The 144,179-nt window shown below is 35.8% G+C and overlaps 1 protein-coding gene across 1 annotated transcript; it reads right to left on the bottom strand.

Annotated features, from left to right (window-relative positions):
- Positions 1-55,939: 55,939 nt before the first annotated feature.
- Positions 55,940-123,052, bottom strand: LOC149530748 (nucleoporin protein Ndc1-Nup protein). The gene is made up of 4 exons (XM_089809531.1): positions 122,368-123,052; positions 79,983-80,207; positions 79,387-79,773; positions 55,940-56,835 (listed from the first exon to the last, which is right to left on the bottom strand). The coding sequence occupies exons 1-4, from the start codon at positions 122,878-122,880 to the stop codon at positions 56,344-56,346; spliced, it is 1,617 nt and encodes a 538-aa protein (XP_089665657.1). The 5' UTR covers positions 122,881-123,052; the 3' UTR covers positions 55,940-56,343.
- Positions 123,053-144,179: the final 21,127 nt, after the last annotated feature.

The following is a 144,179-nucleotide window of genomic DNA, read 5'->3' as shown; positions in this document are numbered from 1 at the left end:
GACACGATTGGATTGGATTGGATTGGATTGAATGGTATGGTAGGAGAAGTATGAATGTTTCTTTAAGTGAGGTAGATGGATGAGTGGGAGATTCTTTAATGGGGATGAGTTGATGGGGGAGGTGTTGGTGTTTTGAAATGCTACAGGTTTCAAATTACCTCGATGAGAACAAGACACATCTATGGGCACCTAACTCCCATCCTTAACATGTCACTTCAGACACCGGGCCAACTATAAGACTAGACCCTTCTTCTACTTCAAGCTCTGCAAGACCTAGGTGGGTGGACCTCAGATTCAATTAATATGGTACCAGTGCTAAACATATTCTTGAATCTAACAAAGCATATAGAACCCTTATATCTCCTAATACTTATGCAATAACAAAGATATGCAGTAGCAAATTACAAATCTATGAAATCCGCAAGCTGAGTGAGGGTAACACTTTCTAGCTCTTCAACATGAAAGGGAAAAACAATTGATTAATGATGTTGAAATCAGCATAACCCCAAATATGCAGCAGTATGAATAAGTGATCTTGCAAATGATTAGTGCCTTATCTATTGGGAAATTCCATGATTCAAACACATACACATGGATATCTGAGACATACTCATATAGTTAGATATTTGATCTATCCATTCACCTTGTAAATAGACATCTATGTTCATAAAGATTTCATTACTTACTGAATATCCTCCTAATGAAACTTACAACCTTGTCAAGGTAAATAAGCATTTACTTGGCTCTTTGTTCCAATAGCAAACTTATCCAGACATACAACCTTAAGGGATTGTAAATGAGTTTAAGCTCTTTGTTCTCAAACACAAAACATTGCAAACAACAGAGGAAGGAGATGAGAATCAAAATGAAACTAAAGAGACTTCCGCTCAATTGTACTCATTTCCTTGAAACAATACATTCAAATGCATGAAATTAAAACATAGAAACACCTAATAGATTTGAACTTTATCTATTATCTTCAATATTGTTTTTCATACAAGAGAGAATATGTTGAAGAAAATGTGGTGTCACAATAATGGGAAAACATCAAAAACTGGAAACCCAAATGGTATCACAGCAATGAATCTTTTCTCTCCAAAACTAGAACCAACCAGTTTCACAGTGAAAACTGGAACCCTTACAATGGATCAAAGAAATAAAGATATAGACAAGGATGAATTCCTAGATTTGATCTAAAGATGACATGTGTCCACTTGAAATTCCATCCTTTGTTGTTGCAAAACCTCTTTCCTCTTTCTACCCATTTGATCGGATTTAGTTTTCATCATTTTCTTGTAACAAACTTGGAAATATCTTTGCTAAATGATGAAAACCATTGAATCATGACTCCAACTTTAATTCCTAAAATTCATCACATCTGAAAACATAATATTCTCAAAACTGAAAATTGGAGCCAAATTATACCAGAATGGCATAATATCCTCAAAACTATCCCAACTAACCTTTTACCATGTATTTGTACCAAACTTGTAACTATGTTTTCAATTTTATCCCATTTCACTAAGAAGGCCCAAATTTTATATTTTTGCCTATAACTTGAACTAGTGAGCACTTGTGCAAAAAAAAACTTCATAATCAAAAATTTCATCTTCTCCCAATTTTGGTGATATATAATATCGTTATATTCGTCTATAGGAAACCCCCAGAATGTCATTTTGAAAATCTACCACCTTTGCATGGCCTCTGGTCTGCAACTTTTAAATTTTTAAAAATTTAAAAAAGTCTAAAGCTCCAACTTTAGAATAAACCACTTTCAATTTAAAACATTTTTGCACGTGTATTTTGTTGAGAAAATAATAAAAAAATTAATTTTTTATCATTTTCAAATTTTCCCTTATCCTTCAAACTTGGGTCTAACCTAGTTTGACCAAGCTGCCACGTGGTAGCACCTGATTAGCCTATCTCTGCCACCTAGTGCTACATCACCATAGGATGAGGCCCATTGCCATGTGGCAGCCTGGCACTTGCTCGCATTCCTTATCTTCCTCACAACTTCATCATGCAAGAATGCGCCAACTATCCATTTCGCCAAATGGTGCAATCTGATGCATCTGATTGTTCAAGCTTCTGCTGATCTCCATGCTACCACTTGTTAGTCTTTGATTGGTTATTGGTTCCACATTACATGATGACATCATTTGCCACCTCACAACTAGCCTGGGTTTACTTCCACATGGTGCTTAGGTGCTTTCGTACATTATTTAACTATCGAGCAACTTCATAATGCAAGCAAGCACCCACCATAGATTTTGGCCACATGTCATCATCTGGTGCCTCTATCGTTTGAGCCTACCACATCACCAAGTGAGAATGTTCATTTAAAATTGTTGCATGGTCACCTCCAGCTAGCTATCCACAGGCCCCACGCACATGAGCACTACCTTTTCAAAAGCTAGTGTCTTAAGACACAAAGCTAATTGTGCGTTGTTGTATTTAAACAACAAAAGGAACCTCCACACTATGAATGTGGGATTTTTTTTTATAACCACTCTTGCCTCTTTCATACTACCTTATTTTTTCCATGGCATCTTCTGGTTTACTTGGCGGATCCTTGGCTTTTCCCCCTCTGACTAGTGCTTTAGGCATGGGCTTCCTCTTTTATATTCCTTGTCATGGAGTTTGGTGCTTTACTTAAAGATTCAATGGCCATGACACTATCTTCCAGCCTCGATTCAGCTGCTTCCTTTAACTCCACTAAGCCTCCAAAAGGCTCCCCTATAGCTTCTTTATGTGTTTTCTTCCTATGGGTGATGATAGGAAATCTTAATTGATAAGGCCTCTTCCACCTTTCTTAAGGCCCGCATGGGCTACCTCTTATATACACATCCTCTTTGCATTTTCCTCCTCCATGCACACTTTGTTCATGCCATTAAAGTTTGCTTCATTGTCTGAAACTACTTCAACAAACTCCTTCTCTGAATACCTTTGAGGCCACCTCCTTTGTCCATTTTCAATCAGTGGCTCATTCTAGATTGTGCCTCATATAAAAGATGCCTCCTCTGCTTTATACTACAAGTTCCTCCATGCCACTATGGTCTTGTATTCTGTGAGTGATGCAACCCAATTAGGTGATGAATCTGATCAGCTCCTTTCTTTGATGGTATATTTTCTTGCTCCTCTTGTCTTTGCAACTGTTCTTGTTGATGTTGTTGTAATTGATGGAATTTTTCCTCCATGCTCCTGGGCAAGAGGACTCCTATGTAAGCATATCAATGAAAAAAAATCAAGAAAACATGACCCTCAATTGAATAGATTTTAGGACAACTAGATGGACACGAAGTTGCTCAGTAGAAGTGGTTTCCAATCAGGGTTAAAATTTGGTTTTTAGAGAGGCATTTGGCCATGGCCTTACCAAATTCCTATTTTTTTCCTCAATGGCTAAAATAGCAAGTGCTTTGTCAAGTGGAAAATCTTAATAACTTCTTAAGGTGTCTAAAGTGAGTTTAGTCTCTTCTTTTAATTCATTCTGATGTTCAACCATTTTCATCACACCATGACTGATTTCTAGAGTAATATCCAAACTCGGCTAAATAATGCCTTGTAGTTTTAAGGTTGATGCAAGTATTGGCACTCTTTTGAAACCATTATCTTCAAAAAAAAATTCCATTGCATCATTGGACCCTCATGGCTTAAATGGTTGGACATTTCAAACAACTCACTAAGATGTAATATCCCTGCCTCCTCAATTAAAAAGAATCGAGAAATAAGACTACACTTTGGAGAGCTTTCACCAGGTTCGCAAGGTCTTCAAATACCTACAACCATCCTTTATTTGTGTGCTTTCTAATTCTAGAACAAGGAATGGAGTTATTTCTATGCAATATAATCTCCATTTTCTTAACTTCCTTGGGGTCAAAAGTTCACTTATATGTCCCGACGACCATTCATTTTTAGATGTTAATACATAGTGATCAATGCCTCATACTCTAGATTCATTTGAAAAGGAAACAAGTTCAAAAGATAACATTCCAATAGCATTTAAGTCCTTCTTAGATTCTGATCAACACAATTCTTTAATTGAATATGTGGCCTTAAAAACATCAATTGGAACATACTCAACAAGGCAATGAACTTTGCCACTGACTATCTCTTCAGTTAGACGGAATTAGCTGGGACCCAAAGTGGGTCTGGCTAAATAAAAAATCATTTTCAAACACTTGATTTATCAAACTGATCCACTCAACCATCTGATACTGATTCAAAGCAAATTTGACCATGGGCAATCAAATTTAAAACTCATTTGACATCTTTCTGCAACTTGCCAACTTTATGCTAGGAGGTCCTTTGACTGGCATTAAAAATTAACACTAACACTTAATCAGGCTCTAAAATCAAATATGTTGATTCTTTGTTCTACAAACTTGCACCATGTTGAATCTCGTCTCATGACGAATTCTTAGTCAAAAGATATTGACCACCAAAGTTGCTCTTTCAGAATTGCCTACAAGAAAACATATCAAGAAACCATAAAACACGTTCGGATTTAGCTTTGAAAACTAGACAACATGAATCTATGATTAGGGCTCATGATGAATAACTAGGCACAAATGGCGAGCGGTCAAAGTAGGCTAATCAAAATTTGTATCTTAGAAACACTGACAAAAAAGCATTTTTTGCAAATGGAATTGACCGAGGAAAGTTTGCAGATGGATTCATCAAGACTTGAAAATTGGCACACTTGAAGTATTTCCAAAGGAGAACATAGTGGTACAATCCATTCAATCTCACCTATCATGGATTTTAAATTCAAACATCACGAGCAAGGGTACTAATCAATCTACTCCATTTGACACCAATAAAAAGTTAGAAATTGCATTTGGAATCATGTTTGAAAATTGATCAGATGGAACTTAACAAGTCTCTGACCTCTAAAATGCAGCGCAAAAATAATTTTAGCATTTTGGTCAACTGGGTCAAAGTTATAACAAGTCAAATAGGGCTTCCCAGAATTGAGAACAATTCACATCAGCATGACATCAATAAAAGACCAACTTTGAGGGATTCAAAACCTAGTCAAACAGATTCAAAATGACTCAAAATCTGAAACATAGGCTCTCTGGTATGGACACTAAATACTCCCAAAGTGGTGAGTCATGAAACATTATTGGGTGCAAGATATTCAATTGCAAACATAGGCTCATGTCGTTGTTTGACACTTAAGCAAAAATTCATATTTGACAATTGCTCTAAATGGGACTAAACAAAATGGAAATTTATCATCATGGGATGAGTACACATAATGAATGCAAGGTGTTAGAAACATTAAACACCTCTTGGGGCTCAAAAGTATAGCTGGGTACATATGCATTAAAAAACATTTATAGGGCTTAATTTTTCAATGGTACTCAAAATCAGGGCTTCGATTTTGAGTCCCAACAGGAGGTACTCATTAGGTTCATTAGATGGGATTTGGTTAATGTTAAGAGGAGGATATGTGGATGGGATTTAGAGGGATTCGATGGACAGGAGGTAGGATATGGGAGGGGTTTGATAAGTGGGGTGGAGGAAATAGGGATGATAGCGATAGGATGATGTAAGAGGAATGATGGGTGTGGGAGATGGATTTTCTTTGGGTTTCCTTGTAAAATTCCTTGAAGATGTGTGTGTTGGACTGAGAAGAGTAAGGGGATTAGAGTGATGTATTGTATAAATAGGATTATTTGGAGGATTTGGAAAGGGGTTTGGAAGATATTGAGATGATGGGCTTGGACTAGGGATGTAGCTACTAGCATTGTTCTGGAAGGGTGGAGACTGGGATATGAAGGTGGAGGAAGATGGAGATATAACTGATGTATAAGAGGAATATGTGGGCACAATATAGGAAGGAGATAAGAATGAGGATAATAATGGATTTCCCTTGTGAAAGGCATGGTAAGCAGTACTAGTGGGTATTCGTGGAGGAATGATGGAGTAGTTGGGAGGAATGTTTCAATTTTGGAGGATGTTGAGAGCAATATCTCTGAGGCTTTCAATACCCATCGTAGTTGACAAGATCGTCATCATCATTGGAATAGGATGGAGTGGGAGAAAAGGTGGGGTGACCAAACTCATCATAATAGGATTGTGACATGTTGTTTTGGGGATGAAGGATGAATACAGATGAATACAAAAATGCATATTAGGATTTGGATGTGGATTAGGCTTGTGACAAAAGGAAATACTTACTCTAGAGGATATGGAAATGGGGTGGGGAATGACTAAGAAGACAGAGCTAGCCTAGGATAAGGAATACTTGATGGAAGACTAGAGTGACATAAGAAAGGATGTGATTAGGATGACAACATTTTTGGAAGTTTGGATGAATCTATGATGAGGCATTGACTATGCTAAGTATGCCTTTCATTTGGGTTGAATTATTTACCAATGGATAAAGTGGAGAAAACTAGACTTAGGGTTGTTGCAAATGGACTTGCTAACAACCATCTTAAAGGACATATGAGTGATCTATTTAGCAAAAGGACTTGAATTTTTCTAAAATGTGGGGAGAGTTTTGGAACACTCAAACATGTCAAATACATCAACAACCCTAAAGCTTTACTAGGATATACAAGCTCAACTAGGGGTGTCCTTAGTATACGTAAGGTACATGAGGCCCAAATCTATAGATGAAAGAAAATAATGCCACACAGCTGGGAGGAGACGGTAACCCAAATCTCCACCTTTAGTTTCCAAAGGTATAAATTTCTTTGGGGCTTACCTGAGAGTGACAAGATTATGCTTCCAAAAGAGGTGTCTTTCGATTCACCTCCCCATATATATACTCCACCAGAACCCTAGAGTTGAGGTCGTCCCAAGGGGTGATGAAATCCCCAAGAAAGCCTCCTAAAAAGTGTAAAAAAAGACCACGTAAGTGATCTTGGGTTCAAAACACACTTGTCCTTTTATAATTGATGATTTAGATTTTGTAATCTACAATTGAATACATGTGTGTTTATGGCATACAATGTTCTTTCCAACTTGACATCGTCATCAACATAATGAAAATCGAGAGTTCATCAACATAAGAAATGTGAGCATCTTCATCATGAAAATTTTGATAAGGAATGAGTTAACGAGTCAATTTATTTATGCATTCAAGATTCAATGATTTGTTTTTAAGCCCCAAAGTTGAAGTGTAAGGGACAGCAATGATTATTAGATCCTTGGCATGCGAGATTGTGTTTGTGGTTTTAATCATGCATTCTAATGAAAAGCTTGACTTTAGTCCATGGCACTCAAGATTGATTTTAGCAACATTCATTCAATGAAAAGTATTTAAACATTCAAGTTCATTCTAAGAAAAACTTGCAAAAAACATGGTCAGGTTTTTAAGATGTTCCAATCTACAATGCTACAAAAAAAATCAATGTGATTAGTCACCAAAAAAAAATTCAAAATGGAAGCTTGACTATGGGAAAAATAAATTAACTTTTTATGTTGTTTTTTATAGGCGTAAAAATGCTTAGAATAACCCCTATCCTACATAACCACCAAAAGTCAAAATTTGATTTATTTATTTAAAAAAAAGTGATCCTATGAGTCAAACAATGATCCCACTGTATGAGAATAAACTCAAATAGCATGGGATTGTGGTACAAAGACTAGTGAAAATAGAGAAAAATCAAGCCACGGGAGAAATATATACTTATGATAAGATTCTGTGAAATAGCAATCCTGCGAAACAACAATCCCGCAAGTTTATGGAAGGCTTCTTGTGAGTAAAACTCACATTCTTGTGGGAGGATTGGTCAGCAAGAATGATTGGGAGGGTTTTTACCATCACGTGATGATGGGGTTTAGAACAAATCGTGATCCCGTCCTTGTGAATTCTCATTCCTGCCAGTAAAAGATTATGATTTCATGACTGCAAGATCACGATTTCATGATTGTGGGATCATGAATACAATGTGTTTGCAAGGTGTTTTAACAGGAATTTGATTGAATGGCCAAGAGCACGCTCCCTAGTTAGGGATTTTGGTACTTGAAAACAATATTAACAAACCAACTACATACAGAAACAAGCTCGCAATATGTTAGTTTGGTTACTTAAAAAAAATAAGTGCAAAAACATGATTAGAATGACCCAAATGTGGGGTCCTAGTGGGAGTGCCAAAATGTATCACATAATCTAGTAGTGTAATATTGAATACTAATACTAATAAAAGCATATACAAAACTAAAGTAGTTAACACTTATGATAGGATGAGGTTATCACCAAAAGGAAGGCAAACCAAGAATGCTAAGCTCCTTGGGTGTAACCTATGATGACGTAGATATGTCCCTGATGAATAGCGGATGTATGCTCACAGTGTGCTCAAGATTCCAATGGGTAGGTATTTTTACTAAGTGTGTAGATGGGTGAGAGTTTCAACAATGGAGGTGTGGATGTATTTCAGCATGGTGATAATATAAAATGGTTGTGATGTAGTGGTCAGTAGGGCATTATAAGTTTGCATAAAAATTGATGATGTATTGTGAGAGGAAAGGGCTTTATTTATAGGCCAAGGAGTAGTGAGATGGAAGGTCGAGATGCAAGGATGGAACAATGGTGAGGGAGGGCTAAGATGATTTTAAAGGGAAGCACATGGATTGTGCTTGTTCATAGCTCTAGCCTTGTGAAAAGTGTTACAAGGAGATTGGGTGGTTAAAAGGGAGGGTCAAGAGGAGTAATGAGGGAGGATGAGTGTGTAAGATGGATCTAAGAGGCATTTAGATAGGGATGGAAGAGGATAAGGGAGACTTGTTGACTTTGTCTTGGGTTAGCAAGTCCTAACCCTTAGTTAAAGTTGTGCACAGGTTTAGGAGGGGGATTAGACTTAGCTTAGAAAGGGGGTTAGGGGGCAAGTGGCTTAGCTTTGATGGGATGGGTTAGTTAGGAGGATATGTGAGGTTAGTATGGGTAAATGGGTTGGATTAGGGCTAAGATAGGGTTTAGGGATGTTTTAGGGGTTTGGATAATTTATTAAATGATTTATTTAATAAATAAGGAATGTGGGATTAAATTAAATAGATTTGGGGATTTATTTAATTTAATAAAGGAACGGGGATTTAATTGATAAATTGATTATGGGTTATCATTTGATTTTATCAATTGGACTATAGCTAATTTAATTAATTAATTAACTAACTAGGAGATGATGACTAATTAATTAAATAATAAATATTTAATCAATAATGTTCTAGGAGATGACTAAATACGACTACCTATTAGTGTAATAAGATTTAAGTGTCTATAGGAATGAGTTAGAATTGGTGATACTGAAGAAACAAAATGATCTTATGAGAGGCTATATACATGGAGTAGTGGGCCCTATAGACCTGGATAATCCAAATATTTTTATTGATGTAGCATTAGAGAGGAGAGAAAAGGGGAGTGTACAAATAGATTCATTTTTGGGTGCAAGTCAAAAATGGCATAACAATTTTGAAGATAAAGGTGTACAGATTATATAAGCTAATTTGAACTTGTTGCACCATATTGAGTCTAGTGTGGATAAACTGGTATCTATATTGAACTAGGATTTTGGGCTAATGGACGAGGTACATACCTGTGGAAAAGACCTTCAAGCACTTCAATAAATAAAAGGTCAGAGGTATCGTATGCTCATGGAGGTGTACTCGGTAGAAGAGCTTGATAAATTAGAGGATTGGATCGAGAAGATAGTTGCCAGCAATAAAGTAATGGAGACATTACATGAGGGGATACATAAATTGAAAGATCAAACTCAAGAGCAGATTTTGGAGGCAGAGAAGTATTATAGTGATGCCTACCTTGACATTTTTGAAGATGAGTCCAAAGCCAAACTCTTTTCAATGCAATCAATAGTCCAAAAGTTCAAAAAAAACCTTTCAAGATGCTTTTCTAGATGAATATATCAAACAAGCATTTAGGATTGAAGAGGTACTATTGGAGTTGGACACTAAACTTGAGGATTTTGTAGCAACACATACAGAAGTTAGTAATTATCAACTAGTATTAAAGGATAAGTATGAACCTTTGAATTTTCTAGATGCTACCCAAGTGACAAAGATTATAGAGAAATTCAAAAATAAGCATCCAAACATCACTATGGTATAAAGGGGAAGAAAACCCAGAAGCTAGAAATTCACTTTTGACACTTGGGGAAATTTTGTATTTTTTAACCTATCATGAAGGTGCACAAGGTGTGCAAGGTGCACTTTTCATAGAGGTGCGTCGACAATTATGAAGAAATAATAGTGCGTCGACAGTTAACTGTCAGTTCCTAATTTAGAGCATCCCATGCACCAAAAATGCATTCTGATGGCAATTCAACTCCCAAAAACACCCAGAGAGGGTTAAGCTTCTATTTTTAGAGCTTCTAATGGCTCTCAGTGTAATGCCCCACTTGGGAACCCAAAAGAAATAAACCTAATATATTACAAAGTTTACTAAACTTTTTTTTTTTGAAGTTTAAACAACATCAAAGTAATAGTAATGCAGAAGCAATATATACATGCACATCAAGAACGCGTAATGAATTACAAATACAATTTCAATTCCTCGAGGGTTCCTTCACGTTAGTCACATTTAAGAAAGTTTTATTAATAAGTTTAAGTCTCAATTACAATGTCCATAATTATAAAATGAATAAACACATACATAGTCATATAAGCAAATACACAAGTACAACTAATAATATGAAAGCACGTCTAATGAATAACATCCATTGCACATGTCACAGGGTATGTAAAAATAGATACAAGTACATCAATATACAATACAATATCCCATAGGATCTCAAAACACACGATATATAGATACATCAAATGAATATAAGTCATCAAGATAAGAGGAAGAATGATAATGGTACCACTATATCAAGGAGCATACAACATTTTTCAATCTAAGGGGAACCCAAATGGTAAGAATATACTACCTCCCGATCATACGGTCACCTAATTAGGCTCCCACTCCCACTATGTAGGAGAGATAACATACAATCCACACATAGATAATCAAATCATAAAATAATCCTAGGTAAGGAATCCTAATAGCCAAAACTACCTCAAGGATAAGACAAACTACTCAAGAAGAAGAGATAATCATAATCAAAAGGACACTCATTCCAATACCAACACCACATACCAAGTCAACATAGAAATACCAAGACCAAAAAAATACAACCACCTCAAACTCAATGTCAAGTGTCACAAGCACAATGACCAACAAATAACAACTATCATCAATAAAAATAAACTACCAATCACTAACTCCAACAATAGAAAACACCACCAATGATTAATTGATCATTCATTAATAAAAGCCAATTATCAACAATAAATGGCATCCAATCAATGAGTAACAACTCACAATAAATACACAATCAAAAGTAATATCCAACAATTACACCACTAGAAGCAAATATTAAAAAATTATGAAGGAGACTCAGGATACATACTATAGAGTGTCATCACATGAGCCAACTCTAAGGTTACCCTGGCAGTCTCTCAAGACCCCAGCCCCCTAGTGACTCTATGCGGAACTAGGATACCCTCTTGTGAAGATGAGGAAACTAGTGATGTCTCTCAAGGTATCATCTCCATCTCATCCTTGGTCTATACAAGCACACAAGGCATGGACGAGGAAAAATCTCTAACTTATCTTTTTAATGTATGGGCATATGCACTGAGTTGTGGTGCCAAAAAGGTGACAAGTAGTTTTTTTTTTTTCTATTTTAAATAGCGTGTGCGCACTATAGCACGCACACGTTATGGCTTGGGTAACCCAAGCCATAGCGCGTGCGCACTATTACCAAAACATAAAAAGTATATATGATGGGTTGCAGACCCGCAACCCGTCATTTTCATCAGTATTTTGTTCTACTCATATAGTGAGAAGCACGTATGCGAGTTGAAAACTTAACATTTTCACCACCATTTGCCAAAATGCCTCCTCATCGACAAAATCCAAGACCACAATCACACCCATGACGATGTCGTAAGTGATATAAACCTAACTTTGCATTGTTTGATATGTTTTTCATATTGTTTTGTAGGTTTTTTATATTTTTTTGTAGGGTTTTTACAAATTTCATTTGGATTTGTTTATTTATTTGGATTTCAATTGATTTTTTATTAGGAAATGTCCATAATCAACCAAAAAATCCACAAAAACATCAAAACCCTCAAGAACCTCAAAACCAAAACCCTCCTCAAGAAGAACAACAAATTCCACAACCCGAACCAATTGCAAGACCTCTGCCAGCCACACAAGAAAATATAATAAATGAAATAGTGAGAGGCAAAATTGAATTAGAAAGACTCATTGCTCGGTTGAAAGAATCTGGACAAACCAATCCAATGAGGGCTCAATTGGCATCATCCCTCGAATCCACTAACACCCAGATAGCCTCAGTTAGTGGTCAATTAGATATTTGGCGGGTTAAGAGGGATGAACAAAAAATATTTTATGCAAATAAATTGTCATATGAAGATTTTTAAAAAAAAGAAATACCAAAAGGTAGTATATGTGTATTATTTAGAAAACTCGTTAAGCAAAATATTGTTAGAGAGGGTACTAAATGATTCTCCATCCATTGGTGCATACATGATGCTATTAGAAATAATTTTTGGGATAGATGGTGGATGGTTTTTGATGCCCCTCCTTGCAACAATCATGAGGTCCCCATGTATTTTTTGAAGAAATTATATTGTGAGTTTGTCCTTGGGGAGATCCCCAATTATTTTAATATATTAGACTCCCAGGGTAGAGGTGGGGGGTTATCATTTGAGAGGTTGGGAGCACGTCATGACCCTAATGTAGTTAGGGCACCTATGGTCAAGCCACAATGCGAGCATGTGACTATTCCTTCATTTGTGAAGGAAAATGTAGAGGCCAGCACTCTAGGGACCATTAATGCTTTGACGTAGACCCTCATCCATTCCACGAGCCCATTAGTTGAGAGTGAAACTTATGTGCATCGTGGTCACATGTGCACTTCGTGCAGATCCCTATGCACATTTAGCACTCATGTTGGAGATGGTGCAGATGATGGGCTTGTCACTGATCAGTTCTTGAATGACACATTTGGCATTGACACACAGGTAAATTAAAATTATAATTTACTGATTTGATCACATTTCATATGTATAGTGAATGATTAATTAATTAACATCTATTGACATTGTTCAAAATTTAGGGTCAAAATGTTGTTGGGCCTAGCAGCGATCCTCTAGGCTGATTTTTTGTCCCTTCCACGAGTCCTAAGGTATGTATAAATTTAATCATTTTAATTAATACATATAATTATTAAGTAATCATATTAAGAATTGACAAAAAAAATTATGCATGTGCATCAGTTCTCCACAGGACCCTCAACCTTTACCACAGACTCAGAGCATAGACATCATACGAGCTTCACACAGGTATAGTTGTTTCAAGTTAATTTAATTCATTTGATTATATTTATTTTATATTTCATGTTAGATGTAATGTGTATTGTATAACATGCAGCTCGTGATGTCGGACACACCTCCTCATTTGCGACAGTCTGTTGATAGTGGAGTGGCCGCAGTTGTGGCTAGCTCACAACCACTAACAGAGGTATGAAAGAATTTTCTTCATTTTAGTTGTTGTTTATAATAGTTAATCTCAAAATTTCTAATTTTAACCTTTGTTTATATATTACTATAGCTTTTATGGTTTTTACACAAGCAGTATGTATGTTAGGCCTACCGATACTTTTTTAATTATGGATCGAAACCTTGTTTTTGTTTTACTAAGTGGTAAGGGGTAGTTTTGTTTAATGGTTATCTGCTAATAGTAGGTTAGTTTGTTGTTAAAGGGTCAGCCCCCTAGTTTTGGCTACTTTTAATTCAAAAACTAGGAGTGAAGGTAGAAGTGGCAATGAAAGAATTAGATAAAGAAGAACTAGGAGCACATATTGAAGTTAGAAGTAGAGAAGAAGTAGGAAAATCAAATAAAGGTATGAGGACTAAGAGTAGGAGATAATGAAATTAAAAGTAAAGATAGGAATAGAAGATTAGTTGTATTCCAAGGTTATTACAACTAGGATTAGGACCTACAAGATGGAAGTTATATGTTTTCTATAAATAATAGTCAAGTTTAAAGATATAATTGGTGATTAGATATACTCACCTTGGTCTACTAGAGTCATAAGTGCAGGAGAATTTGTGTTTTAAATTAATATTATTCATAGGCCAAAGTCAAATGTTGAACTTGATAATAGAACTAGGCATATCCTTAGGATTCAAAGAAACTATAGTTTTTGGAATCAACACCATCAACTCTCCTTCACTATTTCTTTGGGATGAATGGAACTAGTATAACAAAATTCTACATTCTTTCATTCTCATCCTCCTCCTCCTCTCATACAAAATAAACTTGGATAAGATAACTTACTAGACTTTTGGATTCATGGCCCTTCTCTCTTCTTTTCATACTATTATAGCTATGCTAGTGGGATAAATCATTGAGTATTTTCTTATCTTTTATTTTTTCTCTTTCTTTTCTCAAGTGACCACTTGAGCTTTTTCTATAGCTTTTTCAACACGATGCTTGAGATTGACACATTTTCTTGAGTGATGTATCTTCAACTAGTTGACTTGGAATCTTATTAAGCTTTAGGATTTTGTTGTTCTTTTATGTATCCTTGCAAATGAATGTAATAGTTAATATTCTTGGTTTGGGAGCTTTTGTCCTTTAGCTTGGTGATATTTAATCTCCTTGTAGTTTTCCCAAAATCTTTACCTCTTTCTCTTTTTTCTTCTACTTTATTGTGTACATGAGGTGGACACATGCTTCCAATAAAGTGGGGACTACATGTATCATTTGGAAAAGTAAGAACACTTATTTGGTATTAATTTTAGCCCCATTTTAATATACATTATGGGTTCCTACATTGATTTCACACTCTCCTAACACTCATTGGATCTTCAAATTATTATTTAAGTCCTATATTGATTCATTTTTTTTAATAACTCAAGGTTACCCTTATCTATAAGTGTGCTTCTCTATTTCAACTTCAATCAAATAATTCCTTTCATTTATTGGACCTTATCTTACCATTTATGACATGTATTTTCTCTCTAAACCCAAAAATAAGTTGTTAGATCAAATTTCACGTGCTCTAAATATCTTGGACCCACAATCAAAACTTGGGTTGGAATTGGTGGGTATAAGATGACTTTGGTGATACTTACTTGGGTACAATATTTTTTTTGGTGATATGTGTATTTATAAGCAATTATATTTATTGAATTGTTGTAGGGTCTCATCATGCCTGATCATCCACAAGCATGTGAGGTGAACTTACAGAGTGACTATTTGTTGGCGGTAAGAAAATAATTGATTTTGTGCATACATATATTTGATTTCAACGTATAATAAATATTAATTCATATCTACTTTCTTTGTATCAGTTGGAGCTGGAGAAGAGCCTCAACAAGAGGTCGAGTGAGCATGTCAGGAGGGACCCATCATCTCCACTGTCTCCCTCCACATGATGGCAAAGGACATCGAGAGACTTATTTCCTTCCCCTTGTGGGAAGGAAAAGATGTAGTTGATCTATACATGTGCATATATAGGCATCAATGGACATATTCGATACACATTTGATATATATGACATTCTATATTTGATGTATGACATTTATTTGATGTATGACATTATTCAACTTATGACATTATTGGTTAATATATGATATGTTTTTTCATGTTTGTTCATGTTTGTTCATGTTTGTTCATGTTTGTTCATGTATGACATTAAATTAGATATGTTCGTGTATGGCATTAAATTAGATATGTGCATGTATGAAATTAAATTCAATGCCTAATCTATTCAAAACTTTGATAGAATATTGATTAACAATAAACTTTATCATTGTTTAAGCATAAGTTAATCATTTGCAATATGTCATCATCATATGATTTATGATCTTGTTCATGTTTAAAGTTTTCCTTCTCTATCATTTGTTTATCAAGTTTAATTCAATACCTAATTAGTTTTAATTTTTGATACAATATTGATTGGCAATAGACTTTATCAGGCAATATTCGTGGACCTCCTAGAAATTGGTCACCTAAATGAGAACCTTGAGATTTATTAGGAACTCCATTAAAGAAATTAGTAGTTTGAAATTACTCTATCCAAAAAAATAGTGGTCTACAAATATTAGAGAGATAGACTTAATATTTACCAAGTGGCCATCCAATGCCAAGTGTTGTGGATGTATCTCCATTAAAAGTTCAATCACATGTTAAACAATAGACATTTCAGGAGTAAGAATAAGTTATCTAACCTTATTAACATTCTTTTGTATGAGTTCCAAGTAAGGTATCAAGAGTGTTTGAAATTCAAGACTTTGTCTTCTCATCTTGTCCATGTCTTTACTTAAATCAACCTGGATTAACTAAGGTACCTCAATTAACTTAGAAACACTATTCTTTAAATCCTCATCAATATTTTTTAACTTTCTTTAAAATATATTGTGTCAAATGTAGTACATCACATAAATATTGGAGTAGATGGATTATCTCCTTAAGAATATTTTCTAGCTCGGTTGTAATACCACCAAGTTCAACTTGTTGAGCAGTAATGGATTCATTTAGTTTCTCCATAATCTTCTTCTCTATTCTTTTCTCTTCTAATTGTATCAAATTTTCATTAACATCAACATTAGGTGCATTTACCTATTTTACAAGTAAACTTAATTGATCAATCATTGGAGGTTTGTCATTGGCTAGTGCATCTAGAACAATTTGTAATAAGATGTCCTTTACATCTTATAATACTTGTTTGTACTTCACTTCCTATCTTTCTCTTTTTCATCTTTCCCCTTCACAATTCTCCATAATTTATCATACCATTAGAATCCAATTTTTTATGATCATAGATTGAAAGTATGATAGCTTCATCTAATATTACTTGATCTCTTCTACTCTTTTTCATCTTTTTCTTGTCTTGTAATGTGATTGATCTTGTACTTGGTGATATAATTGGTTGCACTAAAGCCATCTCCTCCTTAGATTTCTTATTTTTCTCATCAATTAAAGGTCTGTCTGACTTTACCAACTTTTTTTTGTGCAAATATTAGGCTATTTAGCTAGTGTCCTTATAACAACAATTTTGTTTAGTTTTGGCTATGCGTATACAACAGTGTTCATTATTATTTAAGGGAATAGTGATAGTTACTAATCCATGTGACCCCAATAATGTTTCCTTTTATTCATTACAGTCCTATAATAGTTGATAATTTCTATAAGGATTTAATTAATTCTGACTTGGGTGTGCATAATAGTAAGTCATATTTTGCGAATAAGGACTCTAAGAAGAATTTTGATCCTTTGCAAAGCTATTCTCCACATCAAAATCCCATGCCTGATTCAATTCAAGTGTCTACTTGTAAGAGACAACAAAGCATACCTAATGCTTAAAAGATTAAGGAGAAAATTGACCTTGGTATTCAAGCTACTCTGGATAAAAATTTGATAGATAGCAAAAGGAAAAGGAGTGCAAAAGGCACTCCTTAGAAGAATGAGGGACCTTTCGTGAAATGTCAGACAAAAGATCTACTCTCTAAACTAACTTGATGCGGGTGGTGCTGATGTAATTTTGCTTCAAAAAACCAAATTGTCTCAATAATCATATTCTTCTATAATTGCAAAGTTGACTAAGTGGAACTCATTTCATGTTCATGTTGCAGGTGCTTCGGGTGGTTCATGTATTCTTTGGAACCATAAATCTTGCACTACTATATATTCAGTCTTTTCCTAACTAGTGGCAAGTAGTTGTTACTAATTTTGGTATGTCATTCACAGTGCTCAATATATATGGCCCTACTTCTACATGTGATGATAAGACAGAACTTTTGGATTCATATTCTTAGGCTATTCCCAGCATTGAAGATGATAAATTTATTATGCCTGGGGATTTCAATGGCATTCTATCTCGGGATGAGAAAATTGAAGGTATATTCCCCCTTTGATTGTTTCTAAATAGAAGGGGGTTTATTTTTGGAAGAGAAACTATGGATGGTGCATTATTTTTTCATGAAGTGTTGCATTCCATTAAAAAAAACTCTCTTCCCTCATGTATCATTAACTTGACTATGATGAAAGCTTATGATAGGCTTCAAAGGAATTTCTTGCACAAAGTTATGATAAAATTTGGTTTCGTTAAGAAATGATGTAAATGGAATATGTCTTTTTTAGAGGGTGCAAGATTTTTTGTAATTATCAATGGTTCAATTGGTGATCATTTTCATGCAACAAAAGACATTTGACAATTCATTAGAGAGATAGACTTAATAGTGGTCTACAAATATTTGTTTAATAGGTTGAGGATAGGGTTTACCTGGCCACTCAGAGCTAATGGAGCAGACAGTTTGATCCCACGACGAAAGGTGAGAAAGATTTGGCAATTGGCAACTTTGTACTAGCCAACACTGTAAGTTTCAGCATCACCTGAGATGGCGTTGTAAAATGAAAACAGAATGTGATCTTCAAAAAGTGAGAGGTTAGTGTAGGTCTCTACAACAAGGTCTTGTAGGAACTAGAATCGCATCCATACCTCACACGAGCTCCGAGATATGCCCTGTCAAAGATCACAGCCTTGTGAGATTTAGTGACCCTTGGGGACATTTCGGTTTGGCATGCCCAAGAATGTTCAAGCACCGAAGGGGAGATGATTAGGTTGAGGATAGGCTTTACCTAGCCACTCGGAGCTAATGGAGCAGACAGTTCGATCCCACGATGAAAGGTGAGAGAGATTTGGCAGTTGGCAACTTTGTACTAGCCAACACTACAAGTTTCAGCATCACCTGAGATGGCATTGTAAAATGAAAATAGAATGTGATATCCAAAAAGAGAGAGAGAGTTTATTGTAGGTCTTTGCAACATAGTCTTGTAGGAACTAGAATCACATCCATACCTCGCACGAGCTCTGAGATATGCCTCCTCAAAGATCGCAGCCCTCTGGCATTTAGTAACCCTTGGGGACATTCCAGTTCGGCGTGCCCAAGAACATTTGAGCACTAAATTGGATAGGAAAAGGTTGAGGATAGGGTTTACCTGGCCACTCGGAGCTAATAGAGCAGACGTTTTGATCCCACGACGAAAGGTGAGAGAGATTTGGCAGTTGGCAACTTTGTACTAGCCAACACTACAAGTTTCAGCATCACCCGAGATGGCATTGTAAAATGAAAATGGAATGTGATCTCCAAAAAGAGAGAGAGGTTATTGTAGTTCTCTATAACATAATCTTGTAGGAACTAGAATTGCATCCATACCTCACACGAGCTCCGAGATATGCCCCGTCAAAGATTGCAGCCCTATGGAATTTAGTGACCCTTGGGGACATTTCGGTTCGGCATGCCCGAGAATTTTTGAGCACTGAAGGGGATAGGACGAGGTTGAGGATAGGGTTTACCCAGCCACCTGGAGCTAACAGAGTAGACAGTTCGATCCCACGATGAAAGGTGAGAGAGATTTGGCAGTTGGCAACTTTGTACTAGCCAACACTGCAAGTTTCAGCATCACCCGAGATGGCGTTGTAAAATGAAAATGGAATGTGATATCCAAAAAGAGAGAGAGGTTATTTTAGGTCTCTACAACACAGTCCTATAGGAACTTGAATTGCATCCATACCTCACACGAGCTCCGAGATATGCCCCGTCAAAGATCGCAGCCCTATGGGATTTAGTGACCCTTTGGGACATTCCAGTTTGGCATACCCGAGAATGTTCAAGTGCTAAAGGGGATAAGATGAGGTTTAGGATAGGGTTTACTTGGCCACTTGGAGCTAACAAAGCAAACAGTTTGATCCCACGACGAAAGGTGAGAGAGATTTGGCAGTTGGCAACTTTGTACTAGCCAACACTACAAGTTTCAGCACCTGAGATGGTGTTGTAAAATGAAAATGGAATGTGATCTCCAAAAAGTGAGAGAGGTTATTGTAGGTCTCTACAACATGGTATTATAGGAACTAGAATCGCATCTATACCTCACACGAGCTCCAAGATATGCCCCATCAAAGATTGCAGCCACGTGGGATTTAGTGACCCTTGGGGACATTCCGATTCGGCGTGTCTGAGAATGTTCGAGTGCTGAAGGGGACATGATGAGGTTGAGGATAGGGTTTACTGGCCACTTGGAGCTAACAAAGCAGATAGTTCGATCCCACGAAAAAGGGTGAGAGAGATTTGGCATATGGCAACTTTGTACTAGCCAACACTACAAGTTTTAGCATCACCCAAGATGGTGTTGTAAAATGAAAAAAGAATGTGATATTCAAAAAGTGAGAGAGGTTATTGTAGGTCTCTACAACATGGTCCTGTAGGAAGTAGAATTGCATCCATACCTCACTCAAACTCTGAGATATGCCCTATCAAAGATCGTAGCCCTCTGGCATTTAGTGACCCTTGGGGATGTTCCAGTTCGGCGTGCCTGAGAACATTTGAGCACTGAAGCGGACAGGATAAGGTTGAGGATAGGGTTTACCCGGCCACCCGAAACTAACGGAGCAGACAGTTCGATCCCACGACCTTTTTTCCACTAAGTTGCAAATTTGAGCAACTTTTACAACTTCCAACAATGCAACTTTGCACAAAAAGTGCAATTTTTACATTTTTCACTTGATTCCAATTCTATGACTTAAAAAAGGTTCGGCAATAGTAAAACCTCAAAGGAATATAGGAATATAGATATTTTTATGGTTATTTCCTAAAAGTTGCTAAATTGTTGCAAAAGTTGCTAATGCAACTTTGCAATTTTTGCATTGACAACATTTGGGTGAATTATGCATTTTGGCTTGGAGGGTATGGAAACTGAAAGGTTTTGATGGGAACATGCTAGATAGGGTAGAAAAAACCTATTAAAGCCTAAAAACATCTTAGAGTTGACTATTTGTAGGATTTTCCCATCAGGACCTAGAAGGGTCACTTGGCACATTGTTACAAATTTGCTCATTTTGGGTTGTTACTTGGGTCCATCACCCTATCCTCTGCATTAGGATTGATCCTAGGTTAGGGGTGGATAGAAAAGACCTATAAAGGTATTAAATAATGTAATAAGGCTATCGAAGCCTCTAAAAGATGTAAAAGGCACTAAAAGTGCAATATTTTGTAAAATTGCCAACATTGGCAATATAAGCTAAAATGGGCTTAATCAAGTCATGTAAAGGGTCCAAAGGGAGGTTTCATTTGGTTTTAAGAGTCTAAATGAGTTTAAAACCTCATTCCCACATGTGGGAGACAAGTTTGGGTAGTCGAAATTGATTGCTCCAAAGGTGGATTTAGTGTTTTCTCTAAACAAGAGTTTCATTTTACATTGGAAGTCATCTAATATAACCAAAGCGAAGGTGTTTGAACCATTTTGGATTCTAGAGACGTTGCAAAGTAAGATTTCTAGAAAGCCCTAGGGTAAAGGGGCTAGAAAGGAGGGTTTTGTAAAAACCATTGTAAAGTTGATCATGAGACCAAAAAAATAAAAGAATCCTTGCATTTGAGTCATCTCTTAAGACTGTTTTGGGTCATCGGAGTTCCAAAAGTCAAGGGATTATGAGTTGCTTTGTAAATGCCCTTAAACTAGGCCTAGTTGGCAGACTGAAATAGCCAGTTTTGAGTCTTTATAATAGTTGGTATGTACTAGGTGCATGGTGCATGGTAATCTGGCCTTCTGGTGTTGTCAGTTTTGATTGTTCTAGAAAATCAATTTTAGTTTGGTATTGGAAATACTTTGGAGTTGGAGGACTTATTTTTTTCAAAATGACAACTTCTTCCTCACTTTAGGGTTTGGGAATTCATTTATACTTCCTCCTAGTTCTTTTCCTCCCCTCCTAATTTTTTGTATCAGCCACTTTATGTTTTAAAGAAAAAAACTCCAATTTCTACCAAAGGATAGCATATTTTTCAAAAATTGCAAAATTGCAATAGAGCAACTTTTGCAATTTTTCTTGCTTACATGCCTTTTTACACTTCCAACTTGTCAAATAGGTCACCCCTTAGCAATTTCATGCTATAGACCCTTTCCTAATTTAGTTACTCATCACTTAAGCTACCCGTTATCCTATGGTAAGGTATACCTTGCCTTTTAGGCCATTTTGCACTCTACCTAGGACATTTTGACTTCCTACACCCCAACTACCACACTCATGTCCAATGACCCTTATTATTATTTAAAAGAGCTCTCTTGGAGCACAAGAAAACAAAAAGAAAAGGTGACGGACCTATGTTTCAAGGTGCCCTTGCACCACCAACACCCCATTCTATGCTCCTTTCAAACACTTATTTGTTGATTTCATTGCCTAGCCGGGTATGCAAACTCCCCTAGGGCCTCTTGGAAAAAAAAAAAAAAACCTCTGAAAAACAAGACCAAAATACATATTTACATTTTTTATATAGTCTATTACTTGATTCCAAAAATCCATCATGGTTCCACTATTGGAATTCAAGTTATAGAGGTTTCTTTGCTGATTGCTCTGTACAGACCAGCGAACTAGCAACTTTAAAAAGATTTTTCAAACTAGTAAAGAAACTGATCAAAAAACACTCCTAATCTTTACCAAAGAATCTAAATTACATACACTATCAAACCACATAAAAACAGCAACCCTATCAATCCATTAAAGGTGTGGATGAAGGGTGAAATCAAAAAATTGTCATCAAAATGCTTAGTTTGCTCTTCATTCCAATGTCAAAATTTGTACAAAAGCATGTGCCAACCCTCAAACTGACTTGGATTGGTCTTAAATACCTCTTACCCATGTGAATCAATAGATCTCGTAGGTTTCAAACTGATTCTTGAAGCCCTTATAAAGTTTTAGCACTTTTTGTTAATGTTGTCAAGCAACTTTGCAAACTTGCAAAGTTGCCAAGTGCAACTTTTGCACTATTGTGCATTTAATGGCTCCATGAGCTCAAACATGGTTAAATGAACCTATTTCCATGTAATTACAAATTTTAACATTTTTTCTATCTTTCCCATCCTCCTGGGGTCTTGGTCAATGTTTGACCATTCTAGGCTCTAACAAGCAATTTAAGCAATTTTGCCAACATAGAAGCAACTTGGGAACTCAAACACAAAAAAAACCTATTTACAAACACAACTCACACACTTGGGGCTTTATCACATAGCCATTATTCATGTAGTCTGGCCAAGACCACTACAAACCAAAAATGATTTAGGAAACTTGGCATATTTCCTAGGTGCTCCTGCACCAACTAAGATGACTAGAGATAAAGGGGAAATGCTTTCTTTCTTCAAAATGGAAATTTTTGGTTTGTAGATGATATTTTCCTTTATAATATGTCATGTATGTTCAAGGAAAGGTGAAGTAACCTTTGTTTGAATTTGGAAGTGGTTGGAGAAGGCACTTTGAGAAAGCCCTAGTTTTGAGGGCATAAGACTGAGGGTTTGGTAGTTAGCCTATTGAATTCTCATGGCTAGGTAGATGGGTGTGAAAATATGTTGTTTTAGATCATGATATAATATTACCATAGCCCATATAGGGCCTTGGGTTAGAAATATTGAGAGTTTCTTTGTAAGTGAAGGGTAATTAGGCCTATTTTGTTGAATCCATAGTGTTGGATCAAATAGTTGGTCCAAAGGAACTAAAAATGAGATTGCTATATGTTTTCATACTCCAATAGAATTATTTTTAACTATAATTTACTTGTATGGGGTTTGCGAGAAATTGGTGAAAATAAGGAATTACCTGATTCATAGCGATACTAAGATCAAGCCTAGATAATGTCCAAGTAAGGGGTTTTGAATAAACCTATTAAAGATATGCATTTAGACTATTGTAACAACCTAATTGAGATATTTTAAGACCTTAGAAAGAGTTGGGACAAGCCAATAAATTTGGTAAGCCAATTTGAACATTTCGAGGGACCCTTGTGGAGAAGGGTAGGTATTTAGTTTAATGGTTTGAATCTATTCTTAAAACAAGTCATTTGTTGAATTTTTATTACTTCTTGGGGATCTAGTTTGACTCCTCAAATCATTGGTATCAAATATAGTAGATCTATTGAGGGGTGCCAAATTAGTTACTTGTGTTGTAGATTGTTATATTGAGAAGATGCCTCCAAAAAAATATATATAGAAGGAGATACAAGAGCTTATATAAGCTACTAAAATAATGGATAGAGAGTTGAGGAAACAAAGAGACTAAGATGCAATAAGGTAAAGATAACTGAGACAAGTAAGCAAGTAAAATGCAACCATCTTGGAAATCTTGGAAGCTTTGGAAAGGATTCCTACGAGGGATGTGCATGAAGAACAAGAAAGTGATGCTTAAGCACTTGAGAATCCTCATGGAGAGGATGGAGGGGACTTAGATCTTGAAGAAAGATGGATGATAAGGTTTTTGAAGATATTTTAATGTGGTAGAAGAAAGACAATAATTGATTTCCATATCTATCATGGCAAGATAGATAATGAAGAGGTTTTGGGGTTGATATATTCCCAAGAGAACTATTATAATTATGGAGATATAAGTGAAGTAAAATAAGGTAAAGCTATAAAAAACATAGCTAAGAGGGACAACATTGACATGGTGGAGTAGTGTAATGGAAAACAGGTTTTGTAAGGGTGGAACAAACATGACCAAATGGTGAAGGATATGCCTCTTCCATCAAATAATACAATCCAAAAATAGAGGATAAGGAATAACTTGAAAGAAAAGGAGATGGGTTTGATGACCTACATAGAGGAATTTCACGAGTTGAGCATAAGAGATGGATTAGAGCATAAAGATGAAAATGTTGCAAGGTATCTTAATGGGCTCATATAAAACTTGCAAAATGGGATTACCTTGATTTTTCCTAAGATGCTTAGAGATGGTTTCCAATTGGCTATAAGTGCATAAGATATGGTCAATAGGAAGAAAGAGAGACAAGAAGGTGGTAGAGGAAATGCAAACAGAGGAAAGGGAAGAAAAACCAATAATATAGGAATAGGACAAGGAAGAAATGACAAGGGTAATGAGCCTTTTTTTCTTATCAAAGAGGAGGCTATCGAGTTGGAGGAAGATTTTGTTTAGGTAGAGGAACATGGATGTGTATAGGAAGGGTAGGGAACACATCAATTAAGTGTCAATTAAATGATCAAGGTTAAAGGAAGATTAAGAAGATGATCAAGAAGTTAGAGCACATAGAGGTTCAGATCCTTATGTTTAACTAATTTTAGAGACTAAAGGATAAATGTTGATTTTTATAAGGGGAAAACAAAAAAAGTGAAACCAAAGCTATTAATTTTTAGAGCACAATATAAGAGTCAAGATAAGTTGTGAATGACAAGAATTCATCTAGATTCCAATGATAGTTTAGTTTCATATGAAATGGTGACCAATTTATATTTGGAATGGTCACCACACAATAGGCCGTATAGAGCATCACATGTAAGTAGTGATGATTTTCTTAAAAAATAGATGACTATGAGGTGACTATCCTGAATTGAATGACATCTCTAGGAATTGATTGGAACCTAGTTCTATATGATTGTGCTCTACTTTAAACAAATGGAAGTTCTGAGCATTGTAAATCTGTTTCAAGTCATTAGAATGTGACTTCCCACAAGTATGTACTTATAACTATTTTAAACTATGTCAAACTCTTCATGAAAGCTATGACCCAAATGCATCACCATTGTGTTGAATCTTCTAATATACATCTCCATTAAAATATGTTTGCTGGTGTAAACCTATGAGGAATTGTTGGTCCCAATTCAGTTGTGTGTCAATATTAGGAATGTGACCAATTAATGCTACAAACCTTAGTATTGACATAATTTAACCATATTGCGGGTTGAATTCAATTGGGTTTGGAAATAAGTTATTATTAACATGTGTATGAACTGCCAGAGCAATTCTAAATATAGTAGATAATAGCCTTCCATGTTTGATATTGAGGGATAATGTATGCACATGCTATAACAAAGCTAGAGGATCATATTATATGCAGATTGAAATTTCTATTTGTCATTCAAAGCATAGTAAAAAATTTATCCTAGGAAGTCTATGCTAAAAACTATAGTGTACAAACAACCATTACTTCATAAATCACTTCAACTCAATCATTATGTTGTACAAACAACCTCATTGAATATGACACTTGAACAAACTGATCATGTTACAATAGTATTAACCTCATGGAACACACATGGGATGAATATACATAATCAACTATTAACCCATTCCAACACACCAACTTCATGATAATAATGAGTCAAATTCCAACAAATTGGAATCCTTAGGGAGAACTATATCTATCACTGCCCCATTATCATCAGATTGAGACCTATTTTCCTTCTTACTTTTTGATGATTGTGATCCTCTGCAATTCCAAGCATAAGATGATTAGCATACAATGGTACTTGAACAAAGCACACTAATAAATATTGAGGATGTGAATTGATAATACCGTTTCACAGATGATTTTGGCATCTCACCCTTTATCAATTGTGCGTCAACTTTATTAGCCCTCTTCTTTGGTGACCTGCAAATGAAGAATTAGCATAGTAAAAAATCTAAGATAAGATTAATCCACTAAGATTAACACACATGGGATGAATATTTATAATCAACTATTAACCCTTTCCAAAATTCCAACTTTATGATAATAATGAGTCAAAGTCCAACAAATAGGAATCCTTAGAGAGAACTATATCTGTCACTACCTCATTATCATCAGATCGAGACCTATTTTCCTTCTTACTTTTTGATGATTGTGATCCTTTGCAATTCCAGGCATAAGATGATTAGCATACAATGGTACTTGAACAAATAACACTAATAAATATTGAGGATGTGAATTGATAATACCATTTTGCAGATGATTTTGGCATCTCACCCTTTATCACTTGTGCGTCAACTTTATTAGCCCTCTTCTTTGGTGACCTACAAATGAAGAATTAGCACAGTAAAAAATCTAAGATAAGATTAAAAAAATGGGGCCTATTAAAGAATCTAATATAAATTCAAATAATGTATCTAGATTCTAAACAAATAAAAACTAAATCTCATCACTTACACATCATAACAATACGGTCCACCTTAGTCATGTGATAGTCTTGGGGAAGAGGTTGTAACATTGTATTTGGATCCAATTGATCACTTTTTATCTATCTCCCTCTCTCCCTATTCAATCTAATGAGCCAACTGGATCTGCTCGATATTTTAATATCTCAAGTATTGCCTCATGGTCTGACTCGCAAACTTTCCAAAGAATCTTATTATGTGGTTTTCCACCATATTTTATCAAGTGGACATTTGATGCGACAACAAGGTTTGAATAATGAAGAATCTTCCTCTCTGTTTGCCAATCCTCGAATAACCACAAGTTAGGATTCTTCATAGGATATCGTCTAAGCCATGTGCCTATTACAACCACCGTACTGACATGGTACTCTAAACCTTCACCATCTATAATCGAGTGATCCAATTTTTGTTTGGCTTCAACACAATGACACAAATAATAATCTATCCCTTCTTCATTGTCTTTAGGTGCAATAATAGCAAAAACATGGCCTGTAGTGACAAATGTACAAAATGCGGTCATTAATTCAGAAAATACTTGGGCAAAAGTTATAAAGTTACATATTGAAATTACAAAGATATATATATATATATATATATATATATATATATATATATATATATAATCAGGTTGCACTAGATTTGACAAGCGATCAAAGTCAATAGACGAATCCATCTCTACCATTTCCAGTGCTTGTGGGGGACGATAGGTGTCAATTGGGTCCAACACCCGTATATCTCATTTGTCCACCCATTCAGTTGACTCACTATTATCCCAATTTTCCTCTGCACATGATGGACAATAGCATGCCATTTTTTGTGTGTGGATACTCCATGAACCTGCATCAGAGCTTATAAAAGAGTGTAACTCACTAGATCTTGTTAGTGTGCAACAATCCTGATATAGTGCAATGTTAGTATTATCTATCAACCAAAAAAAGTTATGAACTGTAGACTCACCTTCCTTACCCAGACCCATTGTAGCGTTACACCATTGGATGATGGATTTTGCATCTATCAATATTGCTCCATCTTTATACTTTAGTTCTTCACGAGCCAAGGCTCTTTTAATGCATGTGCCTGCACCATCGTGCTCTCCCTTACCATGACCAGCCTCTGTGAAATTCCACATATATTGAATTCTACACAACCTGTGCATCCTGCTCAACCAATAGAACATCCGTGCATTCTTGAATTGAGATGCACAATTTTCTAACTAAATAATGTGTTGACGATATGATATGCCCCTGTTAGCCAAATCTCTATAAAATAGTTGAAAACAACCATGTACGAACTCCATAGAATGTGATCGATCATCGCTGATGTAAAAATGGTACTCCCTCAAAATATTCCTATCATCCTCTGTACTTGTAGGTGAATGCATGAATGTTATGTGAACAAATATGGAAACTTGTTGAGATGTATAATACTTTACTTGCACCTCATTTAGTGGTTGTAGTGTGTAGTTCTCTGCAAAATATACAATCGAAACAATGGTATCCAATGGAAATGTATCCTTGCACAACTTGAATTGCAAATCCAACCATCGATCTCTATGGGTATGCCTTGCATACTCGTAAATAATCTTTCCATGAAAAATCTTCATGAACTCATACACTGGAATTTTTTCAATGACTAGATCACATCTTTTACTATGTTTCCCATCTTTTAGAGCATATGTCACTGTCTTGAATTTTTCGTGATCTACTATTTGATTTCCAATTGCATGCGTACTATCCATATGTTGACAAGTTGATAAAAGTTGCAAAGAACCACAAAATAAGCACGTACCATCCAAGCATGATGTCTTGTAAAATTGTTGGTTGTCCCCTATTTCACATAAAATGTTGGATATGAATTCCCTTGAAGATCTTGGTGGCTCTTTTATGTCACAATCCTGCAAAACAAACTGAGAATGCAAAACTACGCATATATGCCTAAAAACATCAAAATGATTAGAAAATTCAATATGTATCCTACAACAACAAGTTGTGCATGTGTGATTTATCTTCACATAAAAAGGTTTACCCATCTCAAAAAATCTTTGACTTATTCGAATTTGAGGATACATACCAATAAATTTTGCAGAAAATTGTCTGAGTTGAGTCCAAAAAATGTTTCACATGTGGCTCATGATTTTGGCTACCAATCCTCCTTCTTAGAACATCTCTTTGATTAGGAGAAACAAGTGTATTATTTTTCCAAAAATCTTCAATCAATGATTTCAAGGCTTCACTAATTTCTTTATCCTTTCACGGTAGTCTACCGCTAAATGTCCATAACTCATTTTTTGTTGGATCTTCTAATCTATCACGCCTTAGCATGGCTCTCCTTAGGGTACCTCTACCAATGTTTGATGTTTTTCTTGTCTTTCTCATGAGTCAAGATTTCTTCATTTGGCTACTTACTATTGTCGATGTGAGTACTCGTCTTGTGATATTACTATCTTTGGTGTGTGATTTAGAACCCACTTTGTCATAAGCACTCATTAGATTCTTTACAATATTTCTTTCATTTGAATTGTCCATCGTTCTTAGCCCAAGAATCTTCATGATAGGCCTAAATTTTAGATTTTTCATCATTTCAACAAATAATTGGCATTGACCTGTAATATTTAATTCTTCAAAAAATAATCTCCACATACTATTAACTTTTCTTTGACAAGTACGCTTGCTAATCTTGTCAGGCATTGATTTCAAAATGATAGTATCAATATCAATCAAATTATTTGGTCTTCTAAAATGAATTCTAGAAGGTGTTCTAATCTCTTCAATTCTCTCAACATTTTGAACATCAATATAAGATTGAGTGTATTGTGTACCTTGATCCGAAGATGATGTGCCTTGGTAATAAGATGTAAAAGATGGAATATCACCTACTTGATGTGTTGATGTTGTGCTTTCAACATGACATGATGGAGTGTGTATATCGTCGGATCTAAAAATCAGTGTCTCTTCCACATGAGAGGAAGATATGCCTTCAACATTGGAAGATGGTACTCCAACATTGGAAGATGGTGTAGCAGACGATATGACTCCAACATTGGAGGATGGTATAGCTTCACAAATCAATTGTCTTCTTGAGCGTAACAATCTCATTCATTCTCTTTGTCTTTCTAATTCTTCCTCTTTGTTTCTTTGTACTGGTGGTTCTTGATTCTCTTCAAAAGTCAATTCTTCATTATTGCTTTGTAATTTTCTTTGTTCACATAGTAATTTCATTTTATCTCTTTTAATTGCCAAATCTCTCCCTATCTTCATTTGTTTTAATCTTTGGTTTCTTCCTTGGCATGATGATTATTTCTACATGTCACATTATTCAAACATCTGAATTACTTAAAATGTGTAAATTACAAATTATTAAATTACATATAAATATTATAATTATTTGAATGAATACACAATATATATCAAACGACTTGTCAAATTTCTAACCATTCTGAAATAACATTTCATTCAAACATACAATTTTCAATGAATTAATTATATATTAAATAACGTGTCAAATTATAATCAAATTTGTATCTATATATTGACAAACAATATTTAAAATGGATTGCACTAGCCTTTTCTATACAAGGAATATTCAAAAAGTCTTCAAATCACGTATCCAATGATTGAATTTGGTGTTTGCTAACTTCCCAAAGTGTTGAAATAGTGTTTGCTATGTTGAAACCCGTGATTTTTGTCAGAATAACAGAGTGCATAACTAACCAAAAGCAAGAAATGGATGAAATGGGCCCCAAGGTTGGTTTTTTACCATTTTTAGGTGATTTGAGATAGTGTGTATGCACTATAAAGCGCGTATGCACTATAAAGTGCATACACACTATAGTGTGTATGCACTATGTAAAATCACATCACTCCCCATCCTCCCTACTCCCCATCCTCCATACTCCCCATCCTCCCTACTCTATATCCTTCCTACTCTCTCTCCCATCCTCTCCCTCTCTATCTTCCTACTCTCTCTCTCGTCTCCCATCCTTTACTCTCTCTCACTATCCCTCTCCCACCACCTACTCTCTCTACCTCTCTCACCCTCTCTCCTCTCCCATCCCTAACTCTTTAGATCTCTCTCACACACTCTTATCCCCCTATCTCTCTTCCTCTCCCTCTCCTACTACCTACTCTCTCTCTCCTCTCTCATCTCCTACTTTGTCTCTCTTACACACATTCCCATTCCCCCTATCTCTCTCCCTCTCCTATTGCCTACTATCTCTCTCTCTCAAGTTCTCTCTCTCCCTCTCTACTCTCTCTCTCTCCCATCTTGTACGAGCTCTCTCTACCACCACCTACTCACTCTCACACTCTCTCCCATTCCCTACTATGTCTCTCTTACACACACACACCCATTCCCCCTCTCTCTCTCCCTCTCCCACTCCCTCTCCCACCACCTACTTTCTCTCCCCCATCCCCTGCTCTCTCTCTCCTCTCCCATCCCCTACTCTCTCACACTCACACTCTCTTCCATCCCCTACTCTATCTCTCTCACACACACACTCCCATCCCGCCTCTCTCTCTCCCTCTCCCATAGCCTACTTTCTCCCCCCCATCCCCTGCTCTCCCTCTCCTCTCCCATCCCCTACTCTCTCACACTCACACTCTCTTCCATCCCCTACTTTGTCTCTCTCACACACACACTCCCATTCCCCCTCTCTCTCTCCCTCTCCCACCACCTACTTTCTCTCCCCCATCCCCTACTCTCTCACACTCACACTCTCTCCCATCCCGTACTCTGTCTCTCTCACACACACACTCCCATCCCCCCTCTCTCTTTCCCTCTCCCACCGCCTACTTTCTCTCTCCCATCGTCGTACTCTCTCTTTGTCACCCCCTACTCTCACACTCTCACACTCTCTCCCATCCCCTACTCTCTCTCTTTTAGAGATACACACACTCTTATCCCCCCACTCTTCTTCTCTCCCATCCCCTACTCTCTACATTTTTCACACACACTCCCATCCCCCTATCTCTCTCCCTCTCCCTCTCCCACTCCCTCTCCTACCGCCTACTATCTCTCTCTCTCAAGTTCTCTTTCTTCCTCTCTACTCTCTCTCTCTCCCATCCCTTAGTATCACTCTCTCTCTCCCATCCCCTACTCTCTCTCACGCTCTCCCATCTCGTAATCTCACTCTCTCTCTCTCTCCCATACTATACGAGCTCTCTTTGCCACCACCTACTCTCTCTCACACTCTCACACTCTCTCCCATCCCCTACTCTATCTCTCTTACATGCACACTCCCATCCTCCCTCTCTCTCTCGTCTCCCATTCCCTACTCTCTAGATTTGTCACACACTCTCATCCCCCCTCTCTCTCCCTCTCCCACTCCCTCTTGCACCGCCTACTATCTCTCTCTCTCTCAAGTACTCTCTCTCCCTCTCTACTTTCTCTCTCCCATCCCCTACTCTCACTCTCTCTCTTCCATCCCCTACTCTCTCTCTCTCACTCTCTCCCATCCCCTTCTCTCTCTCTCTCTCTCTCTCTCTCTCTCTCTCTCTCTCTCTCTCTCTCGCCCCCATCTCGTACGAGCTCTCTCTGCCACCTCCTACTTTCTCTCAAACTCTCACACTCTCTCCCATCCCTTACTCTATCTCTCTTATAAATAAATACAGATTCTCATTCCCCCCCCTCTCTCTCTCACAGTCCATGTCCCACTATCTACTCTCTCCTGTCCCCTACTCTATCTCTCTTACACGCTTCCATTTCACCTCTCTCTCCCTACCACTCCCTCTCCCACCGCCTACTATCTCTCTCTCTCACTCTCTCCCTCTCTCTCCCATCCCTCTGCCATTGCCTACTCTCTCTATCTCTCTCTCCCTTCTCTCATTCTCTACTCTCTCTCTCTCTCTTTCACACACACACACACCCATCCCCCCTCTCTCCTCTTCCATCCCCTAATTTTTCTCACTCGCTCTCCCTCTCCCACTGCCTACTCTCTCTCTCTCTCTCTCTCTCTCTCTCTCTCTCTCTCTCTCCCTCCCTCTCTCTACTCTCTCTTACATTTTCACACTCTCTCCTATCCCCTACTCTCTCTCTCTTTCTCTCTTACACACATTTCTATCCCCCCTTTCTCTCCCTCTCCCACTCCCTCTCCCATCACCTACTCTCTCTTCCATCCCCTACTCTCTCTCGAGCTACTTTGTCCTCCCCCTCTCCCATTCCATACTCTCTCTCTTTCACACACATGCACTCCCATCCTCCTCTCTCTCACTCTTCCTCTCCCACTCCATCTCCCATCGCCTACTCTCTCTCTCCCCCATCCCCTACTCTTAATCTCTCTCTCCCAACCTGTACTTTCTCTCACACTTCCTCTCTCTCCCATCCCCTACTTTCAATCTCTTTCCCCCATCCCGCACTCTCTCTATTCCACCCCTGCTCTCTCTCACACTTCCTCTCTCTCGCATCTTGTACTCTCTCTGCCACCCCTACTCTCTCTCCCATCCTATACTCTCTTTGCCACCCCTACTCTTTCTCACTTTCTCTCTCCCCTCTCCCATCCCCTACTTTCTCTCTATCTCTCTCACACACACATGGCCATTCCCTTATCCCCCCCCCCAACCTAGTTCTCTTATGCAATTTAGGTCTTAATAGTGCGTGTGCACTATAGCGCACACGCACTACTGATAAATTATGTTTTAGATAGCACGTACGCACTATAGCGTGTGCGCGCTATAGGGCGCATGCGCTATTGAAAGCTTATTTAAACCCAAGCCTAAGGCTTCATTTTTCCTTGGACATCCAACCCAAAGGTTTGGAGTTTATGAATAGGTCTGAGACGTGTTTTCCAGCAAACATACCAAAAATGATTATTTTTTCTTGTGTGCTCCCCTTCAAGATTCCTCGTGGTTGGGTATCGATAAGATCAGGTAACATAGCATTATAGGCCTCTATGATAGCTATCTAACCATATAATTTATTTTTAATTTGAACTACTTCAAACCTTTCATCTATAATTTTTTTGAATGTATGTTCATTTTTTTGTCAAAAATCACCATGTACTAATTGGGCTATAGATTTTAGGTCGTTCATCGAATTTTGCAACAACTTAGTTTTTTAGAAACTAGACTCCATTCTACACACTTTGAAAAAAAAAAGTTTTGATTTTAGATTAGTTTTCAATTATTTCTAGGGGGGAGCACACAGATATTTCACGTTTTTGGGATGTGTCTAGTTAAAAAATTCATTAAAAAAAAAATACACATTATAAAATTACCTGAAAAATCTGGGATAAACTACAGTGTTAAGTACCTTTTGACCAAAGCGATTAAAGAATTTCAAAAAAAAAGTTAAAATTTTAGGGGGGCCACACTTTGTACTGTGTTATGTTTTTTTGGAATAAACAGTACCACTTTTTGTGGCCCCCTTTTTTGAGGACCTAAAACTAAACCATTTTGAAAAAAAAATTAGTAGTTTAGAAACTAGATTCAAAAGACTATGACTTTTGTTTTTTTTCATATCTTAAAATTTTGAGCGTAACTATCTTCAAATTCTTGTTGAAGTTCAAACTTTGTAAATTTCAGGAAAAAGGTGTCCACTTATACTCCCCTTTTGGCACCACAACTTTGTGCACTTACCCGTATCTCAGGGAAAAGGGCTAGGCAAGATATTTTAATTACTATATTATCACTTGTTACACAACTTACAATGTATTACCCTGGCAGCCACTTTGGGCCCTTGCCCCTATTGCAAGCCACTCCCATAGACATGCACCTAGACTACCTTCCTAAAAATCGCAAACGACAATAGTGTCCCATACCACAAAAAGTAATATTGATTAAATTTGGTTCCTTAACATGCGATCGAAAAATAATATTGGTTCTCAAAACCCAAGTTCTCATAAATGCTCAATAGCATAAAGCTCATAAAACATAAATCTCAATTCAAATCGTAAAGTCCATCGTTACATCCAGTGAAATAATCATAATAGAAATCTCAAAAATGCCTATAGTGCATATCCTAACTTGCCCAACTAAACAACCCAAAAAGACAAACTATTAAGAAAATAAATATCACAAGACTATAAATAGAACATTAGAAAACACATAGTTTTCAGCCACATAATTTAATTCCACCAATTTCTCTTATTTAGTTTAGATAATAAGGATGTATTTAGAAATAAAGTAAGAATATATATGTTAATATAAATTGTTATGCTAATATACTTATTTAAAACAATAAGTATTTAAATATCTAACCTTTTTGTACATATGAAATATTATGCAATATTATCATGTTATTAATTTAAATAATCTTAAATCATAAATGATTTAATTAATAACATAAATGTATATTATTAGATTAAACACTAATGTCAATTTCATTTCTAAAATATTGATTTGACTTTTATTTAAGTCCAATATTAACATTTAATTTTCCTTTAATTCATAATGCAAATAGAGAAAATTATAGATTTAATTTAATGATTTATAATTTCTCTTATAAAGTCAAATAGTTTATACTAAATGATTACAAAGTGAACTCTACCACAACTTCTCTTAAAATATAATAAAATTCTAAATATTTATTTATCAACCTCCCTCTTGTATTAATAAATATAAAATTATTTATATGCAATTAAGAGTTTAATTAGACTTAAATAATCAATATACTAACATTCACTTTATAAATAAATGAATAATATTTATTTAATTTTAAAAATTAATAAATTATTATTATTTTTTAAATAAATAAATCTAAAAATTAAATTATATAAAATAAAAATACACATGGAATTAGAATTTTTGCATGTCTTTGATCTCTCCAATCATGCAACCATACTATACTTAGTTTTATGTTTTTAGCATATTTATTTTCACGTGCAACTCTACTATACTTAGCTTTCTATTTTTAGCATATTTGTTTTCACATGCATGTAACCATACTATACTTAGCTTTCTATATTTATTTTCACATGCATGTAACCATATTATACTTAGCTTTCTATTTTTAGCATATTTGCTTTCACATGATTGTAACCATACTATATTTAGCTTTCTATTTTTTGCATTTTTTTTTTCACATGCATGTATATGTTTAGTTACAACGTGTTTTCCTCTCAATTAATCTTTTGCTTTCCAAATAAATATTGCAATTAAATTATTTTAGATGTAAAAAAAATATTCATCTATATTTAGAAAACTCATGTAATTACATAGTTCTAATGAAAAATTTAAAGTTGAAACCCTAATTGTTCAATTTATTGTTTTCTTCCAATTTTCAATAATCAAATTTTCGTTATATTAAAAAGGGGTTTATAAGAATACAATCACAATAATTTTCTACAGTTTTTTTATAATTTTCCTTAGTCAATTTTTCTTGATTAATAAGTTTTCCTTTTTCAAAACCTACAACGTAATTCTTTATTCAACAATCAATACAGTAAATTAATAAACAATATGCAAACACCTAGGAAGACACAAAGTAGACAGATCTTTCAATAAAATTCTACAATGGATTTCCAAACTCTACTTCAAAACCACAACTAAAAAATGAGACAATCTGTGAATACATGCAAATCCAAACCCTTTGAAACTTTCAACAATTCTTTTGATCCAATTCTGGATTTTGGCTCTGAAAACCTCAAAATCACAGCTAAAATCTAAGACAATTTGTGAATGCATGCAAATCCCAAACCCTCTGAAACTCTCAACAATTATTTTAATCCCAATTCTGAATTTTACTCCCCAAAACCTGTGTAATTGCAAAATGAGCTCTAGATCTCTGATAAAGAGTTCTCCCCTAAATTTGGGATTTGATTGTGCAATCACGAGAGGGAACTCAAATTTTTTTTACTACTTTATTACCTTTTATCTTTTCATGCACAACTCTTTTAGATATTTAATTACAAAATATCTTAATTTAAATAATTAGCTTTCTCTTTAATTAATTTTCAAAGTATTTTTAATAATATATTTATTAATTTAATTAATAACATTATTCAGAGTTTATTATTAAAATAAAACTCCTAAATAATTATCATTAAATTAAATAAATATAACTACGCCACAATTAGAACTATAATTATATCTTCAAATTTCATTCTTTTATATTTTATTTTTTTCCATTTTATTAATAGTGCAAGCACTAATTAAAGCATATTTTAATATTTAAATTAATAATAATAACCAAAGCTCATTGTTTAAATGCAACTCTAATCTAATTATTATTAAATAAATAATTATAATAATGAAATATTAAATTTTAAATATTTTCATATTTTAAATCTCTTTTTGTACAACTTCTTAAATTAAATCTTTTAAACTGTAGTATATATTTAATTAATTTATAATTAATTAAATATCATCATATTCTAATTTCTCTTTAACCAATTTTCTAAATTTTGACTTGTAAATTAAGACTTTTAAATTAAAGCACATATTTAATTAGTTTTTTAATTAATTAAATATTTTCATGCTTTAATATTTTCTTTTTAATAAAATAATATTTAATTATATGATTAATCCAAATATTATAATTAAATCATTTTTCAAATAAATTACATAGCGAAATCCACATAAAAGCAACATTACCAAAACAGACTGAAACTCAAAATCAAACAACACAGACAAAGATAAACTCACGAGTTTTAAAAAGGGTGAAAATTTAGTTACAAGTCCTCCTTGCAAGACAAGTATTTAGGCTATGGCTGGGATTGGACCTGAACATTATCTCCCCATTCTTACCATTGAGTTATTGTGATAGGGCACACTCATCCTGGCAATTCAGGGAAGTCGATGCCTGGTACCTACATTTTGCATAAAAGATGAGCATGTACATATATATAAATATATCTAAACTAAACAAGCAATGGCAGGGAGTAGTACATCATGTAGATCCCAACTAGCATGTGACTATGACTTCCTCCCTTAACCACATCAAACACAACAAACAGAAAGATAAAATAGACACATGCAAGTATGGGGTAAATATCATTAAAATTATAAGTCAAACATCAAATGCTTAGATAAAATAATGCATCGTTACAAATATGAAGTAATCATCATTAAAGCATCATCTGACAATGCTATGAAAGGATTCACATTTATTAAGTATGAATCATTAAAGCATCATTAATGCACTAATAACCATAATCATTAAATAACACATGAAATATAGTCAACTAAGTAATCATCGTTGATATATCTCTAGTCCAAGTTATGAAATAATATCTTTGAAACTAACACATCCATGAAATAGGCATAAAAGAGTTTGGTAAATATAATGGAAAAGTAAACTATGGGTGGGCACTACACTCAAATCCTCTTGCGGCTTCCTTCTTTTTATCTCCTTCTTTTTATTGTTTTAAGTCATGTAAAGGCTCATGCACCCATTAATTAATATAAACAAGAGTGGAGTCCTACTTAGCACCATTTAGAGAGTCAGTTTGTATATAATTAGATTTTTTTTATTAATTTAGAAGCATATGTTTTCATTAAGAGATCTCTCACTCTCAACACAAATTAAGGAGATGATTTCTTATAAATATATGGATGTCATGTGTACTCTAGGCCGTTATTTTGATGCAATAATATATTCTATTGATGCTCTCATTCTAAGTGTAGTTATTCTTGCTAGAGTATGTTATTTCTATGGATGCATGTTCATGAATTATAATGGAGTTGATGGTTTTGTTGTATTGATTTGATTGTGTGGCCTTTTACTTCTAGTGTTTGTCGTGTGTTGACGAACTCCACTAACATACCGAGTTGGAGAAGAGATCACCCTATTGTTCCTACATAACCTCTTGTCTCGCATGAGCACACTTTTCGTGGCCTTGTGATTCGATGAGAAGTGAAACATCTTTCAGTTTTTACTAAGTTCCCATCAACAATTGCATCAGTGGATTTGAGGAAGTGTTGCTCCTATTTTCATTGGTTTCCTACCTAATCTTTTTTATGATTAAACTCGCAAAAGTATTGTTACTATGGTTTATGTCCGTTAGAAATTTCCCTTTCAAATTATTTTCTTTAATATCTCATTACCTTGTCTTTTTTATTTGTTTTGCTAACACTTGGTTAAATTAGGAATTCATATAGTTGCATTGATAGATTGCATTCATTATAAAACAGAAAATACGAAAAATATATCTCTTTTGTGGTTACTTTCAAAACAGTAGGTTATAGATCTTATCTAAATTGGTTGGACCAACAAAGGCCTCTTCATAAAAAAACACATTTATCTTCAATTAAGCAGATTTTAGTGGGCTGCAAGATCACCCAGAATCTTGGAGTTGATCCCAGCTTAGTTTTTCAAGAGAGGAGTTTAAAAGGATTCTTGTCGTTAAGCATCATGCAAAATGATAGCTCAACAATGATGTGCTAATATAAAAGTTCCTTGTAAGAGGATATGACATTGTTACAAGCCAATTATATACAATCAATACATATGATTCCCTATTAGGAGACTTTAAATACTTATCAAAAGATTCTAACCCTATTAGGAGAAAAAGAAAGACAATTAGACCCACTGTTGAAATTGTTTCAAAACTATTACACAAAACTAATCTCTAGGATAACATATCCCAAGTGGTAAACTGGCCAATACAACAACTTCTTTGCCAATACAATTCCTTTGAATTTTTCAATCTAATCTTAACATTATCTTCTACTACATTCTTATCAAATTTGCATCCTCTAGTGATGCAAGAGCATCCTAGGCTTTCTTGCAATCCTGCATATTGAGTCGAGTGCTAGTGGTTTCCAATTTTATGTTGCTGTTGAGTTACTGTAGCTCCTAGTGGGTGTTGAGTTACTATAGCTCTTAGTGGATGTCGAGTTATTGTAGCTCCCAGTGGGTGTCGAGTTATTGTAGCTCTTAGTGGATGCCGAGTTACTATAGCTCCTAGTGGGTGTCAAGTTATTGTAGCTCATAGTGGATGTTGAGTTACTGTAGCTAGTGGTTGCTGAGTGTTTCTATATGTGTCGAATGCAAGTATTGGTTTTGGTTCTGTTCATGATGAGTTGTCTATGAGCCAAATTTTGGCATTTAATTTATGTATGGGTATTTAATTTGTGTTGTGGCCGACTTGTGGCTCAACATATATTTAATATGAGGGATTTAATTTAGTTTTTAATGAACTAGGCCGACTTGTGGCTTAGTTGGGTATAAGTAAAGGGTTTTGTGGAGCCTTTAGATAGGGGGGAATTCATTCATTTGGATGAGTGAAGGAGATTGTGTAGATGCAAATTTTGAAGAGCTAAGGTTGCAGCTTGAGAACCAGAGGAATTGCTTGGTGGACCTAAGGGTACAAATATTAATTTTTCTTGGTGTTCTTATCCAGTTGTGGATCTGGACTAGCTGGAATTGAGTTTGTAAGCGGATTTTGTTGGATCTTACAAAACTGATTTTGTAATTGTTGTTTGTATTTTTCCCTAACCCGGAAGGCCTTAAACTAGGGCATATTGCATGTAATCAGTTATATCTATGAATAAAGAGTTATGATTTGGTACTAGATCTTGCATTATTGTTGTATTGTTGTTGTATTCCGCTATGTGATTGTTTGTTGGGGGTTTGGACATCTCCTTTGGGGCCTTCCTTGCACTACATTAGGTGGTATCAAAGCGAAGGTTGTTCCTAAGTGTGTAGACAGATTGCCAAAATTGAGGCAATTTTGCATCAGGGTCTTGGGTTGGAGAAGGTTGATCTTGTGCCTAATTGATCTTCTAGATTGGTGGATTTGTTGGTTAAGGTTTGCTAAAATTTTGGGAAATTCCTTCAAGAAGATTGGACCCTAGGGCAATTGATGATCTTAGTGATGTTGTGGAAGAAAGGATCTCAGAAAATATTAGAGCAGAGTTCAGATCTGAGATTACATTGATGAAGAGTGACATGATTGTTGAAATTGTAAGTGCTTTAGGTGGTGTACCTAGACATGTGGGTACTGAAGGTAGTTATGAGGAGTTGTTGAAGACTTTGAAGTTGTTGGATGTAGTGGTGAGAATAGAACTGATATGTGGAGAGACCTATCAAAACTAGGGATGGTCAGTTTGCTAGACCTAGATCTCAATTGAAACTAAAGCATAAGGTGGAGGTTTCTAATTTCTCAGGTACTTTCACTCTTGAGGACCTGATTGATTGGATTAGTGAATTGGAAGACTACTTTGAGCTTGAGGATATTGAGGATCCACTCAGAGTGAAGTTGGCACAAACTAAGTTGAAAGAGAATGTTGCTCTTTGGCGGAAAGAATTACAGAGAGACAAAGAAGAGGAAGGCAAAATGAAGATCACTAGATGGAGATTGATGGTGACTAAGTTGAAGGCTAAGTTCATTTCTGTTGATTATGAACTTGAGTTATTTAAGAGATTGCAGAATCTAAAATAGAAAGATATGTTTGTAAAAGATTATACCGAGGAGTTCTACAAGTTGACTATTTGATCTAGTCATAGAGAACTATTAAAGGAAAAGGTAGCTCGGTACATTAATGGTTTGAGATTCAATATTTAGGATGAGGTTGGTATGCTAAATATTTTTTCAGTTGAGGATGCTTATCAGTATGCCTTGAAGGTAGAAGATAAGTTGAAAAGGAAAAGTCAAGGTAATGTTAGAGGGAAGGAGAAGCAGGATAGCTTGGCACAAGTTAAATCGAGTGTTGAAGGTGAACCTAATGCAAGGAGGAAACAAAATTACTAGGTCCAAAGGTACACCTAGCTATCCAAACCATCCTGCAAGAATTAACACAGCGAAAAACATGACACAAGAACAACACCAAAGAGAGAACGAATAATTGCTCATATATTCATCAGATAATTCGCTTACATGCCCAAATGTAAGGCCTTCTAGGTTACAGCCAATTTAGAATATACAACTTCCAAATCTTGATCCAATCTTCCAATTCACATTTTCAGACTCATAGCCTTCCAATCCTAAGTTATACTTCTTTTTCCTAAACTCAATCCTAGACCTCTTTAAATACTTGCCAAAATAGCTTACAGAAGATTCTAGAACATAGAGAAGCCACAAGTTGGCTCACATCAAATATTAACTACCTATACCAATATTAAATATAAGCAAGGTCAGCCTGAATAGGAACCAGACACAAATAACTTGGCAAATGAAAAGCTTTTAAAACTAGCACTCAATATCCACACGAACTCGACGTCCAAAGGAATCACTCGACAACTACTATAACCTCGGCATCCTCCAATGTTCGGCAACCACGGAGGACTTGGAAACCAAAGGGTTACTCGAAAACCAAAGAAATCACTCAGAAACCAAAGGATCACTTGGAAACCAAAGGAATCACTCGGCAATAACTAAGAATTCAGCAACAATTGGAGCTTGGCAACAACTGGCAGAATGAACAAAAGTGTAGGATTACAAAGAAACCCAAGATGCTCCTGCATCAAAACCAAAACATACTGATCAGAAAAAAAAAGGATAGGTAGAGGTGAGTTCAGAGGTAATTGTTTTAGATGTAGGAAAGAAGGGCATAGATCTTTTGAATGTCCACTTAGCAGGACAATTGTTGTTGTGAATGAGGTTGTAGTTCAATATAGTCAGCCTAAGCAAGGAGAAAGTTTTTTGGCTTGGCGAATACTAGTTGGTGAGAGGACATTGGATTCTTGTCAGAGGATTAGTTTGTCCAGGACTTGTTGCAAGTCTAGTGGTAAAGTCTGCAAGGTGATTGTGGATGGTGGTAGTACTAATAACTTTTTTGCTGAGGAAATGGTTCAAAAGTTTGGTTTGAAGAGAGTAAGACATCCTTATCCTTATAGGATTGGTTGGTTACAAGGTCAACATACTTTGGAAGTGAGGGAGCAATGCCTTGTTGATTTCCAGATTGGGTAGTATAGGGATCAAGTGTTTATGTGATATTGTGGACATGAATAGTTTTCATGTGTTGCTTGGTAGACCTTGGCAGTATGATTGCAGGGTTGTGCATGATTGTGTCAAGAATTTGTTTACTGTCAAGAAAGGTGGCAGGAAGTTTTCCCTAATTCCTTTGCATAATAAAGAGCTCAGTAGGAGGAACCTAAGTATTGGTAGCCAAGTTGAGTTGGCATATTCTGAGAAGGTTGGAGATCAATGTAAAAAGAAGACTTGTAGCACACCTAGGATTGATGTGAAAAAGCAGAAGAAGAATAAGGGAAAGAGTGTACAAGTTTAAGATTTGGAGGATATGTACGTGAAGAGCCAATTTGAGATTTATGCATTGAATCCCAAATGATGTTCTTCTAGTTACTAGAACATATTTTCCAACTTGGGGTGTCTGATGTAGGAGCATACTAGGCTTTCTTGCAATCTTGCATATTGCAACCGAGTGCTAGTGGTTTCCAATTTTCTAATGTTGTTGAGTTACTATAGCTCCTAGTGGGTGCTAAGTTAATGTAGCTCTTAGTGGATGTCGAGTTACTGTAGCTCCTAGTGGGTGCCGAGTTACTCTAGCTCTTAGTGGATGCCAAAATATTGTAGCTCCTAGTGGGTGTCGAGTTACTATAGCTCTTAATGGATGTCAAGTTACTGTAGCTAGTGGTTGTTGAGTGTTCCTATATGTGTCAAGTTCCAATATTAGTTTTGGTTCTATTCGTGATGAGTTGTCTATGAGCCAACTTTTGGCATTTAATTTATGTATGGGTATTTAATTTGTGTTGTGGCCAATTTGTGGCTCAACATATATTTAATATGAGGGATTTAATTTAGTTTGTAATGAACTAGGCTGAACTGTGGCTTAGTTGGGTATAAGTAAAGGGTTTTGTGGGGTCCTTAGATAGGGGAGAATTCATTCATTTGAAGGAGTGAAGGGGATTGTGTAGATACAAATTTTGAAAAGCTAGGGTTGTGGCTTGAGAACCAAAGGAATTTCTTGGTGGACCTGAGGGTACAAGTGTTGATTTTTCTTGGTGTTCTTATCCAATTGTGGATCTAGACTAGCTGGAATCGAGTTTGTAAGTGGATCTTGTTGGATCTTGCTGAACTAATTTTGTAATTGTTGTTTGTATTTTGCCCTAACTCGAAAGGCCTTATAGCAGGGCATATTGCATGTAATCAGTTATATCTATGAATAAAGAGTTGTGATTTGATATTAGATATTGCATTATTGTTGCAAAGTTGTTGTATTTCGTTGTGTGGTTGTTTGCTAGGGGTTTGGACATCTCCTTTGGGGCCTGCCTTGCACTACATCATCTAATGACATCCACGATGATACAATACAATGTGATACACTTTCACATTTACAACCAAGAAAACAAACTTTCCTTTATACCTTGTCCTAATAACTAATTGAGTTGGTCTTGAGGGATTTCTCAATATACGATGAGTAATATAGGACCTTAACGTAATATTACAATTAAATCCACATGCTACAATGTGTTTTACATCTTCCAAAATAAATCCCAATTGCACAGTCATATGTTAATGAGCATATCACATGTTACACTTCAACGACCTCAACAAAACAATCTCCATCATCTTCTATCATGATAGTAGCATCTAGAACATGTCTTCAACCATTATCTAATCTCTCTTACTTTCATTCTATCCTTTTTAATAGAAACAACTAAAATACCATTAAATTTTTTCTTGCACACTGGCCTACTACTAGTCTCTACTAAATCAACTACAACTCATCCAAATCTTCATACTAACTTGAGAGAACATAGATGTATCATATGAACACATCCACAAACATGAATCTAAGCCCACATAGCTTAACTCACTATACTCAAAATTTGTTGATCAAATATGCCTCTACAATATTCTACAACTATGTGTGTCACATATATGAATATATATATATATATATATATATATATATATATATATATATATATATATATATATATATATATATATATATATATATATATATATATATATATATATATATATATATATATATATATATATATGTTGACATCAATGACAAACCAAGTCATGAATGCAATAGATAATAAATCAAACCAAGTTCCAACCACTCAAAAAAATCTCAACAATAGCCCCTTTGGTATATACTCAAAAATCTTCCCACCATGCTAACATGAGCATCCTATACCCTAGGCTTTGGGTTGAAATTTTAATCAAGGTTCTATCTCAATAATTTTATGGGATTTCCAAATTTTTGGTTCTCTCCCAAGTGTTAACCCTCAAAATATTGTAAAACCCATCTCTCCTCATTTTGGAGACCAAAATAAAGAATTTAAGAGACATGATCAATATTTTCAAGCGCTTTCCTAGAAATTTGCATCCAAGCATTCAAGATTAAGTTTCAAGTATCCTCCAAAAATTTCAAGTTGTTTTTAAGGAAATATTTTCCATGTGTCAATCTTCTTCCCTCATTCAAGGTCGAGAAAATGATTCTTCCATCAATAAAGGAGATCATAACATTCAAGAATCTATCCACATTATTAAAGAAATCAAGTACTCTCTCTCTCCCTCTCCCTCCCTCTCCCTCCCTCAAATAGAATATTGTGGAAAATAATAATTGTTATGATTAGAGAGATAGGAAACAATTACATGGAAATATGACCAATATTAGGAAGGAATAAAGAAAACATAAGAGAATAGAAGACACAAAGATTTAATGTGGTTCATCCAATCCCTAGGCTATATCCACCAAACAATAAGTCCAATATTATTATCCAATGATTTCAACCTGATTAAAATTTGTAATCCCTTGTAACTCATTACCACTGTAATAAGCTACTTTCTTATCATAAATTATAAAAATCCCCAACCCTAAGCCATTTTATACAAGATTGATTTTTCTTACAAAATTTAGTCTAGAATATTCTGACCAATATAAATTAACTCTCGATGTCTTTTACATTAGTAAATTCATTTTTTGCTTTGGAGGCATTGCCCCTCAACCTCACCCTATATTGTGATAGGGTGTGCACCTTGGGTGCTACCCCAAGACCCTACGAGTGGCATTGTTCCTTGACCCCAAGCATGTGGGCACTACCCCAAAACCCCCATAGAAAAATATGGGGGGAAACTATACTAAATGAAGTAAACAAATTAACCTTTGAGTTTGATTAGGCTCCATATAACAACAATCTCTCATTTTGAGACTGATCAAACTCAACAACAATAACCTCCCACTTAGAGACTGATCATAGAACTGATAAACTTGTAGCTCCCATTGGAATGTAAAACCACCCTAGACTCTATTGTTCTTTTATTTTGTTTAGTCTATAAGACTAGTTAAAGTTGAAGAGGAGTTCAACTTCTCTATTGTCACTACCTTTGTAAACATATCTGCAAGATTATCATCCATGTATATCTTTTCTAGCTTTAACTATCCATCATCCAAAATTGACTAAATGAAATGGTATTGCAGATATATGTGTTTCATCTTTGAATGTAGAGCATAATTCTTCGTAAGATGGATGGCACTTTGGTTATCTATAAACAAATAATTTTCCATTTGTGGGAGCCTCAACTCTTCCATAAAAAAATGAAACCATATCATCCCTTTGGATACCTTTGTCATGGAACCATACTATGCCTCAGTAGTGGATAAAGCATTCACCTTTTGTAACCAAGAAATCCAACTCATTGTCGTCCCACCAAAAGTAAATACATATCATGTAGTACTCTTCCTAGTATCTAGATCCCCTACAAAAGTTGAGTCGATATAGCCTTGCAAATCAGTAGTGGAGCCCCCAAAATGTAAACATTTAATGAATGTACCTCTCAAATATTTAAGAATCCATTTGACTGCATTCCAATGGTCAATCCTAGGATGACTCATATACTTGCTAAGAACTCCCATAGCATGTGCAATATTTAGTCTAGTATACACCACGGCATATATTAAACTACCTATAGTTGAAGAATAAGGTACCTTGGATATTTTATCCTCCTCTTCCCATATCTTTGGACACATCCCTTTAGTCAATTTTAAATGACCATGCAAAGGTGTGCTAACAGATTTAGCATTCTCCATATGAAAATGGTGCAACACCTTTTCAATATAATCAACCTAATATAATATGAATTTCTTATTCTTCCTATTTCTATGAATTTTCATACCAAGGATTTGTTTTGCTTCCCTCAAATCCTTCATAGAAAATGAATGTGCTAACTATTGTTTCAATCCCTTAATGTGATCCATATTAGACCCAGCTACAAGCATATCATCAACATTTTAACATAGAATAATATAGTTGTCATAATCCATCCTCTTAAAATAAAAACAATAATCTAAATGGCATCGAGTATATCCATGCTCATTCATAAAAATATCAAATTTAATATACCACTATCGAGGTACTTGCTTCAAGCCATATAAACTTTTCTTCATTTTGCATACTAAATTCTCCTTACCTTTGAACTCAAATCTCTATGGCTATTCCATTTTATTTTTTTCATCCAAATAACCATGAAGGATAGTTGTTTCAACATCAAATTCTTTCAAATGTAAATCTTCAGCAGCCACAATACTCAAAACAATACGAATAAAAGTCATTTTAACAACTAAAGAAAATATCTCATCAAAATTAATGCCCTTTTCCTATGCAAATCCTTTTACAACAAACTTTTATTTAAATATTTTCTTACCTATGTCCTCTTCATTTAGCCTGTAAACCCATTTATTTTGTAGAGTTGTTTTACTTACAAGAAACTTACATAATTCTCAAGTCTTATTTTTTAGCAAGGACTACATTTCTTCAATCATTGCAGACTCCTATTGAATCTTTGTATCCACTTGCATAGCTTCATCATATCTTTCTGGTTCATCAGCATCTGTTAATAAAATAGAATACAATGAGGAAGAAAATCTTTCTGGAGGTCTACTTATCATTTTTAATTGTCTAACATTAGCTAGGGTTTGTGGTATTTTTTGTTGTTGTTGTTGTGGAGCATGAGGGACTACTGGAACATTGTCCTTCTGAGTATCATCTAACACTACATAATAACTGTATTTCTCATATTGCTACTACAGATCTTTGTACAACACTTACTCATTGAATATGACATCCCTACTTCTTACAAATATATGATTTTAAAAATCTTAAAGTCTATAGCCAAATTCATCAATGGTATATCCAACAAAGACACGTTTCTTAGATGTAGCTTCCAGCTTGGTTTTATTTTTTAAATCTATATGTGCAAATGCTTCACAACCGAAGGTTATTAGAAAAGAATAACTCTCCTTACATGTCCATGCTTCCTCTGAAATACCATAGCCTAAAGGAGTAGAGAGGCCTCTATTGATTAAATATACAACAATATTAGCATCCTCGTACCACATATTTAAGGGTAGCCCAACATGCATGCTCCATTATTAATGTCTTGTTCATACAACCAACTACTCCATTTTCTTGTGGAGTCTTCTATCTATGAAAGACATTAGAGGAACAATAATCTTCAAACTCTTTGTTATAATATTGGACTAAGCTATATCAACTGAGAAAAGCGGTGAGCAAAGAACTCAAGCATTGAGTTAGTAGGAGGTGTTGTCATTGATTGGCAACCAGTTAACAAAAAGTAATAAAGTATTGTAAGCGTAACCACTTGTAGACTAACTTACCAATCATGAAAAAAGAGAGAAGGAAGATGTGGAAGCATAATGGTTGTATCTTAGTCACCATTGTTGTGACGACACGAGAAGATCTAAATACGAAAAGACAAGCATGCAAAGAGAAGCAGTGGAATGTGGTTGAAGCACATAAGGCTCCAGGTCTAGTTGTAGACCTATAGGAGGACAGGCTAGCCTATTAGCATAGGAATCTACGGATAGCTAGTCATAGGTGTCTTGTGACAATGCTCACTGTAAAATTCAAATTTCAAATTTTCAATTTGAGCAAGATTACTTTTAGGGTTTCCATTTGTAAATAATGGATGTGATTAAAGATCACTTGCAATTCATTTTAGAGGTTTTCTTGTAAGAAGTGTAGGAGACGGGTATCAAGAGAGAAAGCCAAGAACGTCATTGTTGCCACAACTGTGTGAACCAAAGATTTACATAGATAGATTAGGATAGTTGTGAATAGTGTGGGCTAGTAGGCAGGTGTGAAGAGCAAGAGAAGGATGAAGTAGTGAATAAAGAAAGTTTGCCAAGCCATAATAAAGGAAGATTAAAGCATCTTCAGGAGCTCTCACATAGAATCTACCAAGCAAGGTGTGCAAAATATTTTAGATAACACTTAAGTTTTATTTCTAACCTTAGTAACTATTGTAAGTCTTTAACAGGACAGACTTTTAATAAGTATTTGAAATCCTCTAACAAGGTATCTCTGATAAAGAGGTCAAAATCCTTTAATAAGGTACCCTTGACATGCTATTGTAATCTAATAGGTTAGTGGCATTCTTATCAGGATGCATTCTCAGAAGAAAAATATGTAAGCCTTTAACTTGGTGTGCCACCAGCAAGTAAGGGGGGATCTACAGGCAATTTGAGTGTGGTTGATATTGTAATTATGTCCTTGATAGTTATTGATGGAGTGGCTAGGGTGGTTTTGTCCACCATTGTTGTTGTTGGGGTTGGACATTATAAAGTTAGAGTGGGTTCTTTAGTTTGCTCTCATTTTGGCATGTTGATTAGCGACTCTGCTCGTGTAGCCAATGATTCTACTCACATTGTTGGTGGGGTTGCCTCGTCAATGAAGAGTGAGAGATTTGCTAAGGCTGCTAATGCTTCTATTGGGTATGGTATGGTGGATGGGTGTTGCCTTCTTGCCCCATCAAAAGTTATGCAGAGAAGGTTGTGGGTAAAAGTGGTAGCATGGGGACAGTTCCATTTCTAGTTTGTCAACCCATTTCTATCACGTGAAAAGAAGATAGTGTGGCAGAGATTAATTAGGGGGTCTATGACTCTTCATCTCAGGTAAACATTTGCAAATTTAGATGTTTTTGGCCCTCTCTCCCGAGTCTTCAGTAATAGATTACCAAACATTGGGAGCCACTCATTATAGATACAATACGCATTCCTTTAGCTAGGGGTTTTTTTGTCACCAAGTTTCAAGATGCTTCGGATTTTCGTTTCCCTTTGTTGATCAAGCTTTGGCATTAAGACTTCAACCCCTCTTTGAAATCCTTCTATAAGATGCCTATTTAGGTCAAGATTCCCTACATCCCGCTTAATCTTTGGGTAGATTCTCTCCTTGAAGAAGTGGGTAATGGTCTTGGGGATTCGCTAATGGTTGATGAAGAGTCCTTTGATATCCTCCACTCTACCTTTGCTCACATTTTAGTTGACATCGATGCTTCTAAGGGGGTTGCCAATAGAAATTAAGCTCAAGTCTTCAAAGGCTTCTTGGACCCAAACTTTGGACTATGAGGAGATTTCTTTTAGATGTAGAAAATGCTTTGCGATAGGACATGTTGTGGTTGAATGCAGGGTTTGGAGTTAAACAGAAAAAACTTTCTCATAGTGGAAGAGCGCATTTACTCATTGTTATACAGTCTATAAGGGCCCTCCTCATTTGGATGGACAAGTTCAACCCAATGGGTCTGAGTTGGTCATGTATGGTGTGTCTCCCCCTGAACCTACTATTGGTTCTTTTGCTTTGAAGGTTGATGTCAATATTACTATACAAATGATTCACATGTTGTTGTTATACCTAAGGGCTTGGATCCTCAAACCCTGGAGGGAGACCATTGAGTTGGGTGTCAAAGTGGCGTATTGTATGTCATCATTTCTTCTAGGCTAGAGTTATAACCAAGATAGCATGACCTTTTCAACTCTCATATAGTTTATCACTAACTTACCTATAAGGGTAGCCATGGGAGAGAGAACAAAGGTGTATTCAAGGAGGGTTAGTGTATGTAAATCTAGCCAATCGCTTATGCCAAGAAGGGATAGGATCGACATCCCTGAGCACTTTGCAAACATGTCCAAGAAAGGCTTAAGGGCTGGGATCTATAAACCCTTGAGGGATCCGTAAAGTTTGGTGCCTAAGCAATATGTTTACATCCTAAGTGTTCTTCTCTGCTCAGAATAATAATAAGAGCAAAAAAAAAGCATATCGCTAAATAAGCCACCTCGTGTCCCACGAATACGTAAACACCACCACTGAGGCCAAGGGGGGCAAAGTTCCACTCTTGGACTTAGTATGGGATTGGCTTGGAATAATTTATGACAAATCACATTTTCTTTAGAAATTTATACACACATGTACTAATGATCACTTGTGAGTGCAAGATTCTATCAAATAAGTAAATTTTGAAAATCATCTTCTTGACTCTAGTAAAATGTAAGGCATTAATCAAGAATGCATGTACATGTGTCTGCTTCATGTTTACTTCATGTTTTCATGCATTCATGTCTAATTTGTCTATGCTTTATGTTTTCATGCATTATATGCTTCATATGATGGCTCTAGAAGACTCTAATATCCTTGTGTTATATATATAATTTATTAATTAATTAAAATATTAATAATTAACTAATTAAAAATAGAAATATGAAATAATGATATAATATTAGTATTAATATAATTATAACATTATAATTATGTTATAATATCACATATTAAAGTAGGGGAAAGAATCAAATAAAAATAAATATTATTCTATAAAATAATAAAATATAATTTATATAATGATTAATTAATCAAAATATATAAATTGCATTAGTATTCATAACATCTTTTGGCACTAGTGTTGGTGACGGCATGGGTCTTGGTGCTAGAACTCGATCGTGTGGTGTTGGCTCTAATGTTGTTGGTGCAAGTGTTAGTGCTAGCGTAGGGGTTGGAGCTAGGGTTTTTGGTACGCCTAGTTTTGGTGTTAGAGCAGTGGTTGGAGCTAGGGTTTCTGGTACGTCTGGTTTTGGTGTTAACACAAGCGTTGGGGCTAGCGCTAGGGTGACTAGTGGTTCTTTGTGGTATGTTGCTAAGGTTATTGCAAGGTCTTTGATTCCTCTTCCTAATGGTGGATCGAGCTCAAAGGTGAAGGATCCATTTCCTATCTACTCTCCCTTCTTGTTATGTTTGGAGGAGGACGTGGTGAAAAACATTATAGATGCTTCTAACAATATTTCAAATCATGTTGTGATTTGTCACTTTTAGGACATATGGTTGAGCATCTCAGATTTGCACATGTGGAACTCCACAAAGTGGGAACCTATTTTATAAGCCATTGTCCACATTGTCCCCGTGGCCAAGGAATTTTTCATAGTTAACTTTGATGATACTAAGGATAGAAAGATGATCCTTTGTGGTCCTTTCACTTGGTTGACTCAGCACCACTCATTGATGTTGAAACCGTGGCATCCTGAATTCTCCCTTGTTACCAAATATTTTACCAAGTTTCTAATTTGAGTTAGGCTTCCATACCTTCATCTTCGTCTTCAGGTTTATTCCCTATTGGAAGTTGTGGGTGAAGTGATTGGTGATTTTTTAATGGTTGATGAAGTCTCGTCAAATATTTTGCATTTTACTGATGCAAAAATCCTTGTTGAGGTGGATATTTCTAAGGTTTTGCCTGAGAAATTTAAAGTTAAGCTTCCTGATGAAAGTTGGTTTCAAACTTTGGACTATGAAGGGATTCCCTTCAAATGTAGAAAATGCTACAACAAAAGGCGGCAGCTTAATGTAGTTTACAGAGGCTAAGTCTAAAAAGGCTTCTTCTTGGTGGAAGGGGGCTTCTTCTGAACATTATATTGTTGCTAAAAAGGTTGCACAGGTTTCCCCCACTATCAAGCATGTTCTTATTGGTCCTATTTTAATTGATGCTATAGTATTATTGTGAGTAGTGCAATGGTCAGTTTAGATGTTTTTGTCATACTGTCATTCCTACAAGGTTTGTTGTTGATTCTCCTTGTTGCCATGTTGTCATTGATGGTCTTTAGTCTTTGAATATTCCCTTTAATTTCTACTAGTGTTGGTTTTGTTGTTGCTATTTTACCTTATGTTGGATCTATAATTGTTGGCTTTGTCCAAGTTTTGATTGTAGAATCTACTGCAACATATAGGCTTATTCTAGATTCACAGGAGGCATTTTCATTGGTTGAGGGGTGGATCCCAATTATCGGAAAATGTCATAAGAAATCCTCTCCTCAATTTAACGTAAAGCTTTGTTTCTAGAAAAAGGAAAGTAAAGAAAGATCCTAGTGTTTTCCTTGTGTTAACCGGATGAGAGTTTCTTTCCCTCGAGGCAAATTGGCTCTTCAGTATTTTTATTTATTATATGTCCGTCTCTTTTGGTCCAATGGTTAGGGGTGTGTGGGTGTCAACAATTATTTGTTGACTTTTGGATATGGGGAAGCTAGTTTTGTTGATCTTTGATTCATTTTGGGACTTCATTGCTATATCTTTTGTTAGAACTTAATGAGGTTTTAGGTTGCCTTATAACCTGTTTTTGCCTTTAATCAAAAATGGCATTAATGATATTAACATGATAATATTATTATTAATAAATAACAATATAATAAATTAATCAAATGAAGAGACATGCCTTTTCTCATTACAAATTATATAAAGGAATACTAAACCTTAGAAATAGAGATGAGGGAAACTATACAAGAGAAAATTGAAAATATGGAGCTAGTCTACAAAAATTCTAATATAAGATGAATTAAGTAATGTCCTAATAGGGGACATTACACTAAGGTGCATGTTGTCCCTACTAGTGAGGAAGGCATTATTTCTTTGGGTGATTGCTCCTATGTTGTTTGTCCCTATCATTGTCAATTCTACTAGTTTTGTCGTCTCTACCTTCGCAGAGCCTATTGTCCTTGACATATTTTGTTCTACTAGTTCATTGGATCCAAGTTTTTGGCAAGTTGAGGCCACCAAGGTTGAATAACGATAGATCACGGGTGATAGAAAACAATCAAAGAAATCTTCTTTCTTTTGATATTACGCTTAGATCCCATAAGGGATCAAAGGGGAAATCTTAAGTTTTGTTGGTTCTTTTTTGTAGGCAAGTTGTTAATATTTGTAACATCTTTTCTCGTTTGTCATTTATGTTTTGGGGAAGAAAGTGAGTTTTCTTGGCTCCTTTTTTTGGACTTCGTCTTGTTCTATTTATGCCCTGTTTCTTTTTGAGGAGCTTATTGCTTATATTTCGATGCTTGGTTTCAGGTCCCTTTGTTAAAACCATATTTTGAATTGGGTTTTGAGGACCTTTCAAAACTTGTTTTACCTTAATCAAAAACATTGAATGAAATTTACATATTTATGAAGATAGAACAAACCTGAGACAACACAACAAAGTATTTTTAAGCAAATTAAAGAACAAACCCACCATTTGCACTTTCAGCTGAAAATGTAACATTCAAAGCGAAAGAATTTTTAAAGAAAATTTGAGCAGTTCAGAGTTACCTTGACCTATAACTCCATCAATGACCGACAGCCAACACAAACTCAACTTTTTTACTCTTCCTTCCACTTGCACATAATCCACCAGACATGCCGGAAAAAACTCTTTGCAAACACCCCAAATGAAAACCAACAACCCACATCAGTTGCCATCCCAACCCAAGACAAAAGTAAGAGCATTGAAACTCATTCAATATAAAATAGCAATTAACTAGTCGTCTGTAATACCAAAAGAAAACAACCCTTTCGCCACTGCAACACAACAGAACATGCATCGCCATTGATAAGAAAAACACAATGGCAAATATATTTCAGAACTGAAAACATCTGTTGCAAGTCACCAAGAAAACCCACCACTCAGCACATTGTTTGGATGGCTAACAATTTTCCGCCAAGCAAAAGCCCATACTAATGTCTTTCAGCAAGGATTTGATGTTGCTGTGCAACTGTACTTTCCCTTAATAAGAAAAATGTTACTTCAAAATCTCAAAAGAACATGTCAAACCATAATGACCATCCAAATTAATATACACCTTTTTCAAGACAAAACAAAACAACATTACTAAAAAGCATCAACTATGAGTTTAGCTATCATAAACTTCTTATTTAAAACACCTAGTTTCTGTCAAACACCAGTGCATGTGATGAGACCCTCACCTCAGTTTATATATATATTGGAAATCTATCACTTAATTTGGATGAAACTGTCAGAGTTTCACTGAAAGCTCCCTTGACCCACAATTGCAATCATTCATGAGAGCAAGATCCCCTTCTGCCTTTGTATTATCCTGTTAGCTTTCCCTTGCCCCAAAAACAATGTCGATCAAGAAAGAGTTGGGGTAAATAGACAAGAAAGGGAATAGGAACAAACAAAATGTGGCAATAAATTAATCAAGATAAAATTATATCAAATTGCTTATACTTCAAAAATATGTCAATGCGTGCAAACCCCTTAATAACATTCTTAGAAGCTCTTACCAATCTTCTAAAAATACTCACTAAGTTTAGTAGAGCATTTCACTCCATTATCCAGAGATAACAGGCTCAAGGAAATGATGAAAATTTGACGAGTCAAAATACAATAATTTCATATTGTCGAGCATTTTCAATTTGAACCTCATTCTTTATGTTTATCACCCTCTTCGGAAAAAAAATGATTCATCTCCCTGGGATTTCTATATGCACAAGGGGGAGGTACTTGTGTTATCCCAGAAACAATTGTGTTATGTAAGAGATTGTCCAAAAAAAACATCAGGAGACTGAAATGGATTGGACAAAAAAGTAAAATTTCAAAACAGCTACCCAGCATCAGATATTAGAATTTAAGAAACAATGACATAAATCTCTGCACATCTCTCTCCCGTGACATATGATCGTCACAATAATATCAACAATTACCAAGCTTAAAGCTGGTCATATGAAATTACAGTATTTCCTTAATTAAAAAATTTACTAAACAAACTCGAAAAAGGTTTTGTGATGGAATTTGTATAAAACAATTGGATTATATTAAGCCAAAGTGTTCAAGTTTTAGGAGTGATAGACTGTAGCAAAGCACTAGGGATCAATCTTGTGGGACTGATTTCTACCCAGATAATTGTTAGCTATTTAATGCTATACATACAGTGTATTAACTCGTAAGCACCAATTTCCAGGCTGTTCCATGTCTGATAAATTTAATCCAAAAGCTTGAAAAGATATGGAAGGCAAACAAAAGCTTTATAAACACTGGAATAAGTTTTCTATTTAAGATATAGGTATCAACGAAGAATCCAGTTGACTATGGGAGCACAAGGGGCTACCAGATTTTTATCTGCAGAATATCTAGAACACACAATTTAGAAAATGGAACATAATTGAAATGTACAGTCCCAGATTCTACACTTCCAAGTACACTAGAAAAACATAATAGTTGCACTTGGAAATCACCAATTGATATGAAAGTTAAAACATGATTCCCAGGTCAAATTTAAATTTCTTAAAAATTCTGCCAGAATAACGATCAACCTGTTACTATTCAATTAGCTAAAGATACCTTCCAATTAATCTGTACACTCTGCATTAGACAATAATGGATTCTAGCACTCTTAATACCATCCTTTTCTTACCATATCTAAGGGGCTTAATTTGCTCGGAACTCCAAGAATAGACTCAACTCTTGAAGAAGCATGTCATGAGTTCCATACAATGGTTTATTTTTGCTTAACCAATCTCTTTCTGCAACTGAAAGACCAGCATTCTGAGTCCCACCTACAAGCATCTCATCTTTAAACACACTTACAATTTGATAGATGCCTGTACGAAGCACATCAGCCATTGCATAAGCTTTTTTATGTAAAGTAGAATTCTTTTTTAAAGCAAAGCCTTGTTTTTTCCCTGTTTCAATAATTCCCCCTCTAGATGGCAAATTCCACCTGATGCTTGCAGGCCCCACTAAACGCATAGACTGAATGTTACTCCGTTTGCCTAGGTACACCTCAACAATGAGCAAGCATGATAATAATGTAGAAACTACTACACCATTACAACCACTCAATTGAGCAACTCCAAATCTGTCTTCTTCATGTGAACAGGATGTCAAAGAAGCTACAGTTCTTGCGCACCATGAACAAAGCTGCAAAAACAAGAGATGTTGGATAAAAATCAAGTCACCATTAACATATCATAAGTCACTAAATGGAAGTTCACAAACAATAAACTAAGTTAGGAATTTCCTTGCTGTATTGGGTAAAATTTAGAGTAAAACTAAAGTGAAAATGATAGACTTATATCATCCTCCAAGAACAACATTTCACAGACTACTTCAAAAACATTCTTGGCTGTAGCTGTTCAACTGAAAATTCCATTTGATATTTATTTATGAAGGAACAAATTATATGATAAATCAAAGTGCAATTAGACAAAGCCTAAAGAAACACCCTATATCACCCAAAGGGCCAAAAAACCTATATTAAGTTTATGATTTATGAGTCGCGTTTTGCAGTTCCCAGTTAAGTTTGTGCACTAACATTTTGTTCCTAGTTGCTATGTACTTTGTAACTATCATTGATATAAATAGAATTCAAAAACTATATTATGTCATTATGATTATCAGGCGAATTATCAAACAAACAAACATCATTGAAAATTTGACATGTTGATGCTCAGATATTGCACTAAAGCATCTGCAATATCAGCACCAAACAAATAATCAGGAATAGAAATAACACCCTACAAAAATGAGACTTCAAAGTGTACAACACCCTCTGAGTTGATTATTCTAACACTAAATTTTGAAAGGGTAAAAGAGAACACAAAATCTGAAAACAAACAAAAAACTATGTGCCAGAATAGAATACCCTTCAATTTGCACAAGGATTGTGAGAACAAGTTTCAGTAGTTAATAAAAAGAAATGTACACAGTTGCAGCAATATAAAAGACAAGAAAATAACATTTCCATGATTATATGCCCACAAAAGATCAGTAGGTATCCAAACATATAAACCAAGCCAAGCCTGAGGTTTAAACATACAAATGAAAAGCAGAAAGAAAACTCAGCAAACAAGGTTCAACAATCACAAGTCTACAGAAGTCATTCCCAAGACAGTTTATTACATATATAGATGAGAGGGAGGAATGAGCAAAGAGGGGGAAATCAAATTGTCACCCAGAGATCGTCCCATCTTTATCATCAACAAAGTTTATTACATTATTAGAAGCAGAGCCAAAAAGACGGAAATTAAAGGCCCACCAACTCAAACTGTTGAATTCCAACTTGAAATGGAAATCAAAATACCAGCAGTTAATGGTAGCGTGGCTGCAAATGTATTAATGTCACAATGCCGTTGTTGTTGTCGACGCATCAAATTATGCCATCGAAGCAACCTTGGCTCAAGAAGGGGCACATGGACTCGATCACCCAATTTACTTCGCAAGTAGGCTGTTGTCGAATGCCAAGAAGAACTATAGCACCACCGAACCAAAGGCCTTGGGAATGGTTTATTTGATCCAGAAGTTCAAACACTATTTATTGGCAACGCCATTCCCCTTCTATGTACCACCAGGCCCTTATGTACCTGATTAACAAACTGATTATTCAAGGGAGGGTGAGCCGATGGCTCCTCTTACTCTAGGAGTTCACATTCAAGATTGTCGTGCGGCCAGGCCATAGCCATGTTATTGCAGACCAATTGTCATGGATAAAGTATGGTGAACCACCGATATGAGTGAAGGAAGTTGGTTGTGAGGAGTAGGACCTTCCAACTAATTAATGGGTTGTTGTACAAAATAAGCCCAAACCAAGTCCTGAGCGATGTGTGATGGAGAAGAAATGAGTGTGCTATGGGAAGCTCACGAAGAACCCACAGGAGGAGACATGGGTTTGAACACAACGGCAAGAAAAATGCTTTTAGCAAGCCTTTGGTAGCCAACTTTATACAATGATGCTTGAGAATGGGTGGTCAAGTGTGATACATGCCAACGAGCAAGAAAATCTCTCAAATAGGATTTTATGTCTCTCAACCCTTCTCATGCCCACGAGTTATTTGAGAGATGGGGACTCAACTTCATCGGTCCTTTAAAGGCTAGTCATGGTCAAAGTTGTCGATATATTGTGGTCGCCATGGAATATGTAACAAAGTGGGTCGAAGCAAGCACACTGACAAACAACTCAGCCCTAAGCACTACAAAGTTCATTAATGAACAGATCATAACCAAATATGGCATACCACTACAATTAACAAGTGCCAAAGATGGACATTTTGTGAATCATGTTATTAAGCTATTGACCACAAAGTTTGAAATCTTTCATACACTCTCAAGCCCATACTATCCTCAGGCGAATGGTCAAGCAGAGGCGACTAATAAAGTCATAGTAGGTGTCATCTATAAGTCTAGTGGGGTCGAAGGCGAAGCCTGGGAAGAGAGATTACCTTTGGTATTGTGGGCCAATAGAACTTCTTACAAGGTGACCACTAGGACAGACACCTTTTCAATTGATGTACGGACAAGAGGCAGTAGTTACTACCGAATTCATGGTCCCTAGCCTACAAATAGCCATTCATAACAAGCTTGGCGACATGGATAGTCTAAGGGAAAGACTTTATAACTTAAATAAGCTCGATGAGAAAAGAGTCATGGCACAATGGGCTAGGACTGTGGCACAACAACAGAGGAAGGTGTGGCACAACAAACATCTCCGTCGAATGCAGTTTACACCTGGGCAGTTAGTGTTGAAATTTAATGGGCGAAATGAAATCAAGCTTGGGAAGTTTAAGCTGAGATGGCTAGGTCCATATAAAATCTGAGAAGTGGCATCCAATGGATCTATAAAGTTGTGGACACTTGATGGCTGGGAGATTCCAAATGTCACCAATGCATAAAAATTGAAAATATATCACCAACAACATGAAGGGGGCTAGGCAAACCGACAAGGTCCAATAATCAATAAATTAAATAAATAAATTTTAAAATTTTAAAAAAACGAACACTGGACACGAAGTGTCCCATGGACACAACGTGGCCACAAACAAGACATGGCCTCGCGGACACAAGTGTCCCACAGGCAAAAGTCTATCCTCGTTCGCTGATAAAAAAGAAAACATGTTGCGGGTGTTGATAAAGATATGTCGCGAAGAAGTGAGAAGGAAAGGGAAAAAGATGTCAGGGAATGAGAAAATATATACTGCGAGAGAGTGACAGAAAAGACTTGGGAGAAGCCATTGGACCACCGGCGAGAAGGGGCAACCATCGACCTACTCCAAATCACCGTAGGGAAGCAAGATAAGTCAACGGACAAATACAGAAAGAATTGCAAACAAAGGGGCACAAGCGGACCACGTCGGACAGCAAATGACCATGGATGCATAGAAACCATCGTCAAGGGAATCCGTGGAAGGAAACAAAGGCATCCAGAGGATAGAACACATATATGTGCCTCGTGTAACCATTTGGGTTGCATAAAGGCAAAACAAGAAAACATTGGAGTATATAGTCTACAGGAAAAAGCAACAATGGAAGGATCAGCTAAAGGAGAATAATTCTACGATGGACAAGAATGCAAGAGGTTTGCCCTCAGGAGTCTGTGTTGCAAGGCTAGGAGCATCTAGTAGGAAGAAGCAAAAATTGCCTCCTAAAGTGCAGCAATCCGCACAAAAGGCTGGCATTGCTCATCGCATGGTACAATTCGAAGGTTTAAACGACATAGAATGTCAGAGATGGTGGCAAGATACACTAGATACGGACCTTGTCAACCAAATATTCGGCAATCCAAATGCATGTCTTTTATGTTTGACTATTTGAGCTAATGTTATGCACCATGATTGAATCTTGTGACACATATAGCCAGCAGAGTTCCTTTGAGTGTAGGAAACATCCCATTACGGTTTCATTCAAACCTCACAATTTTACAAGAGTATTCGAGATTTTGGGGCAAGGTGGACGTTAAGTGGTAACAAAAAATCATAAGCTTCCAAAGGATACAAAAGAGCACTAGATTAAGCTGGTTGGCCATGACCTCACACCAAAAGAATTCAATTTGGTTCTAAAAGGCACCAGAAGTCATGGAATGCAATGAGATTTTATCAGGGAAGGGTCATGGTGTTGTATGATGGACATCATGAAGAGTCGACTGACAGGGGCTAGCAGGGCTTCCAACATTGCATTACCTCAAATAGTTTTCATGAATGGGATCATGAATGGGTTGGTCTATGATTGGGCATCGATCTTGGTGGAACGCATGGAGAAGTTCATGACGTTGCAACATCGGACTTTTTACATGTCACACCATGTGATTAGATTACTTTTGGAGACAGTGCTGCATCAAATTCCAACATATGTATTAGAGGTTCCGCCCAAAGGCAAGTTGGCTAAGGATGAGCCTCTCATATTCTACTGGTGACATTTGGACACGGATGGCACTATGGCTGGCCAGAAGAGGGTGATGCAAGGATTAGACACCTATGGCGACATTGATAGCGGTCGGGAGGATACCATGAAGAGTGGTGGGACAGTTTTAGAGGGAGGTAGTGATTGAGCCGAGGTTGAGGACGATGCGACAAAGGCAGTATCCCCACCCAAGTCACTTTTTTGCTCTTCCTCAATTGCCTACTTCGGTCCACTTGACAGCCACTACTTCCACGCCTCCCATTCCACCATTCGGCCAAAGGCATATGTCGATTGTTATGACACCACCCACGGCCATAACGAAGACCATAGTAGTATCTACCCAAATGGAGGTTGTCGAGGAGCCACCCCGGCTAACCACCCCCGAGGGAACCCAAGTTTTGGACATTCTTGTTGATTCAATTGCCCCAAATCTAGTAGTTGCAGTTCCAGTCGACGGGCTCATGGAGATGCACCAAGCGCCTGAGCCAAATGAGAGTGAATTACGAGAGCCTCAAGTTCGACTTGAGGTGATTGGCACAGATGTCATCGTTAGTATAGCTTCATCCTTGTTGGTTGAACCTGTGAGTGTGGCCAACCAGCACAACCAGAGGTCGAGGGTGTAGTAGTGATGGATCAAGCCAATGTGTTCTTAACTTCTTAAGGCATCAGTTCCAACTCACCCCTACAGATGTCGATCCCTCCATCCAATCCCCAAGGCAAGGAGAGGTCTTGACAGGAGAATCTGCCATTCTAGCACCACAGGAGTTGAGGGTGCCATAGTTCGAGGATGCGCCCAGAGATGAGGGGGTTGCACTAGAGATGGACGTGGCTGTCACAGAAGGGGCAGAGATGGATATAAAGATGGATACGGAGCAAGATGTCGATACTGAGGATGGGCTAGACTATGGGTCGGATGCGGACAGAACCATGGCGTACATTAGGGCCCTAGAGGATGTGTTGGAGAGGTTGAATCATTGGACACCAAGCTTCGACCCACAGAAGAGAGTTGCAATTGATCCAAGCCTATATCCGAAGGGGTTGTTTCGAGCATTTTTGCTCTTACTTTGAGGCAAGAGATAACCAGCCATGGAAATGCCAAAGATGTTGGCTGATTGGGCTACAAAACTTGAGTTAGGACCATGCAACACAACCATATAGAAGCTTGCGCATGAGATAGTAGGGACATAAAGATGCCTACTATGCTCAACAGCGTTCAGAGGCAAATAGAGAGGCAGAAAGGGTTGCAGTTGTGAGGTCCAGGGTAGTAGTTGCAAACGCTCGAGAGAAGCTAGACACTGAATTTGCTAGTCAACAGGCAACAGAGCGAGCAGCGCTCTTGCAAGACAAAGAAAAGGCTGAAGAGGGATTGCAGGCGACTCTGGCTTAGGCTATGGAGGCAACACTTCTAACGAAGGAGGTTGTGGAGGTCAACCCACGGACACAGAAGGACTTGCGCATTCGGACAGACCAGGTCTATGAGTTGCATAGGTTACTAGACACTCTAGGGATGCAACCTCCCCCTTAGTCTCTATTTTGATGTATTTAGTTCATTATCTCCTCTTTTGTAAAATTGTACATCATCAGGAGACGACTTTTCTTTTGGGGGGATGATGTTGCCAAGATAATGGGTAGTTAGACGGTTGGCATATCCGAGGGAGTTACATGGTCGCGACGGTTCGCCTCATGACCCCTCAGATACTATTTGTAACCTTTATTTCCTTTCATAGAGACATGTTTGCAGGGAAGACTATTGTATACGATGACTACGCAATATGATTGTTCTCTCTTTCCATTTTGAGTTAAGTAATTTTCCTTCTGTATGCATTGGTTATGTTACCCATTAAGGAAAACACCTGTCATGTGATATGAACACCTATTGGCTATGCTCTAGTCATCAATTAGTTTGATGGGTGACACAAGTGCCCTCTCCATTTTGTCTTCTAAAAGATGATCCTCTTTGAGTGCAACAAAAACAATCTCTTCTCCATCATTTCCATCAGAATCTTCATCGGTTTCCCCATTATCTATTACAAGGTAATTGGTAAATACTTGCTTATTAATAACAGAGACCGAAAGGTCAATTTATACAAAAGGAAGAGATGATGTTTCCTTAGGAAACGATCGTAAAGAATAGAAACATTCTATTCCAGAGAAAGCAAAAAACGAAAGCAAACTAAAACTAAAGATATTTACAAGATAACCATTAACTAATAATAGACGTCTTATCTATTATTGTAATACCCTCCCTTAATGGTTAATCTATCTAACACACCAAGCTGTCCTCTGAATTTGACAAACTTATCAGGACCAAGAGGCTTGGTGAGAATGTCTGCAGTCTGATCTGAGGTAGGAACATACTGCAGATCTATAGTCCCGTCTTCAACCAGCTGTCGTATTTAATGACAATGAACATCCACATGCTTGGTTCGTTCATGGAAGACTGGATTCCGTGCTAACTTGATAACGCCTTCGTTATCAACAAACAGAGTAGTCGGTCCTGCTGGTGACATCTGCATATCCCCAAGCATCCGACGAAGCCAGACAGCTTCACATCCTGCCTTAACAATCCCTCTATATTCAGCCTCTGTAGAAGAGAGAGAAACTACCTGTTGCTTCTTGCTGGTCCATGTGACTGCACCGGATCCCAAACTGAACACATATCCAGATGTTGACTTTTTATCGTCAATAGAGCCTGCCCAATCTGAATCTGTGAACCCACTGAGTTTAGGATTAGAACTCCGAGAATACAGAAGTCCATAATCAGAAGTGCCTTTCACATAACGAAGCACACGCTTTGCTGCCATCCAATGATCAGCCTTAGGAGCTGTCATAAAGCGTGAAATATAGCTGACTGCGAAGCTGATATCAGGCCTAGTAGCAGATAGGTAGATGAGGCTGCCTACTAGTTGCCTATACGTAGTATCATCAACGGAAGGAGAATCAGACTTGGCTGATAACTTGAGACCTTTCTCCATAGGTGTAGATGCAGGTTTGCAATCCTGCATTCGGAATTTGTCTAACAAGGCTCTAGCATATTTGGACTGAGAGATGAATATACCAGAACACTGTTGCCAAACTTCAACGCCTAAGCAATAATGCATGAGCCCAAGGTCAGTCATATCAAAAGACTGGCATAAGTGTTGTTTGATTCCCTGAATCAAAGATGCCGAACTGCCAGTGATGATCAGATCATCCACATAGATAATCAGAAGGATGATGTCACTGTCAGTAGTCTTGATGCGTACTACGTTCCAGGGATGGAACTAAATCTACTCTCGGTCAGTCAGTTGCTACGACATTCTCCACACTTGGCAGTCACCTTCAGTTCACATCAGTGCACCATCACTGATCGGGCGACTAAGTCTACTATTGCAGTCGGTCTTGAGGATCATGGTCTTTTCAGACTTACTGATTCTGGTGATTCTCAGGACTTAGCTATGGCTGCTCAGCGATCTTCCATCAGCTCACTTTGGCATCAGCGATATGGGCACTTAAATGTGCATTATCTCTCACAACTTGCTCGGGATGAGCTTGTTCTTGGTTTGCCAGAAGATTCAAACCCAACACCTTGGAGTTTGTGACGCATGTCAAGCTGGGAAGCAACATCGCACACCTTTCCCCAGTGGCGATTCTTGGCGAGCTTCTCAAGTACTTCAGCTTGTTCATGCTGATATTTGCGGCCCTATGGCCACTCCTTCTGTTCTTGGGTACAAGTATTTTCTGTTGTTTGTAGATGATTTCAGTAGAAAAATGTGGGTGCATTTCCTTAAAAAGAAATCTGATGCATTTATTGTATTTCAGAAGTTTAAACCCTTAGTTGAAAAAGAGTCTGGGAAATCTATTATTACTCTTAGATCAGACAATGGGGGGGAATTTTGTTCTAATGTTTTCTCCAGCTTCTTGGATACACATGGCATCCAACGCCAGTTCACCACACCCCACACGCCACAACAGAACAGTGTAGTTGAACGTCGGAACAGGACAATCACCGAGATGGCTCGTTCCATGCTCGAACACAGACATGTTCCGAAGCGTTTTTGGGCAGAAGCAATTAACACTGCAGTTTATCTGTTGAACCGGTCACCCACAGTGGCGGTCAAAGGTAAAACTCCGGAAGAGGCCTGGTCAAGTCGCAAGCCCAGAATCAATCACCTGAAGGTTTTTGGCTCTCTTTCTTTTGTTTGGATCCCTGATGCTTCACGCACCAAGTTGGATGCCAAGAGTCAGAAACTGATGCTTGCTGGATATAGCAGTCTTCACAAAGTCTACCGCCTTATTGATGTTGAGACATCTCGTCTCATATACAGCCGCGATGTAGTCTTTGATGAGCAGCGAGGACCATTCATGCCTGTTTCTCCTGTTCCTGATCCAGCAGACCAGCCTATGCAGGTTCATGATTTGGGAGTTCGGCTAAGAGCATATCCATATTAAAAGTCAAAAAACTTTAAGTATTTAGCTCTGATACCATATTAAAAGTCAAAAAACCGCCCGATCAGTGATGGTGCACTGATGTGAACTGAAGGTGACTGCCAAGTGTGGAGAATGTCGCAGCAACTGACTGACCGAGAGTAGATTTAGTTCCATCCCTGGAACGTAGTACACATCAAGGAATATGAGCTTCCTCCCAACAGACTGAATTTGAATGTTGCCTTTACCAACAACCGTGTACTCTTCTCCACCACCAAAGATAACAAAATCTGAATAAGGCTGGTAGTCAGTAAACCAGTCTCTGCGGTGAGTGAAATGTCGAGAGGCACCTGAATCAATGTACCAGGCAGATGACTGTACATGATCTGCAGGTCTTTTAGCCATGAAGGCATAAAAGGCAGATTCCACCTGCTCAGTGTGCTCTGCATTGTTCGCTTTGGGTTGCGAACCTGATTGCTTAGACTAGGCAGCTAAGCGTTTCCGACATGCAACCTTCATGTGACCATACTTGTGGCAATAGTTGCATTGAATGTTCTTCTTTTTGGTACCATCGGATGCTGGAGCAGAAGACTTCTGCTGAGATGGTTGCTGAAACTTGCCCTTATCCTTCTGAAAGGATTTCGCAGCAAAGGCTTGCTCAGTGGAGGTGGAACTGGAGCTGCTACCGAACTGTTGTTTCCACCGATCTTGCTGAAGTAGCAGGGTGCAGAGATCAGTGAACTTTAGATCAACACCAGTAGATGTGATGTTGAGAGTCTCGATAAAATGCTCATAGGAATTTGGTAAACTCCGAAGAGTGATTACCACAATATCCTCTTCCTCCATCTTGCGACCGATGGCAAGTAACTGATCACGGATTTCCTGAATCCGATTCAGGTGTGCCTGGAGCGAGGTGCGCTCATCCATGACAATAGAAAACAGAGTGTTTTTCAGAAAGAAGGCTCTGCTCTTGTCGGAAGTCTCATGAAGACCTTTTAGATGTGTCCAGATTTCGGCCGCTGTCTTGCCGGATGGAATCTGAGAAAGCTGGTCATCAGCTACGGAGAGTTTGAGAAGCATTACTGCCTCTCGATTGTTCAGATCCCATGTATCTTGATCAGGACCCGGAGAAGTCGGACGCTGCTTAACACCCAGAACAAGTTGATCGGTGTTTCGATATTCGAAGATTGCAATGATGCGCTGCTTCCAGGTTCCATAATTGCGACCATTGAATTTGGAATTATGCTCGAGCAGAATATTTGTCAGAGATGCCATGGCACGTTTTTCAATGAAAAACTGTGAAAATCTGTGAAGGCACGTTCTTCGAGGCAAAAATACGGAAGACCCAAAAAAATCAAAGAATGACCCAAAAGAGAGCTCGAAAAACCCAGAAGGAATCTGCTATCGTTTTTTGAATCCGCTGGCTCGAAAATCGAGGCACAAAAATCGAGGCACCCAGAAAAAAGGACGACAACCCAGTTGAGCTCTCGAAAAACCCACCAAGAATCTGCAAACAAAAAAAATTTTCGACCCCAAAAATTAGGGTTTCGAAAAAAAACGGCCCTAGCTGAAAAAAGCTTGAAAAAACTTCAGATTTCTTGATGAAAAATGGTCGAATCTGCTTCCCAGAGCACGATGACAGACTGAGACGGCTAAGAGCATGAAGATTTGATACAGAAACATGCAGATTTTCACCCCAAAAACGCGAGTCTTCAAAAAATGGCCACGATTTCCACGCGATTTGCAGACCCGTAATTCGGAAATTTCTCCAAGCAGAAAAACCCTAGGTGGGTTTTGGAGAAATTAGCTGAAATAATTTTGGAAAAATTTAAACAAATAATTTCAAGAAGAAATTATAAATTTTTCCGAAAAAATTTAAGTATTTAGCTCTGATACCATATTACAAGGTAATTGGTAAATACTCGCTTATTAATAACAGAGACCGAAAGGTCAATTTATACAAAAGGAAGAGATGATGTTTCCTTAGGAAACGATCGTAAAGAATAGAAACATTCTATTCCAGAGAAAGCAAAAAACGAAAGCAAACTAAAACTAAAGATATTTACAAGATAACCATTAACTAATAATAGACGTCTTATCTATTATTGTAATATTATCCACATCTACATTACATTGCTTCTTGGATTTTGCTTTATGCTTCTTTTATGTGTCCTTTTCTTTCTCAGGTTCTCCATTTGGACACCTAGCAACAACATGTCAAATCTTCTTACAAGAGAAACATATTAAAGGTATTGTAACTTTGTGCTTATTGATTTCTCTAGGTAGCCTTCTTGCTATCAATGCTTCAAGTTCTGCTTGTTTTCTTTCTTCCTCCAAGAGTGCATCAAATATCCTTGGAAAAGACTTGACAAGCTATCAGATTCATATACAATCTCTTTACCTTTCCTTAAAGGATTACGTACTATATAGCCCATAAAGGCAATCTCAACCTTCAGAATACTATTGTCATAGTTGTTAAGCACAAAAGCAATAATCTTGCTGATTAGTTCATCAACATATACGGTCTCAAAAGTTCTCAGTTCATTAATAGCTGAGACTCTAATGGCATAAGAAGGTAATAAAGTTCTTAACATTTTGCTTACCACGGCTTCAGCTTCGATTACACCAGCTGAAGCTCTAATTTCAGCAACCACATCCTTGATTATAGCACCACACTGAGCTTTGTTACCTCCTCCTACAATCTCCATGTCATCATACTTGCTTCTTAGACTTTCTTCTCTAGCTTTATACAAATGCTTGCCACCTCCATAGACTTGTTCTAATTTCTTTCGAGCTTCAAAAGCAATTCTAAGACCTCTAACATCAATATATTCCAAATTTGAAAGGGTACTTACAATAGCCCCTTGTGCTTGTGTGTTCACTTGCTTCTCCTTCAATTCTTCTATAGATAGGGTTCCCTCGAGCATTTCATACCGAGTTTCCACATGCTTCCATTATTGATTGCTCATTCCTCTGATGTACAACTCCATCCTATCAACCCATACCAAGTACCTGTCCTTTGTGAACACAGGAGCCTCTCTTTTAAAAATCTTGACAATCAGATCTTTTACCTCAAGCAGTTAAGCTTGGATGACCAAGGCTCTGACACCAATTTTTGGAATAATCAAGCCCAAGGGTTACTAAGTGGGTGGGGGTGGTTAATTAGTAACCTACATTTATAAAAAACTCAAATCTAATAAAACCCTTATCACCACATGCATGTAATAAGAAACTTCAACTTGTAAAGAAACATGCAACAACAAATTATCATACACACAACATCAACACATAACACCAAGACTTTTTTCTTGCAGTACCGCAGTGGGACTGATGCTCGCGATTGTGAAATGCACTCTTTTGAAGTACACCATGTAAGGAGCTTAGCCTAGTTAAGAGCTTACAATAAATCCGATTATGGACACACCCTATTAGGAGCCACCCAGTTAAGGGATTTCCCTCTAGCCCTTTTAGAAGCTTTACCCTATTTGGTGTAGCCTTATGAGAGAACTTCAAACACTAGCTAAACTGTCACCTTGTTAAAGAATCTACAAATAAATTCTGCCAGGATCTACTCAGTTAAAGATTTGCTTGCTGCAACTGTTAGGGAACAAGTGAGATGATCTAATGAATAGCACTAATCCTTGCTAGAAAAGACTCAATTAAGCACATACAACTTCTTCACATTCAAATACTCTTTTTTGTGAATCACACAACTTGATTGACAATCTAGCACCATTGCACACACGATCTTTGCCTTTCTCTCACTATTTTTTTAATATGAGATCATATTTTTTTAAACACCCGCAACTGCATGATAGGATCTAAATGCCAGAAAATGACTTTTGTTTTTTACCAGCGTATCTTTTCAGCTTTGTGGACTTACTTATAGGAGGAAAAAGGCTTCCAAAGCCCTTGCTAGCTGATTGTAAGCTATTGAAGGCGAATTTGAGTGGGTTTAATGAAGATTTCAACCAGTTTTGCAGGAAAATTCTCATTCCTATGTAGGTTTGATGAGATTTTTTTATTGTTTTTAAAAACATTCTCTTCTTTTTTTGTTGCATGTAAGTGAATTCAAATTCATTCCTACGTAGTTAGAAATGATTATGAATCAATTGTAGACAATTCAACACTAATTTTGACAAGGTTTTTTTTTATCTATCAATAATTTTTTTGAAGAATTTTTTTTTTTTTTTCAAAAAACAAACCCTAGTAATTTGTGTAGTTACTGATTTTTGTTTAACTTTGAATGATATCTAAAAATATTCAAACTGATTTACATAATTTCTATTTCTAAATTTGCTTGTTTATTTTTATTTTTAAAAAAGTGTTCTAAATTTCTATGTGTAGGGCAGCACTTAAGCATTAACTAAGCATGGCAAGTTCAGAGGAAGTGTAGCCACTTAACACATTGCCCATAATATATAGGCACTTGGCCTAAAAATGCAAAAGATAACGCATGGAGGTATGCCTCTAAAGGTCCAAATGAGCTTGGGAAAGTGATATGCATTAAAGGTGAAATAGTGATTTCTAGAGGCATAAACCGTCTCAAATACCACCTTGCATACATAAGAAAACATGATTCAAATCTTCGTGAAAAAGCTACCAAAGAACTAAAAAGATTTATCAATGCCCTACTTGCAGTTGGTGAAGAGAAAAAATTGAATAGGGAGAGGGGAAGATTGGCCATGAGGGCAGCCATAGCTGAAACTCAAGCTCCTATTGATGCTGAAGAAGAAGCACTTGAGAACATAGTGGGCTCTCTCCATGGCCCATGGATCTATAAAAAAAGTGTCTCTATTACCGCTTCTGCTTTCTCTTTCTTCACCACTATCAGCATCAGAAAAAGGCAATTATTTTGTGCTCAAGAACACACATTGAGCACAACCATCATTAGAGGCCACTGGATGGAACAAGGAGTTGCATGAGAAAACTGATATTGCATGTGCAGATTTTTCGTTTTTCAACAATATCCCAATGAGTATGGCTGATAGTCCCTATCGACTGAATTTGGTAACCGCAATGATAGTTTCAAGAAAAGGATACAAGGCCCCTACGCAAGGGTTTGAGTGGAAGGTTAGAAAATATTTGAAATCCACTTGAGTTCATTTTGATATTTTAATTGTTATTTCATGTTTATTAAATCAAAAATGTGTACTAGAAGTCGATTTCACTTTGATTTTGGAGGTTGCTTGACAATGCGGTTGATAGGGCAAGAGCAGTGGTGGAAGAACAGAAAAAGAGTGGAAGAAATATGGCTGCACCATTCTATATCATGGGTGGTGGAGAATGTTATCATGGAGGTTGGAGTAGAGAATATGCCGCAAATTGTCACAGATAATGCGACACCATATGTGGCAGCAGGTAATTTTAATTTATGTTGCATATGAACAATGAATCTAAATCACTAATATTATTTAATTTAGGCCTTTAGCTTTGATGTAATTGTAAAATAAGGAAAGTTGTGTCGTCGGTAGAAATTGTGTATCAGCCAACGGGTCCCTTCGGAAAGGTTCTTGTATGTAGCCAACGAGTCCCTTTGGAAAGGTTTTTGTTATGTAGCCGACAGGTCCCTTCATAAAGATATTATTGTAGCCGACATGGTATGTGACCAACGGATACCTTCGGGAAGGTTCCTCGAAAAGTATTTATACCCCCTTCGAGAAGCATTGTAATCATCATGGAAGCATAATGTACTGTTTGGCATATGCGAATAATAATAAGAAGAGTTCTGTTGTTCGTGTTCGTGTTCATTGTATGTGTGCAATTCTTAATTAACCTATATGGTAAACATTTGGCGTCGTTGCCCAATGGACCTGGTACGATGACAGGCAAATGAAGATTAAATGCTGAATCAATTGAGCAAGAATAAGAATAAGTTGAAGGAAAAGGATGAATTACGCGCAGTACAGGAAAATTTAATTCTGGCTCAACAGACAGAGCACCGAAGGAGATTCCAGAAGATTGCCGACGAAAACAGGAGCACGAAAGGATTGTTGAAGGAGACTCGACAACGGCTTGATTTGGTGGAAGAAGCGAGGGAGGAGTTTCTGAACCTGCATACGCCACGGGAAGAGAATCCTGACAGAAGGAGATCGACTTGCACGGCTCGAAGTGCCGAAGGAGCACGAGTGTGGAGTGACCTCTTCGTCTGAGATATACTTCCGAAACGAACAGCTTCGGTGGACGAAACCTCTTCTTCACCAAACAACATGAAAATCGAAAACAGTGCGGGTGTCGCAAACAACGCGGGTGTTGAAAACAGCGCGGGTGTTCAAAACAGCACGGGTGTGCAAAACAGCGCGGGTGTTCAAAATAGCGCGAGAGCTCAGAACAGCGCGAGTGTTCCAAACAGCGCAAGTACACAACAAAACCCTCACTCTACAGTGATAATGGCAGGTCCAAAAGAAAAGTTGCCTAAATTTGATGGTGAAGGAGCCGTCGATCCGATTCGACATTATAAAACATGTGAAATGATCTGGAGAGCAAATGGCATAACAGATACGAACGAATGGGTCTGACAGTTTCCAACCACCCTATGGGGTGTTGCGATTGATTGGTTTACTGACACAGATCCACAAAAGTTAAACAGTTGGGATAATATTAAGCAGGAATTTATTGCAGAATTTCAAATATTGTGAGACGATAATGAGATTGTAGCGGAGATATTCAATACTAAGCAAGGGAAGAATGAAACAGTCTGAGTCTTCGCCAGGAAGTTAAAGGACCTGATCAATAAAATGGAGAATAAGCCGGCTGATGGGCTACAAAAAAGATGGTTCATTGAAGGCCTTCGCCTAAAACTGCGAAAGAAGATGAAGATCGTGCCACCATCGACATACATTGAAGCGTACAATCGAGCAATGAACCTCGAAAGTGAGCAGAAGACAAAGAAGAAGAAGAAGACTAGCTCATTTGATTCAGATGATGATGAGCCTTCCGGAGAAGAGAGCAGCGACGATGAAGGCAGTAGCAAGAAGGTTCGCGCCCTACAGAAGGACATGATCCGCATGATGGAGTTTAAAAATATGCAGAAGGAGACAGAGCAGTGAGCTGTGGTGCACAGAGTGTAAAGACAGTCATACTAAAGGATCTTGTCTAAAGAACCAATTTTGCGATATTTGTCAGATCATGGGCCATTCGACAAAGGAATGCCCCTTTAACATGAAAACCAGAGGATCTCCGCAGGTGCTTCTTACACAGGCAACTTCCACGTCAGGAGGGAATGGAAATGCAAACATTGATGGTGCCACTTCGAGTGGGTATAGGAATAATAGCAGAGGGCAAAACAACAACAATAGCGGCAACAATAATAATGGCTGAAGGAGTCGAATTCAATATGATGCGAATGGTCAACCAATAGTTCAATGCTGTGCATGCAATTTATGGGGTCACTTTGCCCGAGAGTGCACAACGGCGAACACACGGCAATTGCTATGCTGATGGTGTGGACCTGGCGATCATGACAATACTAAGTGCCTGAAGTCCGGAGTAAACTTGATTACTGTCGGGATGGACGAGGAAGAAGTTTTGTCAATCACTCGGAAACAGGCGAAGCTCTACCCTGATCCGACGGAGGAAAAGAAGAGATTGTAGGAAGCTTGTGTAGAGATCCAGAGAGAAACGCAGGTAGAAATGGCACACCTGAAGGACACGCCTAGTACCTCCGTATGGAACTGCGTAGAACAGAACATTGTACGACAAATATTGCAAGCCGAGGTACCCATCAGGATAAATGATTTGTTGCTCACTATGCCTCAGCTCCAATCGGCACTCACAAACATTGTTCCCACTGCTAAACTACCAAGAGAACATGGAAGGGAGCAGGAAAGTGGAGCAAGTACAGCGGACAAAAAGGAGAAGGAAAGTGGCGCAAGTGCAAAAGATCCGATGCTATTAGCCCTCTCATCCGGACGCCACCCGACAGTCGTCAAAATGGGAATTCTCAGGACTGTAATGACGGAAACGATTGTGGATGGAGGGTCAAATGTCAATGTGTTGCCTGAAGACACCTGGAAAAGGTTGGGACAGCCGACATTATGGCCGCCTACATTCCAACTGCTAACGGCCGATCAACATGGAATCAAGCCATTGGGAGTCCTAACAGCACAATCAGTGACAATTGGAACATAGCCATTCTTGTTGGATTTCGTCGTGATCCCACTGAAGCGAAGAGGATATGATGCCATTCTGGGCCGAGGGTGGCTGATAAAAGCCAAGGCGAAGCACGATTGGAAGAAAAATACTTTATCACTTGAAAGCAAAGGGCGGAAGTACGTCATCGATCTACACACTCAAATGGTCGAGGAAGAAGCTCTATCGTCAGATTCCGAAGAAGAAGAGGATGAAAGGAGGCAGAATATGGAACCAAATCAGGAGGGAGTCCTACGGTTGGAAGGAGGATTGATAGACGACGATCTGGATTCTGTGAACAGTCTTTACCACTGGCAAATAAAGGACTACGAACTCTTTCCGAGCTGTAATATGTTAAGAGTCGACGAAGGTAAGAAAGAAGGAAATGAATGTCCGAAGGAGCACAGAGAAGCCGAAGAAGGAAATGAATGTCCGAAGGAACATGGAGAAGTCGAAGGAGGAAATGAATGTTCGAAGCAACACAGAGAAGCCGAAGAAAGAAGCGCAGGTATGACTAAAGCTGAAGGAAAGGACATACAGTACGAACCTAGAAGGAAAGATTCCATTGTACGACCGCGCACGAAGACAGTATTACGTCCAACCACAGATATAGCAGAAAGGTGCCAGCAGCAAGGAAGACACATCATACGGTCTGCACAAGAAACAAAGCGGAAGGGTTCAATAAAAGTTGTAGCAGTACAGTATGAATGTGTTATTGACAGACAGAAGGGGCAGCTGATGGAGTCCATGGTACAGAGCTTCGGGAACAAACTGGGCGATAGATCGTGTACCTTAAATAAATTTGATGAGCGACGATTGCAGGCACAAGGGGCCACAGAGGGGACACAGAACAGGTGCAAACCATGGCACGATAGATATCTTAAATTGAGCAAGTTCCAACCAAGACAGTGGGCGTTGAGGTATGACGGATGGAACAAGATCAACCCAGGCAAGTTTCAAATGAAATGGGTTGGGCCGTATCAGCTTCGGGAAGTGGGTGATAACGGAGCAATAAAACTATGGATGCTAGACGGAAAGGAAGTCGCCGACTCAATGAAGAGGTCGAAGTTGAATGTCTACCATGATAATGCACCTCCGTGGACGAACAACTGAGAGAAGACTGTAAGTATTGTATATATGTAAATATTGTACATAATTGTTTCAAAAAGAAAAGAAAAGAAAAAAGTGAAAAAAAGAGGGAAAAAAAAAAAATTTAAAGAAGAAAAATTAAGTGTGAGAAGCCACCGTACGGATTTCTCACGTAACTGTACGGCTTTTGACCAACTCTCCATTGTACGGCTTATAATTGCTCACCGTACGGATTTTTTAATGAAGATGCAGTGTACGGGTTTTAAAAGGCTATCGTACGGTGTTTAGCAAGCAGGCTATGTACAGGTTTTATGCAGTCACCGTACGGCTTTTGAGTCCATGTCACCGTACGGACTTTTCAAATGCAGTGTAACCATACGAATTTCTCAGATGCAGTCAGATAGGCACCGTACGGATTTGGAATTTCTTTGCAAGGTTGTGCAAGGATTTGGGAGCAGTCATCGTACAGATTATAAGGCCAAGTTATCGTACAGCCTGTTAAAGGCTGGTGTACTGTACAGATTTTCAACGAATCAATTTTAGTAAGGTTCAACGTACGGCTTTTCCAGCCTAAACCACCGTACGCATTTGTGAAGACATTGATCTGGAGAACCTATACCATGCGGAATTTCTTCTGCTTTCAGCATACAGTCTTCAAGATGGTGTACAGATTTCTGGCATAAAGAATTTTAGGATTCATTTTGGCATACAGATTTGGTTTTGTTCCAGCATACGGACTTCTTCTAGATTGCCGTATGGTTTTCTGAGACAAAGATTTTGCTGGGATTTGCAGGGTTTAGCAAGCACAGTACAACATCATGGTGTAGCTGCACATTGGCAGCGCAGAAGGAGGTTTTGTTATTTAAAAAAAAAAAAAAAAAAAAAACGTCGACAAATCAGGAATGCTCAGAATGAGTAACGGATGATGCCACAGGGTAGAGGAAGAACCAACAATTGCCAGAGAGAGTGTGGGATCAGAAGAAATCGTAGAAATAGTGTGTTCCATGCAATTTTGTGTGGGTTTCGGAGTGCTGATTTGGTCCTGGGGCAGCGGGGGCGCTGCCCCTCGACCCCGCCAGGGGGTTGCCCCCTGGACCCCCGGTCATTGCAAATATCAATCGTGGGAGTCTGACCAATTGAGAAGACTTGGAGCTGTTGCAAGCATGGAGTGTCTGTGTACCAGAGGCACTGAGAGTACGTATTGGCCGTGAGGCTGTCTTGGTGGATGCGTAGAGAGCTCGGGAGGAGCTGATCATCCAGTTGGAGGCAATGCAGTGACACTTGGCTCAGTGTACTGAGGAGTTGGAAGCAGAGAAAGCAGCACAGGTGGCTATCAAAGTCAGCTTAAAGAGTCAGTATTGTGTTAGCAAAGGCTATAGATGCAACGGGATGAATGTGAAAGTGATGTGGCAGATCAATATTGTTGTATTAGTTGTTTGAGTTTTGTTCTGTAGTCGTCAGGAGACGACTTTTCTTTTTGGGGGGGATGATGTCGTCGGTAGAAATTGTGTATCAGCCGACGGGTCCCTTCGGAAAGGTTCTTGTATGTAGTTGATAGGTTCCTTCGGAAAGGTTTTTGTTATGTAGCCGACGGGTCCCTTCGGAAAGATATTATTGTAGCCGACATGGTATGTGGCCGACGGATACCTTCGGGAAGGTTCCTCAGAAAGTATTTATACCCCCTTCGGGAAGCATTGTAATCATCATGGAAGCATAATGTACTGTTTGGCATATGCGAATAATAATAATAAGAGTTCTGTTGTTCGTGTTCATGTTCATTGTCTGTGTGCAATTCTTAATTAACCTATACGGTAAACAAGTTGGAAACTGATTATTGAATTTTTACTAATATGCTAGGTAGAATCCTCCAAGAGAGGCACCCCACATTTTTTTGGTCACCTTGTGCAGCACGTCCTTGACGACTCCAATTGTGGAAGATGCAAGGAGAATCACCAAGCATACCTAATCACCTCTACATTCATGAGATTCTTCATTAAAGAGAAAGATTTGGTGAAACCTATTGTCACAAGATTTTCAACGATTTTCTTTGACGTTGCAAAGTATTATCAAGACAATATTGCCTTTGAAACAAATGTTTGCAAGTCCACAATTGCTTGAGTCACCTTACTCAAATAAGTCGAAGGAGTGGTTGTGGCACGCATTATCTTTGACAAAACCAAAATTGGACAAGGCTAAGGAGAATGAGATTGTGAAGGTAATTTCAAATCATTAATATTTTAATTATTCTTTATTCAAGTGTCATTATTAATTTGTAACTTACTATGTTAGTAACTTCATTAATTAACTTACATGTATACTAATTTGTATTTTTCAAATTTCAATTGTAGATGTTTGAGCCCTTGGTTAAAGTTTTGTGCTTAGTTGATGGGGAATAAACCCCAATGGAATGTCTTTATGAGGTCGTGGATAGGGCCAAAGAGTCTATTAGAAATTACTACAAGGGGGACAAACTCAAATTTGATCCCATTTGGGAAATAATTGTTAGGAGATGGAACAATATGCTCCACCAACCCATTCAGGCAATAGGCTACTTCCTCAACCCACATTTCCGGTACTATGATTCTTGTTCAAATTTTACTAAGACTTCATTTTACTTTGTTTTATTAAGTTATATACTAAGACTAGATTTCACTTTCTATTTGGTTTAGGCATGATGATTCCTTTCCAAATCCTAATGGAGAGGTCATGGAGGGCCTCTTTATATGCATTGAAAGGATGATTTTTGATGTTGTGCAAAGAGACCTTCTTGTGACCAAACAACAAATCTATGTGGAATCAAATGTAATTTGTTCTCTTCTGAGCTGGCAAAGAAAGCAAGACGCGCTCAAACCCCAAATAAACCATATAAGTTTAAAACATTTGCAATTTTTCCATTTGATAAGTTATGTTCTCTCTTTTCTCATTGCTTTATAATTGTAAAAATAACTTATTAATATTTTATTTTGCATGTGCCTGGTGGCAAATGTGGAGTAGCCACACCTCACTCTAAAGCAATTTGCTCTGAAATGTGCAACTATAGCTTGTTTGAGTCCATCCACATAAAGAAAAGAAACAAATTAACTCAAAAACGCCTCAATGAGCTTGTCTATGTGCAATATAATCTAAGTTGCAAATAAAAAGGCACAGCATACAATACCTGGTTCACTTAATTTGGACAATATAGATCCCTATTCTGATTGTTTCAAAGAATGACATCAGTGATTTGGAGAGGCAGGCCATGGACGAGGAGGGGGGTGGATTGGATTTCACATTGGATGGCATTGAGGAGAATGAGGAGTCAAACAAAGAGTCATTACCAATGCCAAAAGCAGGAGATGCATCCAAGATGGAGAGTGAATCAATATGAATACCAAGTGAGGGGCCACAACCACATATTGCAGAGTCATGCCCAATGTAGGGATCCTCTTCTAGGACTAGACCCTCTCCCTCTTATGCTAGTAGAGTTGGAAAGACGAAAATGTGATTGTATTGATGTATTTACTTCTAGTTCGACTTAAACTATTTACTATTTTGCTTCCCACCATCAGCATTCCACTATGAATGCAATTTTGTACCCACTTCACATTTATATGTATTTGAACATTGATTGTCTCATTGATTGTCTCTTTTGTGTTCTCATTATTTAACTCATTGGATGCATCTTCTCATTATATTTTAAAAAAAAAACAAAATGTATTTTTAATTAAATTTAAGCTGTATTTTAGGTTCCTGAGTTTTTTTAAAAGTAGCCAAAATTTTCCCAAAATTCATTTTTTGTGGGGGGACAGAGGGGGTCTTGGCGAGTTTTTGCCGAGTGACAGTATTCCATCTATGGATCAAATATCTTTAACCACAACACTGGATTTGAATTTTGTAATCCACATTGATCAAATCATTCTCTTTGTTTCTGTACTACTAAGTCAGCTTCCTGTCAATCATGAATTAGACAGTAACTTGCATGCAGCTTGTCATGAACCTGTGCAATCGCAGAGATATCATAATGACACCTAGAAACTTTGTGCTCAACCGCACACCACACTTTTCATTATAACTCTTACTTTACCAATTCCATAAAGACTGAGTACATCAAGAACATAGACAACTAAGTATACATTTGTTGACATCAATGACAATCAACATAACCGATAGATTATGGCAGCAACACACTTATCTCATAAGCATCAGTTATGCCAACATCACAAACCTACTTATGCATTGAGTACACTTTTCGCACCTAGCAACACATTATATATGCTTTTACTTTCATTCAATCAGCTTCTTTTAATTTATTTATGAGTGTATTGATTTGTTATTTTTCAAATTTTTAGATATTTTTTCAATTTATTTTTATATCACCTCCTGCCAAACCCCCACATACCCCAAAAATCCCAAAAATCAAACCAGAAAAAATTGCTATTCAAGTAATACTGTTTCATCCCTTGAAGATGGGTCCAAAATTAAGATTCATTGGGTCGACCAAAAATCTTAGGCAATAAATTCAAACACTTATCTTGTTAAAATCATTAAAAGCAATCCACATCATTTTATTTTCAACAAGGACCCTAAAATGAATCTATTTTGAGGGAATACAAGCATCATGTTAGAAAATAGAATGTGCTAATTATTAACAGAACAAAATATAAACAATAGCTTCTAAAATTTAGTCAAAAGTACCTGCAAATCATTAAATGCTTCTTTGACATTCTCATGTGCTGGGTAATCTGTTGCTGAACGCATCTGATGAGATAGTAAATCTGCTGTCTTAGTCACGGAATCCCCATCCATACCTTCGCTTAGCCTCATTGCCATTTGTTGCAAAGGTCTTAAACAAGCTGATATGATCCTCTTATATGTCTCCCCAGACTCTTCAAAGAAGGCGGTTCGGCGCCAACTGTCTACATTATTTTCACTTACCATGCAGAGATCAAGGTAAGCAAGATACTGAGGCAACGATCTCTCATTGTTCTCTTCCAATGCCACAAGCAGTTGCTCAGTTGGATTTGTTTCTGCTGCAGCTGAACCATGAGGAGGGGCTAATACATGTCTTCTGGTATGCACCACCTAGAAATATTAAAATAAACAAATGAAATTAACACAAAATATTGATGCCTTGGTAAAAGTTTATTTCCATTGTGCTCTTTGATATTATCAACCATGCTAAAAATACTGTTCCAAAAACAAAATCAAAAACATAAAAAGGAAAGCAACTATATGTAGCTAAAAGCATAACATGGATACAGGAATTATCAGATGAACTAAAAAGAGCAAACCTGAATTAGATGATGAACCAATTCCCAGGAAAGGACAATGGGAAATGCCCCCAGAAAAAATACAAACTGCGAATAGAAAAAACCATTTCCACTCTCATTAAAATGAAGACTGCTGTGCATGAAAAATATTAAGATTGTGGCACAAGGAAGTGCAGCCAGCGATAGTTTTAGTGCCTTTTTTGCTGCAGAGGGGATTCCCATCTTCAAACTGAAGAACAGAGGGCGCTGTCAAAACAAGTCAAATCTCAATTAATCAACTAGGAAAGACCTCAAAAGACAAAATCCATTAAATAGTATCAGCAACCAATGTGAAGCAACCTAAAATTGACAAAAAATCAAATAACATGATTTTCCAAATATCAATTATGGCAATGAATAGAAAGCTTCCTATCATAGACTTCAGACTAGAAATAGAGCGGCAAAGGATCAACCCAAACAAGGACAATAGCATAGAAAGAGAGACAGGAACACTCAAATAGTTTAACAATTGATCACATCAAAATTCAAGTTTAGACATTCAATTAATATATCAATTGATCACATCAAAATTCAAGCTATTGATTCAATTGTAGCACAACAAAAACCAGATATTTAAATTTTTTTCATTACAACAAAAGGTTGCAAAACTATAAAATCATAACTGTGAAACTGACGATCAATAGCCATAGCAGTAGGATTATAAATATATAAAATAATATAGTATTAATACAGCTATGCCTCATTTGAGCTATCCATATCAAAATCGGCCTCCAACTCTAAGTCTCTCTATATCAAGTTGTGACTCATCCAATGAGACCCCAACAAATCCTTGTTGTATGCATAGCTGAGAATACAGTTAAAAATTGTTAAGAAATACCAATTGTCAAATAATATATGTAATAGATAACCAAAAGGCTATTTATTATATTAGCATTCCTTAGAATCATAACGACAGCAAGTTAAAGATTCAAATGTATAAATGGAAAGCGTGTAATCAGACAAAAACTCAAGACAAAAGCATGGTCTTTCCATCTCATGCAGCCCAAAACAATTTTAACTTTTTGCTTTTTAGAATTAGAAGTGTCTGGGGAAAGCAACCTCCAATGGGGTCCAAGGACAGCATCCCTCATTAAGACCTTTCAGGCAACACAGACAGCCATAGCACATATCATACTTCATAACTTTACCAATTTTGACAAAGCTGCAAAACCTTTGAAAATTCCATATGGAATCAATTAAGGTTTTGAAAGGGGCATGGAAGGACTCGTGAACTCACCATGTTCTTTTCATAAGAAAAGTCTTAAAGGACTTACTTTTTAATCAAAAATTAGGGACATCTAATGGTAAACATTTCCAACCATACAAGGGATGGTCAGTCATCACCAAGAAAAAATGTAGGGTGGATGGATGTGGACATTTTCCCGGATAACATGGGATATTTCTGCAAATGGAAATCTCTTGAACAAGACTATAATGTAGCAACTCCCAGCCATCTGGTAGATTGGATAGATGAGATGCCTAAATCACAACACATTAAATATAAGGTACTTACAGTCCAAAACAAACCGTTCAATCTAATCCAACATGCCCCATAGAGAAAAGCCTCAAATGAAAAAACAATGTGTTCAAGGAGTAGAGAGGGAGAAAACTAGAGTTGTCCAAAATTTTGAAGATCCATGTCACAAATCAAACTCTTTTAGTTACAACTACGAACTTAGTATTTGATTTGGCTGCACAAGAAATCTTTGACAAATTTTAGAGGTTAATTGGTGCTTAGCTAAACATGGAAGAACTGAGATGATGATTAAGAGATAACTGGTAGTTTGTGCCAAGCCTTCAACAAATATTATAGAATAGGGTACTCCAGGTCTTCAGGGCCACACCATTTTCATAATAACTACAACTCGTCCTACTTGTTCTGATAAATTCTCGCATATTGTGCCATTCATTACACTGTCAAAATTGTATAACCAGACATCCTCTGCAGTCATAGTGTATTTGGCTTCGACCTCCTCTTTGATTTCAATAACAGACTAGATATGCATCATATGGCTTTGATGGAATTAATTGTTATTGCTGTGTAAACAGTATAGGATATATGCATACTTCCAATCTTCAAATTATATGGGCTCTCTTTTGTGAAATGACCCATAACCTAGCAAATCTAACAAAACAATTTTCTAGGACACCTTTCTTGTTATTAGTTTCTTGGCTAGCTTCTTTCTTTGCCTTCAATACTTTGGAGCATGTCCCTCTGGAGCACTTGCACTGATCCCAATTCATTGCCAGTGTTGTCATCTGAACATCCATCTTCTATCTTTCCTTTAACACGCTAGGAAATTTTATCTTCAATTACTATTTATATTTCCCAATAGTAGGTTTCTACATAGGAAGAGAGAGGTATTACCTTCATAGGTTTTCTTAATGATGGAAGTCAACCTCCAATGAACCATCTTTTCTTGAGACTAATTGGTTTTTTAATTGTTTTCTAAATTTACAAGCAATTCTATAAGCATGCAATTATAAGCCTGTATCATTTCATGCTTGCCTTGTTTTGAATTGTAAACTTCTAATAATATTTTTTGAGTTGCCAAGTAACTACTAAATTATTAGTATTGGTTGAAAAGCATAGAAGTGGATTGGATTCAACTTACCTGATCCAACCCCCTGCCTATAGAATCTTGGACCTGTGTATCTGAATTTGAGGTCCCAAACATGTTAAGCCATCTCAAGAGCAAGAACAATGATAAGAGCTCTCTAAGAGTAGCCAAGGAGCATCACAGGCACACCCACAAGGAACCCAGGGTGATCACGGCACTCCCAGGCCACTCCCAAGTGCAGCATGCAGATGAGAAAAGCCACCCATTTTCAAAAAATGCTTTTTAATAATAAACCAACTATGAAATTGTTAAAAGTTGCTTGAACCTAAAACTCGTCCCTAACTTTACAAACACACCCTTGCTTAGCCATTTTTGCATTTTCAAAGGTACCTAGGTTTTTTCGAAAAGAAAACAATCACAAAGTACCAAAGGTGTAAATATACCTTGCCCAAAGGAAATTTAGTCATCTAAGATAAGCAGACATATATAAAGTTGTCCCTTGCTCTAAGAAAGAAAACTGTCCCGAAAACCTGTTTCCCTGTCCCCCATTCCAGAAACTCAGGTTATCATAGGTTTTATTTTATTTTTTCAACAAAAAAAAAATTTAAATGGAAAACAGAAACAAGATTTTTTATGATTTTTTGGCATTTGTTTGAACTATCTAATTTGTTTTTTTATGTCATGTCATGTTATTTATCTTTTAATGTGTAATTGGCTTATTTGTACACAACATTAGATTTTTTTTTTTTTTTAATTGGTAAATGGCTGAAGCCTTTGATTATACTAATTTAATAAAAATAAAAATACAACAAAGTATCTTCGTTCAAATAGGCACTGGTAGGAGAGAACGGAGAAGAAAACCTCCAGTCTTCCCCAAGACCATAGCCCTTTATTATTACATTGTTAAAAGGGGCATACCCCAGTTACCAATTCCCAATTTTTGTTGTTGAGTACAATATAAATGACTGATTCCTTCTGTGAATTATACAAGCTCCAATGATCTTTATAACGATCATTTGAACTCTTCAGTGTCTGAGATGAGAGTGACCGCTTTGAACAGATCTATATATACTTTATAGTTGACTCTTCTTTTGCAATCCTGGATGGGGTGATAACACCTAGCTAACCTACTGATTAGTAATGCAACTCAAAATGAATGTTAGTACTATTAATTAAAAATATCGATTTAAATATCCCTGAATTCTTAGCTAGAGATTCCTATGTTTCTTTCCTTTAACATTATGTCAAAGATTACTAATCAGTAGTACATTTTAAGAATGTTCTTACTTGAATTCTAACATAATATCCACCTATATTACAAACTTGATCCTAATAGTGTTGATTAGTTTACGATTTTGTCAATAAATTTGAATCCCTATTAAAATCATTTTTTATTTAAAAGCCTTATACTTAGATCTAAGGTTGTGGCTTCAATCTAATGATCAATAGTTTCCTAACGGCAAATAGAATCATGCCCTTACATGTCAATTTAATGCTAGATCAATTAGCATATTATGAATTTGTATACTTTAGAATTGAGTCTGTAGTATCCTATATTAATAGAAATAGACTCAGCATGGACAAGACAATATACGCCGTAAATACCTAGTTGATATAAATAGAAAACTAAAACTCATTTGAAGGATCCAAAAGCAACTAGATTGTTTGCCATCATTGTCTGATGTCAACTAGATGACACTGGATAAATCTGTAATATGATTTAACCTGTTGTCACATAATGATGATAAGAGCATGGGAGGCATAAAGCCCTAAACATATTAATAAACCTATGCCTCCGAGCAATAAATTAAGAATACAAATTAATAGATATGATTTACTAATTCCTAATTCATATAGAGTTTATTTTCTAGATGTTCGAGTTATTATCTAATTGTTTTAATTTTTTTTAAACATTTCTTTATTTATTAATTATTTTCAGATTGCCTTTGATTCTTTCAAATTCTTAATTAGTAGCTATAAATTTTCTCCCACTATCCCTATGATAACTATGCAAGTCAAATATTCCAATGACTATAAGTCGCATTCAGCTAAATATATAGATTTTACATATGTATATTCTTGGGCCAACCTTTGTACCCTTGTAGAAATAGATATCTAAAGGTAGTGTGGACGTATCCTTAGTCTTTGACTACTGCAAATCTAATTTCACTAATAGAGTAGTTTTCCCTAATCCCTTTATATTGGTATGGCTATTCGATTCCTATTTACATTATTATTCCTTATATACTAAAATATTTTCGCCGTCAGCACCCTTATTTGCTCGCTGATCTGCTTTTTTGTTACCTTCCCAGAAGATATGAAGAATCTGAATATCTTCAAAGTGGTCCTGAATATTTAGTACTTCTTCTAATTTAGAGTTTAAAACCCAATTAGGTGTCTTCCTTTTCCTAATGGCATTTAGTACAATCTGTGAATCTCCTTCAATAATAAGTTTTGATACACCTAGATTTAGGCAAATGATAGAGGGCCACACCACCCTTACCCACTCACAATCAAGAAAGCAACAATATGGAGACCAAGAGAAAAAAAAATGCTTCACAAGAAATTTTATTATACTTGAAGATCCTTACAACACCCACAAGATGATATCAAGCTTCTCCTTGAGCTTCCACTCCTCAAGCTTCCCCCTTGAGCTTTTACTCCTCAAGCTTCCCCCTTGAGCTTGATTTAGAAATGCTCATATGCCTTGCTTAAATAGGCACTTACCACCCCATGCATGACTTATCCACAACCTTCTACACAATATCCACAATCTTCTAAAACTTCCATAACCTTCTAGAATTACAACTAAACACCACTATGTGGCCCAATTAGAAAATTACATCTCCTTTATGGATCACAACAAATATTAAATGCAAGATTTAAGAAACTTTCCACAAGCTTCTAAGATGCCACCTACACACCTCGATTAATGTAATGACAACTATTTTTCTTATTTTTCTATTTATGCCACCTATGCACCTCGAAAATAAAAATCCTCTTTTCCTTTCTTTTCTCCTTTTTCCCCTTTTTAATTTTTTTATTATTTCTCCTCTAATTTTCGTCACTTTCTCTCTCCTCCACAATTTTTTTTTTTTTTTTTTTTCCATGCAAGATGCTCCTGCATTAGCAAATTTGGAGACCTTCTTGCAGAGCTTCTAGTTCAGCAAGGTTGTTAGTGGTTGATCCTATAGATTTAGCCCTTTTGGCGATCCACCTGCGAGACTCGTTATTAATTATATATCCTATTTCAGCAATACCAAGATTGCCTCTTTATGCTCCATCAAAATTTAATTTGGCCCACCTAGTCAGTGGTGGGATCCATCTACATTTGTCCCTCGCCTCTTTATTCTTCTTTTTATAAATAAGCGAAGGATTAATTAGGTTTTTCCAATTCTTTTTCATTAATCCATCCCATAATGAAACTGATCCTTCCTCTTTCTGGGTTTTCCTCAGGTGAGTGTTCAAAATTTCAACTATACATGCCTCGATTTTTTAATAATCTCATCTTGTGTCATGTCCTTGTCACAAAATATTCTTTTGTTCCTTTCTTTCCATATTTCCCTCATAAGGATAGATGCACACATATTCCATAATTTGCTATATATACAATTACTATTATCTGTTAGCCAGCCCTAAGAAAATCCTCTAGGGATCCTAGCATAAGGGTGATCCAACCCAGCATCTGTCTGAGCCAATCCCAACAATATTGAGTATATGGACATCTATATAAGATATGATTAGTATTTTCACTATCACGCTTACATAACAGTTAGCACACATCTTGATGGTCCCTCAATACTCATCTTACTGAGTCTATAAGCAGTTAGGATCCTATTCTGAGATGTCATCCACAAAAAGAATCCTGCCTTTGGCACACAAGACGAATCCCATCATAGTTTAAGTGGGATGTTCACTTCTTCCCATCTTTGGGAATGCGTGATAACTCTATATCCATTTTTAACACTATACCTACCATCTTTTGATGCTGCCCAAATGAGTTTGTCATTTCTTTCTAATTGCTTTATTTTTCCTTTTCTAAATGATTTTTCGTATGCCTTTTTTACTGTTGGTTCCACGTCTATATTCTCCACAGATTTCCATTCCCATCTTATAATTCCATTAGTAACTTTTTTAAGTTTATAATTGCTGACCTTACTTCCCCAAAGTTTAACTAATTTCTCTTTGATGCTAGCTGGGATCCTCATGCTATCTATTGAGGGGTAACCATCCCATGAATCCTCCCAGAAGAGAGCTTCATCACCATTCCCAACATCCCATGTGAGATATTTACTAATAAGGGCTCTGCTTTTTGCTATAAAATCCCAACTTTCGGATCCTTTAGGGAAGGTCCTCATTCTAAACACGGAATAGTGATCATCTACATTAAGGTATTTGCTATACATAATTTTAGCCCATTTATGATCCCTTTCTACAAAGAGACGCCAAGCAAGTTTAGCCCCTAATGCTTCATTTTGCCAACTTAAGTTTTTGATACCTAAGCCTCCTAATTCCTTTGGCTTACATAAATTTTCCCATTTAATAAGCGCCAGTTTTTTCTGTTCATCAGTGTCATTCTAAAGAAAATTTCTGAGTTTTGCCTAAGCTTCTTATTGATATTTTTTGATAATGGTAAGCAGGAAAGAGGATATGTTGGGAGGGCGGATAAAACTGCTTTGATCTTAGTAACTTTACCCGCTTTAGTGAGCCATTTATCTTTCCACCCTCCTATCCTTTTATCCATTCTATCAAGAATATTATGCCATCCTTTGTTAGTTTTACTACTTTTTTCTATCTCTATTCCTAAGTATTTACATGGGAATGTACCTCTTTTATACCCCATAATGTTACAAATTTGTTTTTCCATTTCAGGTTTGGTGTTCATGAAAATATTTCTGATTTTTCCACATTTGCTTTTTGACCTGAAGCTTCCATATATTGTTGGATAATCATCTTAATGTTTAAGGCTTCATTTATTGTGTTGTCTCCTAGTAAAATGGTATCATCTGCATATTGTTGATGGGTTATATTAGCAACATTCTCGGTAACAGTAATTCCCCTGATTTTGCCATCATAGTATGCTTTTGTAAGAGCTCTACCAAAGGCTTCTACTATGATAATGTATAGGAAAGGGGATAGTGAATCTCCTTGTCTTAAACCTCTAGATGTGTCAAAAAAGCCTTCAGGGGTCCCATTAATGAGAATTGATGTTTTAGATGAAGATAGGCATTAATAGATAAGATTTATCCATTGGTGAGAGAATCTGAAAGCTTCTAAGGTTTTACATAAAAACCTCCAGTCAACCATATCATATGCTTTCTAAATATCCAGTTTCATGAACATTCTTGCCCTTTTATTTTTATTGGTCGTAATGTTTCCTGAATAATGAGTATCCCGTCTAGTATTGATCTTCCTGGTACAAAACCCATTTGTTCTTCTGGTATAACCTTAGGAAGAAATGCTTTCATTCGATTAGCTAAAATTTTGAATAGGATTTTATAGATGGTGTTGCATAGAGCTATAGATCTAAAATCCCATGGGTTTTTGGGATCAACTTTTTTGGGTATCAACGTAAGAAAGGTATAATTAATTTTTGAAAGTAATGATCCACCATTTCTTGATGCCTCAATGGCTTTCCAAAGATCAGTTCCAATAATATCCCAACACTTTTGATAGAAGAGGGCCTGGAAACTGTCTAGTCCTGGAGAGCTATCTGGATTCATGTTGAATAACACTAATCTGACTTCTTCCAAAGATATGGGTGAGTTTAATGCTTTATTATCTTTCTCAACAACATTAGACTGTTGAGACCCAATTCACATCACATAATTATTTTGACACCACTTATAAAGCTGCAAGAGGCATTCAGCACCATGGTCATTAACCACAAAAGAAGTATTTGGAAGCAATTAAATTTAGAGAAACCCAGAAGGTTGAGTGCTTGATCCTATATCACAACTAGTGGGCTCATCTGGATATCTCGAGTTCATCAAGCCTATCATGTGTATGATCAATTTTATTGATTAAAATCAACCACGCTTAGGGGAAATCTATAGTGACATTGACTCCGTGATCGAAAAAATAATGTTCACAACACAAAAAGGAAATGACACCGAAGGAACATTTTTCCACAATGTGGAAAATAGCATTCATCGCCACTAGAAGACGAGCACACCATTACATCTCCTTGCATATGCATTATCTCCCAAATACTATAGCACATAGATACCTTCTTTGCCAAGGCAAATAACACCACATTAAGAAAAGTAAAGTTTCTAATGAGTACAAGCTAGCATTTCAAAGAATGTTCTCAAATTTAAAGTGGTATATAATGTTAGGAAAGAATTTGGTAGGTTTTTCTCAAAATGAGATCATATCTTTGTGTTTTTTGAGGCCACTAGAAGATGCTTGTAAATGATGGTAACTCCATGAAAAACATTAATTGTTTCTCCAAATCAGATTTTGTTACAAATAAGCATTCTTATACTTTTTATTTTTATTTTTTAATCTTAGTAGACTTTAGCACTTACAATTCTTAGATTTCTTTTTCATTCTTTATTTTTAAGCTGTGATGGTTTTCACTCCAAATTCAATAGGTTGAAAGTTCTTCAATGGAACAAAATTGGAGTACAAACTCTATCCACTCAATGAAGCGAGATGGGTTGGTAGCAAAAAAAGGCAAAAGAATTGTTTCATATTCAATACAACTTGTGTCTACTTTAGTACTTGCAATTCTCAAATTTCTTTTGCATTTTTCATTTTTTAGTTGTGTTGGTTTTCACTCCGATTTCAAGACGTCGCAAGTTCTTGAATGCAACAAAATCGAAGTACATACTCTATCCACTCAATGAAGCAAGACGGGTTGGTAGCAAAAAAGGCAAAAGAATTTGGTTTATATTCATTCCAACTTGCATCTACTATCACATAAGCAAAATGACTACAACGAAGGAGTGTTGAAGAATTGGGATATACCCACTCAATGTAGCAACTTGGATGCATCTATTTGTAGAGATTGCTAGAGTAAATACAAATGATGACAAGGCTCTTGCACATGATGTACTTAGTGGTAGTGACACTCAGTTTGCTTGTGGTTCAAATGTTGTTGAACCACACGATGGCCTTGATCTACATCCTTTTGATGAGGATTGAAAAATTAGCATCTTAATTCAAAATTTTGTAATTGTATTGATTTTAATTCGAATCACCCTAGACATATATGATATATGACATAATATTGAAATACTAAACTATGAATGGACAATTATCACTACCATTGATCAATGATGAGGTATTGGCTTCTCTATACTTATATATATGCCGAGAGTAATACTTCTTGAGGTGCCTATTTTTATCAAATCCTAAGGATCTTTTGTTACTCTTTGCATATTATATATATATATATATATATATATATATATATATATATAAAAGCTAGTAGCAATCATGCCGCGACATTTTATGATTTTTTATATTCAAATATATGGTGGTAAGGGTTACTATGGTTTGTGTGCGGTTATGCTTAAGGTTAATGCTAAGGTTAGAGGGAATGTTAGGATATTATATGAATCTTAATCTATAATAATGAAAGGGTAAACGTTAATGTTACAAATAGTGTTAGTATTACAATTAGTGTTACTATTCAGTTAAGGTTAGGGTTACGGTTATGGTTAAGGTTAGTGTTAGGGTAACAATTAATGTCAATGGTGGATTTAGGATTAGTATTTAGGGTTAGTATTTAGATTATAGTTTATCTGGGTTCATATTAGGATGTATGGTTAAGGTTAGAGGGAAGATTAGGATAAAGTTTAAAATTAGATTTTAAGGTTGAGGTCAGGGGTAGGGTTAGGGTTAGAGTTAAGACTTAGGCTATTGTTTAAAGTATGGTTAGAACTATGGTTAGTTTTAGAATTCTCTCCCCCCCTCTCCCCCTTTCAATTCCTAACCCCTCTAATCACCTCACCCCCCTCTCTCCCTTACATCTCTAGATATGCCCCCTAATAGCACCCCCCTCCTCTCTCTCACACACGCACGCACACACAACCCCCATTCTACTCTCTCTATATATTCCCCCTAATACCCCTCTCCCTTTCAACCTCACCTCAGTTCACCATCATATCCATCTCTCTCTACCACTATCTATAAGATCTCTTTTTATTGAAAAACTCTCTCTATCACCTACCCTCAATCTCTCTCTATTAAAAGCAAAATATGAGAATCTCTCTCTATGCTCTCTAGTTATGCCCCCTAATGACCCTCTCTCACTCTTCCTTCTCAATTCACTATTCTCTCCTCCCTCCCTCCCTCTCATATCCCTTCCTTCTCTCTATACACGCCCCCTAATCTCTCTCTGCCTCTCTCTCCCACCCCTATCCCTTTCCCTGTTTCTATATATATACACCCTAATCAACATCTCTCTCACTCTCTCCCCTCATATGGCCATCATATTACTCTCTCTTCCCCTATCTCTAAGATCTTTTTCTATAATAAAACATAATAAGATCATCTCTCTCTCTCTCTCTCTCTCTCTCTCTCTCTCTCTCTCTCTCTCTCTCTCTCTCTCTCTCTCGTTACGACCCCCAATCAACCTCTCTCACTCTCTTCCCTTCCTCAATCTCCTTCTCTCCTTTCCTCTCTCTGTCTACCTACCCAAGCCTCCCTCTATCCCCCCTCTCTATTAGAAACATAGTATGAGCCTCTCTCCTTCCCCCTACCTAGTCTCCTTTCCCGCCTATCTATTAAAAACATGGTGCTCTCTCTCTCTCTCCCTCTCCCTCTCCCTCTCTCTCTCTCTCTCAATTAAACATTAATTGTAATATCTAATATATTAGATAAATAATAATTAATATTTAATTAAGATTAGAGTTATACCTTCTCTCTCTCTCTCTCTCTCAATGTTAATTAAACATTAATTGTAATATCTAATATATTAGATAAATAATGATTAATATTTAATTAAGATTAGAGTTAGGTTATAATTAAATTTAGGTTTCAACTTAATTTAGTATTAGAGCTAAGTCTCAATTTTGCTAGGTAAGTTTTCATTTATTTAAGGTAATATTGTGATTTGAAAAATGAACATTTATTGTTAAAGTTAAGTCCCAATTTACAGTGAAGTTGTGATTTGATACATTAATTCAAAAATATAACATTATTATATTTAAAAATTATTTAAAATAATTATCTATAACATACAAATTAATATTTTTAAAATTTTGATAATTTGTTTCTTTAATGATTAACTTAAATTAAATGTATATTCAATATTGAATTGTTTTCCTCTAAAATTTATTGTTCATGGTATTCCTATTACTTTTAAAGAACTCATTAATTATGATTAATAATAACAAGTAAGAAATTGTTATTAGAAAAGTAATATGTTTCTATATTATTATTTTTGCTTTTCTAAAATTCTACTTTTCCAACTAAGAATAATGATATTTCTAATTGAAAAATAAAAGGCATTTATTTTCTTTTCTTTTTTAGACTAATATTTCTCTAATTAACATTTATTAAATATGAAAAAAATAATTTAGTTATAACCATAATATCTTGGAATAATTAAATCTTACCATTATATTTTATTAAATCTACCTATATACACTTTTGTGACAGCTTATATTTTTCTTAATAGATAGAAAAGGCAAATTTGAAAAAGTAAATTCCCAAAAATTTTAAAAGCAAAATGCAGCATTTTCTATTTTAATTTGACTTTTGGTTTTAATATTTTAGAATGCCATTTGTCAATTTATTTTCTATTTCAGGCAAGAGCCTACAACACAATGGTAAATTGTGAGCCTCTTAATTGGGAGGTCTTGGGTTCAAATCTACTAGAGATTAACTAATAATTGGAATAATTAATCACAACAAATAATAATTAACCTTGGCTTCGGCCTCTTATCCATATATATATATATATATATATATATATATATATATATATATATATATATATATATATATATATATATATATATATATATATATATATATATATATTCTATTTCTATTTGTTAATAATTTTGAATGCCAAATGACGTTATGTATTTTAATTTGACTTTTAAAAAAATTGTGAATACCAAATGCCATTTGTTGTTTTAAATTGGTTTTTAAAAAATAAATTTTGTTTGTAACTGTCATCAAATAATTATTTTTTACACGGGCATATTCTCATGTTGTGATTTGTACAACTAGATATCTAAAATAGGTTTGTCATACCAAAAAATTAATTGTAATATTCACACACCAAAGCTCCATGAATATACTTGGTCTCATATCGAAACCAGTAACTTAGTCTATTTTATCTTCTTCACAAAACAATTTAAACTCTTCCTTTAATTGCTAAATCTTGTCATTTGCTATTAAGATTGTTTCACTAATCTTATAGTGCCTAATGGGATCTTCTAATTCATCATTACAAAACTTGGACAACATTCTCTTTTCATCGCTAAGCTAACCATGATTTCACTTCGATGCAAACCTAGCACTTAGTACTTGTTCACTAAGGAGTTTTTATTAAAACATGTTGGTGCTTCTCTCACTCTCAGACACAGGAATCTCAACTCGTCTTGTATGTTCCATGCACTATTTTGCCTTCATATTTTCTTTTATACAACCTTGGCTTGCCTTCCTCTCCTTTTGATTGACAACCTTTCAGTGCCTCAAAGACTACAATTATACACTTCTATGTAGGAATCTCTTTGTATTTGAACTTCTGTCATATAGAGAAAGTTGTATTTACTTTTCAACATGATTTGTGAGATCAACCTCTTACTACTCTTTTTTGTAAAGTGTTTTTATGGCGGGGATTTTTATTGCCCAAATTAAAGTTTCACCTTCCGCTTGCAATTCAACTCCAACTACATTCTCAAAAATGACGCCGACTAAGAAACTATATGGTAGTACTTTTCTCAATTGTTTCTCATAATCCTCTCCTTTATTCCCTTTACTTTACAGTCCTTAAGGATCACCTTATCTCTTTTTCTTGACCACCTTGTAGCATCTTCCCACCTTTATTGGGGTTCAAGGGCATGAAACTCCCACATTTGACTCAATTTCTTTCAAGGCAACGATGCCCATGTATACCCTCTTATCTAATAAAATGAATACTTCAAATGATGAACAAAATAAATGATGCCTTTCCAAATAGAAATAAAAATATATCATTAGTTGTGCATTAAGTTATTACAAAAGCAGACCATGATCAAAGTTTATCCAACTAGACTATATTGCTTTTGTTGAAGCTACGCAATTTGTGCAAAGGACATAATGGTTACCAAGAAGAGCACAACCATCAACTAAACAAACCCAAGATAGTAACTCTTGTACTACCCAAGAGTAGACAAATAATTAATACACAATTGCATAAACCAAATTATCAAATATAATAATAGGTATTATTACACAATAATGTTCCATTTTTTAAATTTGGTTTAATAATAAATAGTAATAATAAAATTAAATGAGCTCATAATGCAGCATAGTTGTGAGCCCCTATTGATAAGAGTGTTCATGGTTTGAATCGCAGGGAGAGCATGTGGTTACTTTGGAGGTGTTAGGAATAGTTGTCTTTGATGGGAGAGGTAGGAGTTTATATGAGGACTAGCAGAGCCAATACAAAGTTTGTGGCAAGTGTGAGATATGTGTCGATGCAGACGTGGAAGGAATGGAGGACATATTTAGGGTGTTTGCGACAAGGCAAACAACTAAGATTGAGGTGGAAGACGATAAGAGGAGATGGCGTGGAAAAAGATGTGGTGTCATGGAGAATAGAGGGGAAACTTGGAGGGTGGTGCACGGTAGGATGAAGATGGGATGTGGCAAATGAACCACAGAGGAATGGCTGGCAGACAGATCACTGAAGAGGTGACTAAGGCAGGTGATTGAAACGTAGAGGATGAGAATGGAGAGAGGAAGGAGAGGCAAGGTGCAGAGGTCGAGGCTAGTAAGGGATAGTGATTAGATGGCACAAGAGAAACAAAGGGCAAAGCTAATGATTGGTGGGTGGCAATATAATAGGTGGTAGGGGTTTATGAGGTGATCGTGTGTAGAGATGGAAATGGGGAGGAGGAATGGAAGGTGGTGATGGGGAGCCTGATAGAGCTTGGAGAGAAGTTATCGTGTACAAGGATAATGATTAATGCTTGGGAAGTATAGTGTGAGGATGCAGGACAACTACGGAGGATGGAGTACACGTGGAGAGCAGAATGAGGTAAGCAAGTAATTGTATAGAGAATGGAGACCAAGGTACAAAGATAGTAGGGTGGTGTAAAGAGGAAAGAGCTAGATGGTGGCAGATGAACAATGATCCCTTCGATGGTGCTGGTTTGATGGATGACCAAACACCACTTCGAATACTAGCCAATGTATTGGTGATCTAATCTACAAGATACCACCAAGGGATGGGGTCCCCCACTGTGATCCCACTGGTTCAAAGCTCCAACCAAAAGTGAATACCAACCGCCCAAAAAAAGTTTAAAAATAATAATGTTACCTAAACACATTTTTGACATATTTTGACCCATCCCTAAAAACAAGGATGTCTCAGAAACTCGAAAACATTCAAAAACTTGTCCCCTAGCTGCCCATAATATTAATGCTTTAATTTGATAATTTATTTGAACTCAACTCTCATGAGAACTCTCAATTTAAATTGTCACACAAACATTATACGTTAAGGTTCTATGATATATAAAAGCCTACTCTATCCATGTTTTCATATAAAGATTTTAAATTTTCATATATAATTTTAAATTTTCCCTATTTTTAATATAGTTGTCCACATTGTTGTCCCCTTTTGCAAGGGAAAAAAGTTGTCCTAGAAACCCGTCCCACTATCCCCCCATTCTGAAAATCCAAGGCAACATGGAAAATTAATTTAAAAATGTATAATATAATTACAAGTTAATTAAGTTTAATGAAAGGTCAAAAGGCATTCAATGAAAAGTTGCAACTCCCTCAAACAAAAGATATAAAAGGGAGAAGAGTTCATTTGGAAATGGATACGAAAGAAGAAAGAAAGAATGGAAGATCTGAATCAAGGAAAAAAATGGAAATACAAACAATCAAAGATGTGCAAGCTTGTCACCATTCCAAAGAGGCAAACAAGATGAAGAGGTGTGACTCTCCCATACATTGGATATATACAAAGGAGAGAAGGTTCCATTTGAGGGCATTCAAGGGAGATAAATTTGGGGAATAATATATTATTCTTAAAAGTAACAACAAAAAGTGGAGACTCAGTTCATATGAATGTTGGTGACCAATGAACGAGAACTCATTCCAAGCATTGAAGGATGACTTATCAATCTTCACTCATGGATCCATCAAAACGAATCCTTCATTCATCCACCATTCATTAATTCCTCAAGAAATCAAGCAAAAAATCAATAAGCAAGATCAAACAAATAATCATCAAATCCACACCAATCATCACTTCATCTCGGGATCAAGAAAGCAAACAAGTCAGCAATCAAGTCTCTCAATCAAATTAGCATTCATGCAATCATCATAAACTAACATAACAAAAAAGAAAATCATTACATCATCACTCATCAACCATCTAATCATCAATCACTTTATCACTCACCAAAATCATACACTCGGGGAATTCAATCTAATCAGGTTTTGGATATAAGCAATCTGCATTTCAGAATACAGCAATTTACATGTGTTGTGGTATGCATTGTTATGATGTTGTTTAGCATATAATCTCTTATGTGATTGTGAATAGCTACTAATGTGAAATGCTAATCAATCTAGATGCTTGATATATTTGCTGAAGTTATTTTTTCTCCTACAAACCAACATATAGAGATTCGGGAAGAAATACAAGTAGGGAGGGCAGAGACAGGTTCCCCTTCTAAGTAGGCCACACCATGTTGGATGGATGAGGTTCTTGCCACTTGTGGACCAAGGGGTGTTGCATCACGCCCTTAGGCTTAGTCAAGGTAAATGTTCCAAGGCACCCTATATGCTTTCCTCTCTATTCTCTATGATGGTCGTTTATTAGGAGTGAACTAAAAAATGAAAGAATCCCTCTATAACTAAAGACAAATTTCCCTTCAAAGTAGGCCACTCCATAATGGATGGACAAGGTCCTTACCACTTGTGGGCAAAGGGATATTGAATCGCGCCCTTGGGATTAGTTGAAATGAATATTCTGAGGTATCCTATTGTGCTCTCTTCTTCAACCCCTACTATAGTTGATTATTAAAAATAGAACAATTGAGAATTTATTTATTTATTTGTCCATTTACTTTGCAAAAATCAAAAGACACTGAGAATATTTTTTTAGGAAGTCTCTTAATCTTGAGATTGCAAAATTATAATATATCAAGCACTAGTCTCCTCCCTTCAATGATAGACACACATTGATAAAGAACGACACCTATATAGATTAGACTGTAAAAATTAACCCCATAGCATGGCATAGATCAGTTGACAACATCTTGCTACAAATCATTACCCACATTGGTTAAATTATTAGCCTCTATGAAACTAAGAGAGCATAGAATTGTTTATTTAAGCCAAAACATGTGAAACACTTAGATCTACAAAAATTTCAAAACCAATTTGAAAGTCAACCGGAATCTATTCTTCTAGAGTTTACAAGGGTGGTTTATGAGCGTCTCCCATTCAATAAATGTTTCCTTTCCCAAAAACTTCTACATATTCAAAAGCAATGTTGTAAATTTGTAAAGTCCCCTCTAAGTTGGCAAGGTAATCAATATTATTCCTTTATAAGCTTATTCAAAGGACAAAATTAATTAATTGATTGATAGGTGACCATTTGAATTAAAATAAATATTATTTGGGGTCACTCTTCCCTCCTTAAGGGTTGGATTGAAATTCATATTTTGGAGAAGTCAATTAGTATGAAAAGGGATAAATTGGAAGCTTTCAATCATCAAAGTTTTGGTAATTCATCTTCATCTTGTTAGTCCTTGGGGTTGTCGTTGCACCAAAATATCGACCTATCTATACCCGATACAATCACTAAACTTATTGAAGACATAGGAGGCTATTAAAACATGTAACAAATCCAACGAGGAACATTGGCCCACTGCAAAGAATCCCCCTCCTAGCATTACTCATTGCGACCGACAAATATTTGAACCTATGACCAAGCTCTAATAGCACTTATTTTCTGCTAGGGTTGTCGTTGAACCAAAATATTGACTTGTCAGTACACGATACAACCACTACAGCTATAGAGGACATGGGATATTGTCAAACCATGTCGCGAATCTAATGAGGGACATTAGCCCATTGTCAACACATCTACTTCCACATGAGGCTTGCAAGCTAATGGACTAAAGCAATTTCAATGGAGAAAATATCCACTCAGTCTATTGGGAGCATAAAAATTCTAGAGTCTCCAAATTAGAGATGAATTTGCACACAAACCCACATTGATAATATAGCAATATGAAAGTATATAGATGCTTTGCTAGCAATAGAACAATGTTTGTTCATGAAAATTAGAACGATAATCTCATAGTCTATAGATGCCTAGCTGGCAGTCGAGCAACAAATGCTTTTGAAGTAGGACAACTCACATAGCTCATCATGATGGATTTTAAGAGTTTTGATGGTCTTTTGCAATGGTATACACACATTTGTACACTTACATAATCAAAGAGAAAGTGTTTTGATTCAATTTGTGACTTTTCTTCCCTTTTGAGTATATTTCCTAGTCACTTGATAGGTTGTAAATAATTATTGAGAGACTCTAATTGTGGATTGCTTTTTTATCTTTAAAATGTTAATAACCATTGTTTTGAATTAATGCTAGTGTTGTGTTGCAAACACACACAATTCGCTTTCTAGCCTTGCATTTAGATTAGTTGTCATTAGCTTGGCAACATTGTTTTAAGTTTCTTAGCCTCCTAGCTCTTAACAAATGGCTTAGTCAAGCCAGGCTTTCCTCATTCGAGATTTGAGATGAATAAGTTTGAGGGTGATTTCCTTTAGACAATCCACCTCTATGTCAAGGTTCCCCTTTAATACCTACATAAGTTGAGGGTCAATGTATGAAGTATGAAAATATAGAGTTCATAAGTTGTGAAACTAAGAGTAGGCGTCAAGATCGAGAATTCTAAAAGATTTCATAGAATATAAATGTTGCAAGAAGTTGTTGATATTAAAATAATAGATAGCATCTATTATTATCTAATGGTTATCTATTTGTAATCTATTCTAAATACTACAATGTTTCTAATATTTAGTTAGTGTTTAGTTAACTGTTAGTTTTCTATTAGCTAGAATAGAATGTTTCTATTCTTTACAATTGTTTCCTAAGGAAACATCATTCATTGTTTCTATATATACTGATCTATTGATCATTGTTAATATAATATGGTATCAGAGCCAGCAATCTTTTTTTTTTTTTTTTTAAATATTTATAATTTCTTGCTCGAAATTATTTGCCTACTATTTTTTAAATTACTTTCCTCTACTTCCATTTGCTTTAAACTAGGATTTGTCTAAAAATTACAACCATTTTCTACAATAGTCGTCAATATTCACGTTTCTTTTTTATTGACAAAAATCGCACCCACACACAACAAAGGGTCATTTTTTCCATGGTCATTTTTTCCACTACTCGTGTCTAATATTTGCAACCCTTCAAGCAACCTAAGCAACACGCGCTGGCTGATCTGTGTGTGTTCATCTCTGCACCTAATTTTTGGTTAAAACTGGCGCATCGGCTTATTCTCTGATTTGAAACCAAAAAAAAATCTGCATTCGTCTGAGTCGTCATAAGATTGTCGCAACCCCAAACAAAATGCGTCACCTCTAATATCTGCCCTTTTTTTGGTCTAGTTTTACAACTTTCTAGCCCAAATCCATCATTGTTTGGAACTCATTTTGCAGTTGACTAGGGTTTTGCTCAAAACCCTAATTTTCTATACCAGGTCCAAAATATTTTTACATATTCTTGGTCAGTTTTTTGAGAGCTGAACTAGGTGGTCGTCAGCTTTTTCTGGGTGCCTCAATTTTTAGGCTAGTGGATCCAAAAATTGACAACATATACTTTCTAGGTTTTCCGAGCTATATTTTGTGTATCCCTTCAATTTTTTGGGGTCTTACATTTTTTGCCTTGAAGTGTGTGCCTACGCATATTTTCACGCCTCTTCAACAAAAAACGTGTTATTGCATCGCTAACTAATATTCTACTCAAGGGGAATTCAAAATTCTATGGTCAAAATTATGGCACGTGGATGTAGTGGATACTAGCAATCTTTGAATATTGAAACACTAGTCAGATTCTTTTGGGTGTTACAAAGCGTCCGACTACAGTTGGTACCGATCAGGATACATGGGATCTAAATAATTGGGAGGTCATGATGCTTCTCAAATTATCTGTAGCTGATGATCGGCTCCCTCATATTCCATCCAGCAAAACATCTACCGAGATATGGGAAGATCCTAAGAAACTTCATGAGACTTCTGACAAAAGCAAAACCTTCTTTCTCAAGAACACTTTGTTTTCTATTGTCGTGGATGAGTGGAAATCACTCCAGGAACACCTGAATAGGACTCTAGAAATCTATGATCAGTTGCTTGCCATTGGATGCAAGATGAAAGAAGAGGACATTGTGGTCATAACCCTCAAATGTTTTCCAAAGTCCTACAACATTTTATCGAGACTCCCATCCCTTCTACTGGTATTGATCTGAAGTTCACAAATCTCTACACACTTTTGCTTCAGCTGGTGGAAATAACAGTTCGGTAGCTATGTCAGCTCCACCTCCATAGAGCAAGCCTTTACTACTAAATCCTTTCAGAAGGATAAAGGGAAGTCTCAACAGAAGTTCTTTGCACCAGCTTCAGAAGGCTCCAAGAAAAAGAAAATTCAATGCAACTATTGCCACATGTATGGTCACATGAAGGTTGAATGTCGAAAACACTTAGCTACCCAGTCTAAGCAATTAGGTTTGCAACCCAAAGTGAACAATGCAGAGCACACTGGGCAGATAAAATCTGCCTTTACACCTTAATGGTTGAAAGACCTACAAATCATGTGAAGTTGTCTGCCTAGTACATTGATTCAAGTGCCTCTCGTCATTTCACCCACCGCAGAGACTGGTTCACTAACTACCAGGCCTACTTAGATTCTATTATTTTTGGTCACAAAGAAGAGTACACCATTGTCAACAAAGGCAACATTCAAATTCAGCTTGCTGGGAGGAATCTCATTTTCCTCAATGTATTACTACGTTCCAGTGATGGAACTAAATCTACTCGCAGTTAGTCAGTTGTTGTGACACTCTACAATTGGATGTCACCTTCAGTTCACATCAATGTACCATAACTAATAGGGTGACTCAGTCTATTGTTACAGTGGGTCTTTAGGATCATGGTCTCTTCACACTTACTGATCTGGTGATTCTCAAGACTTAGCTATGGTTGCTCGACGGTCTTCTATCAACACACTTTGGCATCAATTGTATGGAGACTTAAATGTGCATTATCTCTCTCAACTTGCTCAAGAAGAGCTTGTCCTTGGTTTACCAGAGATTCAAACTCAACAGTTTGGAGTTTGTGATGCATGCCAAGCTAGAAAGCAACATTGCACACCTTTCAACAGTGGTGATTCATGGCGAGCTTTTCAGGTAGTTCAGCTTGTTTGTGTCAATACCTATGGCCCTATGGCCACTCCTATTCTTGGGTCCAAGTATTTTTTGTTGTTTGTTAGTGATGTCAATAGAAACATGTGGGTATATTTTCTTAAAAAGAAATCAGATGCATTTACTATATTTTAGAAGTTTAAACCACTAGTTGAAAAAGACTCTAGAAAATCTATTATTACTCTTAGGTCAGACAATGGCAAGGAATTTTGTTCTAATGAATTCTCTAGCTTCTTGGATACTCATGGCATCAAACGCCAGTTAACCACACCCCTCACACCACAACAAAATAGTGTAGTTGAACATTGGAACAGAACAATAATTGAGATGGCTCAATTCATGCTCAAACACAAACATGTTCCGAAGAACTTTTGGGTAGAAGCAGTTTATCTTTTGAACCGGTCACCCATAGTAGCGGTCAAAGGTAAGACTCTGGAAGACGCCTGGTTAGGTCGCAAGCTCAGAATCAGTCACCTTAAGGTTTTCGGCTCTCTTGCTTTTGTTTGGATCCCTGGTGCGTCAAACACCAAGTTGGATGCCAAGAATCAAAAACTCGTGCTTGCTAGATACAGTAGTCTTCACAAAGCCTACCAATTGATCGACACTGAGACATCTCATCTCCTATCCAATCGTCACGTAGTCTTTGATGAGCAACGAGGACCATTCATACATGTTTCTCTTGTTCCTCATCCAACAGACCAGCCTATGAAGGCTCATGATTTGGGAGTTAGTCTTCCATTAGGTCCACCTAATTGAGGGCTCCAACAGCTCTTAAAGCTCCAGTTATATCAGTGATCCATGTACAGACACCTCCAGCTTCTCCTGCAGGATCACCCAGATTTGTAGATGCTTCACCTGAATTTGATCTAGTTTCTTCTAATGAGGAACCTGATCATAGAATCTCCTAATACTAATGTTGATCATTCTCCTCTCCGGCCTAAGTGTTGGGCTAAGACACTTGTTGATCTTCACAATGATAAGCTCATTGATGGGAGAGCTGCTCGGAAAAAGAGCAAACCTATAGAGTTCGTTAACTTTACTCTCATGGCCAACATTAACAGTGCGTTCGAACCTCAATATTCTGAGGCTAAAGGAATTCGAGACTGGAAACAGGCCATGACATCTAAACACCAAAGTCTACTGAAGAATAATACCTAGGTCTTTTCTGATCTTCCACCAAGAAAGAAACCTATGTTCCTCAGGGACGCGTTCCCCCCAAAAAAGCTAGCGTTTCGGGGACAGGGACGTCCCCGTCCCGAGTACTTCATTAGGGACTTGCATCTATACCCAATTTTTTAACACACAAAAAGTTTTTTTAAAAAAATTGTCACTTTTGCCGCCCCGTCCCCAAAATCGGCAAAACATTTTGCCGTCACGGAAACTCGTCCCGCGGACCTTTGTCGTTCCCGTCTCGAAAACTCGGGGGAACATAGCAAGAAACCCATTGACTACAAATCAAATACAAATTTGGCAGTGCTTGGGATAAGTACAAAGCTCGTTTAGTTGCAAAGGGCTTTTCTCAACATTAGAGCATTAATTATGAGATCTTTGCTCCTATTGCAAAGATGAGCACAATCAAACTAGTCCTAGCCATGGCAACACGATTTGTCTAGAAGGTCCATGAGATAAACGTCAAGAGTGCTTTCTTGAATTGTGACCTACAATAAGAGGTTTACATGGTGCAACCTCCTGGTTTCAAGGTTGTCAGTAAAGAACATCAGGCTCTCCAATTAGTGAAAGCTCTCTATGGCTTGAAGTCGGCCCCTAGGGAATGGTACATGAAAATTGATAAGTACCTCAGTGATCAAGGCTTTCAAAGGAGTTCTTCAAACTCAAATTTGTACATCAAGACTACTGACAGTGACGTCATCCTTTTGGTTATTTATGTGGATGATTTGATCATCACTAGAAGTTCGGCATCTTTGATTCAGGGAATCAAATAGAGTTTATGCCAATCTTTTGATATGACTGATCTTGGGCTCATGCATTATTGCCTAGGTGTTGAGATTTGGCAGCAGTCTTCTGGCATATTCATCACTCGGCCCAAATATGCTAGGGCTCTGTTAGACGAATTTTGTATGCAGTATTGCAAGCTTGCATCTACACCCATGGAAAAAGGTCTCAAGTTATCAGCCAAGTCTGATTCTCCTCCCGTTAATGATACTACATACAGGTAACTAGTAGGCAACCTCATCTACCTCTTTGCTTCTAGGCCTGATATCAACTTCATAGTCAGTTGCATCTCACACTTTATGATAGCTTCCAAGGTTAATTGATCATTGGATGGCAGCAAAGCGTGTGCTTTTTTATGTGAAGGGCACTACAAATTATGGACTTCTTTACTCTTGGAGTTCTAATACTGGACTCAGAGGGGTTACAGGTTTAGATTGGGCAAGCTTTGTTGATGATAAAAAGTTAACTTCTAGAAATGTGCTCAGTTTGAGATCTGGTGCCGTCACATGGACCAGTAAGAAGCAGCAAGCAATTTCTCTCTCCTCCATAGAGGCTGAATACAAAGGAGCTGTTAAGGTAGGATGTGAAGTTGTTTGGCTCTGTCGAATGCTTGTGGATATGCAGATGTCACCAACAGGACCGACCACTTTGTTTGTTGATAATGAAGGCGTCATCAAACTTGCAAGGAGTCTAGTCTTCCATGAACGAACCAAGCATGTGGATGTTCACTATCACTACATAGGACAGCTCGTCGAAGACAGGACAATAGACTTGCAGTATGTTCCTACTACGGATCAAACTATAGATATTCTCACCAAGTCTCTTGGTCCTAATAAGTTTGTCAAATTTAAAGGACAGCTTGGTGTTGTAGATAGATTAACCATTAAGAGAGGATATTACGATAATAGATAACATCTATTATTAGTTCCTGCCGTAGGCAGGAAATCTTACGGAACCGTTTAGTTCCAAAACAATTATTACTTTAACCAATAAGTTTCAAATATTTTTTTGAGTTGTAAGTTTTTTTATAAAATTTTGATATTTTATTATTTTTTGAAATGGAAAAAAGCTATCTAACTAAAATCTTATTGGCCCTCACTAATAATAGTAAGGGAGACAATTAATTTTTGAAACAACAAAATCAAGAAAAATTTAAAGCTCAAACTTTTACCATTAATTGTGCAATTGATCATTGAAAATATCATAAAAGATGATGTGACACTAAATTTACTTTATTATTTCAAGAATTTCAAATTTAAATTCTTTATTTATTATGATTGAAAATATCATACAAGATGATGTGACACTACATTTACTTTATCATTTAAGAATTTCATAATTTAAATTCTTTATAAAGTTTGAACATTTTTATTCTATTTTTTGAAAAACAAGAATAGTATTTAATTGAAACCTTATTAGTTGAACTCAACTTACAATGCTAATTACTAATGATATTTTGCATTTTATTACAAAAAGATTAATGGTTAGTTGACATGATGATAAAAATGAAGCATAATGTATTCCGAAATTCAGGTCTCCAAGTTTTTTGCCTACTATGTGCTTGGCTCAATTTTACAATATATATTGAGAACTATTAAAAAAATATTATCTTTTATTGAAATGTACCTATTTTTCCATGTGAATGAGTATAATTATATTATTGAGTCATTAAATATAATTTTTAGTTGCAATATTAATTCAAATTATTTCAAATATATAAGCTTCTCAATTCTTTTAATTAAATATTCTTTACATTTTTAAATATTTTTAGTTAAATATTCTTTATTTTCAAATACAACCTTCTACCATTAGATGAAAACGTCCTTCAAATTTTCAATAGTTCTCCTAAAAGTTCAAAAAATGATTATACATACACAAATTCTATTTTTTTTCCTTCAAACTTGTACTCATATTTATAAAAAAATAACATGTCATGCTTAATTTCTATTTATGAATTAAAGACCAACACCAAAAAGTTCTTTCGATGTCCTCGTGCCAACAACACCACCAAAAGCAGGAACTTTGGCGCTTGCGCCTCTTGTTATCCAATGGTTATCTATTTGTAATCTATTGTAAATATTAGAATGTTTCTAATATTTAGTTAGCTTGTAGTTAACTGTTAGTTTTCTATTAGCTAGAATAGAATGTTTCTATTCTTTATGATCGTTTCCTAAGGAAGCATCATTCATTCTTTTTGTATATATTGCTCTATTGATCATTGCTAATATCAAGCAAATATTTACCAATTACTTCGTAATAGTCAAAATGTTCTCAAGGCAAGGTGTTAAAATGAAAATTCAATACTCGAAAAATGAAAGATGAGAAATGAAAAAGAAAATCCAAGCTTCTAAGTAAAAATAAGAAAAAAATAAAAGAATTCCAGAAAACCATGGATAAAATCAAAATTCAATGTTATTTTGCAAGAAAATCCTAAGTGTCATAAAAAATCCCCATAAATTACTTAACCCGGGGCACCACGACATTTGAGATTCCTTGAAAAATGCAACATTTCAAAAAGTTGAACATTTCAAATCAAAGACTAATAAAGTTGTCCTTTTCAAATCAAGGACAGGGATGAAAGAAGTTCTCCCTATGAAATCACAAATTGAAATAACGAACAAAAATCTTTAAATCTGAGCAAAGGTAAACTTTATCCAAAAGGGATAGAAAATTTAGAATTTTACAAGATATTCATGAGATGCAAAGGGTTTCCAATGTTAGCTATGTGAAGGCTGTTGCAAATTCGGCTAAATGAAGGATTTTGCAAATTCGGGTCTGAGCACAATAAATAAAAGATCAAAATACCCTTTTGGTACATTCAGATGCAAATCCAATACAGATCAAGTAAGAATAAACTCAGGCTAACAGCAAGGGCGAATTTTAGAACATATTCAAGGCGAACTTACTATTGAAGTATAGCATCAATCGAAATGATATACTCGTTACATTGAGTATTTGTATTCATGATTTATATGAACATTGTTTTATGTCTAATATTATTGATAAGAATAATATATATAATATATATTATACATTATATAATAATAATATATTAATATTACATATATGCTTAAAAGTGAGTGATACATATAGTTAACTAAAGATGATTAACTATAGGAACATGTCTCTTGAAGAAACATATCTCCTCTTCTCATATTTATATGAGATCTAAATCTGCATTTGGAAATCATCAATTACAATGGCCATATTAGTACATTTGCAGAAACAATCTTAGTTACTTTAACATGGTATCAGAGCAATAGGCTGCAAATGTAGAAAAATAGAATAAATGCAGAACAATCACAGGAAAGGAAGACGGCAGTTCTAAAGGACAAAACACCACATGCTCCAAATTAACATAAGTTGTAGGACCGACGGTGGCAGACCCAAAAATTGATCTGTGGCAGTATCTCTTATATGCTAGAAATCATGCAGACAATCTGAAGAGCAAATCTATTTAAATATCAATGGAGAAACAAGAGAAAATTCTCGCCTAGACTTGTTTCACTTTGAAATGAATGAATAATACGGAAATGAACAATTATTACAAAGATAACTGAAGGAAGAATTTGAGTGAGTAGTTTCTAGTGAATTATGGCCATCAAATATTTTGAACTGTTCAATATTTTCAATGTTGGGGATCAGACCGGCATCTCTGCCATTGAATTTTACACAAAGAAGGAAATTCAATTACATATGCAGCGATCTTATTAAATTCAACAATGATATTAAAACGTTGATCATATCGCTGCAAAAGGAATATGCAAATTCAAGATTTAAAGAATGTATGCTGGTTGTACCTGTACAAATAATCCCTAGCTGTGCTTGTATTAATTTTTTTTTTTAAAAACAAAGATTATCAGTAGGGTTCACATTCTGTATAAAACTATATCAGTGACGACTCAATATTTCTGGCAAATGCTGGTCCACAAATCAGAGTTGGAGAGGACGTGTTGCATTGTGTGAGTTCATTCATGCACTAGAGGGATTTATTTAAGATAATGCAAATTTATTTCTCCATTGGGGAAGCATCTAGACAGGTCACAACAGGTGTCTAATAATATTATGATATGAGCAAATTCATTTTGTGCGTATCTTGGTATTCAACATTCTATGAGATGGTATCTCAATGAGGCATTCTTTCAAATGATCCCGGTTCATCCGAATTGCATGGAGAATATTGGCAGAAGCTATAATGTTGTTCTTTCGAAAATTGTTTCCAGTCTCTACAATGTCATAGATGGGAGGATGTTGTCAAATATAGTGGAGAAGGTGGCGTTGCTCTATATTGTTATCTAAAGACTGGTTATTAATGTGAGGACCATCCTTAGCCATGTTGGCAATCCGTTCGAAGAGTCTTTCTCCTGCTTGACTGCTTATCCACATAGCAATAAAGAACAGCAGTGGGGAGGCCTCAGCCCTGCGCATTTGTATGTTGTCACTGCTGAGGGACACAAGTGCCGCAAGAGCCACAACAAAGTGAAGCACAATTCAGGCTTACAAAATATCCTTGGTGCTCCATGCATTTAAGAGCTCGTCTCAAGTTTCAACGTTGATACTTGTGTGCATTCTCCAAAATAGCTACTCTCCAAGTCATGAATTCAGTATGACAAGAGATTCCCTTTTTTTTAATAATTGTCTTCCCAACCACTAAGTTTTCATAGTGTTTGTGAGCATTGAATTCTACTGTGAATATTGTGGCTTCTATAGATAGATTTTATAATGTGAATTACGTCACGGCTTGGTAAACTTTCAATTGTAAGGAGTTAATAGAAATTGCCGCTAATCTTCATCTCAAATGTTTTGAAATTGAGAATATCGTTGGGGATAAAGAAGAGCAGGAAATCTTCGCAAAGGTTGTCAAAGGGAATATGACAATAAGACTTCATAAGAAGTAAAAATATTCTCTCTCATAGGAGAGACCTTTTGTGTCAATGATAGTCAAAAGTAAATAAATGTGTTTGAAAGGGGTGAATCAACGAGACTTCATTCTACGTGGCCATCAAAGGTGGCACAACTGTTAATAATTCTCCTTATCACACAAGGGACATAAAGAGATCATATTTAAAAAATTAAAAAAAATTAAAAACATCAGATAGAATAGTCAGACAATTGGATGGGAACACATAATAGGATTCGGCACGAACGAGAGGTAATGGGCAATGGAGATTAATAAGGTATGAACAATTATTAATTTTACTTTTACTTTATAAAAATGATATAATATGTTTATAGGAACATATTTCTATAATTTCATATATGTTCAATGTATATATTAATTTAGATATCTATCTATATTGAAATAACGAGATCATTCTCAAAGAAAGATAAGTAGGGTTGATGTTAGCTTACGATTATTTACATTTTATTGGAAAGATATTATATTAAGTATTATAGTATTATGTCTCTTATTTTTACATTCTATTAGACCTATGTGCCTTGATCTTTTCCTTCGAAATTGTTATTGCAGGAAAAGGGAGACTGAGATTTAGAGGAAGACTGACATTTCAGGCAACCCTAAAAGAGAGGAGCAAATAGAGGATATGATTCAATCAAATCTTTAGTGATCTTGATCATATTGATTCAGAGGGAGTAAACCATGTTGTGATGGAATCTTCAATGATCGATAAATGGTAACACTCAAGAGGACTGTAATTCATGCAACTATGTGATCTTAATGGGCCTACCCCTTGTGTACATCATATGAAAGTGGTAACTTCAATTGAACCATCTACAATAAATGATAAATGAAACTTGACGTATGAGTTGTAGAGCCATTCAAGTGGCAAAATCATACCCAATTAAGATATTGGTATATTGTGGACAACTTTGTGTTCACTTATACTGTTAAGCTAAATGTTTGGACCTTCAATGGATGAAAAGAGCAAGTTGGAACTTAAAAATAAGTTTTCACAATTGATACAAAATTGTTTGACAATATAAAAGTGGGAACTTCACATTAAATGATAAACAATGTTCTATTCCCACTTGAACCATCCTTAGAAAAGGAGATATTCCATGACCCTCATGGTCAGATAAGTACTTGTATCTTTTAGATTTATCTATTCATTTATTTGTAATTCTATACATACTATAAGGGCTATTTGCTTTGATCTTTTCCTTTATGTTTGAGGATATTCTTACAGGAAAAGAAAATTGAGCAAGTTGGAACTTAAAAATAAGTTTTCACAATTGATACAAAATTGTTTGACAATATAAAAGTGGGAACTTCACATTGCGGAGCGTAAATGATAAACAATGTTCTATTCCCACTTGAACCATCCTTAGAAAAGGAGATATTCCATGACCCTCATGGGCAGATAAGTACTTGTATCTTTTAGATTTATCTATTCATTTATTTGTAATTCTATACATACTATAAGGGCTATTTGCTTTGATCTTTTCCTTTATGTTTGAGGATATTCTTACAGGAAAAGAAAATTGGTACTTTACATATGCTACCAAATATTGTTGAAACTAAATCTAATGATAGTAGTTCCAAAGACCCTGATGATTAAGATGGATAAAGTAAGGCTCTTGAAGAAAACAGGATCTTAAAGAAAACATCTTTGATGATTAAGATTATGAGATTCTTCTACATTAAGAGGGAGTATGATATTTCTTCGAAGGCAATGCAAGAGCTTAGAAGATTGATACTCAGAGGGAGTCTAAAAATGCATGTGGTGACTGCATGATGTTTATGGGTCTACTTCTACATATATCATGAGGGAGTAATTAGTTCGACAGGCATCCTTGGGTAAAGAGAGTTTTTGAGGAAGTAACTAGTGGACCTGACTTCCCAAGATCAATGTTCAGAGGGAGAAATTTTGAGATACAATCCTTTGTGGATGATATCTTCTCTTTGAGGAGAAGTTCTAAGGGAAATTCTTTATAATGTGCCCATCTCTATGAGAGAGAACTATGAGGTGAAAACCCTTTGTACCACCCTCTGACTAGGTTCATGGTGGTTACTATTTCACATATGATATGTAATGAAAAGTGGCGATCTTTCATTGACATATATAAACAGATGATAACCATTATAAGATGACGATCTTATAAATGGCAGACCTATTATCATGGTTCTTTGGGCCAGATTTTTCCGAACACCATGATAACGAAAAGACAAAAAGTAATCTTTGTAAGATTAAGATCTTGCAAATGATAGGCCTAGTATTATGACAAATTTTTTCCAGATATGACGGAAGTCATTGATAACGAAAGCATTATGATTACTCTAGATATTGTTTTGGACAATTGGAAATCATAATATACCTTATGATAGTGTTCATAACATTATGATTGTAGTTATTTGAAAAGTCACTATTTCAGAGTGTTAAAGTCGGATAATATGTTGTGTATAGATATCCTTGATACTAATATCTCATAAAATGTTTTTGTCACTTCGCCCTTTCTAAGAGGGAGTGTTGAAGTATAGCATTAGTCAAAGTGATATACTCATTACATTGAGTATTTGTATTCATGATTTATATGAACATTGTTTTATGTCTTATATTATTGATAAGAATAATATATATCATATATGTAATATAATATGTATTATATATATTATACATTATATAATAATATATTGCATATATGGTTAATATATTAATATTACATATATGCTTAAAGGTGTGTTATACATATAGTTAACTAAAGATGATTAACTATAGGAACATGTCTCTTAAAGAGATAGGTCTCCTCTTCTCATATTTATATGAGATCTAAATCTGCATTTGGAAACCATCAATTACAATGGCCATGTTAGTACATTTGCAGAAACGATCTAGTTACTTTAACACTTACAGCTGACTAGAAAGTGTAAATCAGTGATAAAAAATCAGGATTCGAGAAATCTGTGATGAAAACGAACTGGGGGTGTTTTTGCAAGCAGATTGAGGAGCAAAAATCAGAAATTAAGGCGAGCTTCAAGAGCACCAGGCTTAAGGATGTGAACTCCATCAGCAGTAGAGCAAATTCAAGACATAATTTCATTACAAGAAAGCGAAAAAACCCAGCAGATCAGACACAAATTCCGTCAGTTCTAGAGACCAGATCAAGGGAAGTTTAAACATTTCAAGCAGGTGTGAAATCAAATCAGGCAGAGGGTGGATTTCCATCATTGAGAAACAAAATCTTCCATTAAAACATGGATTTTCCAGATTGTCAAACATTGCAAGAGGACTCAAAAACAAAGTGGCGAGTTTATGAAGGACAAAATCAGATTTAAAACCTAAGTCCATCAAATTACCAAAATCATAATCCTTAAAGTTTCAATCGAATTCAAGTCAAGATAGCATTGAAGAATTGGTCATTGTGACAATAGTTTAAGTTCTTCAAACTTGCATTTTTCTTTTTGTTATCATGGCCTGAAATATTTTTCTTTTTCAGGTTGGACGCAAGGATTAAAGTTGGTATGATGAAGGAATAATGATGATCAAGGCGGCAAACAAAGGAGGATAAAAGGAGATCAAATTCAAAAAGGGGCAATCTTCAAAAAGATGGCAAGGAACTGAATCACTTCACAAGTGAACAATGCTACAAAATCCTTGCATTTCCTTCGGAAACCAAGAATCAACATGAAGGTGATTATGGCATGGAGGACTCAACAAATGTATCCAAGGAAGGACATGGCAACATAAAAATACAAAACATCAAGATATTGATGGAAGAAGACAACGAAGAAATTATAATATGAAGGATTTTAACAACAAAGACATTGAGGAAGAGGATTATCCTATGATGAAGAACTTAACAAGGTCAATGGAGGACAATATTCAGATATTCAAGATAATGACAAAGAATGGCAAAATGATGAGAAGTCAAGAGCTACGCCAAATATCAACATCATGAAAGAGAAAGAAGATTGCCATGAAGATGAAGATGAAATACAGAAGCTTAAGGATAAGGAGAGCAAGCAGATAGTTTCAACAGGAATTAATCAAAGTTGGAAACTCATTCGATGGAGATATAAAGAGATGAGGCGATTTGGGAATATGAACCATCACAATCAATCAAAAGTTGAATAATGTTGAGTACCAAGAGATATTTCTAGAGTTGCAGAGACTTCTTTATGATGATGTAGAAGTGCAGTTGAAAGAAAGATGATGAAGAATACTTTGAGCACTGTGCAAACTGAGATGGCACCCACTCATCTCCAACTAATCAAATAGCTCTAAGAGATCATGTCCAAGTTCATGAAACGTAACTCCTCAAACAAGTGGACATGTGGAAAGCATTTGATGCAATATTGCAATCAATTTTCTCATTGCTTCATCCAAACTTACAACTTTAGCATTGGGTAGCATTGAATGTATGGAGGTAGTAATTGAAACTAACCCAATTAGAGTTCAGTTGAATTATCTTGGCCATTGATTTAGAATTAATTTGGGCCCTTCTTTTGTAATTGACAAGTCTATAAAAAGGCTTGGCCTTCTCATTTGCAAATTCATTGGAGGTATATGTTATTGTTAGAAAGGCCAGGGCTGCCGTTGCACCAAAAGATCAACCTTTTAATGCCCAATACAACCAATAGTCTTATAGAACCACAGGAGGCGGTTAAGCCATGTCACGAACCCTGCGAGGGATGCTGGCCCACTGCCAACAATCCCCCTCCCAGCGTCACTCGTCGTGGCTTGTAGGATTTGAACCTGTGACCAAGCTCTGATACTAATTGTTAGAAAGGCCAAGGCTGTTGTTGCACCAAAAGATCGACCTTTTAATGCCCAATACAACCAATAGTCTTATAGAACCACAAGGGGCGATTAACCATGTCGCGAACCCTGGGAGGGACGTTGACCCACTGCCAACAGTTATAGACTAGGAGTAGATTAGAGATTGTTACCAAGACTATGATGAAATAATATACAATGTTCATTGAAGATATGGTGGATCTTTGAGTATTGTTTCTAGATTTTGCATTGTTTCTACTACTTGAGTTTTAGTAAAATTTCATTGATTTTAATGGAGAAATGTGGAGATATGCAATGAATTCCTTGGTCCAAACTATTTGTACTTTTGTTGATTGCAAGGTTAGTCTAAACCCAGCTAGGCACAAGTTTGATTGTGGGTATTCATTTGGGTATTTAAATGAATTATTTCATTATGAAAATGTTCCGATCAAGCGACATTGAGAGGGGCAGGGGCAAATCAATGTTGCAGTACTTTTACATAAATCAAATCTTTTACCATAATTCCATATTACCATTGAAATGATAAAGAATAAAAGTAAGCCATACACAACAAGAGAACAAATAACACCATTATTTGTTCTCAAGGAAACCCTAGCCAAGGGAAAACCCTAGTGAGGATTGAACCCATAAGATAATGCACTAATCTGAAAATGTCCTTGTTAGAGGACGTGACTTTGTTAAGAGTTGTTACAATTACATCTAGTATGTAAGTCCCTATTAAGAGACAAGACCCTATTAGAAGTTTACATCCTTGTTAGGAGTTTGAGAGAACATGAGGGAGCTCACTACTCGAGGGTGAAGGCCAAATCCACCTTCTAGACTCACAATCCAATACAAAGAAAGGTATTACATCAAAAGAGTAAACTATACTTAGTATCACAAAGCTTGATTAGTTCCTTTGACTCTCACATCTGCTCTAAATTTGGAATCTAGCATCAAGGCTTGCACATCACATTAGTATAGCATCACAACAAATCCACATATGCTTGCACGCGAAAAAGACTTTCCTTTATACCATTATGTTCCTTGATTCCAATCGGCTCCAACTAGCTTTTACAAAACGTGTTCATATGCTCACCAAAATACAAGATTAATCTGTGTTATTCAAGATTTAAGTCATTGGATGTAGACCCACTATTGCTAAATAATTGAATTGACAAGGCCATTCAATTTACTAAGCCAAAATATTCAATCTCCATACACTGTCATGAAACATTGTCATCCTGGACCTGTTCCACTTTGCATTACTAAAACTCACATTGTATTGCATGCTAACACAAACAACATATATATTTATTTCCATTTTTTTGGGACATGTCTTCTAAACTTGTTGTATAGGGATTACAGCAACAACCAATTCTAAATTTATGGACCAATCCCACTTTAAAACTAACTCAATTTCTCTACTTTGGCATGTTGAAATGATATATAGGTTCCACACAGTGGGGAGATATGTTGGGGTTATGCAATGGATGTGATAAGAGGTATAGAAGCTCATCAAATCGAGTAAAAACCCATTTGTGTGGCATTCAAATGCGCGTCATAGCTTCCCAAGATAAAAATGGTGTGCTCATGCCATCATCTCAAGTGACAATTTATCAAAGAGCACAATTAAGAAAGTAAAGCAGCGAGACTTCTTGAGCAATGAAGCCTCTCTTATCCCATCTATTCTTGAAGTTGTGTAAGTGAGCCCCCTTTTGGGCCAAGCCTCATAAAGAGTCCACTTCACATAAGAGAATAACAAGAGCATTAAAAACGACACTTACAAAAAAAATCCCAAATTTTGTCAACCAACAATATGCAAGATGCATGCAAATAGTTTGTGTTTCAATGTCATTCCCAAGCCTTATTGGAAAAGGAGGTAAAACTTTCATTGAAGCCCATTAAGAATCTCAAGGAAAGAGATAAGGATATCCATTGTTTTCAATGGATGGAAGGATGCCAAAATTGGCCATTGATCAATGTCATTGCAGTGTCCCTTAAAGAAGCAATTTCTTTGAATGTTGTGAACTGTGTTAGGCAATTAAAGGATGCAAAATGTATTGTTGGCAACCTCATGAGAGCCATTGAGAAATTGAGGACTCATGACATTGTTTGAGTCATAACAGACAATGCAAAAATTGTGGAGTCACTAGAACATTGATTGAAGCATTGTATTCACACATATTTTAAACACCTTGCATTGTCCACTCCTCTAACCTTATTCTACAAAAGTTAACGCATAAAATTAATTGAATTAACTAAGTAAAGCTTGAGGCTTTAGTGATCCAAATGTTTGTACCAAACATCACACGTATCAAGTCATATTCAAAACATTCTCAAAACTATTGTTGTTGAACGCAAGTGGCAATATAGAATCTTATGTATCACTTTATTAATTTATTGTTTTTAACTTCCGTATGTTTCTCTTCTTTGCTTTTATTTACTCTATTTGTTAAATAGGTTACTTAGACTTGTTTTGCCTCCAACATTATCATCTTGAGACAACTACACAAGTTTGGGAGGGCACTTTCTAGCATGGCCATCAACCAGTTGTGGTCCATATGGAAGCAATCTAATATTAAAAGGAAAACAAATGTTAAACAAATGAAGACACTTAGATAGAATTGTGTGAAATATTATTTCATTTTCATTTGATCCCATTTTCCATATGACCCATTATACTGACATGGATAAGCCATCTTTAAGAGAGGTATATGATGGTATCAATTGAATAGTTGACAAATGAAGGAAGTCTATCAAAAATGAGAAAACTAGTTGTTATTGAGCAATGGACCAAAATGTTCATCCCACTACATCTTGCATTTGCATTCACTCCAAAATGTTAAATAGTGTTGAGACCTTGCTTTGACAATAAGAGATGCACCATACAAAGAATTGGAAGTCAACTAAAGTTACAAGTAAGCATTTGCTACACTCTTTATATGATCCTGATTTGGTGGATATATAAATGATTGAGTTTGCAAATTTTGCATACTCCCATGCTCAAAGTGTTTTTGCTCTTTGTAACAAGTTCAAAAGGATGCTCAAAATTGATGATGCATCCATGGCCAAGTGATTCAACACCAACAAACTCTCACGATTACAGCTTTATTACTAGTAATATATTTTTATGTTTCTAACTTTGACTGAATAGGTTGGCAATCTGTCTACACCTAAGAGAAATTGAAGCGCATACTGAAATCCACTCAATAAATGCTCTCAAAAAGGCAAAACATTTAGCGTACATGTCATGCCCTGCCTAAGATGAGGGCATTATACCCAGATCGCAGCACCATAAGGAGAGCCGACCTGGACTAATTTAATTTAAATTCAATATGACGATTAAACTTCATATTAATTCATGGAGGGTGCCCTACATTTAGCTTAAAATAAATTCATTATGAGGATCAACCTAGGTCAGATCTTATACACACACTCACACACGTGTGTGTGTGTGTGTGTGTGTATTTCTTGACCGCCCAAAAACATAGGGCAGAGATAAATACATTAATCTAGCACTTTAATTAATAATTAATAAAACACAGCAATTTGCAGGGAAGTACCTATTCATAAACAGCGTCTCTTCATTAGACAGCAAGAGTACATGTAAAAGCAACAATTAAAAATATATATTCTGGCCAATTTGCTTATGAATAAAGGGCAGCAAGATAACTATGGCCAACTAAGAAAGGGTAAATAATTAATAAATTATCTAAGCAAAAGTAGTGATCAAAGGTTGTAACCCTTTCAAAAGGGCACTGCTGGTGAAGGTGTGTGACTCCCTACCCAAAGGGAGAAATAAAGAAGAGTTCCATTACAGGGAAAGAGGGTAACGAGGCACAAAACTATCAATAGAGAGAATATCGCCGATCAGTCACAAGATATCAAACAGATCAAGAAAGAACATAGATAAGCATCAGTGATTGCATAACAGTGATCACAATAATATATAGTTGGCATGTAAGTTGTAACATCATGATCATATACATATTGATATAGGTAATAAAATGGATTGCAAAATGGCAACAATCAATCATGGCAAGGTGGGGAAGGGCGTACAAGGAGAGGAAACAGCTATAAGACACCTCACTAGGCACACCACCTTATATGAGATGGTGGACGCCAACATGAGGCCAAGAGGTATGGTATATCCTCTCTTGGGCCTAGGGTAGAGGCCCACCTGGTCACCATATTGTAGTTTCTCTTCCCATCTCTACATTCAGTAATTGCTGGGATAGATTCAAAGAAATCTCAATCATAGGAGAATGCATAAGAGTGGCATGATGAAGGGGAACGGCTATAGGATTCCTTGCTAGGTAGACAACCTCGTATGAAACGGCAGAAGGCCACGTAAGGCCAAGGAGGATGGTATATCCGCTCTTGGGCCTAGGGTAGAGGATCACTCAAGCACCCTATCATGTCTACTTATCCAAACTCTATTATGGTTGAACCCAAATAACAAAATAGATATGTTATATGATTAAAATAATTATGAGTGCATTCTTAAACCCTTAAATAATGTTTGATCTTATGAATTGTATCTTCAATAAGTTGTCTAACATGGTTGCAAGATGTCAACAAGCTTTTATCTTACTTTGCGTTCTAGGTAAAGTTATATCTCTAACTAGATTATGTTCCTTGTTTATTTCATTTGTGATTCTAAGGCAGATATAGAGTAATCCCGAAAAGGGGCATTACAGTAAGTATATTTTTTTACCAAAGTTTGGTAGTGATTTTCTATCATGCGCATACTTCACAACGTATTGACTTGAATACTTCCTCTTTTCGTAATTTGTTAAGTGTTGACTGAAGTTGTGGGATATAGAGCTAAAACATATTGACTTGAATATTGCCTCTTCTCAAAATATCAATGAGTAAACATACTTTTAGTGCAGGTTTCAATGGCACTACTTATGGTTCTTCCTAATAGTATCATCTAACGTCAATAATAATGATGACTTTTTTAAACACAAATAATCTTATGGCTATTTTTTTTATTTTTTTGATATTGAACAATGAATATCTATCATGTCATTTGTGTTTGGAAAATTAACATTGAAGTAGTATCTTTAATTTTCATAGTGGATATGGTATTGTTAACTTGATTCATGTTCTTAGACTATATATGTTTTTGTGTGCGTATACACGCACACCCACAAAGTAGAATTGCAAATCTATGTACCAAACCCCCATACCTGAAACCAATCCCACAAATTAGCATTGGAAGTGACAAAGGAAGGTAATAAACAATTACATCTGGAAGTTAATAAACAACGACACGTGGAAGGTGAAAAACAATGACATGTACACAAATTTCAAATAATGATAAGGATTCAATGAGCTTTATGCCAAGGCAATGTGCATGACTCAAGCAATTTTCCTCTTCACCCTTTTTTTGACTGAAAATTCCACTCCTTTATTGAAAAAATACAATTGTGGTACACCCGTATGCACATGTTTTTAATTTAGGTCCTGAAACTTTAAAAAACAAAATGATTGTATTAAACAATACACTAAAAACATAGAGTTTGCAGATGCTATAAAAAACGTTAACTAAAAAGCAAAGTTGTCTAAGTAAAGACAACATCTAAAAATAGAACAGATTAAGATAACTAAAAATAATGCATAAATGACCATTAATTAAGGTTCTAGAATAACGAGTTAAATATAGTGAGAACCTAGGATAATAAACATATTCTAATACCCTCCCTTAACAGTCATTCTATCAACCACCCTCCAAAAGACTATACATTTCTTGTGATCATAAACCCTTTAGAACATTTTGTTGCTACTAAGACCCTGCCTAGATCTGCAAAATGTCAATGACCAAGAGTAGCCAAAATAAAACAAAGAAGGATGTCCCCTTCTTTAAAAGGTTTGCAACAATAGACAAGAGCTTGCCACTAACCTAAGTCACAAGGTTCAAGTTCGACGACCTTGAAATTCGGATGAAGTTCGACAAGTCAAAAATATCGAAAAAAAATCGACATTAAATTCACCTTAATGTAATTTTCAAAAAAATATAAGTATATGATATTTTTATTATTATATATTTTAATAATTGATAAAATAATATAATATTTACATGTTTAATTATAAATGTATACTATTTATGATTATATAATATAAAATAATATTAACATGTTTTACATTTTAATATTTGACAAATAATATAAATTTGTTCACAATTTTTAACAAATAATATAAAATTAATAACAATAACAAAACATACAATAATATAAAATTATAACTATTAACTAAATCTAAAATTAAATAATCTCAAAATAATGAAATATTAAACATACTATAATTAAAATCTAAAACTATTATCCAAAACCTAAAATTAAATAATCTCTTAACATTATTAAAAAGTTAAATACAATTTAATCATTCCCGAATTGTCGACGAAGAGGAAAGAGTTTTCTTCAGACACCTTCACCAATGGAGAGGAATGAAAGCCAAGTTCGTTTTAGATGTCGTTCGTTGCAAACTTGCAAGGCATTCAAGAGACGTTGAAGGCGAACAAGAAGCAGAGAAGTTAATGCCTTAAAAGTAGATAGGAAAGTAGAGAGTTTGGACGACTTGTAACCCACGACCTACACTCATGGTTATAATCTACAGACGCGATGACCTGCACTCATGGTTACAGTCTACACACACGAATTTGAGACGATTTTTCACGAATTTTTCATTTAATTTTTAGGTTCAACAAATTTTGAACTTGGAGCTGAAAATTCGACGAACCTTGTGACATAGCCACTAACCCTGCCACTAAGATGAGGTTGCTATTAACCCTCCCAGAATCTGCAAAACCTTTGACTAGAAATCATCCAGAAAACATCCAACCTAATGTTGGATAACAAAATTGTTCTTCCTTGTAGACAGAGATGAATACTAAGAGCACTTGCCACGATTTTGAGAAATAATTGGCAAACCCTCCAAACTTTTGCAAATGAGAAAGATGCCCCAAAAAAAGGCTATGAAATATCATGATTTGAAGTGAACAAAGCATCATTTCTTCAAAAAAAGGTAAGAACCTTAAAACATGAATCCATGATAGAAAATCACATGCAAACCTCCCAAATTACAAAAACCAATAACAATTTTTAAGGAGAACAATAGACCAAAACTACACTCAATTTCTTAAGTGAAAAATCAATCAAAACCAAACACAATTTTTGAGGTGAAAAATCAATCAAAACCAAACATGATTTTATCGATGAAAAATCAATCAAAACCATGTATAGAATCGAAGACACAGATCATTTAATACCGAACTTCATCTTTTTTAAGGAAAACCAATAAAACCCACCAAATTTTTTTATTTTTTAAAGAAAGTTTTATGAAAACTCCCCAGATTATAGGAAAAATATTAAAACCCAACAGATAACTTTTGAGGAAAAACTAATTAATACCCAGCAAATGACTTTTGAGGCGAAATTTATGAAAACCCACAAGAAAATCTTTAAAGGGAAAAATTACGAAAACCCATCAAATATTTGTTTCAAGGAAAATTTATTATTACCCATCAGAGAAACCTTCAAGCAGAAAAATAGGAAATTTCGTGTAGTAAACAGCATATGCAAGAACATGGAACAAACATGCAAGTACATATAACCATCAAAAATCAAAAACTTTTGCTCAATCTAGGAAATCTCGCAATCAAAAAATTCAGATCAGAAGAGGATCAACTTTTTCTTAAAAAATTTGGCACTTTATGAAATCCCGTTGACCCACTTGGATACCATGAAACTTTAAAAAACGGGATGATTATATTGACAATGCAGCGAATATATAGAGTTTACAGAAGCTATAAAAAGCATTAACTAAAAAGCAAACTTGTCTATATAGAGACAGCCTCTAAAAATAAACCAGATTAAGATACTAACAATATAGCCTAAATGATCATTAACTAAGGTTTTAGAATAACAGAGTTAAATATAGCAAGAACCTAGGCTACTAAAACTATTCTAATAGGGCTCACCTTGGTTATTAAGTGGAACTTACACCCTCACCTGTTGGAATGAATAGTTTGGGTAAGTTGATGAATACAACTTAGTGAGTGGATCTACATTAAGAAAGTATTAGTGGAATATTGATTATTATTATCAGAATTCCTCCTAAAATCATCACTTATTGATACATAATTTGATGATGCCAGCCCAAATCCAATCCTCTCAGAGGTTTCTTGTGACCCTTGGGCTATGTTGACCATTTTGTGAGATTGAGAAAAGGTCACTTTCATGTGGTAATTTACTCCAATAATGCATGGTTGCAGCAGTGAAGTAATTCATACATGTTGAAGTGAAATTGGGAAAGTAGCATTGATGTATAGACCTTTTGACATTTATTCGAATGTGTAAGGAGTGTGTAATGGCCTCAACACGGCAACAAATATCTGTAAATTAGCAAAGATATAATAGCTTGGGGAGAAGATTTCTTATTGTTCTGGAATTTTCCCTTGCATTGGGTTTCTCTAAAAACTAGTATTATGTTTCATTTTCATGCTTGCTTGTGCTCTCTAACTGTTGCTGCAATCTTTCTTATGAATGTTTATACTACTTAACAATAAAATATATAGATAAGAACTAAATTAAGATCTATGCATGTTTTGCATTATAATAAACAACTATAACAAGCCTGTTCTAATTGAAACATTTAAGATTTGTGCTGATTCAACAATTTTTTGGATTATCTATTTTGACATTTTTTGAAATTAACGTAATCTGTCCCTTTATTTTGTTATGTAGCCCTCTTACAGATCTAAAAACAATAGTTTAATGCTGCTTAGGCAGATAGTTTGAATAAGTCGGCCTTAATTCAAAATTGTGTATTGTTTTCCCAAAATTATCTTGAACAAGAGATTCAAACGTTTCTTTTTCCTTACTCTATCCGAATGAACAACTCTTTCTTATGTGTATATTGGAATACAGCAGCATTAAAACCAAGAAATAACTGAATGTGCATTTAATTTATAAAAAAGTTCATCTTGAGAGTTATGCCAATTACTCCTCTGAACTCCAGGAGATGGCAATGGTTTAACATAATATGTTTGTGTGGCTTTATTTACTCTCCAACAGTGGGTATTGTTTTCCAAAAGTTATCAAGAACGAAAAATTCAAACATCGCTTCCTTTTTCCTCTCTTTCACTCAACTCTTCCTTCCCCTTTAAATGGTAGAATATAACGACATTAAAACCGAATAATCCAATGTTCACTTAGTTGATAGAGGTGCAACCCTGGCCCAGATCAATGGAGATGGCGATGGATTATCAAACGTGTTTCTGTGGCCTTATTTTGTTATATCACAAACAATTCTTAAAAATACATATTTGTCTCGTTATTGTGCACAGAATTCGGACAATTTCCCAGCGAAAACCGGCATACGAGTTCAGCAATCATGGGGTACGGACATATATCAAAATTTTAAATTCACAGAAATATCAACAACGTATCCAAAGTTTAGGGTTTTAACCCAAAGGTTAAGCTTTTCTGTTTATTCTTCAAAATAATGGCACTTGAAAACAAGGCAGTGAACAACAGACCTGAATGATTGGAAAAGAGAGAACCCAAAGGCGTTTGTAAATGTAGTGAAGGCCATAGATGAAGCCAAGGGCGGCTCCACGGAGAGCCGCATCAGAAGGGCTCATAAGGCCTGGTGTTACGGTCAAGAGTGCCAGCAACCCCACAAACAATGTTATAAACACGAAAAGCACCCAATCCGCCGTTGTCTGAGCCCTTCGCCGGAGACGCAGATCACCCTCCCTCCTTCCCCAGCCCGCTCCGATGACCGCCCCCATAATAACCACCGCTAACTCCCACACCCCCGCCGCAGCTTTCTCTTCAGGATACGTTACGATATAATGGCCAAGCAAAAGAAGTGCCATACTCATCTGGAATACACAGAAGCGGAGAATCCCTATGCCAAACGACGAAAGGGTTAGCCCCCCAGCACAGAGTGTGAAGCCGAGCAATGCGTTCCATGCTGTCCATATGACCGTGGTGAGAACCTGCTGCCATACCAGGCACTTCATCCATCTCTTCTGCACTTCTGCCATTACAGCTTTCACAAACAAAAGGGCGGGATTTCAAAGTTTTGTATACATGTCTTTGGTTTAAATATTTTTAAAAGGAGTCGATTCAGTTTGGCGTCCTCCTCACTTCGCCTCTCTCCTCGAGGTTTCTTCAGACATTATCTGCCTGGATTCGTATAACTATCAACATCAACATGTTAACCTGCCATTTTTCACTATTTTATTCTTTTTCCTCGGTTAGGTTGGTAACTTATTATTATTAGAAAAAAATTAATTAAATCAACTATTCATCATTCAGAATTTAAATAGATTTATATAATATTTGTTAATGTTTGTCAGTATTTAAAAAAACACAATTAGATGCAAATTGCTTTATTGCAATTTTATTTGTTAATATATTCTAAATATCGGAATGATATCAAATTTAAATTGTCTAATTATCAACCAATTAAAATCAATTGACTAACTTTTCTTATTTTCTTATTTCTATATTGTTTGTTATTTTCATACAATGGTACTTAATTACTGTTTTGTTTTGTCATTTTTTATGCTTGAATAATTAAGAGTTATTATTGTATGATCATTAATAATAAATAGAACAGTAACTACTAAAAATAATAATACATATATAAATAATAATGAATATGATAGTAAGTATTTCATTGTCACTAAATTTTCTTATATCCCCTCTGCTCATCCTCTATAGCCCCTTATCTCTTTAATTGTTCTCTTATTTCTCTAAAGCACTCCCTCCACGATGGTAAGATATCTCCCAACACTTCTTCATGACTCAGTCCATCCAATTTTTGACCACATAAACATCTATGCTTAGTTGTGTACATCAACCATTGATCAATAGAGCCAATGGTAATTGTTATCAAAGCACCGTGAAAAATTTCCTTACCTAATGTAAGAATTGTTTTTACAGAATGAAAAATTAACAATTCCCAAATTTATTTTGTAAAAATAAAATTAATCATTTGGATTTATTTGGTTGATAATTATGGTTATAATTTAGATTGACTTTATTCTTTATGAAAGGATAAAACATGCTTTGAAGGGACCTCGAAACCAAATGGCTCATGTACAAGATAAGTTATGTCAAATAACAACCACACACCCAAAATTTCTATATTGGTAGATAACCAAGATTCATATTGACTTCATTGATAATAACAGTATGTCTCTTCTAAAGCGTTGAGTGTTGCCTTGGATTAGCATGATCAAGATGGTAGAGAGTGTCATGTTTATTATATAGGTTGCACATTGATTGATTATGAGATACATTACACTACAATGCCTTGCTCTGATTTTTGCTAGTCAAAAATTTAGCCATTATCTCATCAATGTTGAAGTTAATGTTTACATGAAGTTTGTTCCTTTAAAACATCTTTTTTAAAAAGAGGACTTATCAAGATGTCTTGTTAAATGGGTTATGATCTTGACATAATTTGAATTGAAATTTATCTCTCGTAAATCTATTAAAGAGAATGCATTGATTGATCACTTGGTCGAGGCTCCTTCTTCTCTTTCTACATCAGAACCAATTGAATTCCTTAACGAGTTTGTTTTGCCTATTGAGATATATGTAGCATGGCAATTTTTTTTTGATCGATCTAGATGTCAAATTGGATCTGGTATAGGTGACACATTGATACCTCTATCTAAGAAGCCTATTATTTTACCCTATAAGCTAAATTTATCTTGCACTAATAACATAGTTGAGTACAAATCCTGTTGGATACAGTTGTTTAATTGTGTGTTGTCTTTGATGTTACGGGTATGTGCAAGATCATGGTGTGCCAAAAAGTGGCAATGTGAAAAAAATAGAGTTTGAACACGTCTAAAAGTGCTTCAAAATCCGCTCTGACTTTTTTTTACCTATCCAGGTACCAAACCTGGAAAGTAAGGCCCAAGCCTTATCGGATATTCGATATCGGCGGCATAAAAACTGGAGGGAAAAGGCACAAAAATTAGAGGGAAAAACAAATTTGTAAGTGATATAACTAATTTGAGTTATGAAATATGTAAAGATATAATATATAACCTATAAATATATAATATAATAACATAACTATTATATATAAAATAATATATAATCTATATTATATATATATATATATATATATATATATATAACGTAATGTAAAGATATAATATATAATCTATTAATATATAATAATATATTATGTTATTATTATTATTATTATCTATAAATATAATATATATTAATATAATATATTATTATTATTTTTACTATATTTTTATTAAATATAATAACGTAATATATTATATATATGTTATTAATACATATTATTATTATTATCATATATAAATTATAATATATAATATATTATTATTATTATCATATGTAAATTATAATATATAATATATTATGTTATTATTATTATAATCTATAAATTATAATATATATATATATATATATATATATATATATATATATATATATATATATATATATATATATATATATATATATATATATATATATATATATATATATATATATATTAATAAGATATATATAAGGTTATTATATTTAATAAAAATATTGCGTTATTATATATAAATTAATAACATACTATCTTCCAATTTGCCAATAGTGGCATGTTGTGATGGTTAAGTTGTTGTGTTGTTATCCTTGCCATCAAGGTTCAAATCTCATGGGGATGAGGTCCCCCGTTTATGGCCTCATTGGTTCATAGCTCCAGGTCAAAGCGTTTACCCCTCTTAAAACAAATATAAATTAATAACATATATATATAATATATTATAATATATATTTACATAGTAATATAACAAAAATAATTTATAAATCATAAGCTATAAGTCTTAAATTCGGTTTTCCCTCCAAAATGGGTTGGGATTTCAAATTTCCCACCAAAATTCACCTAGCCATATCGGATATCCGATTTGAAATCCGATATTCGATTTCGAATCCAATATCCAATATCCGATTAGGCTTGGTATTTACCAAGCCTACTCGGTCAACCCAAAAGACGTGTTTGAAGAGGGTTTTAGTGATACTCAGACTTCGGATAGTCGTCTGACAATGTTATTCTCATTGAAATTGAATGAAACGAAAAGGGTTTTTTAATATTGCTCTCAAGATTTCATCAATATAATTTTTGTCAAATTTTGAGATCAATAAGTATTTATTAGTTAATTATCAATGAAGATTATTGTAAAGTGCTGACTGACATACTGATTGAAAAACATTTATAATTTTCAAACGGTATAACATTTTTTAAATCTAAAAGTTGTGTCACATTCTATGCTTCGCCTAGTATAAGAAAAAAAAAAATTAATTTGGTAAAATTTTCTATTAGTTAAGGTGGTCAGACACGAGACTTTTTTTTTTCGAAAAAGTTTTGGTACAAAATTCATATTTAATTATTTATTTGAAATAAAAATACCAAAAAATATGTGTCACATCCGAGCATGAGTCTACTTTTCATATCTATAATTATATTAAAAAAATATTATCATTTGATTAAGGTGGTCAGACATACACCTACTTTTTATTTTTGCCCTGAAATTTTTGTAGTACTGCATTAAAATTCAAACTTTTGATCAATCAATTATTTTTTTCTCCTAATAAGGCCTAGTAGTTTAGAAACTACATTCAATTTCCTACAGATTATTTTCTTACAACTTTTTGATATAAAGTCTATAACCACTTTAAAATTATGTGTCAAGTTGACATAACTCTGATTTTCTGATTTTTCACTGCCACTTAAGGCCATAGTTTGGTACACCATGATTTTGCACATACCCTTTAAACACAAATGTCATATCAGTTATCAGATAGAGTCTACCAAGCTTAGTTGGTCAATAAAGCAAAAGGCAAAGTCTACCTAGTTCAGAAGGTCAACAAAGAGAATTACAGAGTCTACCGAGCGTTTCTAGAAGTTACACTGTGAAGACAGTTTCTACCGAGCTCACTCGAGTGTCAAAGGTTCTAAGACAGAGCTCAGTGTTAACCGAGCTCCCAAGGTTAACAAAGGAAAGTTAGTTTTTACTAAGTTGACAAGGTCAGTGAAGGAAAATCAGTTCTTACCAAGCTCACTCAGTCTCCAAAGGATTTTTGCAATGTTTGCAGTGTTTACCGAGCTTCACTTGGTTAACACTGGAAATCATTTCTAGAGTAGTGTTTACCACGCAAGGTCAGCCAATGAAGGATTTTATTGTTTTGAAAAATATAGTTTATTTGTTTCATGTAATGTCTGTAGCCGACTGATGTATTGTTTATTGGTAGATGTAACTTGTAAATGAGCCAACTTGAAAATTTGTAATGTATAAATAAAAGGTCAAGTTGTGATTTCAAATGTACGGATGAATGAATGAGCAAGTATGAAAGTGAGTTAATTGTGTGAAGAGGAAGGTGTGAGCGATTTTTAAAAAAGGAGCAGCAAAGTTGTATTCGATCATAGAGGATCTAGTGAAGCAAAGCAGAGATCTGTATCAGAAAAGTTTAGTTGCATCTCATTCAGGTCACTTATTGTTACTTTCTCACCATTGTAGCAGTAATTCCTAAATCTCTTAATAGAGTTGGTCTAACAACCATTTTGCAAATTCTCTAACAAGGTGGACAGTTCTACTGAATTGTTTTAAAGTTCTCTAGCAAGGTGACTCCTAACAAGGTGATTTAATCCTCTAACAAGGTCACACCTAACAGTGTGTTTTGTAACCTTTAACAAGGTTGGCTCCTAACAAGGCTCACTTCAGAAGAGAGAAAATTGGTAGCTAGTTACTTGGTGATTTTTTCCATATTAGGTTTCCATGTTAAATCTGGTGTCTCTTGTGTTCATGTTATTTTTTTTTGCATGGATGTTAATAATTGTGAATGCTTAAAGATTAGTAACAAGTTAATCTACTGAATTACAGCATTTTTCTGTGTGCCTACCAAATGACAGCAATAATTAGTTATTTAAGACATCTAAGGGATCTGTGGATTTGTTTTTGTGCTAACTGATTCACCCCCTGCCCTCTCAATTACTCCATCTATAATTCCAACAATTGGTATTAGAGCTTTTGATGCTTGCAGGAAATATTTCAAGGATCTAAGCTAAAGATCAGGATGTCTTACAAGAGGGAGATTCCAAGGCTTAACAAGGATAACTTTTCAGCATGGCAAGGTTTCGTGAGACTCCATCTAGCTTCCATTGGAGACACAGGATTAAAATATCTGGATGAAGCATATGTAACTCCTTCTAGTACATTATCTGCTAATGACATTACTGAGAAGAAGACGCATAACACCATGATGATAGACGTTGCATCTGCCCTAAGCTATGAAGAATTTGATGATGTCAAGGACTACAAAAATGCCTTTGAAATGTGGAACAAACTGAAAGATATCTATGGAGGAGATGATAATGTGAGAAGAGCCAAAATAGAAAGTTTAAGAAGACAATTTGATCAGATGAAGGTGAGAGAAGATGAAAATATTGCATAATATGTTGAAAGAGTCAGAGCAAGTGTTAGTGCAATCAAAGCTTTTGGAGGAGATATCAAGGAGGAAAGAGTTATAAGTAAAGTTCTTAGAACATTACTTCCCATTTATGCAATTAGAGTTTCTGCAATTCAAGAAAGAAGATGTGAAGCAAATCATAAGATAAATTTAGAGGCCATAGTTGGAAGATTGACTGCATTTGAGCTAGATAACTATGATAATTATGTTCCGACTACCAAGAACATTGAATTAGCATTTGAAGCCAAGATTTCACTTAAGGAGAAAGGCAAGAAGATAAAAGACTCTTAGTCAAAAAGTGAAGAAGAATCATAACAGAGTTCTAACAGTGATCTTGAGGTGGTTGAAGCTCTATTAGCAAGGAAATACTCAAGAGGCAAAGGGAAATACAAAGGTAAAATTCCCCTAATTTGTTTTTCAAGTGAGGAAATTGGACATATTGCTACTGGGTGCCCAAATAAGTGGAACAAGGATGAGAAGAAAGGTAACAAGTGCAATGGCAATAAAGACTTCAAAGGTAAGAAAACATGTTTCATGGCTAAGGACTCTAATGATTTTGATGATGAATAAGATGAAATTGTTTACATTGATGTGAAAGATGAATCTGACAATGATGAGGAAATGGCACTTATTTCTCATGTGAGCAAAAATGATACATGGATCATAGATAGTGGTTGCTCTCAGCATATGACTGGTGATAAAACTAAGTTTGAACATTTTGAAGACTATGATGGTGGTAGTGCAAGGTTTGGTAATAATGAACCTTGTTGCATAAAAGGAAGAGGAAGAATCTCACTAACCAAAGAGCTTGTATGTGATAATGCATATTGGGTAGAAAGACTAAAAAACAATCTATTGAGCGTGGCAAAGCTACTCAATAATGGATTCAAAGTGGAATTCATGCATGGAAAAGCAAGACTGTTGGATGACAAAGGAAAGCTGATTGGATCAGGTACACAGACAAGAGGTAACTTGTTCTATCTTGAACTTGGTGAATGTTCATGTTTTATTGCTCAAGTTGGTTATGGCATAGGAGGTTGTGCCATGTGAACTTTGATAAATTGGTGAAAATAAGTAAATTCAAGAAAGTAAGAGGCATTCATAATATAAAGAAACCTGAGGTTGGTCTATGCAAAAATCATTAGATTGGTAAGATGGGAAAAACTAGCTTCAAAAGTAAGAACTATTAGTCTGAAAAAGTTTTAGAAATTGTGCAAACTGATTTGTGTGGACCTATTGGAATTGAAAGCTATACTAGAGAAAAGTTCTTCATTTTTTTTGTTGATGATTACACTAGAATGATGACTGTCATGTACCTAAGAGAGAAATCAGAAGCTTTTGAGAAATTCAAGTGGTACTTGGCCAAAGTAGAAAAAGAAACAGGCAAAATACTAAAATGTTTGAGGTTAAACAAAGGTGGTGAATTCATCTCCCATGAGTTCAATAAAATTTGCATTGAAAGGGGAATCAAAAGATAAGTATCAGCCCCTAGAACTCCTAAACAAAATGGAATAGCTGAAAGGAGGAACAGATCTATCATGGATTGTGTAAGAACCTTAATGATTGAAAAGAGCATTACTATTAAATACTGGAAGGAAGTTATCAGCACTATAGTTCATACCTTGAACTGAGTACAGCTAAAGAAGGATTCATTCAAAACCCCCTATGAGTTATGGTATGGCTATAAACCCAATGTAGGTTACCTAAAGTATTTGGAAGCAAATGTTACATTTTGAAAGAATCTAGAAAAGGTAAATTTGATGTGAAGGGTGATGAAGGAATATTTTTGGGATATTCTTGCAAGAGTAAAGCATATAGATGTTTGAATTTGTCTACTCACAAAGTCATAAAAAGTGCACATGTGAAAGTTGATGTGAGGCCTCGCCCCCGACCCATCGTAGCATAGTGATACATTACTCTTATTTTGTTATCCGCGACTCGAGATGTCGAGACATTATCTGATGCTTAGAACATATTTTATTATTTCATGTTTTGTGATGTTATTTCCAGATATATTTGATGATTGTCATTTAATGCTCATGTATATGTATGTTGATGAAATCAGTAAAATGTGGGATTAACACATTGAGTTGGAATCTTTATGATTAAGGATATAAGTAGGATGCAAGAAAACCCTAATTTATGTATGTTTCAAATTATGTAAATTTTTGATACGTATATATGTACATGTGATTTTCGGGACTACTGATGTGTGCAATGAGTGTGTAGATATTTAGCCGAGAAACCCTACGAAGGAACAAAACTGATCTCCATGTGCTAAAATTTGGAAACCCTATTGTTCGTAATTATGTTCTTTCAGTGTCGCTTGACACTCGTAAAATGTTATGTGCTTCGGTATGTTGGTTAGGGTTAATTGTTTAACCTTTGGTTTCAAGTTAGTGTCAATTTTCTATTAGATTCTTAATGAGGGTTAGTCATCCCTAATTCGATTTTGTGCTAGATTGCAAGTTAGAGTTGTTAGATAGACCTATTTTATCTCTAGATTTTTATTTGACTCTAACCTCTTCCCTAAGGCTTTAAAACATGTTTTTAGTCTAACCATAGGGTGTGGGTATGGGTTAGGGGTCTTTTCCAACCCCTAAGCCCCTAGCTTTGACTTTTGAGGGCACTCAAAAATCCCCTTTTTGCCTTTGTGCGAAAATTGCAAGTGGTTGTCATGAGTTGTCTTACCCCACCTCCTTTTAGGGTTTAACCATGGTGTAGGTTGAGTTAGGAGTTCTAGTGTGGCTAGTGGGTGAAAATAGTTATTGCTCCTTTTGGGTGGTGGAGTTGGAGGCTTATTTAGAGGCCTTCCTTGGTCTAGTGGTGGGGGTTTACCCAATCTCTACATTTAGAGAAGATTTCTTGAAGCTTGAAGGAAGGAGGGATACTCTACTCAAATTTGTTCATTGCCATTACCTCTTTGTGGAGGTAGGAAACTCCCATCTCCCTTATTTAGTTTTTATGTTTTGTTTTATGTTCTTGTTACCTTGTTGTTGTTTTACTGTTGTATGGTTGTGCGTATGTTGGGAAGATTTGTACACCTTTTTATTTTGGTTGTTTTCCTTTCTTGTTTATGTTTGCAATTTTGAGTTTCCTTGCATGGGTTTTTTGGTATTACTCACCCTAGGAGAGGGCAGAAGTGACCAATTTTGGGAGAGGTCTGTTTAGTTGGACTCCAACCTGTGTAGAGTCTCTTCTCAGGATGAGAAGAGGGATAAAGGGTAGGGTGTTATGGGCCCCTACCCGTCAGCACAAACCTGGTATGAGTATGGCAAGTTAAATGGAAGAACGGAAGTTCTTGGTTATTGGCCCCGATTGGGCATCTGAATTGGTGTTGTGCTTGACTTCTCCAGTTGGAAGAATCCACCTCTCCCTAGTCTTGATTCACTGTGAATCTTATTGTGTAAACCATGTATGATTATGCATGCTTGATGTTCTTTTGGTTCTGCTTGGTTGTCACCCGATCAGTTATTGGTTTCCTCCATGGTTCTTGAAATGAGATTTAGAAGACATTACAAACTCCTTGATTTTGATCATGAAGAAAATTTGATAAAATTATTGAAAATTGGGATTGAGATCCTATTGTAAATTGTATTGTTTAAACCTTATTGTATATGGCAACAAAGTCGGGTTTTCTTCCTGATTCTTTCCCGGCTAAGCCTTGAATCAGGTTGATAATAAAATAAGTGATTGAGTAAATTTACTTCTCTTAAAAATTTTGTATTCTATGTTGTCATATGAATGTGTATCAAAGATAAGATGCAACAATGATGTTCAATTATACACGATTCAATTTGTGATGTATGGTGATGCCTCTATTCATATGGACTGTAGAGAGAGATGTTGCTAATCCATGTAAATGTATGGTGTCTTTATCAAGTCTGAAATGATTTAGTTCATGGTTGATTGTGTTGAAAATAAATTTGCAAGAACATATAGGAAGAATTATGTCAAGAGATCCAAGCTAAAATTGAAACATGATAGAGAAATAACTTTGTGTATTTTGATACTCCTTTCAAAAGGAATGGAGCATTATCATTTTGATCTCTTATTTTCTCAATTGCCTTAAGACTAGTTTAGTCATTATGTTGATCCATCAGTTTTATTAGTTAGTTAAATGAATACGTAGATGGTTATTTCATGTAATGTGGTTTCATTGAAATGCATGGCCATTTGAGGTTCATGGAAACAATAAACTAGAAATTTATAAGAGAATGCATACACCTATTGTGGTAATATAGTTGCAAAAGAAAAATATACATTTAGTTTCAAGAGAGAGAGAGAGAGAGTAGACAAATTATCAAATAATCCACCTACAGGATGCTGGAGTTTGTATGAGAGAATGTAATAATTCTTGTTTTGGAGCAGAGAATATTCTTTTAAATATCCTCTTTTGAAACATATGTTAAGGCTTGTAAAATTAATTTAGAATAATAATGATATTAGAAATGGTGTAAACATAATTTTAAACTAATATAATAATATCTTAGTATCATATCCCTCACCAAATTAACTTTGCTTTAACTCCTCCTTAGTTGGCGCCAGCTCTTGAAATGGGCTTGGGAAAGTTTTAAATTAATCAATGCATTAATTTTGCTCAGGGTGACATCACCCTATTTCCCCTCCATAGAATTTCGCAGGTTGTCTTGTCCATGGATTGATTTCCTTTGGCATGACACTGTTTAAATTTACCTTTTTAATTCTTCTCATACCTTTTATCCCCCTTCCTAGGCGTCAGTGTTGTGATTGGAAAACAGTTTGGAGCTTTAAACAATGTCAATGCTATTAATGAGATTCGACCCCTTGAAGTCTCCCATGAAATTCGCAACCCAAAAGGGACCACGTGGATTAGAGGAAAGTAGTTTCAAGTGGCCTTTAAGCTGGTACAAGTTTATTGTTTAAAACTCATCCATCTTTCCCTCTTAGGCGCCTATTTCTTGGGTTCTGCGTGTCCTTGGGAAGGTTGGGGGGGACAGAACTGCAAGTAGGCAGGCTTGGCCAGCGCTTGGGCAGCGTGCAGGCCTTTTTAAACGCATGGCTTAGCTTGAGTGTTGGGGTGTGTTGGATAGGGTGTAGATGTTTAGGTGGGAAAAAAGTCTTTGTGTTTTGGGGTCAAGTTAGAAAGATAGGTGTTAGGTTGTGTTTATTTTAGTTAGTTAATTTTGTTTGTTTAGTATTAATTATTTTAGTCATAAGTTTGTTGTTAGTATAGATTAATGTTGGCTTGTAGTAAGTGTTAGTTATGTGTCTATATAATTTACAATTGTGTTTTATTTTATGTTTAATTTAGCTTGGGGTTGTTTGTTAGTTTATTTTATTTAAATTGTAAGTTATTTTGGATTTTAGCATGATAGTTTTAAGTTAAATTAATTTAATATTAAGTTTTTTTTTGAAGTAAAATAGTATTAGTTGTTAGTATTAGTGTTAAAGTTATGATATGTTTGTTAGTTTTCTTTTTATTGTGTTTGTTTAATAGTATTGTTAGTAAAGAGGGTTAGTTTATTTTAGTAATTAGTTTAATGTATCAAAGTTTAAAGTTAATAAATTTGATATACATAAGTTCAGTTTTAATTCTAGTTAAGCTGTTTTTCCTTAAAGTGATTTTTTTAAAATATCGGTAAATTTGTAAATTAGTAATTGTCTAAGAGTTTTATAGTTGATTTTGATTATATACTTTCAATGAATCTAAACTCAAATACATTACATTTTCATTTAAATAATTGTTTCTTATTGTTGAAAGTTAATGTAGGACACGAGTTTATCGATATCAATCTTTACAAAAGTTTCAAATCTTAGCACTATAATCGCCCTCATGTTTATAACCTTAAGACGTAAAGTAAAGAACCTATACTAAAACTATTATCAATCATTTCAAACCTAGGGCATGTTTAATTATTAATTCAAAAAAAAATTGTGTGTGTGTTTTTGCCTTCAAGTTTTTGGGCATGACAGTTGATGAGTTTGCAGAAAGAACTAAAAAGTAAAGCAAAAGGGAACCAGAAGATTATAGGAGATTTGCTTTCATTGAACTTGATATAATGCTAGATACACCTGTCAATCAGGAAACTTCTACTCCTGAGTCTTCAGTAACTGAGCTACAAGAAGTTCAAACTGAGTTGAAAGAAACTGAGTCACATTCTGATGCTACCGAGCCAATACTTACCGAGTCTGAAGGACCTAAGCAGCAGACAATATAGCTAGAACTTGAAGTTGAAGTGCAAGAGGATGATAGTATAATGTGTTCAAAAGGCAAGGAACTTGTATTAGCAAAGTATGTTTAGAGACATCATACACCAGATCAGATCATTAGAGACAAATCTGAAGGTACTATGATCAAAAGTAAGTTGAAAGGTGCTTGTTTACTTGCTGATTTTGAACCTAAAAGTGTCAAAGATGCATTAGAAAATGAAATTTGGATTGAGGCTATGAATGAAGAGATAGAGCAGATAAAGAAAAACAAAACATGGATTCTTGTACTCAAGCCTAAAGATAAAAATGTGATTGGAACTAAATGGGTATTCATAAATAAGTTGAATGAAGATGTTAAGGTGTCAAGGAACAAAGCTAGACTGGTATGCAAAGGATACTCTCAAGAAGAAGGAATAGACTATGGAGAGACTTTTGCTCCTGTTGCAAGATTAGAAGGTGTCAGGACCCTACTTGCATATGCTGCATACAAAGGATTTAAGGTTTATTAGATGGATGTCAAGTCAGCATTTCTCAATGGTATACTGAATGAAGAAGTCTACATTGAGCAGCCTGAAGGTTTTGTTGATCTAGACAAGAAAGACATGGTCTACAAATTACACAAAGCATTGTATGGTTTGAAACAAGCCCCTAGAGCATAGTATGAAAGATTGCATAACTATCTTATTCAGATTGGTTTTCAAAGAACTAATGATAACAGTAGCTTGTATATCAAGGAAGGACCAGATAATAAGATTGTTTTGGCAAAAATATCTATGGATGATACTTTGTTTATAGGAAATGATGATATTTGCAAAGAATTTTTAGAGCAAATGAACAAGGAATTTGAGATGTCAATGTTTGGAGAGATCAAATTCTTTGTTGGTCTTCAAATTCAGCAGAAGAAAAATGGCATCTACATCACTCGATCTAAATACATCAAGGAGATACTAAATTTTTTTGGTATGGAAGACTACAAACTAGTTGGGACTCCTATGTGTACTGGATTGAAACTTACCAAGGATGATGAATCAAAGGAGGTAGATCAGGCATTGTATAGATCTATGATTGGAAAGTTGCAGTATGTAGTGCCTACAAGGCTAGATATTGCTCTTGCAGTTGGTATTGTAGCAAAAATTTTAGAAAAATCAAGAGAAAATCACATGATGGCAATCAAAAGGATCATGAGATACTTGAAAGGCACTGAAGATTATGGATTATGGTACAAATTTGGAGGTAATCTAGATTTGAAAGTGTTTAATGATGTAGATTGGGCAGGAAACATTGATGACAAAAAGAGTACAAGTGGAGGAGCTTTATTTCTTGGAAAGAGGTTTGTTTCTTGGACAAGTAAAAAGTAGAATTGCACATCCCAATCTATAGTAGAAGCAAAGTATGTTGCAGCAACAGTAAACTATTCTAATATTGTTTGGTTTAAGCAATTATTGGAAGGCATGAAGGTAGGAATCAAAGAACTAGTTGTTATGTTTTGTGACAATACAAGTGCAATTAACATATCTAAAAAGCTAGTGATGCATTCAAAAACCAAGCACATTGCAATAAAGTATCACTTTGTTAGAGAATTGGTGTAGGATAAGGAGATCACATTGGAATATGTCCATACAAAGGAACAAATTGCTGACATATTCACCAAGCCTTTACCTAAGGATGCATGATTGTATCTAAGAGGAAAGTTAGGGGTCATTCCCCTATCTAAAGCTCACTAAAATGAAGTTTTAGTGATGCATCAATAGGTAACAAGTTGAATATCTATTAGTTGATGCAGCATAATCATGAGAACATTGCATATGAATCAATACTTAAGGTACATTACTACTCATTTGGCTTGTGTTGTCTTTGGCATGTGTTGTCAAAGAGGGAGAGTATACTGTCATAAGCTTTCTGAAATTTGAATTTGTTTGTGGAGAGTTTTTTGATTATGTAATTCCTTCATAGAAGGAGATTACTGTATTTGAGAAGTTTGTGGAATATAATCTAAGAGGGAGAAATGTTCTAAAAAGACTTGTTTTTAAATCTCATTATGCTATGACATGTTGTGTTGCCATTAATGCCAAAGAGGAAAATGTTGGATACAATTGTTTAATTATGTGTTGTCTTTGATGTTACACAAATGCCATATCAGTTATTAGACAAAGTCTAACGAGCACAATTGGTCAACAAAGCAAAAGACAGAGTCTACCAAGTTCATAAGGTCAGCAAAGTGAATTATAGAGTCTACCGAGCATTTTTAGAAGTTACACTGTGAAGACAGTTTCTATTGAGCTCACTCGGGTGTCAAAGGATTCTCAAACGGAGGTTAGTGTTAACTGAACTCCCAAGGTTAACAAAGGAAAGTTAGTTTCTACCGAGCTCACAAGGTCAGCGAAGGAAAATCATTTCTTACTGAGTTCACTCGGTCTCCAAAGGATTTTTGTAGAGTTCGCAATGTTTACTGAGCTCAATTGGTTAACACTATAAATTATTTCTGGAGCAGTGTTTATTAAGCAGGGTTAGCCAATGAAGGATTTCATTGTTTTGGGAAATATAGTTTATTTGTTTCATGTAATGTCTGTAGCCGACTGATGTATTGTTTATTGGTAAATGTAACTTGTAAATGAGTCGACTTGACAATTCATAATGTATAAATAAAAGGTCAAGTTATGATTTCAAATGTATGGATGAATGAATGAGCAAGTATGCAAGTGAGTTAATTGTGTGAAGAGGAAGGTGTGAGCAAATTTTGAAGAAGGATCGGATATCCTTGAGGAGTAGCAAAGTTGTATTCGATTAGAGAGGATATAGTGAAACAAAGCAAAGATCTGTATCAACAAAGTTCAGTTGCATCTCATTCAGGTCACTTATTGTTACTTTCTCACCATTATAGCAGTAATTCCTAAATCTCTTAACAAAGTTGGTCTAACAACCATTTTGTAAATCCTCTAACAAGGTGGACAGTCCTACTAAATTGTTCTAAAGTCCTCTAGCAAGGCCACTCCTAACAGGGTGATTAAATCTTCTAACAAGATCACACCTAACAATGTATTTTGTAACCTTTAACAAGGTTGGCTCCTAATAGGGCTCACTTCAGAAGAGTGAAAATTGGTAGCTAGTTACTTGGTGGTTTTTCCCATATTGGGTTTTCATGTTAAATCTGGTGTCTCTTGTGTTCATGTTATTTTATTTTACATGCATGTTAATAATTATGAATTCTTAAAGATCAATAACAAGTTAATCTACCAAATTACAACATTTTTTTGTGTGGCTACCGAGTGACAATAGTAATTAGTTATTTAAGACATCCAAGGGATTTGTGGATTTGTTTTTGTGATAACTGATTCACCCCCCCTCTCAATTACTCCATCTATAATTCCAACAAATCCTTCATTGCATGATTGAAGGTGGCTTCGCCTTTACAAATTAAAAAAATGAGAATCTTTGGTGGTTCACAACTTGTTGTGCAATAGATTAATGACAAGTATCATAACAAGAAAGATAAATTGACCAGGTATCGATATCTTGCTATAGGATTGCTTGGGAAATTTTCTTCTTTCTCCATTTGAACCTTACCTCAAAAAGATAATCAACATTTGATGCTATGGTTAGTGTGACATCTCTCATTACTTTAGAGGAAGATGTGCTAAATTTTCAATTCACTATTCAAATTCTGTCAAGTCTTGCAATTTTATTAGACCCCCCATTAGATGTCTCTTATCTCAAACTACACCTTAATGAGTGGTGCTCACATATTTGTCATTGTCTTAAGGATGTTTTGTTTCATGAGTCGTCGACTAGGAATTATAGAAGTAGAATTCAAAAGCTTGCAAATTTTTATATCATTCTTGTTGATGTTATTTGCAAGAGCTCTTATGATGGCCTTCTACTTAGACGCCTTAATAAAAATGAAATCCTTGTGGCTTTGCAAGAAGCACATGTTGGATCATGTGGAAAGTATTTTGGTAGAAAGTCATTAGTTAACAACTTCACATGGGATATTATTGGCAAAATATGGAACAAGATTCATTTGCTTTGTTCAAAAAGTGTCCACTTTGTCAACATCATAATAATCTCATCCATGCTCCTACATATGCCTTGTGATCTCAAGTTCCACCATGGCCTTTTAGTGTGTGGGGTTTTGATCCTATTGGTAAGATTTATCCCTCCTCCTCTCAAGGACATACTTACGTTCTCATGACTATATATTACTTTACTAAATGGGTTGAAGTCATTCCTCTTTTTTTAACTATAGTGAATGTTAATTATGATTTTATTCTTCAAAATATCATCACTCAATTTGGTATTCCTATGGTGATTATTTCATATAATGGAACTCAATTTAAAAACAAATAAGTAAAAGATTTATTAGAGAAATATTGTATTCGTCATCAATTATCTACCCAATACTTTCCTCGATCTAATGGTCAAGATGAAGCTTAAGTAAGGTTATTGAACAGATCCTTCAAAAGATAGTTGATAAAAATGCTAGAGATTGGCACACTTAGTTATTCTATGATTTATGGGACTAGTGTGTGAATCATAATTGACACATCCACTTATAACTTAGTTCATGGGGTAGATGCAGTTATGCCTTTAGAATTAGAGATGCCCTCTTTGAGAGTCTCTTTCAAAGGTTTAGTTGAGAGAGATACTTTTCTAGAACAACATTTTCAAGAGCTTGAAATGTTGGGTGAACAACAGATCAATACTTTAGAACATATTATGGCTTATCACAAAACTGTCAATAAAAGGTATAATGATAAAGTGATTGAACATTCCTTTTTAGTGGGTGATTTAGTTCTTTATGAGAATTAAAGAAATGTAAATGCTCTACCAAGTGAAGAAGGGAAGTTTATTCCTAATTGATAGGTCCTTATATTGTTACAGAAGTATATAGATTTGGTTTGTATAACATTGTTGATATGAATGTGTCCCTTTTAAGGAACCTATAAATATTGTGCATTTACATTGCTATCATATTTAATTATCATTCATTTTCATACAATGTGCTTACATTTTTCCCTTTGAGCATTATCTTGTCTCAAACATGACTTAAAATGTTAAGCACATTTTCTTCTTCTTAACATTACATTTTCATGTTTCTTCTTTTTACGTAAATTAATTATGAAAATACATTAGTCATAGAAAGATATAACAACATGTAATGTCCATCATATATATATCACCATTGTGAAACTATCTTGGTATACATAGTAGGTACTATGTACAAAATGTGCCATACAGTAAAATAGTATATCATGCTTCATCCATATGACAGTGGGAGCCAAATCTCTTAAATTTGGGGTGAGATGACAAAACTTATCTCTATGTAGTAGATACATATATATGGCTCCTAAAGGTGCTCCTCTTTAACCGACCACGAGAACTACATCAGTCCTCTCATAACTCACGCTCATGCTGCTCTAGTTGCCCTCTCATCAACTATAGCTCTATATCTACAGGCATGAAGATGTATAAGTGTTTGTCAGGCTCTCACCTCCTCACATAATAGATATAGGAAGTGGAAGGAATCCTTGCCTCTATGGTCATGTCTATCAATATGTCACTCACAAAGGACCTCTACTCATCTATGTTCATTGCATACATAGAATCTTTTATTACAATTGCATATTACATAGTACATATCATTCACAAGTATACATTAATCAATTAGCATATCACATCATTTTCATATCTTGATCTCTTGCCCAAAACCCATGCTATATGTCTTGAAGATAATTCATGGGTGGTGGATGATTAGACTCTCCATACTATTATTATATGGTCTGGGGTGGGGGCATCTCAGTTTGAGCTAGTGTCGTATAGGTCTGTAGTGGCCTAACTTTTATGGGTGATGGTGATCTATCATCTTCTCTCTTGCTTGTTACTGATGTATCATCCTTGCCCTTTACCTCCATCACATATGCATCTGGTAGAGGCTCCTTATTATCATCCTCATCGATATCCTCCTTTTCTCATTGTACTTTGAAGTATAGCCCTAGATCGCCAATAGGATAGTCATCCAAGAACATAGGTCTCACACTATGTATATTGAAATACCAAAGATAATCTCTTGATACTCCTTCATCCTCTATTGTAGGGGGGACCTATATATCATTAGGACTCTTTATATCTATCAACTCTATGTCATACACAATCAATCAATGTCTGGTTTGAAGTCTCTCATTGTATCTCTTCCCATGTCCACATTGGGGTACAGGTGGTGGGGGGCCTTGTTGAAGACAAAATTGTCACATCACCTTGTTATAATAGTAGGGAATCATTGTGTAGTTGTGTCTTCCCTCTAAGAACCATCATCTCTACATCCATCTTAGCTACACTACTGAGTTAGGCCATGCTATCATACGATGGTAGGGTCTCCATACAACATCTGTAGTTGGTAGTTAGTCAAATCTAACCCTTCAGTATAACATATCACCAAACTGCCAAGCATAGCCCAATGTGTATGTGAATATTCTAGGTGACTGGGTGAATCCATTAGTATGTCCACTAGACATCCTAGAGGCCTTATGCATGTGAATTTCTCTAAGGCCCACACTTGTAAGAGTGTACACATGGTCATGCTCTATCACTGATATCTCAAAAGCTTCTTGAGCTTGTAGTAAAGATGTGCTAGATTCTTTGTCCCCACGCATAGTCTGTTAAACCTCTCTCCATATGTCTAACAAAATGTGCTAGAGGTGTCAAGAATATAATACATGTGTAATACTTGAAATATGCTATAATTTCATCAGGTGATCAGTTGACTCATGACCTAACTATCAGTCCATGCATTGGCAAGTTTAAGATCTGATATACATTCTCCAATGTCACTAACATCTTTCCCCTTGGAAGTGTTGGCATTATGTTATATTTGTCATTAGTGAAAACACTTATTCAATTATGTATGGTTACCAAGCTCATCACTTAGTCTATATTTTATACTGAGCATTCAGTGGTTGTCAAGTAAGTTCATTAGTTAAGCAGTTCATACCAAGCATTCTTGAAGCTATCGAGTGAGTGTGCAGTCCAGCAGTGTTTACCGAGCAAATAGTGGTCACTAAACTTCACAGTGTCTATCCAGTCATTAGTTTGTGTGATGAGAAGCTAGTATCCACCGAGTGATGGATGTGTAGTGTTTACCAAGTGAAAGCAAGGTAAACAAAGGATTCAATATCTACCGAGTAACACTATATCTACCGAGTCTCCAATGGTTACTGAGTTTGAAGCTATGTTGTGTGATTAGTATGGATTGAGCTTCTACTTCTACCGAGTGCATGATGATGTTGAGTAATGTAGTGGACGCCGAGTATCAGAAGGTCACCAAGTCAGCTTACAGAACTCGAGTTTCTACTATTTGGCCAACTCAGTAATATTTTGTTTGTTTGTGTTTTAGCTGACCTTGTAATTGTAAATATTGGAATGGTATATATGTAATGTATTGTATCATTTGCAATATGTGAGTATGCATGAGAATATCAAGGAATGGATATGTAATGTTTTGAGAAGAGTGAATGCGAATCAACAACATAACAGAGTATTCAGCAAGGTCTACAAGGAGCAGTAAAGCTATATCAATCACTAGAGGTGCTCTGTACTTGAAGGATCTAATCAGCAATCAAGTTGTAAGACAGATCTATTGTTTCATCCTGACAGGTGAATCAATTTTCTAAATCCTTTAATAAGGTAAACTTAATAGTCTTTATTTAAATCTCTTGACATAGTGCATACTTCATTGTATATTTGTAAAACCTCTAACAAGGTAGATCTAGCAGTCCAAATTGCTCTTAACAGGGCATATCATCAGCATTGGTCAATGTAAGTCCTAATAGGCCAACTTTATAGTGCAGTAGTGAAGTTTTGTGGGTATCATCCCCACCCCAGTTTTACTTTCTATTTGGAAAGTTTCTGGGTCACCAAAATTTTGTGTTCATGTGTTATGAATGTTTATCTTTTCTCATGCATGCAGTAGATTAGATGAATGAATGATGAATGGATTAAGTGTTGAATTAATTTAAAGTTTTTGAGGTTACTAATTCACCCCTCCCCTCTCAGTAACCTAGCTAGTCTTAATTATTTCCAATAGAAAGATTGATGTAGGAGCATCGCAGGGTAGTTGGATATCCTACATGATTAATGGATTTTGGTGGGGTTGAGTGGACCTACTCGGGTCTTGGGTCATTAATTTCGATGTATTTAATAATTATTGTAAGCCTTTAAAGGCTTTTGGAATTTAATTCCTATTGGAGGCTGACTTGTGGCTCTTCAAGTAGTTAATGCAAGGAATATTTAATTTGTAGCATATTGGGCCAAATTGTGGCTTAGATTGGTATAAGTAGGTGTTGTAGTGAAGTCGTTAGTTATTATTCATCCATCTCGAAGAAGAGGAGGTGGTAGAGGAGCAAATTTTGAAGAAAGCTAGTAGTTAAGGCTTGGGAAACAAGGAGATTGCTTGGTGGGCTTGCAAGTACTAGTTGGATCTTCCTTGGAGGTTTCTACTAGAGTGTGGATTTGGACTAGCTAGGGTTTGCATTAGATCTTGAGGGATCTTGCAAAACTATCACTTGCTTTGTATTTGGCTGTAACCGAAAAGGCCTTACAACTTGACACATTGCATGTAATTAGTTATGTCTATGAATTAATTATTGTGACTTGTCTTCAAATCTTGCATTGTTATTTATCTTTCGTTATGTGGTTATTAGTTGGGAGCTAGGAAATCTCCTTTGGGGATATTCCTGCCTTACAATGCATCAAGTGGTATCAATGTGAAGGTTGTTCCTGAGTGTGTAGACCGAGCATTGAAGTTGAGGTAGTTTGCACCAGGATCTTGTGAAGGGGATTTATTAGGGTTTGCAAAGATGCCTCTGAGAACATTGGATCTTAGGGCTACTGATGATCTTAGTGATGTTGTGGAAGAAAGGATCTCAAAGAAGGTTAAAGCAAATTTTAGATCTAAAATAGAGGAGGTTAAAGCCACTTTCAAATCTAAGATGGTGTTGATGATGAGTGATATGATCACTAAGGTCATAAGTGTAATAGGTGGTGTACCTCAGCATATGGGTACTGAAGATGGTTATGAGGAAGCTGTTGAAGACTTTGAATTTGCTAGATCGAGTGGTGAGGCTAGAATTGATCATGTGGAGAGACTTATGGGAAATATGGTTGGTCAATTTGCTATACCTAGATCTCAGTTTAAGATAAAGCATAAGATGGAGGTTTCTAATTTCTCAAGTACTTTGAATCCTGAAGACCTGATTGATTGGATTGGTGAATTGGAAGACTACTTTGAGCTTGAGGATATTGAAGATCCACTTAGAGTAAGGCTGGCACAAACTAAGTTGAAGGGACATGTTGGTCTTTGGTGGAAAGAACTGCAGAGAGATAGAGAAGAGGAAGGTGAAATGAAGATCATGAGATGGAGGTTGATGGTGACTAAGTTAAAGGCTAAGTTCATTCTTGTTAACTATGAACTTGAGTTATTTAAGAGGCTATAGAATATGGAGCAAAAGGATATGATTGTGAAATATTACATTGAGGACTGCTACAAGTTGACTATTTAGTTTGGGCATAGAGAATTATTAAAGGATAAGGTAGCATGGTACATTAATGGTTTGAGATTTAATATTTAGGACAAGGTTGGTATGCT

This window comes from Cupressus sempervirens, chromosome 11 (genome assembly GCF_028749045.1).
Source record: "Cupressus sempervirens isolate cs-2001-9-10 chromosome 11, ASM2874904v1, whole genome shotgun sequence".
In the NCBI taxonomy this organism is placed as follows: domain Eukaryota; kingdom Viridiplantae; phylum Streptophyta; class Pinopsida; order Cupressales; family Cupressaceae; genus Cupressus; species Cupressus sempervirens.
This window is presented reverse-complemented; position numbering and strand designations above follow the sequence as displayed.

What these genes read in the sequence shown, in the direction of transcription:
- LOC149530748 (XM_089809531.1), bottom strand. Translation starts at nt 122,880, where the DNA reads ATGGCAGAAGTGCAGAAGAGATGGATGAAGTGCCTGGTATGGCAGCAG. An exon ending in TCTCTTTTCCAATCATTCAG is followed by an intron (nt 80,208 to 122,367) that starts GTCTGTTGTTCA and finishes TTGTTTTGACAG; the next exon opens with CGCCCTCTGTTCTTCAGTTT. An exon ending in TGGTTCATCATCTAATTCAG is followed by an intron (nt 79,774 to 79,982) that starts GTTTGCTCTTTT and finishes TAATATTTCTAG; the next exon opens with GTGGTGCATACCAGAAGACA.